We start from the raw sequence: 110,436 nt of genomic DNA on the forward strand, positions 1-110,436 counted from the left end.
ACGTCAGAGCAGCGCTTACAATCTGATTACTGCCCCAGATCCCTCCTTTGATGATAAGGAGGAGGCTGCTTCCTGAAATGGAGGCCTTGGGCCTGGAAATGTGCTCCGCTTACAGGGAGGAAGAAGCCACAAAGTCTGTTTTGCAGCCTAATGTTCTTTCTCTTGTGAGGTTGTAGGTGTATGTGAGAGTTTTAAAAAAAGGTGTCAGCATTTATTTCACCTTCTTTCCGCTGCAGGGCATGTTGGTGTAAGCGCTGCCTCCCAGGTACAATGACTGGGCTCTCGATCAATGTGACTGCGGGGCCACGTGAGCCCTTATCTGCCTTCCAAGTGGGCCCAGGTTAAAAATAGTGCACTATATAGGGAACAGGGTGTCATTTGGTACATACACACTGCCACCCGCCTACCTCCTGGTGAAAAGATTGAGTGTGAAACAGGAAAGAGAGACTGTGTCCGAAATGGTACATTATTCTCTATAAAGTGCTCTACTTTTGACCAGAGCCCATGCCAGGCCTGGTCAAAAGTAGTGCACTATAAAGTGAATAGGGTGTCGTTTGGGGCGTAGACAGAATCAGGTGTCATGGGAGGAAATCAGGATGAGGTTCTGTGGGTGAGAGAGAACATTTATCAGGCAGTAAGAAGCTCTGGGACATTCATTTTGAAACCAGGGTCTCATGGCCAGGTAAACAAGTTCATTTGTTGGGTTGTCTGGAGTTCTCTCTGGATTTATTGCAGCAGTTGAGTTAGATGAGTGCTGTATACCAGGGTTTCCTAAACTCGATCCTGGGGCCCACCGTGTGCACTACACAGCTGATTCAAATAACCAACTCATCATCAAGCTTCAGTTATTTGAATACGCTGTGTAGTGCTGGGGGGGTGAAATGTGCCCCAGGGGAGGCCCCAGGACCAAGTTTGGGAAACCCTGCGGTATACAACGGCTGGATGTTATTTGGAATAAAAACTCATCAGTAAGTTTAGTTGTTCAAATTACAACAAAAGCTGTTGACGACGAGCTGTTGCTCGTCTTGGGGGAGTGTAAAACCAAGCAGGCTGGGCTCAGCTACAGTGTAAAACCAAAAAGGCTGGGCTCAGCTACAGTGTAAAACCAAGCAGGCTGGGCTCAGCTACAGTGTAAAACCAAGCAGGCTGGGCTCAGCTACAGTGTAAAACTAAAAAGGCTGGGCTCAGCTACAGTGTAAAACCAAGCAGGTTGGGCCCAGCTACAGTGTAAAACTAAAAAGGCTGGGCTCAGCTACAGTGTAAAACCAAGCAGGCTGGGCTCAGCTACAGTGTAAAACCAAGCAGGCTGGGCCCAGCTACAGTGTAAAACCAAGCAGGCTGGGCTCAGCTACAGTGTAAAACCAAGCAGGCTGGGCCCAGCTACAGTGTAAAACCAAGCAGGCTGGGCCCAGCTACAGTGTAAAACCAAGCAGGCTGGACTCAGCTACAGTGTAAAACCAAGCAGGCTGGGCTCAGCTACAGTGTAAAACCAAGCTGGCTGGGCTCAGCTACAGTGTAAAACCAAGCAGGCTGGGCTCAGCTACAGTGTAAAACCAAGCAGGCTGGGCTCAGCTACAGTGTAAAACCAAGCAGGCTGGGCTCAGCTACAGTGTAAAACCAAGCAGGCTGGGCTCAGCTACAGTGTAAAACCAAGCAGGCTGGGCTCAGCTACAGTGTAAAACTAAAAAGGCTGGGCTCAGCTACAGTGTAAAACCAAGCAGGCTGGGCCCAGCTACAGTGTAAAACCAAGCAGGCTGGGCTCAGCTACAGTGTAAAACCAAGCAGGTTGGGCCCAGCTACAGTGTAAAACTAAAAGGCTGGGCTCAGCTACAGTGTAAAACCAAGCAGGCTGGGCTCAGCTACAGTGTAAAACCAAGCAGGCTGGGCCCAGCTACAGTGTAAAACCAAGCAGGCTGGGCCCAGCTACAGTGTAAAACCAAGCAGGCTGGACTCAGCTACAGTGTAAAACCAAGCAGGCTGGGCTCAGCTACAGTGTAAAACCAAGCTGGCTGGGCTCAGCTACAGTGTAAAACCAAGCAGGCTGGGCTCAGCTACAGTGTAAAACCAAGCAGGCTGGGCTCAGCTACAGTGTAAAACCAAGCAGGCTGGGCTCAGCTACAGTGTAAAACCAAGCAGGCTGGGCTCAGCTACAGTGTAAAACCAAGCAGGCTGGGCTCAGCTACAGTGTAAAACTAAAAGGCTGGGCTCAGCTACAGTGTAAAACCAAGCAGGCTGGGCTCAGCTACAGTGTAAAACCAAGCAGGCTGGGCTCAGCTACAGTGTAAAACTAAAAAGGCTGGGCTCAGCTACAGTGTAAAACCAAGCAGGTTGGGCCCAGCTATAGTGTAAAACTAAAAAGGCTGGGCTCAGCTACAGTGTAAAACCAAGGAGGCTGGGCTCAGCTACAGTGTAAAACCAAGCAGGCTGGGCCCAGCTACAGTGTAAAACCAAGCAGGCTGGGCTCAGCTACAGTGTAAAACCAAGCAGGCTGGGCCCAGCTACAGTGTAAAACCAAGCAGGCTGGGCCCAGCTACAGTTAAAACCAAGCAGGCTGGACTCAGCTACAGTGTAAAACCAAGCAGGCTGGGCTCAGCTACAGTGTAAAACCAAGCTGGCTGGGCTCAGCTACAGTGTAAAACCAAGCAGGCTGGGCTCAGCTACAGTGTAAAACCAAGCAGGCTGGGCTCAGCTACAGTGTAAAACCAAGCAGGCTGGGCTCAGCTACAGTGTAAAACCAAGCAGGCTGGGCTCAGCTACAGTGTAAAACCAAGCAGGCTGGGCTCAGCTACAGTGTAAAACCAAGCAGGCTGGGCTCAGCTACAGTGTGAAACTAAAAAGACTGGGCTCAGCTACAGTGTAAAACTAAAAGGCTGGGCTCAGCTACAGTGTAAAACTAAAAAGGCTGGGCTCAGCTACAGTGTAAAACTAAAAGGCTGGGCTCAGCTACAGTGTAAAACTAAAAGGGCTGGGCTCAGCTACAGTATAAAACTAAAAAGGCTGGGCTCAGCTACAGTGTAAAACTAAAAGGGCTGGGCTCAGCTACAGTGTAAAACTAAAAGGGCTGGGCTCAGCTACAGTGTAAAACTAAAAAGGCTGGGCTCAGCTACAGTGTAAAACTAAAAAGGCTGGGCTCAGCTACAGTGTAAAAAGCTGGCTGGGTTTAGCGACAGTGTAAAACCAAGCTGGCTGGGTTTAGCTACAGTGTAAAACCAAGCTGGCTGGGTTTAGCTACAGTGTAAAACCAAGCTGGCTGGGTTTAGCTACAGTGTAAAACCAAGCTGGCTGGGTTTAGCTACAGTGTAAAACCAAGCTGGCTGGGTTTATCTACAGTATAAAACCAAGCTGGCAGGGGCAGCAGGCAGATGGAGCAGATGTTAGTGTCAGTGCTCTGTGTGTGGAGATCTGCCATTTCTCTCTTCACCCACACACTGTCTGTTCATATGCACTCACCATCCCTCCCTCCCCCCGTCCATCCCTTCATCCCTCCCTATAAAGGTGAAGTGGTACTGACTTTCTTTTTGGGAAACTCTACTCTGTACATCCATTGAAGCTAAAGTGCATGTGATAGCTCCACTTTCTGCATTTTGCATTAAGCACAGAATGCAAGTGGAACCTGTTTTCCCCAGCACACAGTACTGTTGTTTTTCATTTTTGCATCTGTTAATATACACTATATATACAAAAGTATGTGGTCACCCCTCGAATTAGTGGATTTGGCTATTTCAACCACACCTGTTGCTGACAGGTGTATAAAATCAAGCACACAGCCATGCAATCTCCATAGACAAACATTAGCTGTAGAATGGCCTTACTGAAGAGCTCAGTGATTTTCAACGTGGCACCGTCATAGGATTCCATCTCTCCAACAAGTCAGTTCGTCAAATTTCGGCCCAGCTGAAGCTGCCCGGTCAACTGTGAGTGCTGTTATTGTGAAGTGGATACGTATAGGAGGAACAACGGCTCAGCTGCGAAGTGGTAGACCACACAATCTCACAGAACAGTACCATTGAGTACTGAAGCACGTAAGAATTGTCTGACCTCGGTTGCAGCACTTACTATCGGGTTCCAAACTGCCTCTGGAAGCAACGTCAGCACAAGAACTGTTCATCAGGAGTTTCATGAAATGGATTTCCATGGCCGAGCAGCTGCACACAAGCCTAAGATCACCATGAACAACTTTGTGGCAACAGTTTGGGGAAGGCCCTTTCCTCTTTCAGCATGACAATGCCCCTGTGCACAAAGCGAGGTCCATACATGATTTGTCAAGATCGGTGTGGAAGAACTTCACTGGCCTGCACAGAGCCCTGACTTCAACCCCATTGAACACCTTTGGGATGAATTGGAACACCAACTGCGAGCCAGGCCTAATCGCCAAACATCCCAAGCTCAATAATGCTCCTGTAGCTGAATGGAAGCAAGTCCCGGTAGCAATGTTTCAACATCTAGTGGAAAGCCTTCCCAGAAGTGTGGAGGCTGTTATAGCAGCAAAGGGTGGACCAACTCCATATTAATGCCCATTGCTTTGGAATGAGATGTTCGACAATCAGGTGTCCACATACGTTTGGTCATGTAGTGTATGAGATGGATTGGATTGGATGGCATCAGTGCCCTTGTTCTAGTAGTCTCTACTAGATTAATCAGTTAAATTCTGTCTGCCTATGTTCAGTCATCAAGGAAATATGATCAATCAATAGCTTGCAATACATCTGACAAACATATATTTGGATGAATAGCACTCACAGCTCTGTTGTGTACGCATACACAGTAAGCACAAGACACTAAGGTAAGATAAATTGACTCTTCAGGATCATGCACAGGAAGTAATGTTTATTTGCTGATATTTTGCAGAGTCATCATTCAGTGCCTGTCAGGTCTCACCTCACATGTTCTCGTTCTGTGCAGTTCTCAGTGTTGAAGTGAAGAAGCATTTTACAAAGCCCTAAGTATTGTGTAAACTCTGAAGAGACATTGGATAAAAACACAGCTCTCCTAAAGAAATGGGCATCTTGGTTTTAAAGCATCCCTCGTCTTCCTCAGTATCGATTTTCAACTTTGCTTTGAACTGCAGTGTTATTCGGTGAAAAGGGAAGAGAGATATTTCCTTCCAGTTGGTTGAATAAACAAGCACTCTTGGCTTTTTTTCTGGTCAGTGGAGTCCTTGGCTCTGTGAGAAATGACACACTATTCCATATATAGTATACTACTTTTAACCAGGACCACTAAATCCTAAATCCTATATAGTATCCCACTATTTAGGGAACAGAGTGCCATTTGGGACATACAGTGCATTTGGGAAGTATTCAGACACCTTCCCTTTTTCAAAAATTCTCATCAATCTATACACTATAATGACGAAGTGAAAACAGCTTTTTAGAATTTTTGAAAATGCATTAAAAATAAAAAACAGAAATACCTTATTTACTTAGCAATGAGACTCGAAATTGAGCTCAGGTGCATCCTGTTTCCAATGATCATCCTTGAGATGTTTCTACAACATGACTAGAGTCCACCTGTGGTAAATTCTGTTGATTTGACATGATTTGGAAAGGCACACACCTGTCTATATAAGGTCCCACAGTTGACAGTGTATGTCAGAGCAAAAACCAAGCCATGAGGTCGAAGGAATTGTCCTTAGAGCTACAAGACAGGATTGTGTCGAGGCACAGACCTGGGGAAGGGTACCAAAAAATGTCTGCAGCAATGAAGATCCCCAAGAACACAGTGGCCTCCATCATTCTTAAATGGAAGATGTTTGGAACCACCAAGATTCTTCCTAGAGCTGGTTGCCCGCTTGGGGTTTGCCAAAAGGCACCTAAAGGACTCTCAGACCATGAGAAACAACGTTCTCTGGTCTGATGAAAACAAGATTGAACTCTTTGGTATGAATGCTAAGTGTCACATCTGGAGGAAACCTGGCACCATCCCTACGATGAAGCATGGTGGTGGCAGCCAAGAATTGAACCTGATCAAACATCTCTGGAGAGATCTGAAAATAGATATGCAGGACACTTCCCATCCAACCTGATATAGTTTGAGAGGATCTGCAGAGAATAATGGGAGAAACCCCCCAAATACAGGTGTGCCAAGCTTGTAGCATCATACACAAGAAGACTCAAGGCTGTAATCGCTGCGAAAGGTGCTTCAACAAAGTACTAAGTAAAGGGTCTGTATACTTATGTAAATGTGATATTTTCGTTTTTGCTTTGTCATTATGGGGTATTGTGTGTAGATTGATGAGGGAAAAATACATTTTAGAATAAGGCTGTAACATAATAAAATGTGTAAAAAGTCAAGGGGTCTGAATACTTTCTGAATGCACTGTAACCCTGCTTCTGTTCCTGCTGAAAGGAAAACCACCCTGCTCCCTTCTGCCTGGACCCTTTCAACCATTATTACTAGGCAGTGATTAACACAGAGGTGAACATGTCTGCCATTGTCAACACGCTGGGTTCCCTTGGCAACCAGGTCTCAGGCAATCTAGTTGAAGTCTAAAAAGAGGATTGGCTTGGGGAAGGAGAAGCAATGAGGGGAGCTGTGTTGATAGCCACATACTCGTATATGCACAGACACACACACACACACACATACACACACACACTCTCTCTCTCTCTCTTGCCCTGTTGCTCATGCTCATCTGCTGGGCAAAAGAGTCGTGACTAACCAAAGCAGAATTGGAGTCTGCTGTAGCACTGACCCCTCCCCACTTCCACCCCCCCTCCCCACATCCCTGTCCGTGTTTCTCCTCACTAACTGAGTCTGTAACCAAAGCCGAAGAGCAAGCAGCTGCATTCCATTAAACACATAACACAGTGTTTTTACACTCAATGTGGCACGCTTATTGAAGACATTTACTCTCAAGCATATTAATTATCAATCAGTCAAATCGTTATCCTATTAGGACAAAGAGCAACAACAAAGCTTGCATCCTCCCTCCTTTAGAGCTCTTTGATGCTCTGGCATCACAGGTTCTGCATGGTTTTCTTTGCAGTAGCTAGCAGCAGGTAAATGTGTTGTTTGAGGTGGGAGTAGTCCTGGTCACAGTGACAGGGAGACACCATGCTGAGCCCAGACTCTCCTGCTCTGTTGCCAATGCAAACACTTACAATCCCAGGTCTATTTACTGCGGTTACAGCTGGAGCAATGCAGGGAGGGAGGCGCCTGCGGGATCAATGGCAGCAGCCAGGGCTTAATTTAGACCGCCAGCCAAGTCCAGCACATCTACTCTCCATCGCTGACCACAAAACACTTTCCACACGCCTCGTCTTACCACCTCCCTGCCAAGGAGGATAATGCGTCAATGGCAGTCCCAAAATAAATGACAGAACAATCCGCAAGTGGCTCTTCCCTTTTGGTTGAGATAGTGTTGCAGCAAGGCTATGTGACAGAGCAGAGGATCAGGGTGGATCAGACTGTATTTTCTCAGATATCATAGTATTATCAGTATCAGGTGCTGTCTGAACTTTGTCCTACTAAATCGTCTTTACACAGGCCTTTAATTTCACTATAGAGACTGTACTGTACCGACGTAAAACTCTGTGGAAAGATGCCATGCTGTCTAGAGACATGCCCACCTAAATCATTGAAGCTCCCTGGCAGACCCCCATACCCAAAGCCAGTCTCCTCTCACTCTAGCCCATCTGGAAGTCTCTCTTTGTGGGAAAGCCACTCAGCTGAAGGGGCCTCCTGGCATGGAGGGTTCTGGGAGAGAGCAGTACACTCTTAGAAAAGAAAGGTGCTATGTAGAACCTAAAAGGGTTCCTTGGCTGTCCCCATAGGAGAATCCCTTGAAGAACCCTTTTTGGTTCTAGGTAGAACCTTTTTGGGTTCCAAGTAGAACCATTTCAACAGATGTTTCTACATGGAACCCAAAAGGGTTCTTCCTGTAAACAAAACAGGTGCTCCTATGGAGACAGCCGAATAATGCTTTTTTCTAAGAGTGTACTAACGTCTCTTAAGGGGCAGATCTCTCTCAGCTCCTGCCAATGCTTCTGGAATAACACTTCTATTTCTTCTGTAGCGCTCTCTCTCACTGGGACACTAAAATGGGATAGCTATCACGTCCAACATTCTTCCTAAATTATTAAATTGAACCTGGCTATCATGCCATGTTTTAATGTTCTTCATTTATTAGTGGGATTCAAGGTTCTCTATATGAGCCATTGATAAGCCATAGAGAAACAAACTGCATTGTTATCTAGTAGTTATACCCCACCAGTCTTCATTATTTACGTGGTTACATACTACAATGTTATGTGAAAAGACGCCTGTGTGTGAAATGTTTGACACTCCAGCAGGTGTGACAGACATCACTGTGCATGCTTAACAGCTTTGCTTCCACAAGTCTGCTACAAACAAACTCTGTTATATACAGTAGGCAGCCGGATTTAAGTCATTGTGGCCCTAGTGCAACCTGAACCCTACGACTCATCTGAGCACCTCTCTGAGTAGCGGGCAGTGGTACCGCCCACCCTTTTGGACCAGACAGCTCCATTGAAATGAGGTTGCAGGTGCTTGTTGTTTTGGGGTGACAGTGAGTGTACATTCTTAGCCTCCATTGCAGAAGGCTCTGGAACCATATTAAACCACCTCACCATCTCACCGCAATGCTTGTGACACATCTGACATTTCTGTCTCAATCGAGTCCCTCTCTGCAGCCTCCAGCACTCATACATGCTTTCCTCTCTGTGACTCTCTGTCTCTGTCCCCAATGGCACCCTATTCCTGATATAGTGCACTAAATAAGGAATAGGGTTCCATTAGGGATGCATACCCTGTCACTCTTCCTCTATCTTTTTTCAGTGTTGTCCTCCCCCTCTGTCCAAACACTCCTTATTAAATCTTACTGCTGGCTTGTATCTCCTTCATTGTATTGGCAGACATTACTATTTGCTCTGCTATCACAATTAGCTCCTTTCCAATGCATTTCTCTTGTGATTCTTTGATTAGCACTGACATGTAGCATAAGTTAATACCTGTCTCCTGCACCTCGTCCTGCCCTGTTCAATGAAATATGACATGACAATATAGAAAGAGGAACAATGTATGACTAGCTTTCAGCACCCTGTGTGTGTCCCAAATTGCACCCTATTCCTTATATAGTGCAATACTTTTGACCAGGGCCCATAGGGAATAGGGCACCATATGGGCCGTACAAAGCTTTTCACTCCCCCCTCCTCCCTCCCCTTTGTTTCTTTGCCGTCCTGCCCATCCAATCTAGCCAGGCAGCCAGCTCTAAATCACCAGTGTTGTGTTGTGTTGTGGCTGCACAGTCAGGTAGACCACTGTTTGTTTCACAGTTGATTGACTTTGGTGATTATCAGCATTGAAGGTAATTAGGAGGGACTTGGAGCAGGGACCATGCTTGGGTTTATGGCTAGGATAAAACCCCCCTCAGGATCTCTTTAAATAACATTAACTTTGATTGCATCCCAAATGGCACCCTATTCCATACATAGTGCACTACTTCACCAATAAGGCTCTGGTCAAAAGTAGTACACTTTATAGGAATTACGGTCCCACATGGGACGCAGACTTTGGCATGCAGCAGCCCTGATATAGGCTGTGTATGGATGTAGTGAAGACAGTGTAAATCGCAATGGCTTTATGGAAAGCCCTACAGGGGCAGCTTTTCTGCCTGGTCCCTGAGCTGTGCCATGGGTCATGTACGGTCATCTCACCCAGCCAGCAGACTGCCTCAGCACAGCTCATAGCTTGGGCTGCCTCCGTCTGCTCCGCTCTACAAGGAAACCAAACAGATTACTCACAGGACAGGGCCTATAGTAACAGGCCTATGGAGACCAGTCTTTGTGAAATAAATGTACCTCATTGCTTGCAGTTATTGTGTGTTTGTTGTTACGTTTCCTGAATCACATAATTCAAATGTAATGTGAAGAATGAAAGGATACCCAAAGGCAGAATAAGGTCAAGCGGTACACTGTAGTACATGGAATTCTCCATCCTGTGTTCATTCTCTGAGCCTTTCGTTCAATCCCCTAATGAGACCAGCCAGACCTTCACAAGGGCTTGGTAACTGTCCAACAGCATTCATAGAACTGGCATGTCTATGGTTGTGTGCATTCCAAATGGCACCCGTTTCCTAACGTAGTGCACTACTTTTGACCAGGACCCACAGGACTCTGGTCAAAAGGAGTGCACTATGTAGGGAATAGGGTGCCATTTGGGATATAACATAGACATCACAGATCTGATTCCTGCTAAAGGTATCAGGTTTTCCTCTAATCTTTTCTCTCTTTGTTTTCTTTGACTCCTTCAAACTCCGGCCATGAGGGCCACTGGCTGTTCTGACAAACAACAAACACTGGCATTGTGTCTTGGTTTGGAAAGTTTCAAGTTCAAGTATGCTTCCTTGCAGTTATATTAGTAGACATCGGTCAACTATGGCAGCCACAGGCATGAAAGATTATGGCAGAACATTTTATTGCTTTCGGTTGCTCTTAACGCATGGCCCTACTTTGACCTGTGGCTGTGACATTTTTTAAAAGATGCAGTTGTTCCTGTCTATGTTTTCAAAGAGAACTTCCTTTTGGAGAGATGTCCCATGTGACCGGCTATGTGATGCAATGTAGGTGAAGTTCTGTAGACTACCTAGTAGCAAGTCAGATTTCACCACCATTTCATGAAAAATAATGTGTGGTACTCCCAACCTATTGTACCCTATCCATTGCAGGTTACACTGCACTAGATTATCTCTGCCTGTATCAAAGGCAATCATCTGGAACTAGCCAGCCATTTTGTTTTCCCCCCTAAAGTTGATCAGACTGAGTGAGGACATTTGCCCCATCTCAATGAAGACATTTCTGATGGACAAACTGATGTTTTTGCAACAGACAAGAATAACATTTCAGCATTATGCCCACAACCAAAGCATGTATTTCAGTGGTCCAAACTCTACGTTTCCTTACTGTAGCCTAATTCACAATCATGCCTCCGAGTCCGAGATCAGATGGTGAGTGTAAACATCTCTTTCTAGCTGTCTAGCTTCTTCGACTGCGTTGTTTAGAGGGGAGGCGCTTCATATCTACCACCTAGGTTTTTGCTTCAGTACCGAATGTTTTCCTGCGCGAACGAGAGCTGGCTGAAAACATTTCATTCGCATGGAGTTCTCTCTCTGCTCACTTTGACATTTTAGTGATATTGTTACATAATAATTCATTAATATTCTATTTATTTCCCACAAGGCTACGACTGTGTGAATTCTCTGCTTTGCCTAATGTTCAGAGTTTTAATCATCTGCAACCGCATGCCTGGAGTGGTGTGTTAGCAACGCGCTTGGAAAATCACCGCCTCAGGCAAAGTAAAGTGGTTTGGTAAGTTGGTTTTATACTCTATGCTAGCCTACAGATCAAATATCTAGATTTTGTTTTATTCTTGTGAAGATAATATTTTATGTAAAAGTCTCATATTATGCAAAGCATAGCCTATGCATGTCTTTCTGAATGATTTTCTACAATATCTTATAGGAAACAGAGAAGGTAGGATATACTGCTTATCAAAGCCTGACAGTAGCCTATTAGTCAAGAGACCAAAACATGTTATCAAGCCTATATCGCTCTATATATATTCGCAATTAATTTGCATAATTTGTAGTTATTTTATTATATCCTGCTCATTTGGTGTGTGACTAAAAGGGGAATAATGTGTTTGCCCTACAATCAAATAGACTACTGTGTGATTTACAGGACATTACAGAAATCACAAGTCCTTGTATTCTTGTTGTCTACTGGAATACTGTTCAACACATGGCATACACGCACACCTATTCACTTTGCGCACGTACACAAACACACTGTAACAGGTTGAGGTTTCCACTCTATGAAAGTAGAAGGGATGAAAAGGAGAAGACTACTCAATAAAACAACCTTCCATAAGAAATACAGTATCCTCTTTTCCATGTATCTCCAACCTCTTTTTTAATACTGTACAATTCCATAGTCTGATCATCACAGGTAATACTATACCTGTGACATAAAAATAGTAGGAGATTGTACAATACTCACTTACTCACTCACCCCCATCGTGCCTGCTGGCCATAGGGCAGCAACAAAGGCTCTCCATGTTAGCAAATGCATTATAAATAAAGTGATACCTATCATATCATTTATACTGTATATTTTGCCACAACAACCAACGGATGTGTTCATTCTTTGTGTCTGTATCGACTAGAGAGAGAGGGATCAAATGATATACATTGAACCAATCAAACAGCATAGGCAAAAAAACAACACCATTTAAACATAGCCTTATCTTATGGTCACTCCTCCATAATGTCCTGTCATTAAATGAGCTGGTGCTGCAGGTGGCTGGGGTCCACTTCTCTACCTGGGAGAGAGAGGGACTTTAAAACCCCAGGGCTGGACTCCCTGTGTAGCCAGTTACACGGCAGCTTCCACAGACAGGCGACAAATTGGTGGTGTGAATGAGCAGCACCCAGTCGATGGTGTCACAGGGAGGTGGTACTCTGCTCAGACAGGTGCCAAGATAGCCTAACCCTGACCTCAAGTGTGAGGTGTCATCTCTGATATACTGGAAAACATACATAACCAACCAGACCAGATTCTCATCTAGCACTTTAAGTTAGGCTGAAGAGGTTCACTAATCGATGGCTGACCCGGTGAAACAACACATTTCTATGCATCTATCTGGTGTAAGTAACAATATATCATATTTTAAAAAATATCAGAATCAGCTAAACATATAAGTGCAGAGCCCTTTATTGTACATAGAAGGCTCTGGGTAGGTGTACAGTTTCTCACAGCTCCCATTTAGCGATAGAATAAAGAGTAACTCTGTGGGAACACGGTCTATGAGGGTGAATTAATATGGATTGTGTTGTGGGAAAACAGCACACTGCTGCTTACATCCCTTTCTGTTCCATTCAGAGCCACTTGTTGATTCAGGAATGTTCAGAGTTTTCAAACACGTCTTGTCCGGCGGGTGTGATTGTCATTGAGCTGCTAAGCTAGCTGCACATGCCCAGTTCAGATCTGGTTTCGAATGTCCACATTTTGTGTGGGAGACGAGCCAATTTATGAGGCTCCATTTTCTCTGCAATGTCGCTCACATTCCCCATTCGTGCTGTCGGAGGTGGAACCAGACCTGTGCGAAATCTCCCCATGCAGAGAGAGAGAGTCGAGATGTGCATCAGAGAATCTGTGATGGGCCCTGTGTTGACAGGCCCTGAAACGCACACTGAGTGATGGGCTGTGTGTTTGCAATGCAGATGTAGGAGAGCCAAGTAAAGTCAAGCACCAGCCACATGGCAGGCCCGTGTGGTAAGAACGGGCCCTGATGTGCCTCGAAAGCGGATGGACAGATAGATATTAGTGTTAACACTGTGGAAGGTGCTAACCACTTGTATAAGCGTCCTGTAAATGTGTCTCAAGCTGCTCCCTCTCTCAGCTCTATTTTCCACTGACATATTTATTCTGGAGAATTAAACGACAGAGCAGATTCGATTGACAGAGAGACATCTCTTTGCCAACATATAGTAGGCTCATCTCTGTGATAGCCCCTGCATAGTCTCCTTCCCTCCTCTTCTCCAGTCCCTGCCTCCTCAGCCCCTCTGCCCAGGCCAAGCCAGATATAAATAGCCATGTGGATGGAGGGAGAGAATGTCAGCAAAGCCAGTGCCATGGCACATCAGCACTTTGGAAGAGCCAGTCAGGAGTTTTGTGCTTATTTCCTGTTTTTTCATTCCCTCCATTGCCCTGCTGTTTTTGGCCGGCAGGTACTGCCTCACGCTGGTCACATGAGCTCTGTTTTTACCTAGTTCTAACATGCAGCCTTTGTCCTGATCTTCAGGTGTTGATGATTAAAAGACGCATTTCGATCTGATTGTGATGAGATCTTATAAGTGTAAACAGACAAGATCAGGCCATGACAAAGGACGGATGTTAACCACAGGTATAAACAGGGCTTGGGTCACTGCAGCAAAACAGTTAGCCTTTATTCTGACTATGGACTAAATTTAGCCTTAAAAAAGACGCACAAAATTAATCTCAGGCCAGTCGGTGTATGTGGTATGTCCCAGGGGAGTCATGTACCCCAAAAATCTGAGGGCACAAAACGTACGTAAGCATGCCGAGGGGGTGGTTTGATCATTTTGCTTTTTCAAACACCTGAAACAGCTTTTTCCTGCAATCTAGAGACATAGTATGATATGAGTATGTCAAAAATGTATTTTTCTGCATATCTAAGCATACCTCATATCTAAGCATACCTCATACCTCAGCATACCTCCTGTTTGTATCCTCCTGACTGGTGCTTATTATGCTTCTCTCCATCTCTTCTAAAATCTGGTAAAAGATTGAAAGGAATGTGAGTCTTATTCAGTACATTCAGTAATTGCTTCAAAAGTCTACCAGCCTTGCCAGCAGGCATGCCAGATAAGATAGCTAGACAAGCTAGCTACTCTAACTTGATTGACAGCCTGAAAGGTTGGGAGATTGGGAACCTATCTGGGTTAGCTAAAGCCAACTTCATAAAATTGCTCGGTGGACAGAAGGATTACAGAGAAGCAAGATTTTTTCTGTTCATAAAGATAAAATAAATGAAAAGAAGAGGACAAATCTGAGGGGACACGTGCCTCTGTGCCCCCTATGGGCATGACGCCTCTGGCATATCCGGTCCACTTTCTCCCATTAAATGTAATTTTGAATCAGTCACTATCTGTCTATACACAGTCATAAACTGCTCCTAGTATTGCTGTCACTGCAGGTATTTTTGGTTTATCACCAGCGGCAACTGTGAGAAAGGTGTAGCTGACCACAATCTAAGTGTTCCATGGCAACCACTGCATGTGTGAGCAGTCAAGGTGCAGACCAGAGTGAATGGTAGCTCGGGAACCGGGCTGAGAAGATTTCTATGCAGTTAGCATTGGAGGGGAATAGGATAGCAGGATGTGTATTAGTCCTGGGGAGGGATAGAAGGCAGGGGGATAAGGGAGACAAACAACTTGCTCAAACTGGGCCATATAGGTTCATTGATGGGAATGCAGCCTCAGCCCCCAGGCAGAATGACATTCCTGTGCTGTGCACTAAAGCAGAAGGATATTCCTGTTACTACCATTAAAACTAAGCTCTCTGGTAGACAGCAGGCACTATCAGTCCTGGTTAGTGGCATTATGATATGTGTGTGTGTGTGTGTGTGTGTGTGTGTGTGTCATACAGAGAGAGCCTCAAAAAACAACCACATTGAGGTGGAGGGTGACATGGAGTATGCAGGTGCTTTCAGCACAGACGGCAGATTTAATTCCCATTTAATGTGTTTGATTTGATCCGTGTGGCTTGTTAACCAGACTGTGGCAGAGAGGGAGAGAGACAGCTCCCCCGGCTAGTGTGCAAGGTGTGGATGGGATTGCGCACGACGGTGCAACAGTGTGTGTAGTAGTGCCTTAAGCTCTGTGCTCCCCCAGATAACTAACTTCAATTTAAATGCAGATGGATGAAGGGTCCTACTCATCAGAGACTGGAGCGATGTGATCTGTATGTAGGAGATCTGGAGGAGCTGGTGTTGTGTATTTGCCTCCAGAGGACTAATGTCCATATAGTAGATGGAGGCAGGGGGAGAGAGACAGACAGAGGGAGATATAGAGGGTCAGAGAGAAACAGGGGGAGTCAGAGAAACACAGAGAGAGGTGAAGAGAAACAAAGGAAGGAAGAGGGAGGCTAACCGAGTCAGAGGGAGACAGGAAGACATATGGAGACAGGGAGAGACATAGGAAGACAGGGAGAGACATAGGAAGACATAGGAAGACAGGGGGAGACATAGAGAGAGACATAGGAAGACAGAGAGAGACATAGGAAGACAGGGAGAGACATAGGGAGACAGGGAGAGACATAGGGAGACAGGGAGAGACATAGGGAGACAGGGAGAGACATAGGAAGACAGGGAGAGACATAGGAAGACAGGGAGAGACATAGGAAGACAGGGAGAGACATAGGAAGACAGGGAGAGACATAGGAAGACAGGGAGAGACATAGGAAGACAGGGAGAGACATAGGAAGACAGGGAGAGACATAGGAAGACATAGGAAGACAGGGGGAGACATAGGGAGAGACATAGGAAGACAGAGAGAGACATAGGAAGACATAGGAAGACAGGGGGAGACATAGGGAGAGACATAGGAAGACAGGGAGAGACATAGGAAGACAGGGAGAGACATAGGAAGACAGGGAGAGACATAGGAAGACAGGGAGAGACATAGGAAGACAGGGAGAGACATAGGAAGACCGGGAGAGACATAGGAAGACAGGAAGACAGGGAGAGACAGGGAGAGACAGGGAGAGACATAGGAAGACAGGGAGAGACATAGGAAGACAGGGAGAGACATAGGAAGACAGGGAGAGACATAGGAAGAGACATAGGAAGACAGGGAGAGACATAGGAAGACAGAGAGAGACATAGGAAGACAGGGAGAGACATAGGAAGACAGGGAGAGACATAGGAAGACAGGGAGAGACAGGAAGACAGAGAGAGACATAGGAAGACAGAGAGACATAGGAAGAGACAGAGAGAGACATAGGAAGAGACAGAGGAAGACAGGGAGAGGCATAGGAAGACAGAGAGAGACATAGGAAGAGACATGGAGAGACATAGGAAGACAGGGAGAGACATAGGAAGACAGAGAGAGAGACATAGGAAGACAGAGAGAGAGACATAGGAAGACAGGGAGAGAGACATAGGAAGACAGGGAGAGAGACATAGGAAGACAGGGAGAGAGACATAGGAAGACAGAGAGAGAGACATAGGAAGACAGAGAGAGAGACATAGGAAGACAGAGAGAGAGACATAGGAAGACAGAGAGAGAGACATAGGAAGACAGAGAGAGAGACATAGGAAGACAGAGAGAGAGACATAGGAAGACAGAGAGAGAGACATAGGAAGACAGAGAGAGAGACATAGGAAGACAGAGAGAGAGACATAGGAAGACAGAGAGAGAGACATAGGAAGACAGAGAGAGAGACATAGGAAGACAGAGAGAGAGACATAGGAAGACAGGGAGAGACATAGGAAGACAGGGAGAGACATAGGAAGAGACATAGGAAGAGACATGGAGAGACATAGGAAGAGACATAGGAAGAGACAGGGAGAGACATAGGAAGAGACATAGGAAGACAGGGAGAGACATAGGAAGACAGGGAGAGACATAGGAAGACAGAGAGAGACATAGGAAGAGACATAGGAAGACAGGGAGAGACATAGGAGGACAGGGAGAGACATAGGAAGAGACATAGGAAGACAGAGAGAGACATAGGAAGAGACAGGAAGAGACATAGGAAGACAGAGAGAGACATAGGAAGACAGAGAGAGACATAGGAAGAGACATAGGAAGACAGGGAGAGACATAGGAAGACAGGGAGAGACATAGGAAGACAGGGAGAGACATAGGAAGACATAGGAAGACAGGGGGAGACATAGGGAGAGACATAGGAAGACAGGGAGAGACATAGGAAGACATAGGAAGACAGGGGGAGACATAGGGAGAGACATAGGAAGACATGGAGAGACATAGGAAGACAGGGAGAGACATAGGAAGACGGAGAGACATAGGAAGACAGAGAGAGACATAGGAAGACAGGGAGAGACATAGGGAGAGACATAGGAAGACAGGGAGAGACATAGGAAGACAGGGAGAGACATAGGAAGAGACATAGGAAGACAGGGAGAGACATAGGAAGACAGGGAGAGACATAGGAAGACAGGGACATAGGAAGACAGGGAGAGACATAGGAAGACAGGGAGAGACATAGGAAGACAGGGAGAGACATAGGAAGACAGGGAGAGACATAGGAAGACAGGGAGAGACATAGGAAGACATAGGAAGACAGGGAGAGACATAGGAAGACAGGGAGAGACATAGGAAGACAGGGAGAGACATAGGAAGACAGGGAGAGACATAGGAAGACAGGGAGAGACATAGGAAGACAGGGAGAGACATAGGAAGACAGGGAGAGACATAGGAAGACAGGGAGAGACATAGGAAGACAGGGAGAGACATAGGAAGACAGGGAGAGACAGGAAGACAGAGAGAGACATAGGAAGAGACAGAGAGAGACATAGGAAGAGACAGAGGAAGACAGGGAGAGGCATAGGAAGACAGAGAGAGACATAGGAAGAGACATGGAGAGACATAGGAAGACAGGGAGAGACATAGGAAGACAGAGAGAGAGACATAGGAAGACAGAGAGAGAGACATAGGAAGACAGGGAGAGAGACATAGGAAGACAGGGAGAGAGACATAGGAAGACAGGGAGAGAGACATAGGAAGACAGGGAGAGAGACATAGGAAGACAGAGAGAGAGACATAGGAAGACAGAGAGAGAGACATAGGAAGACAGAGAGAGAGACATAGGAAGACAGAGAGAGAGACATAGGAAGACAGAGAGAGAGACATAGGAAGACAGAGAGAGAGACATAGGAAGACAGAGAGAGAGACATAGGAAGACAGGGAGAGACATAGGAAGAGACATGGAGAGACATAGGAAGAGACATAGGAAGAGACAGGGAGAGACATAGGAAGAGACATAGGAAGACAGGGAGAGACATAGGAAGACAGAGAGAGACATAGGAAGACAGAGAGAGACATAGGAAGACAGAGAGAGACATAGGAAGACAGAGAGAGACATAGGAAGAGACATAGGAAGACAGGGAGAGACATAGGAGGACAGGGAGAGACATAGGAAGACAGAGAGAGACATAGGAAGAGACAGGAAGAGACATAGGAAGACAGAGAGAGACATAGGAAGACAGAGAGAGACATAGGAAGACAGGGAGAGACAAAGGAAGACAGGGAGAGACATAGGAAGACAGGGAGAGACATAGGAAGACAGGGAGAGACATAGGAAGAGACATAGGAAGAGACAGAGAGAGACATAGGAAGAGACAGAGAGAGACAGGGAGAGACATAGGAAGACAGGGAGAGACATAGGAAGACAGGGAGAGACAGGAAGAGACATAGGAATACAGGGAGAGACATAGGAAGACAGAGAGAGACATAGGAAGAGACATGGAGAGACAGGAAGACAGAGAGAGACATAGGAAGACAGGGAGAGACATAGGAAGACAGGGAGAGACAGGAAGACAGGGAGAGACAGGAAGACAGGGAGAGACATAGGAAGACAGGGAGAGACATAGGAAGACAGGGAGAGACATAGGAAGACAGGGAGAGACAGGAAGACAGGGAGAGACAGGAAGACAGGGAGAGACAGGAAGACAGGGAGAGACATAGAAAGACAGGGAGAGACATAGGAAGAGACATAGGAAGAGACATAGGAAGACAGAGAGAGACATAGGAAGAGACATGGAGAGACCATAGGAAGACAGGGAGAGACATAGGAAGACAGGAAGAGACAGGGAGAGACATAGGAAGACAGGGAGAGACATAGGAAGACAGGGAGAGACATAGGAAGAGACATAGGAAGACAGGGAGAGACATAGGAAGACAGGGAGAGACATAGGAAGACAGGGAGAGACATAGGAAGACAGAGAGAGACATAGGAAGACAGAGAGAGACATAGGAAGACAGAGAGAGACATAGGAAGACAGGGAGAGACATAGGAAGACAGGGAGAGACATAGGAAGACAGGGAGAGACGTAGGAAGACAGGGAGAGACATAGGAAGACAGGGAGAGACATAGGAAGAGACAGAGAGAGACATAGGAAGAGACAGAGAGAGACATAGGAAGAGACAGAGAGAGACATAGGAAGAGACGTAGGGAGACATAGGAAGAGACGTAGGAAGACAGGGAGAGACGTAGGAAGACAGGGAGAGACGTAGGAAGACAGGGAGAGACGTAGGAAGACAGAGGGAGACGTAGGAAGAGACATAGGAAGACAGGGAGAGACATAGGAAGAGACATAGGAAGACAGGGAGAGACATAGGAAGACAGAGGGAGACATAGGAAGACAGGGAGAGACATAGGAAGAGACATAGGAAGACAGGGAGAGACGTAGGAAGACAGGGAGAGACGTAGGAAGACAGGGAGAGACGTAGGAAGACAGGGAGAGACGTAGGAAGACAGGGAGAGACGTAGGAAGACAGGGAGAGACGTAGGAAGACAGGGAGAGGCATAGGGAGGCATAAGGAGACTTTATTTTCTATTTTTATTTGACCTTTATTTAACTAGGCAAGTCAGTTGAAAACAAATTCTTATTTACAATGACGGCCTACCAAAAGGCAAAAAGCATCCTGTGGGGACAGGGGCCTGGGATTTATTTTTTTAAATAAATACAATATAAATATAGGACAAAACACACATCACAAAAAGAGATACAACACAATTCTATATAAAGAGCGACCTTCGACAACAACATAGCAAGGCAGCAATACATGACAACACAGCATGTTAGCAACACAACATGACAACAACATGGTAGCAACACATGGTAGCAGCACAAAACATGGTACAAACATTATTGGGTACAGTCAACAGCACAAAGGATAAGAAGGTAGAGACAACAATACATCACACAAAGCAGCCACAACTGTCAGTAAGAGTGTCCATGATTGAGTCTTTGAATGAAGAGATTGAGATAAAACTGTCCAGTTTGAGTGTTTGTTGCAGCTCGTTCCAGTCGCTAGCTGCAGTGAACTGAAAAGAGGAGTGACCCAGGGATGTGTGTGCTTTGGGGACCTTTAACAGAATGTGACTGGCAGAATGGGTGTTGTATGTGGAGGATGAGCGCAGCAGTAGATATCTCAGATAGGGGGGAGTGAGGCCTAACAGGGTTTTATAAATAATCATCAACCAGTTGGTATATACAGAGATGACCAGTTAACAGAGGAGTATAGAGGGCAGTGATGTGTCCTACAAGGAGCATTGGTGGCAAATCTGATGCCGAATGGTAAAGAACATCTAGCCGCTCGAGAGCACCCTTACCTGACGATCTATAAATTATGTCTCCGTAATTTAGCATGGGTAGGATGGCCATCTGAATCAGGGTTAGTTTGGCAGCTGGGGTGAAAGAGGAGCGATTACGATAGAGGAAACCAAGTCTAGATTTAACTTTAGCCTGCAGCTTTGATATGTGCTGAGAGAAGGACAGTGCACCGTCTAGCCATACTCCCAAGTACTTGTGTGAGGTGACTACCTCAAGCTCTAAACCCTCAGAGGTAGTAATAACACATGTGTACACCATAGGGAGACAGGGAGGGACAGGGAGACAGAAAGGCCGAAGGAGACAGGAAGACAGAGGGAGACAGGGAGACAGAGGGAGACAGAAGGAGACAGAAGGAGATAAGGTGAGACAGAGGGAGACAGGAAGACATAGGGTGGGGGAGATATAGGGAGACAGGGAGAGAAAGGGGAAGACATGGGGAGAGACAGGGAGCGACGGGGAGAGACATAGGGAGACAGGGAGAGACATCGGGAGAGACATAGGGAGACACGGAGAGACATAGGGAGAGACATAGGGAGACAGGGAGAGAAAGGGGAAGACCGGGAGAGACATAGACATAGGGAGAGACAGGGAGATAGGGAGACACACAGGGAGAGACAGAGGAAGACAGGGAGAGACAGGGAGAGAAAGGGGAAGACCGGGAGAGACAGAGGGAGACAGGGAGACATAGGGTGGGGGAGATATAGGGAGACAGGGAGAGAAAGGGGAAGACATGGGGAGAGACAGGGAGCGACGGGGAGAGACATAGGGAGACAGGGAGAGACATCGGGAGAGACATCGGGAGAGACATAGGGAGACAGGGAGAGACATAGGGTGACATAGGGAGAGACATAGGGAGAGACATAGGGAGACAGGGAGAGAAAGGGGAAGACCGGGAGAGACATAGGGAGAGACAGGGAGACACATAGGGAGAGACAGAGGAAGACAGGGAGAGACAGGGAGAGAAAGGGGAAGACGGGGAGAGACACAGGGAGACGGGGAGAGACAGGGAGAGAAAGGGGAAGACAGGGAGAAACAGAGGAAGACAGGGAGAGAAAGGAGAGACAGGGAGAGAAAGGGGAAGACAGGGAGAAACAGTGGGAGACATAGGGAGACAGGGAGAGAAAGGGGAAGACCGGAAGAAACATAGGGAGAAAGGGGAAGACAGGGAGAGAAAGGAGAGACAGGGAGAGAAAGGGGAAGACAGGGAGAAACAGGGAGACAGGGAGGGACAGGAAGACAGAAGGAGACAGGGAGAGAAAGGGGAAGACGGGGAGAGACACAGGGAGACGGGGAGAGACAGGGAGAGAAAGGGGAAGACAGGGAGAGAAAGGGGAAGACAGGGAGAAACAGAGGAAGACCGGGAGAGACAGGGAGAGAAAGGGGAAGACAGGGAGAAACAGAGGGAGACATAGGGAGACATAGGGAGACAGGGAGAGACAAGGAGAGACAGGGAGAAACATAGGGAGACAGGGAGAGAAAGGAGAGACAGGGAGACAGGGAGAGAAAGGAGAGACAGGGGAAGACAGGGAGAAATAGGGAGAGAAAGGGGAAGACATAGGGAGTCAGGGAGGGACAGGAAGACAGAGGGAGACAGGGAGAGACAAGAGAGAGAAAGGGGGAGACAGACTCAGCATGCTGTGGGTCCAAGGAGGGTGCTTAGGTGGGGTGGGGAGGGACAGCAGGAATGAGACATTAGATTGGCACCGTAAGACAGCAGCTTCAGTAACAGCTCTTACTGTACAGGGGAACAGTGTTGTCTCTCTCTGGAGCTCCAGTGCAGTGAAGGGAGGGAGTCATATTGAGCAGGTTGGCACATTTCAGACAACCATTCTGGTTCCACTTACTGGAAGCCACCGTGTGACCTGTTACAGGAATAAGTCCCCAGCCCAGTGTATTTTTTTAGTTTGCTGTGTTGTTCAGTTTGTTCTTGTTAGCCTCTCCTGTGCTGTGATGGGGCATCTGGCTCTCTGGCTCCCCTCCATATATGCCTTCGAGGCGTTTTACAGCCACTGACCCACCACCATACCTTCCCTGAGGGGGTAAAAAGACCCTGGCTGGTACTGGCACTGCAGGCCACACACCCATCTCTCTCTCCTGGAAAAGCGATGGATGACTTGGCGCAACATTTGCCATACACAGAACTGTTCTGTCACAGCACAAGTTCATCCAAAAAGATCAATATACCTAATTTGATGAGTCATTGCAAATAGCTTTAATGGCACCATCCGATGTAATTGTGTAGGTAACTTCCAAAATAATGGAAACATTTGAGTAAATGAGGGATACCAAGTATATTGAAAGCAGGTGCTTCCACACAGGTGTGATTCCCGAGTTAATTAAGAAATTAACATCCCATCATGCTTAGGGTCATTTATAAAACATGTTGGGCAGGCCATTATTTTGATTACTGTGGATATGCCCCCATAGGATGACAATGCCTCCATTCACAGGGCACAAATGGTCACTGAATGGTTTGAGGAGCATAAAAATGTCAACCATATGCCATGGCCGTGCCATGGCATCTCAATCCAATTGAACACTTATGAGAGATTCTGGAGTGGCGCCTGAGACAGCATTTTTCCATCATCAACAAAACACCAAGTGATGAATGGTGTCGCATCCCTCCAATAGAGTTCCAGACACTTGTAGAATCTATGTCAAGTTGCATTGAACCTGTTCTGGCTCGTGGTGGCACAACGCCCTATTAAGACACTTTATGTTGGTGTTTCCTTTATTTTGACAGTTACCTGTATGTTTGCCAGTTTAATATTTTATTTTATTTTTTATATTTAAATGGAAAAAACTGATGCCCAATTTGGTCTGAAATTGGGATGTGTGCCTTTGTTGTTCCAGGTAAATCTCCTGCTGTCTGGTTCTGCTGTTCCAACATGACCTCAGGCCTCTGAAGACCTTTCTGTTATTCATCCTCCTGCTCTCTCTGTACCAATCTCCTGTCACTCTTACTCTATTCTACAATGGGTTCCCGCAGTCAAGGCAGCTTTTTCCACCACCACCACCACCACAGCTCGGTGGTGCCTACGGCCGTGCCAAGGCTTCTCACAGAGAACAGCAGTCTGCTAGGGGGCATCGCCCAGATCACCCCCAACCTCTTCCTGAGCCGGGGAAACGTGGCGTCCAACCGCAGCCTGCTGCTGTCCAAGGGCATCACCTGCGTGGTTAACGCCACTATCGAGCTGCCCAACTTCAACTGGCCCCACGTGGAGTATGTAAAGGTACCCCTGGCGGACATGCCCCACTCCCCCCTCTCCCTGTACTTCGACAGCATAGCTGATAAGATCCACAGTGTGGGGAGAAAGCGGGGGGCCGTGTTGGTGCATTGTGCTGCAGGGGTGAGCCGCTCAGCCTCCCTGTGCCTGGCCTACCTGATGAAGTACCACCGTGTGTCTCTGGCCGAGGCCCACGCTTGGGTCAAGTCCCGCCGGCCAGTCATCCGGCCCAACGGGGGCTTCTGGCGTCAGCTCATCGACTACGAAAGGAAGCTGTTTGGCAGGAACTCTGTGAAAATGGTACAGACACCTTACGGGGTGATACCTGACGTCTACGAGCGGGAGCGCAGGAATCTGGCACCCTACTGGGGCCTGTAGAGGAGAGCTGGGGCCTCGCCAATGGGAGGGAAGGAGACGGAGATTAAAGTGAGCAGGGCGGATGACCAACTCTGTTGCATCCCAGTCCTTCTCCCCTCCAGTCCTCCAGGGGTGCCAGCTCATGCATGTTCCCCCAGCAAGAGATGCAGAGTGAGATGAAGCGTGTGACTGTCTGTCTTTGTGAAGCTTAATTAATGAATGCATTGGGATGTAGGGAGTCTTAGTAATCAGTCACTACACTGCAGACTGGTTACTGGTGGGTGATGCTACACTACACTGCATCAACCCCCGTCTGTCTGTCTCTGAGAGGGAGCAAGGCCTCCTCAAGTCTGGAATCCTCAGGACCAAAGGAGTAACAGAACCACGACCAAGCCAGACCCCAGATCAGCTGAAATGGCCAGACCCAGACTGTGACTTTGGAGTCTAGCTTGACTCCCCAGACTCCAAAGAACAAGAGCATTCTGGGAAGGTGTAGGTGGTGCTTTAGACTCAGCAATTCTGACAGGCAGCGGTGTGACTCACTGAAGTCCAGTCCCGATGTAAAGTCATGTGATAGTTTTGTGCCAGTTTTGCTGTTGTCTTTAATGTGTGAACCCGCAGCAGTCCTGTTCTCAGTTTAAAACTGTACAGAAATGTTTTGACATATTGAATTATGCTCCTGGGAGATATTTGAAATCAAGAAAAGAAAATATATGGTGCCCAATGAATATTTAAAGCTGTTAGTGTATACACATTTTTAATCAATACAGTGTGTACACTTAAAGGTCCCTATTTACTATGGGGATGATATTGCAGAATATACTGTACTGGTACTAATATTGTACAATATTATGCTGTTTTAGAATGTCACCACCCTCTGTTAAGAGGAAGACAGTACTGTGTTAGGGAGTGGGAGAAACAGTTTCTATTTCCCTCTTTTTGCCTCATATTGATGTTTAAGTGAAAAGAGGTCCTAGAAAGAATTACAACCAGACAGTCCTGGGCTTAACTGGTGTACTGTCATTGATAAACCTTCCTCTTTTTGGGGGTTTGGAAGAAGTCTATACTCTATACATGAAAAGATTTTAGATAAAATACTAATATTACTGTAGCAAGTGAACAATGCCCTTGTCACAGGCATAACCAGAAAGCCAAGTTTACATGAATTTAGTGCTCTATTCAATCTATCGCTGAAGCGTTACAGATTGTGCAATAGAAATGTAAAGGTAATTTCCGATTATGCAGCGTTTACCGTGAATGCAGTCTCTGCGGACATTGCCTTTACATTTGTATTACTCTGTAACTCTGGACTTACCCGATACGGATTGAATAGAGCCCTTAGTTTCATACCCTAAGGCATTGAATGATTAACAAGCTAATGTAACTGTTCGAAATTTATGACAAAATAAAATAAATGACTGATATGCATTATTGGGTACTCTTATTTTTTAAATTTGATTGATAATGGTCAATATTCATCCTTGGTGTTGGTAAAGTCATCAGTTTGAGAGCTAATCAGTTAATTGTAACTGACCATGTAGATACTCATTGTAATATTCATAGTGATACTCACATTCACTTGTAAGAAACATTGTTTGTCAGGTTTATTATTCAGACCAGTGGCGAATAAAGACGTAGTGAGGTTAACAGGACAATCAGTTTAGAATAATTGCAGCATTTTTCACTTTTGATAGATCCTGTTAAAGTCCTGCGATCCAGCTGTGCCAACGGTGAGGTTGGAATGATTATAACGTGGCTCTCTATAGCAACAAGAAGTTGCTGTAAAACATGATTGAATTTCATGGCTAATTTCAAAATATACATTCCTACAACTTAACCGTGTGCTCTCTGTGTTTCTGTGACTTTAAATGTCTTTAATAGAGAGGTTGATATAAAAGTACTCTGTACAGCGGCCCCTTCAACAGAAGACCATGGCTGCATCCCAAATGGCACCCTTATCCCTATATAGTGCACTTTGTTTGACCAGAGCCCGATGGTGTCTGTACGCAAGTAGTGCTCTAGAAGGGGAATAGGGTGTCATTTGATTTGGGATGCAAACTATTGATGTTACTCACAACCATTTCCCCCACAGAAGTCTTCAGATGTCACAGAAACGTTCTATTCATTTTCATTTGGCATGGCCACAGAGAACCAGACAGACAGTGATGGGGACTGTCTTGTGGCCCATTCTACTGAGGGATCTCCAGAATGGGCTACACAATAAACACCATTAACCACCCAGACACTGCCTCCATCAGATGACAGGCCAGGCATGATGAAGATGCAGGAGGGATGGGTCCAAGTGATACATTTCTGTACCAGCTTGCTTTCCCCAATGGATTGACGCTCTCTGTATGTGTGTGTGTGTGTGTCTCTGATTCTCAGGGAATAGTTAGCCATCCTAGAGTAAACACATCTTTCATTAGCAGAAGCAGAATATGACTATTAATCAGGAAACCAGTAAGCAGAGCGATCTACATCACCCTGAACATCAAAGGCAGTAGACTGGGCAACAGTGCCGTAGTGCGGGCCATGCGGAACAAACTGCTGTGATGAACTTGGATGAGATGTCATTAGGCTGTAGGAAGGAGATGTGACTGGCAAATGAGCTCACAACAACCTGCCTGCCTGCAGATTATTATGCTCTGCAGAGCTTGGAAGGTTGCACCCACACCGAATTTGTCTCTTAGAAGATCCTCCATTTTAAATTAGAATATGATTAAATGCAAACGATGTGAACAAGCAAATAATATTTCTCATGTCACTAACATAGCAGTAATAGTAGTTATGTTATGTTGCATCGCCTCTCTGTAAAAAAGGAAAGCGTTCCTATTCCATCAACCTTGAACTTGAATTGATGCCCTGAACACTACAGATGTAGAATCTTAATTTGAGCCAGTTTGTTACAGCAGGAAAATATTCATGCAGTAACAGGAAATGTGAATTAATTAATTATGTGCATTACAATTCATGGATATTTTTTGTAGAGGTTGATACATTTTACATTAGGGAACATCAAGTGTCAGTGTAAATTACAAACTCTAGAAGCCTTTTAAAACCTTGATTTCAGGACAAGTTTGCATTTCCTGCTGTGCAAGTAAATTCTCAAAATAGTGATCAAATTAAGATCCTACATCTGTATAACAGGTGAGGTTCGATTTAGTCTTTTAATTCATTTGAATTAAAGCAGCTTATACTGTTTTTTTCCTGGTACATATCATGCTTTTCTATTTAATAACCAGGTACAGACGAGAGCATAGCCACAATATTCAGACAAATAATAATTAGGCTTGTCACACCATTGATGGCATAAGAGAAGACTGCCTAAAAGGGACATGATCTTCTAAAGCAGCAATCGGACCTCACACGGGGGGGAATTAAAACTATGGTAACCTTGGTAACCATCACCACGGCAACGGTGCTGTTAGCGATGAATATTAACACTTAATCAATGTCTGGGCACAATAATCAATTGCTGTGGCAAGTGGGCATTGTGGAGGAAAAAATGGTGGAAGAGGAAGAGAGAGAGTGTATTGTATGAATGATAGACTGAGTTCATGTCCATTTGAAATTGAACGAGACAGAATGTGATGGGTGAGGAATAGCCCAAGCATCATCAAAGCACTGTGACAAATACAATTTGATTTGATATATTTGTCCATTACGAAACACTCTCTGTGTGTTCATTCCAAAACCATTTGGTACAACGACAATCATGGATGTTTCGGGAACCGATCACAGAATTCTTGCTCCTTCTCCATAGTCATATAGTTAAAGATTGAAGTTCAATCGAGAGAGAGACTAAGTAATTCAATTTAAGCAGGGTTGGATAAAGTCATTATCAGTCAGCGTTTGACTGTGATTCTAGCCTCTCTTCGAGACTGCCTTTCACTCATCTATCCATTCCCTTTTAGAATGACCTCACTGGGTTGTCTGGTTCAGATTATAGAAAGGACATAGATGCTGAATACTGCTATCTATTTGAAAGAAAACATTTATAATAAATGAATGATTAATACATAGTAAGGAATTCTAATAGTTCCATCTTGTCATAGTTAAACTGAACAATTGAAAGTGTCTATAGGAGATATGACAAATCTTGTCAGTGCTTTCTTCAAATACCCATATTTGACCAGACTTGGTCAACTGAACAGGGGTTTCAAATCATTCATTTCAAAGTATAAGATCTTGGACACTCAAGTGAAAATATTCACAGATCTCGAGCCCTTTAAGCCTCAAGCCTTTGAACATCTGCAAAACTACAGTTTAGTCTGAAATTTCACCCAGATTAGGCTGTGAACACTAGCTTTTATGAGCAATAGGATTACAAAGACAAAAAAATAATCTAGGGACATCAAAGTAATAAAAATACTCACTAGAGAATTAACGATAAAGGCAATTATTTATATCAGGTGACTGACAATGGGCAGAAAATATGAAAGAGCCTGCGGCTGAAGAATAGCAGTCAATACAGTAGGGTAGCACTCCCATTCTCCTGAGGTGATCCTCTGAGGCACAGCCCAGCAGACAATACTAGGCATGAAGACAGGACATGGGGAGAGACGGGTGGATATGCATTTCAAATTTACACAGCCTTATTATTCAATAATTGATTTGTAATTTTCTGTAATCCAACAGCTCACAGTGAGTAGAGGACACGACAGAGAGAGGAATTCATTTTCAGCAGGATGTTCAATTAGGGAATGGTGAGAGATAAAATGTATGTTGGAGAACACACACACCTGTCCTGGACACACGAGACAGAATGATTTTGAGATGAGACTGGTTCCATGTATGGTGCCACTTTAGGCATCTTTTTTCATTTGATTGTTTTAGCGCACTGTCCTCCAGCAATGGCCCAGCAGGCTTGTCTGATGATAATGTACACTGCTCAAAAAAATAAAGGGAACACTTAAACAACACAATGTAACTCCAAGTCAATCACACTTCTGTGAAATCAAACTGTCCACTTAGGAAGCAACACTGATTGACAATAAATTTCACATGCTGTTGTGCAAATGGAATAGACAACAGGTGGAAATTATAGGCAATTAGCAAGACACCCCCAATAAAGGAGTGGTTCTGTAGGTGGTGACCACAGACCACTTCTCAGTTCCTATGCTTCCTGGCTGATGTTTCGGTCACTTTTGAATGCTGGCGGTGCTTTCACTCTAGTGGTAGCATGAGATGGAGTCTACAACCCACACAAGTGGCTCAGGTAGTGCAGCTCATCCAGGATGGCACATCAATGCGAACTGTGGCAAGAAGGTTTGCTGTGTCTGTCAGCGTAGTCTCCAGAGCATGGAGGCGCTACCAGGAGACAGGCCAGTACATCAGGAGACGTGGAGGAGGCTGTAGGAGGGCAACAACCCAGCAGCAGGACCGCTACCTCCGCCTTTGTGCATGTGCACATGTGCATGTGTCTGCTCAAACGGTCAGAAACAGACTCCATGAGGGTGATATGAGGGCCCAACGTCCACAGGTGGGGGTTGTGCTTACAGCACAACACCGTGCAGGACGTTTGCCATTTGCCAGAGAACACCAAGATTGGCAAATTCGCCACTGGCGCCCTGTGCTCTTCACAGATGAAAGCAGGTTCACACTGAGCACGTGATAGACGTGACAGAGTCTGGAGACGCCGTGGAGAACGTTCTGCTGCCTGCAAATCCTCCAGCATGACCGGTTTGGCGGTGGGTCAGTCATGGTATGGGGTGGCATTTCTTTGGGGGGCCGCACAGCCCTCCATGTGCTCGCCAGAGGTAGCTTGACTGCCATTAGGTACCGAGATGAGATCCTCAGACCCCTTGTGAGACCATATGCTGGTGCGGTTGGCCCTGGGTTCCTCCTAATGCAAGACAATGATAGACCTCATGTGGCTGGAGTGTGTCAGCAGTTCCTGCAAGAGGAAGGCATTGATGCTATGGACTGGCCCGCCCGTTCCCCAGACCTGAATCCAACTGAGCACATCTGGGACATCATGTCTCGCTCCATCCACCAACGCCACGTTGCACCACAGACTGTCCAGGAGTTGGAGGATGCTTTAGTCCAGGTCTGGGAGGAGATCTCGTGTGTGCAGACCTCGGTGTGCAGACCTCATCAGGAGCATGGCCAGGCGTTGTAGGGAGGTCATACAGGCACGTGGAGGCCACACACACACTACTGAGCCTCATTTTGACTTGTTTTAAGGACATTACATCAAAGTTGGATCAGCCTGTAGTGTGGTTTTCCACTAATTTTGAGTGTGACTCCAAATCCAGACCTCCATGGGTTGACAAATTTGATTTCCATTGATAATTTGTGTGATTTTGTCAGCACATTCAACTATGTAAAGAAAAAAGTATTTAATAAGAATATTTCATTCATTCAGATCTAGGATGTGTTATTTTAGTGTTCCCTTTATTTTTTTGAGCAGTGTATTTCATTTGGTCACAGAGTGATAGAGATGAAGTCTCTCTGGTCTCAGAAAAAGCATGCTACTGAGTGAAATAGAAAAGGTGAGAATCTCAATCCATTTGGCATTTTAGGAGAAGTACTGCTTATATATTGCTGCAATAGACTCTGAACATAATTGGTCCAGATTAAACGACTGATGATATTGGGACAATAGAATGCCTTCAGGATTCATGTTGACATTCAAACCAACCTTCTCAATTATATCAGAAAAGATTAGAAACAAAAAACAATTTGGCCGAATTGTGTAATACTCTGTAAATGGATTAGTATGTAATAGGCTTCCAGGTAATACATTAATTGATCAATGACCATGAAAAGTATTGAATTTATGCATCAATGTATTATTTATGTAAATATCATCACATCCCCATCATCAGTGAGTAGATATACACTGGCACAGCAAGACAGAAAAACAAAACCTACAGCCAACAATCTTTAAGAGTTAAGACTCCCTTTTAAGTCCCAATGTCACAAAAATGTTCAAAACAGCACATGAACATTAATTTAGATAAAGCAGTCCCTATCCAACAATACAAAGACATTAAAAAGCAGTCAATGTCACACATACTTAAAATGGTAAATATAAATTAAAATGTTAACAGCCATGGACTATGCTTTTAGAGACCCGACCGTCAAAGTGATTCAGTACCAGCAGTGTAATAATACAAGTGACAAGGGAAACAACAGATAGCTTTTACATCTCAGTTTGTCTCCAAGTTCCTTCAGTCTTCAATGTTAGTATATTGCAGTTTTAATAGTTTGGTATGGACTTGTTGAGAACATAAAGAGTGCATTACAGAAAGTGTTAAGAGATCCACAACCATATTCATATAACTGTCCACATTTTCTCCTGCTGACATAGGGACTAGACCTCCATTGGGTTAACATAGCACAACATTGGTTAACTATCTGAATACTGTTTGCCGAAATAAATCAAGCCTGCCAGAGAAGTCAAACATCAATGCTAAAAGGCTTCCTGTAACTTATATTGCATTATACTGTATGAGACCAAACAAAGGAAAAAAGTAACAATGACACCATTAATAAAGTACAATTTTACAATACATTATGATACAGAATAGGCTTTACTGTGTCAAGCCTTGAATTTGTACAAACTAGCAGATTTGCACTTCTTCACCACTGCAAAGAGCATGGAGACTCCCTCAGAGAGAGAAGGAAAAGGAGAGAATAGAAGGCTAATAAATAAGAGAATTCCAGTGACTTGAGGTCTCTCTCACTCTGATCTCTGAGCTCGCAGCCCAAGGTGAGAGGCTGTTCGGTGTGCAGGGAGAACCCGGCTGCTGAACCTCGTCGGTGTTGATTACCCTGCGCCCGTTGCCATGGCAATGGTGTCCAGCGCTTAGAGCAGGTCGGGCAGAATGAGGCCCGGTGGTTTGGGCTCCACGCAGTTAATCCAAAAATTGGCACAGCTGGCGTGGTACTGGTGGCCCCCGTACAGCAGCTTGAAGTTGTCTGTCTCGGAGTTGAAAACCTGGCGGAAGGGTCAAATAAGGGCAAAATGGGGGTGATGGTTAGGACAACAAGGTTCAACTGAATAGTTAATAAACAGATGAACCTGGCAGGAGCTCTGGCTAACAGATAGAAAGCAGTGGTAGAGATAAATCAACAGGAACTAAATCATTCATCTATGAGAGTAACGCTAGAAGCAGGGATTTGTGGGCAGCTTAACCTGCATATCTCCACTGTGGCACACAAACAAGAGGTCAACAAAAACTGACCCTTTGAAAAAATATGACTCATGTTTGGCACAATGCTCGGTCTACTGATCAATAAGAGTGTTGCTCATTGCTCGATCTCCTGACAGTTGAATCTATCGAGATAGCTGAATGGCACTCCCACATAACATCTGAATATAGCCGTTGAGAAAATTGAGTGAACTGAGAGGGGCAGAGAGCTGTTATGTGAGCTTGCATTTAGTTAGCTGAGCCCAGCAGAAGCAGCAGGTTGGTGATAAGGAGGAGATGCTAATGTTGGTGTTGTGCAGTTTAAGAGTTTGCATCCCTGATGAAATATCCGAGCTAAAGCATGAAAGAGAATGTGGTGAATCATATCCTCCCACAGACAGACTGCATATACAACAACCTGGGAACACGCACACACACACAATATAGTATACTCATACCTGTCCATATGCTCACAAACCATTTACAGTACATTTACTATGCTGCGCACATCTGTTGTGTTTCTCACATACTCCGACACACACTCAGGTTTCACAATGTATTCTCGTTTCATCTGCCTCATCCAACTTCTTTCCTACAATCTTTATTTAGCCCGCCTACCAAAGCCTGGTCTGTTGGAGAGGGAGTGGGGAAAAACAGAGCACAAAGGCATAACCCCTTGTCTCCTTCTCCTCTCTTCTTCAATCCCATCCCCTCTCCCTCACCCTCCCCAGTCCTTGCCTGCATAACCGGGATTATGTGCAATTTACCCATCAAACATGATTGTGCCAACAGACATGTAATGTGGGAGAGACATAACAGAAGTAGAAAGTGCTGGAGAGAGGATATGCTTGGAAGAGTTAGACCATTGGATGGTAGAATAAAACCAAAATGAAAGGTCAGCATGATTAATCCTAGGTGTTAATTCTAACTGTAATCTAAAAGGTTAATGACCCTCCATTAGGAAACCAAGACGACAGTGCTGCTCATGGTGCTATAGGGCTACAGACTAGAAACACCACCTGTTAATGCGAGGGGCATCATGCATAAAAGGTGGAGGCTACAGTCTACTGCTGCTTAAGAGGCGAAAATAAGTGAAGCATACCCTTACCCTTAACCTCTTGTCATGGTCTTTAGCCAGTGCCTGTAAGTAGCACAAGATGTGTCAGCATTTTTCTAGTTTCATGCATTGTCCTGAGTAAGCAAAGTGAAACTGTACAGTAACTGAGGATCAGTCCATCAGTATGAACGTAACGTTGGTACACCAAAGGAACTGAAAGAGCAACCCGTCTCCAGAACATTCCAAGAGCCCCAAAGTGAAAGAATCTAAAGTACCACCCTACGATCATCCATCTCCTTTTCCAATAAACATCAAACAGGGATGGGCATCTTTGAAGCAGGATTCCAGACTCTGCAATAGATTTGAGAGAAATACTGTGCAGTCTGCAAACCCATTGAATTAGGCACCCACTGCCAAGTAAACTTCATTTAATGTTATTGGCCTTTTCCAGAGTAAGTCATAACCAAATTAAACTAAAAGATCACTTCAAATCCTCGAGATATTTCAGAATCTGACATTTATGAATAATAATGCAACATGCTGCATAAATTATTATTTGGAAAAAAACATCACTTCTACTTTTAGGAATAATTGCACTCATTAGCATTTATTATTGGGAGAAAATAGCAAAACTTCATGAAACTCAAAACGATCACAGAGTTTTATAGCTTGCTGCAGTCTCCAAGTTTATTTTTTATGTATTTATTTAACTCGGCAAGTCAGTTAAGAACAAATTCTTATTTACAATGACGGCCTATGGGACTCCCAATCGCGGCCGGATATGATAGAATCTGGATTCGAACCAGGGACTGTAGTGACGCCTCTTGCACTGAAATGCAGTGCCTTAGAGAGCTGTGCCACTCGGGAGCCCAAGTAACAAACTATGTTTAGATCCAGATGCTATCTGTTGCTTAGCCTGATAGCAGATACCTACTCGTCAAACATCTCATTCCAAAATCATGGGCATTAATATGAAGTTGGTCCTCCCTTTGCTGCTATAACAGTCTCTACTCTTCTGGGAAGGCTTTCCACTAGATGTTGGAACATTTCTGAGGGGACTTGCTTCCATCCAGCCACAAGAGTATTAGTGAGGTCGGGCACTGATGTTGGGCGATTAGGCCTAGCTCACAGTCATCCCAAAGGTGTTCGATGGGGTTGAGGTCAGGGCTCTGTGCAGGCCAGTCAAGTTCTTCCACATCGATCTCGACAAACCATTTCTGTATGGACTTCGCTTTGTGCTCGGAGGCATTGTCATGATGAAACAGAAAAAGGGCCTTCCCCAAACTGTTGCCACAAAGTTGGAAGCACAGAATTGTCTAGAATGTCATTGTATGCTGTAGCGTTAAGATTCCCTTCACTGGAACTAAGGGGCCTAGACCGAACCATGAAAAACAGCCCCAGACCATTATTCCTCACCCACCAAACTTTACAGTTGGCACTACGCATTGGGGCAGGTAGCATTTTCCTGGCATCCACCAAATCAAGATTAGTCCGTCGGACAGCCAAACGGTGAAGCATGATTCATCACTCCAGAGACCGCGTTTCCACTCCTCCAGAGTCCACTCCAGCCTACGCTTTGCATTGTGCATGGTGATCTTAGGCTTGTGTGCAGCTGCTTGGCCATGGAAACCTATTTCATGAAGGTCCTGACGAACAGTTCTTGTGTTGACGTTGCTTCCAGAGGCAGTTTGGAACTCAGTAGTGAGTGTTGCAACCGAGGAGACAATGTTTTACACGCTACGAGCTTCAGCACTCGGCGCTCCCATTCTATGAGCTTGTGTGGCCTACCACTTCACGGCCTAGCCGCTGTTACTCCTAGATGTTTCTACCTCACAATAACGGCACTTACAGTTGACCAGGGCAGCTCTAGCAGCGCAGAAATTTGATGAACTGACTAGTTGGATAGGTGACATCCTATGACGGTGCCATATTGAAAGTCTGAGTTCTTCAGTAATGTAATTCTACTGCCAATGTTTGTCTATGGAGATTGCATGGATGTGTGCTCGATTTTATACACCTGTCAGCAACGTGTGGCTGAAATAGCCAAATCCACTCATTTGAAGGGGTGTCCACATACTTTTGTATATATAGTATATGTATGTGCTTTAGCCAACCCCCTTGTCATGCCATACATGTTTGACATGACGTCAAACATGACTTAGCAGATCAGTTTGGGTTTTAGCTAACAGGCTACATGTGTTGCTGTTGCCCATCCCTGACTCAACATATGAGGATGATTGGACAAAGAACATGGAGACAGGCCTCCAATGCATAAGATAAAACCCAGACCCGAGTCAGCAGTATCAAAGACCAACAACCTAGCTCCAGTCTCTCAATGGTGCCCATCATAATATTATGCCAGTGATGCCATCACCACCACATGCCTATCTCTAGTTGGTAGACAGACAGAACCTACCTGTACTCTGAAGGACAATAGTATTATCGGATTCTGTATTAAAATGCTTTCTGTGATTTCATTATTCTCAGAGGGGATGCTATTCTGTGTTTGGCTTTTATGCTTTCTTACGAATGCTCCTCTAGACAAAAATGTAATTAAAAGGTGAGTTATTCATCTGATGTCAGGGGAATACAAAAAACCAACAACTATTATTTAACCTGACTCACTCCACACGAGAGAGCGAGAAAAGCACAGAGTGTGTGAGAGAGATAAGATAGAGAAACAGAATGATAGATAGAAATTGCATTACAGACAGACAGACAGAGACAGACAGACAGGCAGGCAGAGAGAGAGAAATACCCTAACCCTCAGCAGATTTCTTAGCACCTAAGCTCCCGGCTCCTGCCTGGTCTGATGCGTGAGGCTGTGAGCCACATCTGCTGTCTAAACTCAGTCCAGACTGCAGAGTCACATCCCTCTCAACCATCCTCCCTCTGCCTCGCCTCATCAATCTATCTGGCTAAATGATGCAGGGGAACAACGCAAGAAATAATCAAAGCAATCTTGCCCTGCAGACCGTACAGTCAAACTATATTATAAATGGTCCCCAATTTGACACCTAGTTACTGATGATCAGGTTTTGACAAGTGGAAAAGAAAGTGTCACAATAAACACATTTTAAGCCATAGTAGAACTCAAATGATGAGATGAGTAGTTAGAACACACAGATATTGATGCGTATGGCATAGACTTGCTGTTAGTATCTGGTAAGAGGTGAAGTGAAAGGTGGCCATCAGATGAAGGCATCAGCGCTACAAGCCTGATGAAGTTGAAAAGTTGAATGCTTCACTGACCCTCCAGAAACCTTCCCACAATTCCCTCAGCCCAACCAGAGGTGCCAAAAGTACAACTTTACTCTTATCACGTCCTGTCTGTCTCCAACTCTATTTTTACCTCCCTCTTTTTATCCTTCTCTCCCTTCCAGCAGAGTTATCTTAACAGTTATCATCATCTCGAATAGGACTCAGAAATGAAGATGACCTGAAATTATTGTGGAGGGGAATTTGGTGTAATAGGATAGCCTGGTCATTTCTAATGCGTCTGTGCATGAACACAGTGCTGCGTCTGTGCATGAACACAGTGCTGCGTCTGTGCATGAACACAGTGCTGCGTCTGTGCATGAACACAGTGCTGCGTCTGAACACAGTGCTGCGTCTGAACACAGTGCTGCGTCTGAACACAGTGCTGCGTCTGAACACAGTGCTGCGTCTGTGCATGAACACAGTGCTGCGTCTGTGCATGAACACAGTGCTGCGTCTGTGCATGAACACAGTGCTGCGTCTGTGCATGAACACAGTGCTGCGTCTGTGCATGAACACAGTGCTGCGTCTGTGCATGAACACAGTGCTGCGTCTGTGCATGAACACAGTGCTGCGTCTGTGCATGAACACAGTGCTGCGTCTGTGCATGAACACAGTGCTGCGTCTGTGCATGAACACAGTGCTGCGTCTGTGCATGAACACAGTGCTGCGTCTGTGCATGAACACAGTGCTGCGTCTGTGCATGAACACAGTGCTGCGTCTGTGCATGAACACAGTGCTGCGTCTGTGCATGAACACAGTGCTGCGTCTGTGCATGAACACAGTGCTGCGTCTGTGCATGAACACAGTGCTGCGTCTGTGCATGAACACAGTGCTGCGTCTGTGCATGAACACAGTGCTGCGTCTGTGCATGAACACAGTGCTGCGTCTGTGCATGAACACAGTGCTGCGTCTGTGCATGAACACAGTGCTGCGTCTGTGCATGAACACAGTGCTGCGTCTGTGCATGAACACAGTGCTGCAGCTGTCGGCACTGGTAACGTCTCAAATGGCACTATTCTCTAAACAGTGCACTACATTTGACCAGGGCCCATTGGGAATAGGGTGCCATTTGGGATGCAGGCAGTGTGAAGGGAGGGAGTTGTGAGAAGAAGAATGTGCTGTCATTTTGGCACCCCATCGCCTGTCTGTCAGTGGAGAATTTGGCCCCCAGGCCCCCAGTAGGAGAGACTGAAGTGAGATTCAGTTGACAGTTCACTGCATCATACTCTTTTAAACAGACGTCCAATAGTTGTCTCTTCTTTGCTCTGCAAAATGTTCAAAGTCAAAGAAATGATCATTTAGTTATTATGCGTCAACCACTAGTTTAAAAACAACTGGCAAAATAGCAAAATTATTCATGGTTTATTCAACTTGAGAAATGTGTTGGAACATATTTGTAATAATATATTTCAAAAGTTGTTGGGTCCATCTGTTGAGGGATTGAGGGTGTGTTGGTTGGCAAACGTGATTGTGTGTTGACTGAGAATTAGTGTATGTTTACAGTATATGTGTTGACTTGACACAAGTGGGTGTCTGCACATGAGTGTGTGCAGACCTTGCTGCGTGAGTCCACGTTGAGCAGGCACACCCCACAGGCCAGCTCCTTGGCGTTCTTGATGCCGTGTCTCAGGATACAGGAGGAGAAGTCCAGCGAGCTCTCATCAGGCTGTACAGAAAAACACACAGATGCACACACATTTTAAATACTTTATTTGAATCCACAAAACAAATTACATTCAAGAAGGATTCAAAACATTTCAAAGGTCTTTGTATGCATGGACACTTAAGGACAGCTGAATAACAGAGCCAATTTTTTTTGCTTTAGGCAGGCCTGCAATCTGGAGGCCACGTACGGTAGGCCTATGTTTGTGATTGAGACACACACACACACAGGTTGGTGTCAGATTGATCACAGGACTCCGCTGTGGGGCACACTATGTTGCTATGCCTCACATCAAGAACCATTTGTTACTTCACAAAACACTGCATGAAATGAGGGATCTAAGGTTGAAATTTGAGGAAATGTACCATATGTGCAAGAATTTTAGTCGGGTGCCAACCAATTTACATTTAAAAAACAAGTTATTTAAGCAATAAGGCCCGAGGGGGTGTGGTATATGGCCAATATGTCATAGCTAAGGGCTGTTCTTAGGCACGGCACAATGCATCAGGGTGCAACGTGTTCAGGGCGCGAATGACCCGGTTTATACCTGGATACAGACCTCAGCCACCAATTGTGCAAGTTTCCACCCCCATGCTTCACAGTAGGTATGGTGTTCTTTGGATGCAACTCAACATTCTTTGTCCTCCAAACACAACGAGTTGAGTTTTTACCAAAAAGTTGGTAAGTTGGTTTTGGTTTCATCTGACCATATGACATTCTCCCAATCTTCTTCTGGATCATCCAAATGCTCTCTATCAAACTTCAGATGGGCCTGGACATGTACTGGCTTAAGCAGGGGGACACGTCTGGCACTGCAGGATTTGAGTCCCTGGCGGCGTAGTGTGTTACTGATGGTAGGCTTTGTTACTTTGGTCCCAGCTCTCTGCAGGTCATTCACTAGGTCCCCCCGTGTGGTTCTGGTATTTTTGCTCACCATTCTTGTGATCATTTTAAACCCCACGGGGTGAGATCTTGCGTGGAGCCCCAGATCGAGGGAGATTATCAGTGGTCTTGTATGTCTTCCATTTCCTAATAATTGCTCCCACAGTTGATTTCTTCAAACCAAGCTGCTTACCTATTGCAGATTCAGTCTTCCCAGCCTGGTGCAGGTCTACAATTTTGTTTCTGGTGTCCTTTGACAGCTCTTTGGTCTTGGCCATAGTGGAGTTTGGAGTGTGACTGTTTGAGGTTGTGTCTTTTATACTGATAACAAGTTCAAACAGGTGCCATTAATACAGGTAACGAGTGGAGGACAGAGGAGCCTCTTAAAGAAGAAGTTACAGGTCTGTGAGAGCCAGAAGTCTTGCTTGTTTGTAGGTGACCAAATAGTTATTTTCCACCATAATTTGCAAATAAATTCATAAAAAATCCTACAATGTGATTCTCTGGATTTTTTCTCTCATTTTGTCTGTCATAGTTGAAGTGTACCTATGATGAAAATTACAGGCCTCTCATCTTTTTAAGTGGGAGAACTTGTACAATTGGTGGCTGACTAAATACTTTTTTGCCCCACTGTATGTGGTAGTAGAGTGGTGGCCTGAGTGCACACACTTCATGTGTTGTGAAATCTGTTGTGAATGTATTATGTTTTTAAAATTGCATAACTGCCTTCATTTTTCTGGACCCCAGGAAGAGGAACTGCTGCCTTGGCAGAACACTGCTCTAAGGAATACACATTTCTCTTTTCATTTATTCATTAACCAGCTTAATAAACTGAAGTAGAAATGTGTCTTTAATCTGGGAAATGAAATAAAATACAGTCCATTAGTCTGTTGGCAGCAAAGCTGTGTGAACAGGTGAGTGTGCCCAGACAGCTCCTCTCTCTCTGAGGGCAGAGCCTGCAGAATCAGAAAGCAGCTGTGGGTCTACGGTCTGAGATAACTCAGATTACTACTCACTCACTCCGTCTCCCTCTACCTCCCCCTGTCCCTCTCTGCTTCACTAATTCTCTCTTTCTGTACTGACATTATCTCGAGTAAGGAGATGGCCGGTCTGTTTTATCTGCTGGCATTTGAGAAGCAATGTTCTTTGTGAGGCTGACTGAGGCAGTGAACTGTCAACAGAATCTCACTGCCTCTGTTCTCCACACATCACTACAGCCTACAACAGACTGCTCTACACTCCCCATCCACACAGCTACACACACTAACAGGTACCACCATAGGGCTTGGTTTAGTACACTGTCACACAATCAAGGTTTCATTGACAATCCTACTTTGCATGAGTCAATGATAATCCACTCAACATTTCATCAGGAACATTTTCTAGACAAAGCAGTTAGTTACAATTACTCAGGTCTATGTGTAGCCTAACCCACTGCATTGGAGGAAGGGAGGTCTGTGTGTGTGTGTGTGTGTGGACTGTGTTTCTTACCGCCAGGTTGGCCAGGGACATGAAGCCCATGAGGTTGTTCCAGACGCGGCTGATGTCCTTCAGCAGCTGCTGCAGCTTCTCAGAACACACGGCTGTGGCCTTGATACCCAGCTCCACACGCTTGGTCACGCGGTACACCTCCACCACACCTGCCACATAAACACACTTCGACGTTAACACACAACCTTAACACACCTGCTCCCTGTTCTTTCCCACAGCCAGCTCCAACATCAGCCAAGGTTAGACAGTGAGAAATACAACAGGGACAATAAAAAAACATTTCCAGGAAAACAGCTAACAGGTCTACAGTCCCCTATGTTGAAACATGCTCTGAAGTTGAATCATTAGACGTTTGGCAGTGCCACGAGAAATACCTGGAGAATAACAGCAGCAAACATTAAAATAGCCCTCTGAAGCTGGATCAACCTGACATAATGCTGGCTGTAACACTATGCTCTCTCTAAGGGTTAACGTGGAACGGTGATTGACAGAGTTGTTGTTCTCCGTTGAAAGGGGGACAGCTCAGAGTTTTATAATGGTGTGTTTTTGGAAGAAGACTCACAGCAGTGGTGGTACACTGTGTTCTGTTCTCAGCCCCTCACAATGGTATGTGTGCCTGTACAAATCTCACAGCTCATTAAAAAGAGACACCGCTGTCTGTCTGTGCGTACCAAATGACACCCTATTCCCTACAAAGTGCACTACCTTTGACCAGAGCCCTATGGGGCCCAGTCTAAATGAATAAGGTGCCATTTGGGACGCAGCCACAGTTAGGCCGAGCACAGATAAGCCATCACTAGTATCCAGTGTGTCAGGCCAGCGAAGATAAGCTATCCCTAGTACCCACAGTGTGTCAGGCCAGTGAAGATAAGCCATCCCTAGTATCCACAGTGTGTCAGGCCAGCGAAGATAAGCCATCCCTAGTACCCACAGTGTGTCAGGCCAGTGAAGATAAGCCATCCCTAGTACCCACAGTGTGTCAGGCCAGTGAAGATAAGCCATCCCTAGTACCCACAGTGTGTCAGGCCAGTGAAGATAAGCCATCACTAGTATCCACAGTGTGTCAGGCCAGCGAAGATAAGCCATCACTAGTATCCACAGTGTGTCAGGCCAGTGAAGATAAGCCATCACTAGTATCCACAGTGTGTCAGGCCAGTGAAGATAAGCCATCACTAGTATCCACAGTGTGTCAGGCCAGCGAAGATAAGCCATCACTAGTATCCACAGTGTGTCAGGCCAGTGAAGATAAGCCATCACTAGTATCCACAGTGTGTCAGGCCAGTGAAGATAAGCCATCACTAGTATCCACAGTGTGTCAGGCCAGTGAAGATAAGCCATCACTAGTATCCAGTCTGTCAGGCCAGCGAAGATAAGCCCCCACTAGTATCCACATTCTTTCAGGCCAGCGAAGATAAGCCATCACTAGTATCCAGTCTGTCAGGCCAGCGAAGATAAGCCCCCACAAGGATCCACTGTCTGTCAGGCCAGCGAAGATAAGCCCCCACAAGGATCCACAGTCAACTCTGTAGTGCTGGACAAATCTGTCAGAGGGGATCAGGCAGAGTTTGGGGTTCTAGCTGAAGACTGTTGGGCCTTTTTAAAGCTCAGGACCTCCCTGTCGGCGGGTGTCGGTGTGTGTGTCAGTGATGTATGTGTATCAGTGTTGTGAGTTTGTCAGTGTGGTGTGTGTGTGTGTTAGTGTGGTGTGTGTCAGTGTGGTGTGTGTGTGTGTCTCACCCAGCAGGTACTCCATGCCCTGAGCAGACTGGATGACCTCAGTGCAAACAGTAGAGCTGCTGATGCTGTTCAGGGTGTTGTTGGCTTTAGTGATGACCTGGGGACAGAGACAGACAGCAGAATGGGTTAGGGTTACACACACAAACACATGTGCGGATATAGCAAAAAAGGAGAGGGGGAACAGTCCTGTACAATATCTTACCTGTAGAGCACTCACCAGACACCTCTGCCACTCATATGCATAGCGCTCACTCTCCTGAAACATGCAATAGTTGTTAGAATAAGTTCAGATATGAGAAGACATTTATACATTTCTATAAAAAAATACAAAAAAACAAACTTAAGGCCAAAGCCTCTGTGGTTTGCTACTGAAATCAATGTCTACTGAATATGTAAACCCTCCACAGAGCATCTGGATAATTGGCAAATGTAGTTAACATGTCTGGGATGGTGTGACTGTGTGTGGGTCTCACCTCCACCTCCCCAGTCAGGTCCTTGTACTTGTCTCTGATGACGGGCAGGGCAGGCTTCTTCTCACTCAGGGTGCTGGAGCGGTCTCTGAAGGGCTGCTCCGGGGCTGGGGAGGGGGGTGAGCGCCCAATCTCCTTCTCCCCCAAACTGTGGCTACGCTTGTGGGAGCCTGAGGCAAGGACAAGAGTAACGAGTGTCTTGATACGTACATATATAGTATATACAGGCAATGTCTGGCATACATACAGTACATACAAATGTCCTTTTAAAATGGTCACTTATACCAACCCAGAGATGTTGGCTAATTCCAGATATGCACCTGTTTGTTTACTATGGCATAATTGGGACTTTTTACCCGAGCTCATATTCTGTTGTGGCTAATTACTTCCAGACAAGGACACAGACGACAAACACTTCATTTACAACAAATGATAATTATGTACAAAACAGCGCCATGGCACCCAACGCAAGTATGAATAATTAATGAGGGCTCACACACACACACAGAAAAAATGGACAGATACATACACACAAACACAAAAATAGACAGGCACACGAAAAAAGACAAACACACAGTCACATGCTGAGCCCAAACTATTCAACACGGGCTGTCTGTCTGTCTGAGTCTGTGTGTGTGTGTGTGTGTGTGAGAACCAGGTAATCATCTTCCCCACAATATGACAGCACTAATACATTCCCCCACTACCACACACACCGATCAGATAACCATTCAATGAGGACAGGGGAATAACTGAAAATTAATTACATTTAACACTGGGAGAGAAATCAATGAGGCAAATTAGCTTTTATCACTTTGGAGGTAGAAAAAGCTAATGAACTATGCATGAAACATAACACTGGAAAACGACAGTAAAAAATGAACACCCAAGGAGTGAATACAGTTAATTTCGTATAGGCACGGATTTCTGGGCTTTGTTGTTAATTCATCTCATCTGCCTGTGTACCAAGGATGTGCACAACACTGCCATCTATTGTCTGACAGTGGAACTGCACTGAGCTGCAGGAGGGGCCACAGATGCTCCAATAAGAGATGATGAAAGTCCTGACATCAGGGCCAGCTGATCTGATTCACACCACTACATCAGAACTAGAAGGCATGTTGTAACTGGATGTGATTTACATTTTGAAACCAGCATTTACTGACTGAGGATCAGAAAATTAATGTACATCTACTTATCAGTTGACTTCCAAAAATAAATCATTGAGAGAGAGAGTACAGGTCAGATGACTCACCTTGTACAGAGAGGTCAAAGGTGGCGAGTTCGCTCTTGATCATCTCTTCACTGGACTTGACCTTGGTCTGAGAGCTGGCCTTCAGAAAGTCTGACTTCCCAAACTTGGCCTTGTCCCCATGAAAGGCCCCGAACTCATCTAAGGCCTCGTTCAGGTTCACCTCAGAGCCCGGCTCGGCCGCGGGGGAGTCTGACTTCTCCGACACAGTGCTGGCAAAGTCCCCAAAGTCATCATCTTCATCCCCACCCAAACATACCGGCTCACAAGATCCAAAGTCAGCAAAGGCCTCAAACTTGCTGTCGGTCGACACACTATCGTCTGTTGAGAAGGTGGTGATCTTCGTCTGGCAGGTGTGTGTGATGGGGATGTTTTCTGTGCTGCCGAACGGCGTCTCCTTCCTGTGGACTACGTCTGAGGAAGGGAAAGAGGAGGAAACACCAACACCGTCCAGGACCAGATGCTTCTTGGCCTGACCCTGAGCAGACAGGCATTCCTCTCTTTCTGACCAATCATAGCTGGCCAGCCTGCTGACTGCTGACGTTCCGAAGGGGTCAAACTTCATGTCGTCTCCTTCTGTAATTACAACACAAAATACACACTGGTGGCTCTAAGTGGGAAAAGCATAGAGTGCTGAAATGATAGCAACTAGTCAGCCATGATAGAGTGACAAGGCATCTGGCGAAGCTTTGACATGTTATACGAAACATACTTACTGTGGAAGCCATATTCTGTTTCTGATGCGGAATTTGTGTTGACTTACAACAAGCAGCTTTACTTTGGTCAGAGTAACACCCCATCTCCCCTACATTGTGACAGTGAGATCATATGCACTGCATTTAATCTAGTGCTGCACTATAGTGTGTGTAAGGGTTCACTTATTAGGATGTGATCACCAGCTTAAAGGAGGGATAAAAAGCTGTAATTGATTGTGTTCTAAAAATGTCTATTTCCAATTGGTGACATAGATGACAGAAAATAGGGGTACAACATACGTCGCTCACATACAGATACAGACTCACTTGATCTGTACAGTCGTAGGCAAAAGTTGAGAATGGCACAAATATTAATTTTCAAAGTTTGCTGCTTCAGTGTCTTTAGATATTTTTTGTCAGATGTTACTATGGAATACTGAAGTATAATTACAAGCATTTCATAAGTGTCAAAGGCTTTTATTGACAATTACATTAAGTTGATGCAAAGAGTCAATATTTGCAGTGTTGACCCTTTTTCAAGACCTCTGCAATCCGCCCTGGCATGCTGTCAATTAACTTCTGGGCCACATCCTGACTGATGGCAGCCCATTCTTGCATAATCAATGCTTGGAGTTTGTCAGAATTTGTGGGGTTTTGTTTGACCACCCGCCTCTTGAGGATTGACCACAAATTCTCAATGGGATTAAGGTCTGGGGAGTATCCTGGCCATGGACCCAAAATATCGATGTTTTGTTCCCCGAGCCACTTAGTTATTACTTTTGCCTTATGGCAAGGTGCTCCATCATGCTGGAAAAGGCATTGTTCGTCACCAAACTGTTCCTGGATGGTTGGGAGAAGTTGCTCTCTGAGGATGTGCTGGTACCATTCTTTATTCATGGCTGTGTTCTTAGGCAAAATTGTGAGTGAGCCCACTCCCTCGGCTGAGAAGCAACCCCACACATGAATGGTCTCAGGATGCTTTATTGTTGGCATAACACAGGACTGATGGTAGCGCTCACCTTGTCTTCTCCGGACAAGCTTTTTTCCAGATGCCCCAAACAATTGGAAGGGGGATTCATCAGAGAAAATGACTTTACCCCAGTCCTCAGCAGTCCAATCCCTGTACCTTTTACAGAATATCAGTCTGTCCCTGATGTTTTTCCTGGAGAGAAGTGGCTTCTTTGCTGCCCTTCTTGACACCAGGCCATCCTCCAAAAGTCTTTGCCTCACTGTGCCTGCAGATGCACTCACACCTGCCTGCTGCCATTCCTGAGCAAGCTCTGTACTGGTGGTGCCCCGATCCTGCAGCTGAATCAACTTTAGGAGACGGTCCTGGCGCGTTTTTCCTTCCAGGTAACCATGGTTGACAGAGGAAAAACAATGATTCCAAGCACCGCCCTCCTTTTGAAGCTTCCAGTCTGTTATTCGAACTCAATCAGCATGACAGAATGATCTCCAGCCTTGTCCTCGTCAACACTCACACCTGTGTTAACAAGAGAATCACTGACATGATGTCAGCTGGTCCTTTTGTGGCAGGGCTGAAATACAGTGGAAATGTTTTTTGGGGATTCAGTTCATTTGCATGGCAAAGAGGGACTTTGCAAATAATTGCAATTCACCTGATCACTCTTCAAAACATTCTGGAGTATATGCAAATTGCCATCATACAAACTGAGGCAGCAGACTGAAAATTAATATTTGTGTCATTCTTAAAACTTTTGGCCACGACTGTAATTGTGACAGTGGAATATTTGTTTTGATAATACCAATAGGTTTAGGCTAAAGTGATACTTCGGTATTTTGGCAACGAGGCCCTTTATCTACTTCCCCAGAATCAGATGAACTTGTGGATACCATTTTTATGTTTCTGTGTCCAGTATGAAGGATGTTAGAGGTAGTATGGTGAGCCAATGCTAACTAGCGTTAGCACAATGACTGGAAGTCCATGGGTATCTGCTAGCATGCAGATAGACCTCCAGTCATTGCGCTATGGGTAACGCTAGTTAGCAATTGCACTAGCTAACAACTTCCTTCAAACCGTATGCCGAGACATAAAAATGGTATCCACAAGTTCATCTGACTCTGGGGAAGTAGATAAAGGGCATCATTGCCAAACTCCCAAAGTATCCCTTTAATTGCTACTGAAAAGGAGAACATAGCATTGACCTCTATTCATTTGATGTGTCACATGTAAATTAACCAAGGGTTGAGTTAGCTGTCCTCTGATACAAATGAACTAGATGTCCTGAGAGGGTTGGCTGCTGGGGCTGAGGTAGATTGGAGATCAGACAGTTCTGAGGCAGGTAAGACAGGACATGAGGCCCTGCTGTAGAAAACCTCTCCGTGGTTTTCTCTAGGTGTGTGACAATACTGTAGCACAAACTATTAGGAGCAGACAGTTCTGCTAACATGACGATACAAAATGACATCCATTTCATGAGATTGCCATGGCAACGTCAGTCGTGGAGTGGAGCAGTTCTGTCTGTATTGATTATCTACCCCACAAACTGTGTTGTACAAGTAGAACACCGTTCAATTCGGAACATATCAGGCAGGAATCATATAATTACCGGCAACACAAACAAGCACACATTCTTACAAGTGCCCACAGTCACACACTCAGAGATACACACTCCTAAGATACAGTATAACCTGCAGGCACGTGTGGACCCCCGTCAGCGTAGCCTAATGCGTGACACAACCCTTGCACACAAAAAAAGCAATTTGTGAAATTGACAAGGAACTAGTGTAGTAGTAAGCCGAATGTAGCTAGATCATAATCTGCCCTCAGGATAGGGAAGGGAGAAAATAAGACGGTACGCAGTTCAGCAATACCAATAGTAATATTTATTACGACAACATGGGTAAAGAGAGAAAGATCAAAATACTCTGAGGTCTATTGTTACAAGAGGTTGTAAAAGGATATTTGAATCATTTAGAATACTACGGCATGCAGTCAGAAAAGAAACAAACGGTAAAAGAAAGAAAAGCCCAAGAAGAATATAGATGCAGAATGAGAAGGCACAGTCACAGACTAAAATGAGTAAATCTCGGTAGAAGACGACACATAGTAGTTGTACTAATAGGGTGGAAAGCAACAGGTTGATTGACAGAAAGATAATTGAATACAGAACACTTGAAAAGCCAAGGTGATTTAAAGGACAGGTTCAAGGCAGGAGAGTGATTAACCCTTTGAGGACCTGAATGCTTCTCTACTGTTCTCGCCATGATAGTAACTCAAATGTCAACAGCAGACTTTTGAGATAAAATAAATAAGGGTTGTGTCATTTTTAAATCACAACTATGTGTGTCTTACTACAATTACATAACGTCAACATCATATACATAGGATATATTTCAATGGTCTAATACATTCCATTGCTGAGAATTTGGAGGAAAGGTACGGACCTCCAAATCCATTATTTAGCACATGTAAACTTGTCAAATGATCCAGCTACATTTCTCTCCATGTGTTTTTTGCATGATTCTTTATAAAAACCATTCTGCTCAAGCTCTCAAAGGGTTAAATAAAACAAGTGGACTATCCTACCACAAGACCTTAGAGAGGGTATTCATCTTGTCCAATCACATGTAACAAAATAGATTTAAAGAGACAGTATCATTTTTCTCTCGCTACCTGTTAGTTCTAGGCTCCTGTGTACAAGCTCTTAATAGTAGCCATTCAATAACTAACAAGATGGGGTTTCTCAAGACAACAATCTGAACCAACCTAAAATATTTTCCATAACTTGCCTATCCTCATATATACATTTCATCTTCAAATAGTTTACACAACACATTGTTTAAAATAATATCAGGAAGTCTATCTAGTTTGAAAATAAATACGAATTTTCCTGTAATAAAAATACACTATTAAATCTGTATACGTTGTCTTTTTTTCTTTCCTTAATAAAAACAACTAGTAATACTGTTATGCATAAAAATGTCATCCTATAATATGTTCTTGTCAATTTCACAAATTGAACAGGCAGGCAAAAAAAGCAAGGCAGGGAGGGTATCACAAACTTCAGTGTGTTCTCAGAGAGCCTGTTCATGGACCCACACATAACAAAACATACCTGAATATCAAAGACAAATGAAGAGGCTTCCTTTTGAGCTGCTCTGACCCAAAGGAGCACCGGTTGGGAAAAATAGATACTGTCTCTTTAAGATTGGTTACATTTTCTCCAGGATAGAACACAGTGCAAGCATGGTGAGGCTTTCACACTCCAAGGCCTGCTACTGTACGCTTTCTCAGCGATGAGATTTGATTGGTGCTGTCCAAGAACAACAATACTGATTGGATGAACATGGATCAGAATAAAAGGAAAAGCAATTAACAGGTTCTGGGGAATGTTTTCAATGCTCCACTACACTATCTTCGTCATATTAATGGCAACCATTTTGCTGCAGCTCTGGGATCAGTTGCTATTGCTTGTCTTACTCTCTCCTTCGAGAGTAGCCTAACCATTTCAGTTAAACTGAAAGTTGATTTATTCTGATGTGCAATAAAACTGAAACAAATAAATTGGCATCATTACATCGATCAATTCCGATTTAGAATAACTCAAATGGTCAATTCCTAGATGGAATTTGATTGAGATGCCCCTTGCCCAAACTGCTAAAACAAATTAACTGATATGTTGGCTAGTGTTGAAATATTATAGTTTATATAATAAGGACATCTCACTGCAAACTGGGTGCTAAAAGGAGTGTGCTGCTCAAACACAGAGGCTGTAAGGAGAGACCTTGTACTTGAAGGAATATATGAGACATGACATGGAAGATGAGATGCTTGGTAAATTATTTATGATCATGGGAAGGGAGAGGAGAGGGTGCTGATATGGACAATGCCTGGACATTAAGGCTAATTAGATTCCATGAGAGTGTTTCCATTTAGAGGTTCAGGGCAGGGCAGACCCTGAGAGCAGTGCCTTTGTGCCTCTGTCTGCTATGCCGACCTTTGACCTCTTTGTAGTGATGTGGGTTGTGTGAGACCACTTAGGTTAAGGGACTTGGAACAAAAGCACTATGGGAGATTGATACCCAACACTGGGAGTGCCAAGGAATACTATATGGGTACTCACACACTGTAGAGAATTTTTTTTTTTTTTAAATAAATAATCACTCGTACACATACAAAACACAATCAACCAATCACACTCACATACCAACACACAATGAGCAATCAAAACAATTTACTCAATGCAATATTAAACTGTAGAGGTTGAGGTGATTTCTGCCATTCATAAATACGTTCTGCCTTTTCCTAAATACTTTCTTTTCACATAATAAGTATGTCCACTATCAGGGAACATCTTTAAACATTTTTCTTGTACGCCTCTTATTATCATCATGCTTGATTTGATAACTGAGCATTAAGCGTCAACATAATATAATCAATCTGAGGAAGAATTTGGCTTGCTGTGATTAAAATGAAAGCCTATTGCAGCACACAGGAACTGGCCATTCTGAAAGTGATGAGAATAAATAACATCCCCTGGTACCATTACATGGCCCTGTGTTCATCTGCATTCAGCTATTTTAGTCTCATCCCTCAACACGTCAACACACACACAATCACGACTGGGGAGACAACAGGTGCATTGAGGTGATGAGCAATGTGGGCTATGACAGCACAGACAGGGAATGAAGGGCAGTGGTAGCATAGAGCAGACTGACTACATCACATCAACCTGACTGTCTCTCATCAACTCTATATGAATGGAGCTAAGAGGAGGCAGAGAGGCCTGTGCTTTGTGTCTATGCTACAAACGCTAAACAAATTAACAAGAAATAAATTCATCTAAAGTACCTTCATATGTTTAATAAATAATAAATAAATATTAAGTGAATAAATACGCTGAAATGAATACCAGGTAATGATGGGTTTGGGAATGAATGACTGGTGGATGTGATGAGATGATATGATAATAGTGTGTGGCGTTTGACTGTCTCATCATGATTCAGCAGTGATGTGGATGAGCTAGCTCACTGCTTTGCCCTCTAGTCTAACTCCTGGTTTAGTGCGAGCTAAGGGGCACTGAAGGGGGTGGAGACAGAGGGGCCACCGCCAGGCCTACGATTGGTTCTTTATGTATGACTGGGCGGAGTCTCACCAGAGGAGGCGCACTAGTTCCTCACCTGTGGCGGGGGGTTGGTGGGACGAGAGGCCCGGCAGATCCAGAGAGCTGTCTGACATCACGTGCTTCAGGTCTCCACCCATGTCTGACAGCTTCATGTCCAGCTGCACTGACAGAGCATCCTCAGAGTCCTCCTTGCCCACGCTGCTGCCCCCGATGGATGGGAGGTCTAGAGACTTGACTGAAGCAGAGTCCTCCTTGCCTCCTTGTTTGAAGGCTGCCACCTTATCCACCAGGCTCTTCTCCGAGGCCCCCAGCGCTGTGCAGAACTTGGACGACTGGAAGTCGGTGAAGTCATCTGCTTCGCTCCTGAGGGAAGAGAACGAGCCGCCGGCGCTGTGCTTGTTGTCGTCATATGCCAGGCCTCCTTCATGAGACAGCTGCTTGAACACGTCATACTTGTCAGAGCCCTGCTGGGGGTGCTGTGGAGCGGTGGTGGTCTCTCCTCTCCCCCGTGCCCTCCCCTCTCCAGACCTCAACCCCTCACCCTTGGCCTCTCCCCCAGAGCTGCCGAAAGCCATGAAGTCTGCAAAGTCATCATGACACGCTGCCACACCCCCTCCCACATCAGGGCCAATAGGAGCAGCCTCCGAAGAGGAGGTGGGGCCAAAAAGGGAAAAGTCACCAAAGTCCTCGGCCCCACCCCCGGGGGGCTTGGCCCTGCCTGGTGGGAGCACTAGGGAGGGGGGCACAGAGGGGAAGGGGCTGGGCTTGATCTCAGCAGGGGTGGGGGCCATAGAGGAGAAGAGATCCAGGTCAGCCATATTGAGAGGGTTTTTAGGCTGAGAGAGAGAGACTGCTGGTTGTTGTTGTTGATGTAGCTGGTGTTGTAGTTGCGGTAGAGACTGAGAGTTCGGGAAAGCAGGAGGGAATGCTGGCTGAAACATTTTGGCCTGGTCTGAAGGTTCTAGTGGAGAGATGCTGTCGGCGGTTTTAAAGTCTGTGAAGCCATCATCCACACTGACAGACTTGAAATCGGCAAATCCTTCCCCTGCGAAACAAACAGAACAATTGAAAGGCATTGCAAAAGCATTTAACACAGCAGCCAGACAGGGAGGACATTGGCATAACACAAAGTAACATCAGTCGCCTCACTTCCAGTTTTTTTCTAATTTCACAATCCTACAAGAAAGAGAGGGGATTAGTTACGCGTCTGTCACATAGCGGAGGCTCGTGGTGAATTTCAAGCTGTGGAGAGACCTGCGCTGGGCTGTAGTCCGAGACACTGCTATGAGAGAACAGCAGCAGCAGACAGCAGTGCACAAACCAGGCTGGGCTGTCTACAGAGACAACACCACCACATGCACTTGCCATCTGTCAGTCCCTAACTGGGACAACACATGATTAAGCTGCGACTTCAGAGGAAAGAAGTCCCTTCCTACAATCTACAAAGACTTCCTCAGTATGTTTTTAGATTTTTAGAACCACACAATCATGACAGGAGGGCTATAAGAAAACCCACAAAGGAAAAGTGGGTAGAGAGAGTTGTGGTTGTAGGGGCTGTTCACACCACTGCTGTTTTGTGGGAAAGATTGAACTAATGGGCTCACTATGGAGAGTGAGCCTGGCAGGCAACACACAGGAAAGGTCACTGCAATCAGACTCAGGCAGGACTTACTGGAGTCGTGGGAGCTGCTGTCCCCATCGGAAACTGTTCTAGTGAAACAGGGAACAGCAGGAAACAGACCAACATCAGGGATACTGCTGAATGTACTGAGTACTCTGGAAATGTGTGCAACAAAAAAGCACACAGACCACTCAGATATTATACAAACAGCATTCTTCTTGGTACACAGTCTACCTCCAACCTATTTCTGTCTACCTACAAAAACGTCATCCAAATCATTTTTTCCTCCAAGGCTGCTGTGACTTTGTGTTTGAAGGTCTGTCAGTTTCTTCCTCTAGCCATCTGTTGAGTACAGGGACCATCTCAGAGCCCAGTCCCACGACACAGTCTCTGTCAAAAGGCTTTTGGAAGCTGTGGGGTTTGGCTTGGGAACTGCATGTGTGTGACCCAGCCCGGAGCCAAGGAGAAGGGAGAGCTCTACTTACCTACTGGTTTCCTGTCACCTGGTGGCTCTAGCTGTCGGAACACACTGTATTTGTCTCCGTCAAAATCTGGGTCAAACGAGATATACAAAACAGGTACGCTTTCAACTGAATGATAAATGACAGCATATTTGGCAGGCAGGCAAATGTACTGTACTACAATACCACTCAAATACTATTAGGCAAGTATTCTACGACAAACATCAGAAATGTCTTCTATTTTCTACACATCTGTTAGTTGTGGTGGAGGATGTGTATCAGTAGTGATTAGTTGTTGAGGTGTGTGTGTGTGTGGTAGGGCCAGGTGAGTGTGTACCTGATGCAGGCTGAGTGGGCTCTGGAGACTCCTCCACAGAGAGCTGCTTGAAGACAGCATACTTATCAGAGGATGACGAGGAGGAGCCAGAGACCGGAGTCAGAATGGCAGGAGCACTGCAGACAGACAACACACCATGCTCAGTCCACAGGGGAGTCTGGGGCTGTGTCCCAAATGGCACCCCATTCCCTACATAGTGCACTACTTTTGACCAGGGCCCTGGTCAAAAGTACTGCACTATGTATGTAGGGAATAGGGTGCCATTGGGGACACACCCTGGGGTCAATGCTGCGCCCATCTCCTCTACCTTAATCCCCTTAAGCTGCCTGAGCTGATTGGACACAAACAATGGTGAAATTCCACTGCAGTTGTACACCATACTGGACCGCAGATAAGACCCAGGAATCAAAAGCCTGGAGGGAATGAGGGATCTCTCCTGAAGCCTTCCACTGAACATCATCTCGTTAAGAGCCATTGTACTGCTGCTGTCAGAGTACACCTTTCTATCCTGACTGGCTGAAGATTCAGCATGGGGCTTCCTTTAAATTAGAAAGGGATCTGAAACCGGGGGGATTGGAGATACGCAGGAGGAAACAATTAAGCTTTTGTTTTTGAGGAAGTGGAAGGGGATTGTAAGTGACTATGCCACTCAGACGTTAGATCCTTTATTTCCACATTCTCTTTGTCTTATAAGATAACGGGCTTTGGGCTGCCTCTCCCTGAGAGACAGACTCCCCACGCAGGGATTGAAAAGTAATATAAAGCAACTCTACTGTCCATTGAAATGGATTCATTAAGAGATGGCGAGGTGCAATTGTTATGCTGGAGAAACTACGACAAGCAACTAAGTGACCATGTACTTGTTACCCACAATACCTGTATAAGATGTAGAATTCAGCTTTACTTCCATACAGAATGTGTAATCTCATTTAAAGTAATACCAAACACTGATCCAGCCACTGAAGTCAGTCACTCCAGTCAGTCAGTCACTCCAGTCAGTCAGTCAGTCACTCCAGTCACTCCAGTCAGTCAGTCACTCCAGTCAGTCAGTCACTCCAGTCAGTCAGTCACTCCAGTCACGTCACTCCAGTCAGTCTCCAGTCAGTCAGTCCGTCACTCCAGTCAGTCAGTCCGTCACTCCAGTCAGTCAGTCCGTCACTCCAGTCAGTCAGTCAGTCAGTCACTCCAGTCAGACAGTCAGTCCGTCACTCCAGTCACATCAGTCAGTCACTCCAGTCACGTCACTCAGTCACTCCAGTCAGTCACTCCAGTCAGTCAGTCACTCCAGTCAGTCAGTCACTCCAGTCAGTCAGTCACTCCAGTCAGTCAGTCACTCCAGTCAGTCAGTCACTCCAGTCAGTCAGCCACTCCAGTCAGTCAGTCACTCCAGTCAGTCAGTCACTCCAGTCAGTCAGTCAGTCAGTCCGTCAGTCAGTCCAGTCAGTCAGTCAGTCCCTCCCTCCAGTCACTCCCTCCCTCCAGTCAGTCAGGTCAGTCAGTCACCCCAGTCACGTCCGTCAGTCACTCCAGTCAGTCACTACAGTCAGTCCCTCCCTCCCGCCCTCCAGTCACTCCCTCCCTCCCTCCAGTCAGTCAGTCACTTCCTCCCTCCCTCCAGTCACTCCCTCCCTCCAGTCAGTCAGTCACTCCCTCCCTCCAGTCAGTCAGTCACTCCCTCCCTCCAGTCAGTCAGTCACTCCCTCCCTCCAGTCACTCCCTCCCTCCAGTCACTCCCTCCCTCCAGTCACTCCCTCCCTCCAGTCACTCCTCCCTCCCTCCCTCAGTCAGTCAGTCCCTCCCTCCCTCCAGTCAGTCAGTCAGTCAGTCAGTCACTCCCTCCCTCCCTCCCTCCAGTCAGTCACTCCCTCCCTCCAGTCAGTCAGTCAGTCACTCCCTCCCTCCGTCCCTCCCTCCAGTCAGTCAGTCAGTCAGTCAGTCACTCCCTCCCTCCCTCCAGTCAGTCAGTCAGTCACTCCCTCCCTCCCTCCAGTCAGTCAGTCAGTCAGTCACTCCCTCCCTCCAGTCAGTCAGTCAGTCAGTCACTCCCTCCCTCCAGTCAGTCAGTCAGTCAGTCACTCCCTCCAGTCAGTCAGTCAGTCACTCCCTCCCTCCAGTCAGTCAGTCAGTCAGTCACTCCCTCCCTCCAGTCAGTCAGTCAGTCAGTCACTCCCTCCCTCCAGTCAGTCAGTCAGTCAGTCACCCCCTAGCTCCCTCCAGTCAGTCAGTCACTCCCTCCCTCCCTCCAGTCAGTCAGTCAGTCACTCCCTCCCTCCAGTCAGTCAGTCAGTCCCTCCCTCCAGTCAGTCAGTCAGTCCCTCCCTCCCTCCAGTCAGTCAGTCACTCCCTCCCTCCCTCCCTCCCTCCAGTCAGTCAGTCAGTCAGTCACTCCCTCCCTCCAGTCAGTCACTCCCTCCCTCCAGTCAGTCAGTCAGTCACTCCCTCCAGTCAGTCAGTCAGTCAGTCCCTCAGTCAGTCAGTCAGTCACTCCCTCCCTCCAGTCAGTCACTCCCTCCCTCCAGTCAGTCACTCCCTCCCTCCAGTCAGTCACTCCCTCCCTCCAGTCAGTCACTCCCTCCCTCCAGTCAGTCAGTCACTCCCTCCCTCCAGTCAGTCAGTCAGTCACTCCCTCCAGTCAGTCAGTCACTCCCTCCAGTCAGTCAGTCAGTCACTCCCTCCAGTCAGTCACTCCCTCCCTCCAGTCAGTCAGTCAGTCACTCCCTCCCTCCAGTCAGTCACTCCCTCCCTCCAGTCAGTCAGTCAGTCACTCCCTCCCCTCCAGTCAGTCAGTCACTCCCTCCCTCCCTCCAGTCAGTCACTCTCCTCTCCCTCCCTCCAGTCAGTCACTCCCTCCCTCCCTCCAGTCAGTCACTCCCTCCCTCCCTCCAGTCAGTCAGTCACTCCCTCCCTCCAGTCAGTCAGTCACTCCCTCCCTCCAGTCAGTCAGTCACTCCCTCCCTCCAGTCAGTCAGTCACTCCCTCCCTCCCGTCAGTCAGTCACTCCCTCCCTCCAGTCAGTCAGTCACTCCCTCCCTCCCTCCCTCCAGTCACTCCCTCCCTCCAGTCAGTCACTCCCTCCCTCCAGTCAGTCAGTCCCTCCCTCCCTCCAGTCAGTCAGTCACTCCCTCCCTCCAGTCAGTCAGTCAGTCCCTCCCTCCAGTCAGTCAGTCAGTCCCTCCCTCCAGTCAGTCAGTCAGTCCCTCCCTCCAGTCAGTCAGTCAGTCAGTCACTCCCTCCCTCCAGTCAGTCACTCCCTCCCTCCAGTCAGTCACTCCCTCCCTCCAGTCAGCCAGTCAGTCAGTCCCTCCCTCCAGTCAGCCAGTCAGTCAGTCCCTACCTCCAGTCAGCCAGTCAGTCAGTCAGTCCCTCCCTCCAGTCAGTCAGTCACTCACTCCCTCCCTCCAGTCAGTCAGTCACTCCCTCCCTCCAGTCCCTCCCTCCAGTCAGTCCCTCCCTCCAGTCAGTCAGTCAGTCAGTCAGTCCCTCCCTCCAGTCAGTCAGTCAGTCACTCCCTCCCTCCAGTCAGTCAGTCCGTCACTCCCTCCCTCCCTCCAGTCAGTCAGTCAGTCACTCCCTCCCTCCAGTCAGTCAGTCAGTCACTCCCTCCCTCCCTCCAGTCAGCCAGTCCCTCCCTCCAGTCAGCCAGTCAGTCAGTCCCTCCCTCCAGTCAGTCAGTCCCTCCCTCCAGTCAGCCAGTCCCTCCCCCTCCAGTCAGCCAGTCAGTCCCTCCCTCCCTCCCTCCAGTCAGTCAGTCAGTCCCTCCCTCCAGTCAGTCAGCCAGTCACTCCCTCCCTCCCTCCAGTCAGCCAGTCAGTCAGTCAGTCCCTCCCTCCAGTCAGTCAGTCCCTCCCTCCCTCCAGTCAGTCAGTCCCTCCAGTCAGCCAGTCCCTCCCTCCAGTCAGCCAGTCAGTCAGTCCCTCCCTCCAGTCAACCAGCCAGTCCGTCCCTCCCTCTAGTCAGCCAGCCAGTCCGTCCCTCCAGTCAGCCAGTCAGCCAGTCCCTCCCTCCAGTCAGCCAGTCAGCCAGTCCCTCCCTCCAGTCAGCCAGTCAGCCAGTCCAGTCCCTCCCTCCAGTCAGCCAGTCCCTCCCTCCAGTCAGTCAGCCAGTCCCTCCCTCCAGTCAGCCAGTCAGTCCCGCCAGTCAGTCAGTCAGTCCCGCCAGTCAGTCACTCCGTCCTCCAGTCAGTCACTCTGTCACGTCAGTCACTCCAGTCAGTCAGTTCCTCCCTCCAGTCAGTCAGTTCCTCCCTCCAGTCAGTCAGTCAGTCCCTCCCTCCCTCCTGTCAGTCAGTCAATCAAGTCACTCCCTCCAGTCAGTCAGTCAGTCACTCCCTCCCTCCAGTCAGTCAGTCACTCCCTCCCTCCAGTCAGTCAGTCACTCCCTCCCTCCAGTCAGTCAGTCACTCCCTCCCTCCAGTCAGTCAGTCAGTCACTCCCTCCCTCCAGTCAGTCAGTCACTCCCTCCCTCCAGTCAGTCAGTCAGTCCCTCCCTCCAGTCAGTCAGTCAGTCACTCCCTCCAGTCACTCCCTCCCTCCCTCCAGTCAGTCACTCCCTCCCTCCAGTCACTCCCTCCCTCCCTCCAGTCAGTCACTCCCTCCCTCCCTCCAGTCAGTCACTCCCTCCCTCCAGTCAGTCACTCCAGTCAGTCAGTCAGTCACTCCCTCCCTCCAGTCAGTCAGTCACTCCCTCCCTCCAGTCAGTCAGTCAGTCAGTCCCTCCCTCCCTCCTGTCAGTCAGTCAATCAAGTCACTCCCTCCAGTCAGTCAGTCAGTCACTCCCTCCCTCCAGTCAGTCAGTCACTCCCTCCCTCCAGTCAGTCAGTCACTCCCTCCCTCCAGTCAGTCAGTCACTCCCTCCCTCCAGTCAGTCAGTCAGTCACTCCCTCCCTCCAGTCAGTCAGTCACTCCCTCCCTCCAGTCAGTCAGTCCCTCCCTCCCTCCAGTCAGTCAGTCAGTCCTCCCTCCAGTCAGTCAGTCACTCCCTCCAGTCAGTCACTCCCTCCCTCCCTCCAGTCAGTCACTCCCTCCCTCCCTCCAGTCAGTCCCGCCCTCCCTCCAGTCAGTCAGTCAGTCAGTCCTCCCTCCCTCCAGTCAGTCAGTCACTCCCTCCCTCCAGTCAGTCAGTCAGTCAGTCCCTCCCTCCAGTCAGTCAGTCAGTCAGTCCCTCCCTCCCTCCAGTCAGTCAGTCCCTCCAGTCAGTCAGTCAGTCCCTCCCTCCAGTCAGTCAGTCCCTCCCTCCCTCCATCCCTCCAGTCAGTCAGTCAGTCCTCCCTCCAGTCAGTCAGTCAGTCAGTCAGTCAGTCCCTCCCTCCAGTCAGTCAGTCAGTCAGTCCCTCCCTCCCTCCAGTCAGTCAGTCCCTCCATCCCTCCAGTCAGTCAGTCAGTCCTCCAGTCAGTCAGTCCCTCCCTCCCTCCAGTCAGTCAGTCACTCCCTCCCTCCAGTCAGTCAGTCACTCCCTCCCTCCCTCCCTCCCTCCAGTCAGTCACTCCCTCCCTCCCTCCAGTCAGTCACTCCCTCCCTCCCTCCCTCCAGTCAGTCACTCCCTCCCTCCCTCCAGTCAGTCACTCCCTCCCTCCAGTCAGTCACTCCCTCCAGTCAGTCCTCCCTCCCTCCCTCCCTCAGTCAGTCACTCCCTCCCTCCCTCCCTCCAGTCAGTCAGTCACTCCCTCCCTCCAGTCCCTCCCTCCAGTCACTCCCTCCCTCCAGTCAGTCAGTCAGTCCTCCCTCCCTCCCTCCAGTCAGTCAGTCAGTCACTCCCTCCCTCCCTCCAGTCAGTCAGTCAGTCACTCCCTCCCTCCCTCCAGTCAGTCAGTCAGTCCCTCCCTCCCTCCCTCCAGTCAGTCAGTCAGTCACTCCCTCCCTCCCTCCCTCCAGTCAGTCAGTCACTCCCTCCCTCCCTCCCTCCAGTCAGTCAGTCACTCCCTCCCTCCCTCCAGTCAGTCAGTCACTCCCTCCAGTCAGTCAGTCACTCCCTCCCTCCAGTCAGTCAGTCACTCCCTCCCTCCAGTCAGTCAGTCACTCCCTCCCTCCAGTCAGTCAGTCACTCCCTCCCTCCAGTCAGTCAGTCAGTCAGTCACTCCCTCCCAGTCAGTCAGTCAGTCACTCCCTCCAGTCAGTCAGTCAGTCCCTCCCTCCAGTCAGTCAGTCACTCCCTCCCTCCAGTCAGTCAGTCACTCCCTCCCTCCCAGTCAGTCAGTCAGTCAGTCACTCCCTCCCTCCAGTCAGTCAGTCCCTCCATCCCTCCAGTCAGTCAGTCAGTCAGTCAGTCAGTCAGTCAGTCACTCCAGTCAGTCAGTCCCTCCCTCCCTCCAGTCAGTCAGTCACTCCTCCCTCCAGTCAGTCAGTCACTCCCTCCCTCCCTCCCTCCAGTCAGTCACTCCCTCCCTCCCTCCCTCCAGTCAGTCACTCCCTCCCTCCCTCCCTCCCTCCAGTCAGTCACTCCCTCCCTCCCTCCCTCCCTCCAGTCAGTCAGTCACTCCCTCCCTCCAGTCAGTCCCTCCCTCCCTCCCTCCAGTCAGTCAGTCAGTCAGTCAGTCAGTCAGTCAGTCAGTCACTCCCTCCCTCCCTCAGTCAGTCACTCCCTCCCTCCAGTCAGTCAGTCAGTCACTCCCTCCCTCCAGTCAGTCAGTCAGTCCCTCCCTCCCTCCAGTCAGTCAGTCACTCCCTCCCTCCCTCCAGTCAGTCACTCCCTCCCTCCCTCCAGTCAGTCAGTCACTCCCTCCCTCCCTCCAGTCAGTCAGTCACTCCCTCCCTCCCTCCAGTCAGTCAGTCACTCCCTCCCTCCCTCCAGTCAGTCAGTCACTCCCTCCCTCCCTCCAGTCAGTCAGTCACTCCCTCCCTCCCTCCAGTCAGTCAGTCACTCCCTCCAGTCAGTCAGTCACTCCCTCCCTCCCTCCAGTCAGTCAGTCACTCCCTCCCTCCCTCCAGTCAGTCAGTCACTCCCTCCCTCCAGTCAGTCAGTCACTCCCTCCCTCCCTCCAGTCAGTCACTCACTCACTCCCTCCCTCCCTCCAGTCAGTCACTCCCTCCCTCCCTCCCTCCAGTCAGTCAGTCACTCCCTCCCTCCAGTCAGTCAGTCACTCCCTCCCTCCAGTCAGTCAGTCAGTCACTCCCTCCCTCCAGTCAGTCAGTCAGTCACTCCCTCCCTCCAGTCAGTCAGTCAGTCGCTCCCTCCCTCCAGTCAGTCAGTCAGTCCTCCCTCCCTCCAGTCAGTCAGTCCTCCCTCCCTCCAGTCAGTCAGTCACTCCCTCCCTCCAGTCAGTCAGTCAGTCCTCCCTCCCTCCAGTCAGTCAGTCAGTCTCTCCCTCCCTCCAGTCAGTCAGTCAGTCACTCCCTCCCTCCAGTCAGTCACTCCCTCCCTCCAGTCAGTCAGTCAGTCACTCCCTCCCTCCAGTCAGTCAGTCAGTCACTCCCTCCCTCCAGTCAGTCAGTCAGTCACTCCCTCCCTCCAGTCAGTCAGTCAGTCACTCCCTCCCTCCAGTCAGTCAGTCAGTCACTCCCTCCCTCCAGTCAGTCAGTCAGTCACTCCCTCCCTCCAGTCAGTCAGTCAGTCACTCCCTCCAGTCAGTCAGTCAGTCACTCCCTCCAGTCAGTCAGTCAGTCACTCCCTCCAGTCAGTCAGTCACTCCCTCCAGTCAGTCAGTCAGTCAGTCAGTCACTCCCTCCAGTCAGTCAGTCACTCCCTCCAGTCAGTCAGTCACTCCCTCCAGTCAGTCAGTCACTCCCTCCAGTCAGTCAGTCACTCCCTCCAGTCAGTCAGTCACTCCCTCCAGTCAGTCAGTCACTCCCTCCAGTCAGTCAGTCACTCCCCAGTCAGTCAGTCAGTCACTCCCTCCAGTCAGTCAGTCACTCCCTCCAGTCAGTCAGTCACTCCCTCCAGTCAGTCAGTCACTCCCTCCAGTCAGTCAGTCACTCCCTCCAGTCAGTCAGTCACTCCCTCCAGTCAGTCAGTCACTCCCTCCAGTCAGTCAGTCACTCCCTCCAGTCAGTCAGTCACTCCCTCCAGTCAGTCAGTCAGTCACTCCAGTCAGTCAGTCAGTCACTCCAGTCAGTCAGTCACTCCCTCCCTCCCTCCAGTCAGTCAGTCAGTCACTCCCTCCCTCCCTCCAGTCAGTCACTCCAGTCAGTCAGTCACTCCCTCCCTCCAGTCAGTCAGTCACTCCAGTCAGTCAGTCACTCTCTCCCTCCCTCCAGTCAGTCAGTCACTCCAGTCAGTCAGTCAGTCAGCACTGTACCTGTTCTGGTGCAGAGAGCATGTGGTGGTGGGGAAGGTTTCCCCTGACTCCCCCTGGAACTCAGTGAAGGGCTGATCCCCTCCTCCTGCCCTGGGGGCCTCCTGGAAGTCCTGGAAGTCATCATCGTCTGCTTTCCCCTAAACACACCACCAAGACGATGGACACATGAGTGTCTACTAAAAGTGTCTACTAGATGGCATAAATTAAACATACTATTATAAATAATGTGAAATGAAACCACATGTATCTGTATATACTATGGAGAGGCGTGGTTGGCCCATTGGCTGGATGTGTTACCTGTACATGTGGGAAGTTGGTGATGAAGTTGGTGGGTGGTTGGGCAGAGGGTAAAGGAGCAGCAGGAGGAGCCCTGCCCATGACTGTTGGTGCAGGCATGGCCATGGACACAGGGACAGGGGGCTGAGTCATCATGGGCTGCTGGTGTTGGTGCTGGATGACAGGGCCCATAGCCATGGCCAGGGCAGGCAGGTTGGGCACCGGGGGAGAGGGGAACTGGCTCAGGATCTCCACATTCATGGCTGGAAGACCACTCTGCAGGGGAGGGATGAACGAACAGGGATCAGTGGTCAGGTTCAGATGAGGCTGCGTCTCCAGAATGATGGACTGTTAGTGTGACGTCACTGAAAGTCCAACTTAATGTGCTTAATGCGTTACTGTGGATTTTCATATGTTAGTCATTTACAAAGTTACTTAAACGGGGGCATTAAACATCGCAAAGTCACCGTGATCATATATTATACAGACAATACTGTCAGTATGAGTGCATCGTTATTATAAAGCAGTGATGCTGGAAAATTGTGATTTTTCTTTCATCCAACTCAATCATCTATTAACATTCTACTCCATCCAGCAGGAGCCAGACAGATGTTTTGCTGAAATAAATAATTCATTAAAGTCAAGTTCCATTTTAACAGCCTCCACTGGCGCGGCTTCCCAAACCTTTTCATCACTCTACAAAGGATGCAGCTCATGGCGGCACTCCCTCAAGGCTCTTACATTTACATAACTAAATAAGTGTTATTATTCTCGCTGTGGCAGGTGGCGGTGGAGTGCAGATTGAGTTGTGAGGTGCCTGGGATTGTCAGTCTCCCAGGGGTGCTGGTGAGCGGCAGGGCAGATAAGAGGTCTGCTGTCACACTAGGCTGAGAGGAGATCCAATCACCTTCACCTGGCTGCCTGAGCTCAGTCACACCACCACCACCACCACCCTCCCAGAGCAGAGATTCAGCACAGTCACTCACTATCAGTCTCAACTGCACACGTCATAGCATGTCTCTTCAACGGCACACGTCATAGCATGTCTCTTCAACGGCACACGTCATAGCATGTCTCTTCAACGGCACACGTCATAGCATGTCTCTTCAACGGCACACGTCATAGCATGTCTCTTCAACGGCACACGTCATAGCATGTCTCTTCAACGGCACACGTCATAGCATGTCTCTTCAACGGCACACGTCATAGCATGTCTCTTCAACGGCACACGTCATAGCATGTCTCTTCAACGGCACACGTCATAGCATGTCTCAACGGCACACGTCATAGCATGTCTCAACGGCACACGTCATAGCATGTCTCAACGGCACACGTCATAGCATGTCTCAACGGCACACGTCATAGCATGTCTCAACGGCACACGTCATAGCATGTCTCAACGGCACACGTCATAGCATGTCTCAACGGCACACGTCATAGCATGTCTCAACGGCACACGTCATAGCATGTCTCAACGGCACACGTCATAGCATGTCTCAACGGCACACGTCATAGCATGTCTCAACGGCACACGTCATAGCATGTCTCAACGGCACACGTCATAGCATGTCTCAACGGCACACGTCATAGCATGTCTCAACGGCACACGTCATAGCATGTCTCAACGGCACACGTCATAGCATGTCTCAACTGCACACGTCATAGCATGTCTCTTCAACGGCACACGTCATAGCATGTCTCTTCAACGGCACACGTCATAGCATGTCTCTTCAACGGCACACGTCATAGCATGTCTCTTCAACGGCACACGTCATAGCATGTCTCTTCAACGGCACACGTCATAGCATGTCTCTTCAACGGCACACGTCATAGCATGTCTTCAACGGCACACGTCATAGCATGTCTCTTCAACGGCACACGTCATAGCATGTCTCAACGGCACACGTCATAGCATGTCTCAACGGCACACGTCATAGCATGTCTCAACGGCACACGTCATAGCATGTCTCAACGGCACACGTCATAGCATGTCTCAACGGCACACGTCATAGCATGTCTCAACGGCACACGTCATAGCATGTCTCAACGGCACACGTCATAGCATGTCTCAACGGCACACGTCATAGCATGTCTCAACGGCACACGTCATAGCATGTCTCTTCAACGGCACACGTCATAGCATGTCTCTTCAACGGCACACGTCATAGCATGTCTCTTCAACGGCACACGTCATAGCATGTCTCTTCAACGGCACACGTCATAGCATGTCTCTTCAACGGCACACGTCATAGCATGTCTCAACGGCACACGTCATAGCATGTCTCAACGGCACACGTCATAGCATGTCTCAACGGCACACGTCATAGCATGTCTCAACGGCACACGTCATAGCATGTCTCAACGGCACACGTCATAGCATGTCTCAACTGCATACGTCATAGCATGCAGTAGGCCTAACTACTGAAGTGAAGTAAGGTGCAATGAAACATAATATTAGAGACTGTCCTTTACATCACATGAAGAAAAGATCACAGTGAAGGATGGTCTTATGTCCCCACTGACAGAAAAACCCCTCAAATCTTTGTTGTTAATAACTCCGACCCTTTAAAAAACACAAGGTGATGCAAATGCCTACCTGTGCCACACCAATCAGAGCAAGGACTGTGTAGAGCTCCTCCTTGGTCAGCATGCCAGGCGTGGTGCGATTGGCTGAGGCCCAGATCTGGCCCAGTGCTTCCCTGGGCAGGCCTGAGGACATCAGGATGGGGTAGAGCTTGGCTGTGTCGATGCCCCCCGGAGTCATGGTGAACTGCAGGACCTTTTTGAACATCTCTGGAAAGGAGAAAGAGAAGGCATAGCAATAGATCAAACATATTACAAAAAGACTGGGTAGAACTAGGAAGTTCTCTGATTGACTTGTTGGAAAGGATCCGAGTAGACACGATAGACGAATAATACATAATTGGTAGAAATCTGTTCAAAAACATAGGCGTTTACCTGGGATGAGGCTGTCGTTGTAGAGCCAGCCTGGTACCATGGGCTGGATGTGCTCTTGTTGAGGGTAACCACCAACACCTGCTGTCAGCAACACAGGGACAGTTAGGTTAGGAGCTGAAGCAGAGACTTAGGGCTGGGTGTACTACCTGCTCTGCATCTCACCAGACCAGACCAGAGCCTGCCTGTATAGTATTCTCCACCTGTCTGGAGATCTAAGTAGAAGTGTAATGCTGCTCTGCACTGATTCACTAAGGATGCATCCCAAATGGCACCCTAGTGCATTACCTTTGACCAGGGCCCATATGGATCTGGTCAAAAGTAGTGCACTATAATGGGAATCAGGTGCCATTTGGGATGCCACATCCTAAGCTTCCTGGTGCTTCATACAACTATTCATCTGTCCTTGGACCAGAACCAACTACTCCAACAGCTCCTGAGAGGGAAGAGAGGGTTGGATTTGGGTTGTCAAACAAAATAAATGAGCCTGTCTCTTCAATTCATACTAACATTGATCTAAATCTTCTGTGCAACCATTAAGTCATTTTTTCCATTAGTGTACTAGGGTGGAGTTAGTGTAAAAGCAGGTGTAAAAGCAGCTCCTAAAATACACTTAACAAGGTGCATTTGGAGAGGAAGATGCCTCAATGGAAGCCTCAGTCTAGTACGTCGAAATGACAAATGTTGACTCAAGCAGCAAATCCTCATCAGACCTCTATGATGAGGAACCTCCACATTTCCCTGGGACAGACAGCGAGCGACTGAGGAGAAAGACAAACGAGAGAAAATAGATAGTAGCAGAGTGTCAGAGCGGCTGAGCGGCAGGGCGGCAGAGGGGCAGGGCGGCAGAGGGGCAGGGCGGCAGAGGGGCAGGGCGGCAGAGGGGCAGAGGGACAGGGCGGCAGAGGGACAGGGCGGCAGAGGGACAGGGCGCCAGAGGGGCAGAGGGGCAGGGCGGCAGAGCGGCAGAAAGGCAGAGCGGCGGCAGAAAGGCAGAGCGGCAGAAAGGCAGAGCGGCAGAAAGGCAGAAAGGCAGAGCAGCAGAAAGGCAGAGCGGCAGGGCAGCAGAAAGGGCAGAGCAGAAAGGCAGAGCGGCAGAAAGGCAGAAAGGCAGAGCAGCAGAAAGGCAGAGCGGCAGGGCAGCAGAAAGGCAGAGCGGCAGGGCAGCAGAAAGGCAGAGCGGCTGAGTGGCAGAGCAGCAGAAACGCAGAGCGGCTGAGTGGCAGAGCAGCAGAAAGGCAGAGCGGCAGAGCAGCAGAAAAGCATGACACCGATTCCCTACAGAGCTCTATTTAGGGAATAGGGGCCAAGCAGAAAGATTCCTCAGCTATATAGGAGTCCCGAAGCACTTAACCAACAAAACAGGATGAATGACATCAAGAGCTTTTAGGGTTGGTTAGTATGATTTCCATTACAGATAGGACAATCAAGAGAAGCATCAGGGGTAGAGACAGTAAAATCACATTGTCTCAAGTCTAATTAGTCAACGTTGAAGTGTTTGCTGCAAAATAAGAGAGAGGAATCAGGGGCATTCAACCATTCGCTTGAAAAAACAGGCCCCATGCTCCGCGCTGATTGTGCGTTAATTCTGCAGTGATCGAAGGCAGAGAAAGAGACTGTTAATAAATGGTTTCTTTTCTCACCACCATCACTACTGGTTTGGGGAGGAGGGGGGTCGGCTGCTGGTGAGGGGGCTGTGGGCCCCAGTGCTGGTGCCTCTGGTTGTGGTGTTTCTATAGTGAAAGCAGAACTCAGGTCCCCAGGAGCCTCAGCCCAGTTCCGGGCCTTGGTGCTGGAATGAAACTGGGCCGAGACTGTTGCTCGGTTAGGGGCCAGGGTCCTCTGGGACTTAAAGCTAACCTGGGCCTTCTTTTCAGCCGTTAAATCACACGAGGAGAACAGTTTCTCTTCCAGGGACGGGCCTAGAGAGGTGGGTGAGGAGGAACACAGCTGATTGGTATCACAACCATTCATAATGCCTGTTTCTTAGTTCTATTGGCCCCTCAGTAATGAGGGTAGAGCGAATTTGGATTCAACAGAAACTGACCATTACTTTACAGCTGTCAGTCAGTGTGCAAATCTCAACTCAGGGACACTTTAAGAGTGTAGAAATGTAGTGCTTCAGCAGCTTCACACATTACATGACAAATATGTTCAACTTCTGCACCTAGGTGGAGCCACTGGCTACTTATTGAATGCTACTGATAGGCTAGGCTATCCCTTTCCAAATCGGTGGCACTGGCAGCATATCAAAGAGCTAGAGCAGTGGTGTCAAACTCATTTTGCCCCAGAGGCCGCATTAGGCCTTCAGCGAGGTCCGGAGGGCCGCACTAAAAATTGGTTGGAATTTGATGGTCCATGTCTGTTTAGCATTCATTTCGGTGATTATAAGCGAGCTGGAAACAGTCAAGAAACTGTAGGAATATAGGTCCATTATAATTTCTACAGTTTCTACCTGGTTTTAGTCATTTAAAAATGACCACCCGCGGACATGATTGGACACCCTCGCAGGCCGGATCCGGCCGTATGTTTGACACCCCTGTGCTAGAGCAGGTTTGCGCCATCTAATTGGCTCATGACAGATGGGAGACAAGTACCAGCTCTGTCTCCTGTCCTCCTGATGTGTTTACTGTCTGTCAGAGTCTTCCATCTCTTCCTCACTAGAACTGGCTTATCAGGGCCTCTGCCAGCCAAAGTGAGCAGTGACAGTCACGTGTTACTGGGAGTATTCTACTAAATGTCAGTACTGATTTTAATGGAGGCAGAACTGGTTGTTGGGTACAGCACTTACACGGTTTACTTTGTAGTGTGCGTTAACTTAAAGGCTGAAGCGATCTGACCATCTGTCGTACCGTCTGTATGCTTACACACAGTAAACTGACTACAAACCGAGTCTGACGCTAGAGAGCCTTCAACACCACGATGCGGTACGGCTTATTGTCGCATCAGCAGCAGTCACTATTTCCACACTGTGTTATTGGTTGATTATGAACACTAAACACTGACTTAAGAGGTTGATGTGAACAAAAAACAGTTACCTTGAAATGCAGATGGGGAGCTGGAGTTGACAGTAGAGTGTTGGGTGGCAGTAAGAATGGACATAGAGGCAGGGAGGGACTGGGGGAAGGGGGCAGAGGAGGGTCTCTGACCAGGACCTGGGTCTAAAGAATGGGGATGGGCCTGGGAGGAGGGGGGGAAGGAGGAAGTAGCATCTAAGGGACCCTGCATAAAGTCACTAAACTCGTCATCGGGGAAAGCAGGGGGGAGGGAGTGAGAGGTGACAGAAGATTGGGATGGCGATGAGTCTGTAAAAATTGAGAAATAATGATAATGGCAGAACAAGACAACACAGGCTACGATGATGGGAGGTGGACACGGTGCACAGTGCTATAGTAGTGAAACAAAGGCTAGTTTGTGCAGGATCAGAAAATGTATCACACATTTTAAAGATTTTTTTATTTTTAATATGTTTATCATATGAAATAATATGATAATGTCCATAGTTAGTATGAACTAAGGATGTCAGATCAGTTAATACTAAATGAATACGGTGGTTAGTTTGATGTTTGCTAATAGACAACATTCTGTAACGCACAAGGTAATGACAGTGAGAGACACAGTAGGTCAAGTTTAAGATTTTTTTTAAAGTGAAACGTGACAGAAAAACAGAAGATTATGTCAGTCTCCTACAAAGTATGATATCATCTTTGTGAGAGACAGAGGCAGATACATAGGCTGGCAGTCACCAGCCTGTCTGTCTCGTCTGTCTGTGTGCCTACACCCCAGAGGCAGCCTTATCATTCTCAGGGGAGGCTGTTCAGTCAGGCAGCAGAGGAGAGTGGAGCTGTGTCCTGACTTCTGGAAGACAGATAAGGAGGAAACACAGAGTGAAGGACAATGACTGTACTGATGAGTGTACCTGGCTTCTTGGGGTGTGAGGATGGCGTGGGGTGCATCTTGGCGTCTCTGCTGAACCCGTCCAGGTTGCCTTTGATGGCCTCCAGCGCGTCGTCTCGGCTCGCCCCCATCTGTCCCTGTGGATGGGACAAAGCAGGGCTCAGGAGGGGAATGTGTCTAAACTGACAGCATGGATACATTCTACATTGCACCCCATGTGTCTATCGCACTGTGGGAACTGGGACAGAACGAGGGCAGTACTGAGGCAGTAGCCAGGCATGATGATGATGTGGCTCACCTTGGGTTTGATGCTGCTCAACAGCCTCAGCTTCTGTTTCTGCTCCTCAAACTGCCTCCTCTTCCTGTCCTCCTCCAGCATCCGCTGCTGCTGCTCTAGACGCTTCCTACACAACATAACACAGAGAGCATACAACTAACACACACCGACCACATAGACAGACAGAACAACACGTAGAGAGAGAAAAACAGAGGGGAAAGAGAGAGAGAGGGAGGGAGGGAGAGTAAGGGAGTAAGGGAGAGCAAGACAGACAGAGAAAGGCCCTTACTGGTGTTCCTCTGCCATCTGTTTCTGCATGTCGGCAGTGTACTGGGGCCCGGGGCCCCTCATGCTCATGAACTGTGGCTGGCCCATGAACTGCATCCCAGGGGCCTGCATTCCCATGGCCATCCCACCCTGCACAGAATGAACGCACACACACAAAGCGGAGGTCTCGTTAGCAATCATAGCATTCAATATTATCACAGCAGTAGCAGGAAACCAAAGCATTTCTAAAGTGGTTGTCATACAGCAGTCACTGCATAACTACAACCACTTAGACTGGGAAAAATGTGTGCTATTAACACTATGCAATGCAGAGATGTCCTAACATGACAGCAGTGAATGGAGGAAAAGTTGTCATTTGATAAAAGAAAGAGCAAAGAGACCTAGATAAAGGCAGAGGATTTGGTAAGCATGAGGCAATACCCTGCAAAGGGCTCCTTCTTCTAAATGTCTAGCCTGAATGAGAGAGGTAGCTTGAGGCAGTCTGCTCTCTTATAAAGAGCAGCATTACAGGAGAGATGGTCTTGCCCTTCTTCTTTTGGCTTATTTAAAACCTCAGAGGACCACATTGCCAGTAATGTAAAACAGAGTACCTTCACTCTAGAGTAGGGGTGTCAAACTCATTCCATGGAGGGCCGAGTGTCTGCAGGTTTTTGGTTTTTCCTTTCAATTAAGACCTAGACAACCAGGTGAGGGGAGTTCTTTACTAATTAGTTAAATTAATTGATCAATCAAGTACAAGGGAGGAGTGAAAACCCGCAGACACTCGGCCCTCAGTTGAATGAGTTTGACACGTGCCCTAGAGTAATGATAGGAATATGTTGTGGCCATTGCCTTCAAATACACACACTCGTACACGCACACACAACCCACCTGCATAGGCATGGCACCAGGAGGCATCTGGCCTCCGAAGTTCATTCCCATCATTCCTTGCATGTTGGGCTGCATTTGTACTTGAACCATACCAGGGAATCCCTGTTGTTGCTGCTGCTGCTGCATGGGCATCATACCTGGACGAAAACACACAACAAATGTCCAGTCAATCATAAGCTCTGCAAATGGCTATACTGACAAAGGGTTGTTGCAAACCGTAAAGATAACATGTAGTCATTAAAGCGTGAACATGTACTATATAAGTAGAGTTGGCCCAACTGGACTGGAGTGTGCTATTGGAACTCCCCCAGACATAGGCTAGATGAGCATTGTGCCAGTGAATTATTATTGCTAACACATTTCCTGGACAGCGAAGAGTAAACAGAGGCTTGGAAACAACCCAATCTGTTTTGCCTGTGTGAGTGGAGTGCTGTGACAGCTCAGAGTAAAACAGAGGAGTACTAGGGAATAGAACTAGAGAGTGCGTTTGTTTGCACAGATGCTCTGGCTGACAGTCCTCCTGGAGCCTCCACATGATTTACTATATAACGCCCCAACCGGGCTGAATAATGGGTTATGGCTCATCCAAACAAAGTGCTGCATGCATTCTGATGCGTATTGAAACATCTAATGACCCCCAACACAGCCACAAGGGTGTGTGTGTGTTTGTTTACCTAATAAACTATCAGGGACAGATAGGACATAAGCCTACGCCCCATGTATTGTATTTGACTGATGGTGTTGTTGATAGTGCACAATGCACATCTGAACTGACTTCACTCTGATAGATAAACATCCTTATGAGTTATTGGTTAGGTCTATTTACTGAATTCAAAAATGTCTCAAGAAACCAGGGCACATAGGAGAGTGAAGTGGCTGGGGAGATTTGGAAAAGTAGTGCTGACTGACAGGACACGTCACAAATGGCACACTATTCCCTATATAGTGCACAACTGGTCAAAAGTACTGCACTAAATAGGGAGCCATTTGGGTTGTAGAGTGTAGGATGACTCACCTTGTGGCGGTCCCAGGCCCCCTCCAACAGGATAAATAAAACTGCAGGAGAGAAGGAAAAACACAGGTCAATAAAACAGCTAGAGACAAGCCTAAAGGGAAGACTAATGGAGAACATCTAGGCTGAAATCATTCAACTGTCACTCATATAGGTTCAGAGATGTTAGAAATCAAACTGGATGGACAACAGAAATAGAGGAAGGACTGAAAACAAACTAAATATAACTATTGTAAAAATGGATTGTCTATAAAAATGTGTATAATATGTATAAACTGAAGGTAGTGTTATTGTTTATTCGTTTACTCCAATTGGGGGAGGGGTGGTAAGGTTTGGGGAATAATAAAGGAATATTTTTTTTTAATGTGTGTGTATATATATTATATATATATATACATACATACAGTTGGAAGTCGGAAGTTCACATACAGGTTGGAGTCATTAAAACTTGTTTTTCAACCACTTTACAAATTTCTAGCTAACAAACTATAGTTTTGGCAAGTCGGTTAGGACATCTACTTTGTGCATGACACAAGTCATTTTTCCAACAATTGTTTACAGACAGATGATTTCATTTATAATTCACTGTATCACAATTCCAGGGGGTCAGAAGTTTACATAAACCAAGTTGACTGTGCCTTTAAACAGTTTGGAAAATTCCAGAAAATTATGTCATGGCTTTAGAAGCTTCTGATAGGCTAATTGACATCCTTTGAGTCAATTGGAGGTGTACCTGTGGATGTATTTCAAGGCCTACCTTCAAACTCAGTGCCTCTTTGCTTGACATTATGGGAAAATCAAAAGAAATCAGCCAAGACCTCAGAAACAAAATGGTAGACCTCCACAAGTCTGGTTCATCCTTGGGAGACATTTCCAAACACCTGAAGGTACCACGTTCATCTGTACAAACACTGACTCAGTTACACCAGCTCTGTCAGGAGGAATGAGACAAAATTCACCCAACTTATTGTGGGAAACTTGAGGAAGGCTACCCGAAACGTTTGACCAAAGTTAAACAATTTATAAGGCAATGCTACCAATACTAATTGAGTGTATGTAAACTTCTGACCCACTGGGAATGTGATGAAAGAAATAAAAGCTGAAATAAATCATTCCCTCTACTATTATTCTGACATTTCACATTCTTAAAATAAAGTGGTGATTCTAACTGACCTAAGATAGGGAATTTTTACTAGGATTAAATGTCAGGAATTGTGAAACTGAGTTTAAATGTATTTGGCTACGATGTATGCAAACGCACGACTTCAACTGTATATATATATATATATGCACGACTTCAACTGTATATATATATATATATATATGGGTATGTATGTATATGGATATATATATATTTAACCCCAAAATATATGGGGGAATGGAAATTACATTGATGGAAGCAACAATCTATCCTCAATGTTAAAGCTGATCCACCCCCTAAAAAACTATAAATAAACAAAAACTGTCTATCATAATAGGCTATGGCATAAAGCTAGGAAAGATTGAGCTATTCATCAAATATCATTCAGCAAATGGATCATTATCAGTTCATACACCAATCATTTCTCAGACTTTAGGCAATGTGACACAATAGCTATCATTTTAATCATTCACGTTACAAAGCATTACCAAAACTGGAGATTTGATATTTCCTTACAATGGCACGGAGACCATTGTAAGGAAGTAAAATAATAAACATACAACTGTATGGTGATGTGGCAGCACCTAGCCTCCCTTTCTCGGTTCCGTCTTTTTATTTCGGGCACTTTTCTGTTCGGCTAGGCAGCCTGGACTTCAGTGTGGCCCTTACTGTTCTAGCTCACCGCTTTCCAGGGAATGCATGAATGAATATTGCATTGATCGCGAGGACTAAACTTGACAGGCAGGAAGAAAAATTTATCAAATAACACTTGGCTGTTGCTCAGAACATTTATCGATCAGGGAATGAGCTCCTCTGACAACAGCCATTACGGAATACTTCTCCTAGTGTATCCGTGCTCTAATTTGCCATAATGGTTAAGTAATAACAGCCAGACATATGGTTTTAATGGGGATGCACATCAGTGGTTGTTTCATGTGCTGTAATTGATGGAGACTATGTCTAGATCATGATGCGGCAGGGAAATTCAGACAGACAGGAATCTATAGAAACTTTTTTACCTATAGAAACACAAAATGTAGGCTAGATTCTAAGAGTAGACAGTCAGAGAATGAGGTAAGAGACAGAGGGATAAAGAGTGAACAAGGCCAGCTTGGCACTATGACGCAGTCTGCTTCTTCTCTGACGCCTCCTCTCATTGGTTCTGTGGTCACACTGATGCTGGAGGAGAAAAGAGATGAATGAGGATACAAGAAGACAGCACTAGCCTACCTGCGCCCATCATAACACCTGAGACTACCAATACCCAGCTAAGCCCACTAGCCCAGTCCATTCTACAGAGCAGTACACTGGACAATGAGGCTTCACTTCACAACTGCCATTTCAGGCAAATCTGAGTTCGCGCCCAGGCTCTGTCGCAGCCGGCCACGACCGGGAGGTCCGTGGGGCGACCCACAATTGGCCTAGCGTCGTCCGGGTTTGGGAGGCCGGTAGGGATATCCTTGTCTCATCGCGCACCAGCGACTCCTGTGGCGGGCCGGGCGCAGTGCGCGCTAACCAAGGTCGCCAGGTGCACAGTGTTTCCTCCGACACATTGGTGCGGCTGGCTTCCGGGTTGGATAAGCGCTGTGTTAAGAAGCAGTGCGGCTTGGTTGGGTTGTGTTTCGGAGGACGCATGGCTTTCGACCTTCGTCTCTCCCGAGCCCGTACGGGAGTTGTAGCGATGAGACAAGATAGTAATAACTAACAATTGGATACCATGAAATGGGGGTAAAATTTAAAATAAATAAATAATAATCCTTTCCCAATGGTACCAAAGTGTCATGCGACAGAAAACTTCTGTTTTTCTATTTTAGAATCCCAGAATCATAAAATTATCATTTGAAAAAACGTAATATTCCTTTGTTTACAAATGCAATAACAATACCAGGATGCTTTCCCTTGACCTGGGCTTGATGTGGAGTGAGAGATTCTGGCTCACATCTGTTCTCCCTCAGATTTAGCCTGTAGCTTTACAGAGCTTTAATAGCAGCGCTATGCTACGCAACCACAGCAAATAAAAACCCCTGGAATAGCCATGCAGATTAACCCAGAGTGAGATCAGCAGTGCCAGTGATGTGAGCTGTGGGCTCTGTATAGGCCATCGTAGGACTAATTTAAGGCTTGAGCCATGCCACCAGGTGCTTCTACCACAGTAACTAGCGTACCAGATCCTTGTCTATCATTAGGCCTAATGTGCTTACTCCTTTTCACTCTGGTAACAAATTTCAACAAAAGCACTGATCATTCAACATTAATGAACACCTCATATGAGCCTTAAAGTATGTAGTGCATCTATCTATTGCAATGTGCACTCACTGCACTGTAACCTAATGTAAACCATACTTTTGAAGCCTTTCATACTTTAAATTCTCTTGGCATTTGGAACACAATTAATGAATAATGTGCACACTGAAAGTTCTGGAAGCACCAGTTGTCCTATTAGCTAGGTTGTTGTCCTACATCTTAGTCATGTACCCTCCCAAAATCAAACAGCTCGGCTTTTAAACATTAATATGATACTTAACTATGAACCTATTATACAGTATAACCATTTAACCTGTCTTGAGCAATTCATCCAAGTACAATTTCTCAGTCTCACTCATCCAACCACTTTGAATGAAGATTAATGCTTCATATAGCTGAGGTTTTCCCACAAGCTCAACAGAACTCCAAAAGTGATCTAGTACCTGTTGCTATAGTACAGCTCTCCTATCGCAACTCCCTATAGGCCTAGTGGTGTGCTAGTCAAATCATACTTTATTTGCCACATGCGCCGAATACAACAAGTGTCAATGGGTCAATGTAGGGTCAATGTAAATTGTCCGGTGGCGATTTTTAAGAGTTGTTCAGCAGTCTAATGGCTTGGGGGTAGAAGCTGTTGAGGAACCTTTTGGTCCTAGACTTGGCTGACAATTTTATGGGCTTTCCTCTGACACTGCCTATTATATAGGTTCTGGATGGCATGAAGCTTGTCCCCAGTGATGTACTGGGTTGTTCGCACTACCCTCTAGTGCCTTACAGTCAGATGCCGAGCAGTTTCCATACCAGGCGGTGATGCAACCGGTCCAGATGTTCTCGATGGTGCAGCTGTAGTACCTTTTGAGGATCTGGGGGCCGATGACAAATCTTTTCAGTCTCCTGAGGGGGAAATGGTTTTGTTGTGCCCTCTTCACGATTGTCTTGACTATGTTTGGACCATAATGATGTGCACACCAAGGAACTTGAAACTCTCGACCCGCTCCACTACAGCGCCTTCGATGTTAATGGGGGCCTGTTCAGCCCGCCTTTTCCTGTAGTCCACGATCAGCTCCGTTGTCTTGCTCACATTGAGGGAGAGGTTGTTGTCCTGGCACCATACTGCCAGTTCTCTGACCTCCTCCCTATCGGCCGTATCATCGTTGTCGGTGATCAGGCCTACCACTGTTGTGTCGCCACAAACCTTATGATAGTGTTGGAGTCGTGTTTGGCCACGCAGTCGTGGGTGAACAGGGAATACAGGAGCGGACTAAGTACACACCCTTGAGGGGCCCCAGTGTTAAGGATCAGCGTGGCAGAGTCTTGTTGCCTACTCTTACCACCTGGGGGCAGCCCCTCAGGAAGTCCAGGATCCAGATGCAGAGGGAGGTATTCAGTTCCAGTGTCCTTAGCTTAGTGATGAGCTTCGTGGGCACTATGGTGTTGAACGCTGATCGATGACCAGCATTCTCACATAGCTGTTCCTTTTGTCCAGGTGAGAAAAGGCAGTGTTAAATGCCATTGAGATTGCGTCATCTGTGGATCTGTTGGGGCGGTATGCGAATTGGAGTGGGTCTAGGGTGTCCGGGAGGATGCTGTTGATGTGAGCCATGACCAGCCTTTCAAAGTACTTCATGGCTACCGACGTGAGTGCCACAGGGCGGTAATCATTTAGGCAGGTTACCTTCGCTTCCTTGGGCACAGGGACTATGGTGGTCTGTTTGAACCATGTAAGTATTACAGACTCAGTCAGGGAGAGGTTGTGAATGTCCGTGAAGACACTTGACAGTTGGTCCACGCATGCTTTGAGTATACGTCCTGGTAATCCATCTGGCCCAGTGGCTTTGTGAATGTTGACCTGTTTAAAGGTTTTGTTCACATCGGCTACCGAGAGCATTATCACACAGTCATCCAGAACAGATGGTGCTTTCGTGTATGCTTCAGTGTTGCTTGCCTCGAAGTGAGCATAAAAGGCATCTAGCCTGTCTGGTAGGCTCGCATCACTGGGCAGCTCGCATCTGGGTTTCCCTTTGTAGTCTAATAGTTTTCAAGCCCTGTCACATCCAACGAGCGTCAGAGCTGGTGTAGTGGGATTCAATCTTAATCCTGTATTGACACTTTGCTTGTTTGATGGTTCGTCTGAGGGCATAGCGGGATTCCTTATAAGCGTCCGGATTAGTCCCCCGCTCCTTGAAAGGGGCAGCTCTAGACTTTAGCTTGATGCGGATGTTGCCTGTAATCCATGGCTTCTGGTTGGGATATGTTTTGACGTCATTGATGCACTTATTGATGAAGCCGATGACTGAGGTGGTGTATTCTTCAATGCCATTGGATGAATCCCGGAACATATTCCAGTCTGTTTTCTAACAATTGCTAGTAAAACAGTCCTGTAGCTACGAATAATACAGATGAGAACTCTCTTGGTAGATAGTGTGGTCAACAACTTAACATAAGGTACTCTACCTCAGGTGAGCAATACCTCGAGACTTCCTTAATATTAGACATCACGCACCAGCTGTTATTGACAAAAAGACACACCTTCCTACCCCTCGTCTTACCAGAGGTAGCGTCTCTGTTCTGCCGGAGCATGGAAAATCGCGCCAGTTCTATATTGTCTGCTTCTTCGTCCAGCCACGTCTCCACGAAACATAAGATGTTACAGTTTTAATGTCCCGTTGGTAGGATAATCTTAATAGTAGGTCATCAATTTATTTTATAACGATTGTACGTTAGCAAGGAGAATGGAAGGCATTGGGAGCATATTCGCTTGCCTCCGGCTTCTCAGAAGGATCCCCTATCTGTGTGTCCTTTCCCGGCGTATTTTCTTCACGCAAAAGGCGTGGATCTGGGCCCGTTCCAGTGAAAGCATGATATCCTCCTCGCCGGACTCGTTAAAGGAAAATGTTCTTCCAGTCCGCGGTGAGAAATCGCTTGTCTGATGTCCAGAAGCTATTTTCGGTCATTATTAGAGATGGTAGCAGCAACATTATGTACACAATACGTTAAAAAATAAGTTACACAAAATGCAAAAAAATTTGCAAAATTGCGCAATTGGTAGGGAGAATGTAAAACGTCAGCCATGTTCTTCGGGCGCCATCTTTTCTTTTCTTAGACCCATGATATGTCAGACTTTCTGGTCAAAAGTAGTGCACTGCATAGATGATAGGGTGCCATTTGGGACATAACATCAGTGCTATGCCAGGCAGCAGGGCCAATGAAGAGTAGATTCATGCCTCTGGCTCCTGTTGACAGCCTGGTATCAGGATGGGTTTCATTATTTCCAGGCTTGCTGCCAGCACATCGCCTGCCTGCTCCTCTTCCCTGGCTCAGTGTGCCACATTCTGTCATCAAGTAGCATGCCTACACCACACACTATCAGTCATACACAACACAGCAGAGCTATACACAGCTAGCCCCGGTCACATTCGCTGATCTGAGACCACTCTTCTTGAACTGCACTGTTGATTTTTTTTCTTTCTTTTTTTCACCTTTATTTAACCAAATAGGTTAGTTGAGAACAAGTTCTCATTTGCAACTGCGACCTGGCCAAGATAAAGCATAGCAGTGTGAACAGACAACACAGAGTTACACATGGAGTAAATAATTAACAAGTCAATAACACAGTAGAAAAAAAAGAGAGTCTATATACATTGTGTGCAAAAGGCATGAGGAGGTAGGCGAATAATTACAATTTTGCAGATTAACACTGGAGTGATAAATTATCAGATGGTCATGTGCAGGTAGAGATATTGGTGTGCAAAAGAGCAGAAAAATAAATAAATATAAACAGTATGGGGATGAGGTAGGTCAAATTGGGTGGGCTATTTACCGATAGACTATGTACAGCTGCAGCGATCGGTTAGCTGCTCAGATAGCAGATGTTTGAAGTTGGTGAGGGAGATAAAAGTCTCCAACTTCAGCGATTTTTGCAATTCGTTCCAGTCACAGGCAGCAGAGAACTGGAACGAAAGGCGGCCAAATGAGGTGTTGGCTTTAGGGATGATCAGTGAGATACACCTGCTGGAGCACGTGCTACGGGAGGGTGTTGCCATCGTGACCAGTGAACTGAGATAAGGCAGAGCTTTACCTAGCATGGACTTGTAGATGACCTGGAGCCAGTGGGTCTGGCGACGAATATGTAGCGAGGGCCAGCCGACTAGAGCATACAGGTCGCAGTGGTGGGTGGTATAAGGTGCTTTAGTAACAAAACGGATGGCACTGTGATAAACTGCATCCAGTTTGCTGAGTAGAGTGTTGGAAGCTATTTTGTAGATGACATCGCCGAAGTCGAGGATCGGTAGGATACTCAGTTTTACTAGGGTAAGTTTGGCGGCGTGAGTGAAGGAGGCTTTGTTGCGGAATAGAAAGCCTGTAAGTAAGAATTTCATGGTAAAGTCAACAAATAAAGTTTGATTTGATTCTATAGACTCCTCACTAATAGGGAAGGGGGAGAGGCCTGAGAAAGTCTTCTCTACAGATCTTAGGTTTCAATATGGATGAGTTCAGCTGCTCAGCACTCTAAATCAGCACTTCACCTATATCTGACCCCCACCAATGGTCTTAAAGTACACCAATGCCAGGACAAGAAATGTCTCCAGAACATTTGTTAGCCAGAGACAAACATCATCTGTTATTTTCTATGAGACCATATGTGAGATAGGCTACTCTGGCCAGCCTAATCTGTAAACCTAATCTTAAACTATTTGGTTTCCTCAGCTGCAGTATCTGTATCAACTGGCTGGTCGGGTTCAGAGGCATGTATAGCAGGCAGACATTCATTATTCACACTGCTCAGCTCAGGCCCAAGCCGGTGATGAAAAAGTCATGAGGCTAGCCTTTTCATCTCCACTGTAGGATGAGCTGCTGCTTCACCAATATCAACAGGCTCATGCAGGAGTCAGCAGGACTCAAGATTTAACTAAATATTTACCATTTATCATAGACCTCTACACCAATCACTAATAACTGAGAGGAGATTTAAAACCATGGCCTTATTTCACTACAACAGCTCAGATTTAACACTTGAACTGCCTAGCCTTTCAGCCTAGAAGTACGCTGGTGATTCGCTGATCCACCTCTACGCAGAAAACACCATTCTGTATACATCTGGCCCTTCTTTGGACACTCTGTTAACAAACCTCCAAATGAGCTTCAATGCCATGCAACACTCCTTCCGTGGCCTCCAACTGCTCTTAAATGCTAGTAAAACTAAGGGCATGCTCTTCAACCAATTGCTGCCCACACCTGCCCGCCCGACTAGCATCACTACTCTGGACGGTTCTGACTTAAAATGTGGACAACTACAAATACCTAGGTTAGACTGTAAACTCTCCTTCCAGACTCACATTAAGCATCTCCAATCCAAAATTAAATCTAGAATCGGCTTCCTATTTCGCAACAAAGCCTCCTTCACTCATGCTGCCAAACATACCCTCATAAAACTGGCTATCCTACCGATTCTTGACTTTGCGATGTTATTTACAAAATAGCCCACCACACTCTACTCAGGAAACTGGATGTAGTCTATCACAGTGCCATCCGTTTTGTCACCAAAGCGCCATATACGACCCACCACTGCGACCTGTATGCTCTCGTTGGCTGGTCCTCACTACATATTTGTCTATAAGTCTTTGCTAGGTAAAGCCACACCTTATCTCAGCTCACTGGTCACCATAGCAACACCCACCCGTAGCACACGCAGGTATATTTCACTGGTCATCCCCAAAGCCAACACTCCCTTTGGCCGCCTTTCCTTCCAGTTCTCTGCTGCCAATGACTGAAACAAATTGCAAAAATCACTGAAGCTGGAGTCTTATATCTCCCTCTCTAACTTTAAGAATCAGCTGTCAGAGCAGCTAACCGACCACTGTACTTGTACACAGCCAATCTGTAAATAGCACACCCAACTACCTCATCCCCATATTGTTATTTATCCTCTTGCTCTTTTGCACCCCAGAATCTCTACTTGCACATCGTCATCTGCACATCTATCACTCCAGTGTTAACGCTAAATTGTCATTATTTCACCTCTATGTCTTATTTATTGCCTTACCTCCCTACTCTTCTATATTTGCACACACCGTACATAGATTTTTCTATTGTGTTATTGACTGTACGTTTGTTTATGTGTAACTCTGTGTTGTTGTCTTTGTCGCACTGCTTTGCTTTATCTTGGCCAGGTCGCAGTTGTAAATGAGTTTTTAAACACACTAGAGAACGTTGAGAACTTAACTGGGCATCCCTTTTAGGATATTCATCAGATTCATATCAAGCACCTAGACTTGAATAATAGCGCATAAACAATTGTAAAGCATGAATTGCATGAAGAAATATTGGTGAAAATATATGACTAAATATAACAATAAAAAAAACGTAGGCCTAAAGTAAATTCGACACTTCCAGCCAATGCCACATTAACATTTTAAAAGTCTAATAAATACATTTCATATATGCTTTCAGAAGAATAATCATTTGATTGTGCTTTTAAAGGTCTTAGGTAACATTAGAAAACTAAAAAACTATTATTTCAAAGAACATAATAGCATTTTCATTAGTTTGTTATTTTAGGCTATAAGTAAGTCCATCACAAAGAAGTCTATTATAATTTTGTTTCGGTAGGTCTATAGAAACATTGCAGAAATAAGAAGATGATTTATTAAATTGTGAAGTAATGTGCACAATTATCACCCATTCATCCAGTAAGGAGAGATACGCATTAGCGCCTGGGTGGGTATCAACATTCTACAGTGCATTGTCTCAGCGTGTAAAGTTAAAAAACCAAATACAAAATCAAACATCAGTGTTTGTTGGCCTATGGAGGTTCTAGTGTTAAGACATGAATGATAGAGCTGAATGACTGAAGTACAATAGATGTATTATAATATCAGACCAGAAGCAAAGATCAGAAAAGCAACGTTTTTAGTCTGAGCATGGATTTATCTTTCATGGGGGAGATCTAGGCTATAAACAGGTGAGAGGAGATCATGATCAAGCCTAGATTTGGCCACTGAAAGTACAAGGCCATGGCAGCTTGCACATCATGTCATCCCACATCTGATCAAACATCAACTTTGTCCAGGAAGATTCACCATGGCCGCACAGGTTAGCTGCTTTAGTGCTTGAACATTTAGGGATAACATCTCATGGGATTTGACCTCGGTTTTTTACGAGTTCCCAGTTGTCTTGAAAGCACCATCACCATTGAAGGAGGTTGGAGAGAATGTGTGGATGCTCTGATGTAACGTTAGTTGCTACCTTATTAACTCGGGCTATATGTTATCTCACCACCTTGTCAACTCAATCCAACAATCTGAAAATCACAGTGTGTTTAGGTATCGAATCATCTTAGCACAGTTATGGACTGGCAGGCTGTTTGCACAAGCTAGTTAGCGTTACAGTAACGTTAGCTAGCAAACAACATCTGACAACTCAGCTGACCTGGCTACTAGCTAACGTTAGCTGGATGGCTAGTTAGAAAACTACATGACCGTGCTGCAAATACGCCTTATATCAGCTATAACACATTGTTCATGTTATTATTGGCTATTATTATTCGACAGCCAGCAAAGATGTGACACAGTACAGCTACCGTTAGCACTTCACCAAAGCTACATTCCTATGATAGTTAGCAAATTTAGGTAAGGTAACATTATTAGCTGTCTGGCTAGCCTGTCTCGCCTACCAGAAACGCTCATTCTTCACTCGCTATTCCGTGTGTAAATAGAATTTTCGAACAATTTAAACCACTGCGGTCAAGTGCAGAATACCGTCAGACAAATAATTGACTCGTTTCTTTTTTCTTTTTTTTTACACACATAAAATAAGTACCTGCCACCTCCCCCAGATCCTGGCCGTAACGCCATCTTGATAACAGTGGTCTGTGACAAAAAATAGTCGGCAGTGACGGATCTTCCGGGTCATAGTTTTTTCTTCTCCACAAGATGTCGCTGTTGTGCTTCTGTCAAACTTAAAATGTTTAGCCTTGCATCCATGGAACATGATGCCAAGGCTCTTGGCAGGTTTACCGTAAGTGTCAATTGTGTACCTGTCTTCATTATATGGAGAAGATGCTTCTCATATCATGAAGGGTCTAGTAGAAATAATTAAAATCACAAGACTAACCTTATCAAATAGTCCCACATTTCTCAGTTATTTTAGATTTGAGATAAATTAATTTCACTAAGTCACTGTTGATGATTAATTGTCCTAGGTCTGTTCCGTATCACTGACATTATAACCCTCTCCTGGGCTGGATTGGATTAAACCTGCCTATGCAAGGTTTGCAATATGTGTGTTTTACATAAATACTGTCAGTTCAACACATGCATCAATCATGGTGTTTTTTTCAGTCGCTCAAACACTGATTTTATTTGATTACATGGGAAAAGTTCTCTTCATGGGTATGCCTACTGCACATGAGTTCAATTGACTTGACCCCTCAGTCTTACTAATTGATAAGATTAAATTTCCCTAATACAGATGTAGGATCTTAATTTGATCAACCTGTTGCAGGAGAACTTTCCTGCCATGGAGGACATTTTTAAACATTTTGTTTATTTGAGGTTTAAAAAGGTTTCTGAAGTTTGTAATTTCCACTTTGACATTTCATACTTTATTTTCCCTTTAGAAATGTTTTATCAACCCCTACAAAAAATGTTCATTAAATATAATCCACATAATAATGAACATTTCCTGTTGCTGCATTATTTATTTTTTTGATGTAGCAAACTGGCTCAAATTAATGTCCTACATCTGTATAACTGTTATCAGCATGTCAAATAAACAGATATTCTTTACAGATTGTTGTATTTCATGGCACCTGCATTTGTCCCATGAAGGATTTGTCTAACATTTATACAGGATGAATGAGGTATTGAGGCTATTTTGTGGCCCCTCACATAAATGTTTTCAGCAAGCATCTTCATTGTTGCACCAGGTAGAGTTACAAGGAAGAGCCCTTCTCCCATTGTTCTGTGGGTGTTGTTGTGAAAGATTTACAGTTTAATGAGGGTAGGGTGAGGCATAAGATGACAGGCTCCTCTGCTATCCATCACCTGGTCTGCCTCACACCCAGCCTCTGCCCCGGATCTATTCAATAGATACGTTCACAGTCATATCCACAACAGAAAGAGCAAAGCCACCAGCTAGAATTGACTGCATTTATATCATTTTTACTCTAAATGCATCTGATGCTTTCAGTAGTTCACAGTTCAGGGTAGATCCTGATTGTGTAGAATAATACCCAGATATGCAAAGAAGGATATTGCATATTTATACCTTTGTGTATACCAGTGTGCATCCACATTGGTATACTGTACTTTCTGACAGAAACTACCATTGCTAGGATACAAATTGCTACAGGTAAATGACTGCACTACAAATATAAACAAATGACTTAACCCCTCAGTCCACATTGAATCCATATTAGTACACTGACACATGGTTAATGACACAAATTTAACTGATACTTGGTGCAATACATTCTTTGAAATAAAATACTAACTACTCTTTACTAAACTCTTATTACAGATACACTTATTAGCAGTTGTCCTATCCTGTGATTTGTTTTATTGTGAAGTGCTGATTTATATAATATATTTTGAAGTAATTTAACTTTGTTTGCTACTTTTTGCTCCTTGTGAATCTCCTCAGCAGCTCCTCATCAGTCTCCTCAGTCCCTCCTACACAGCTCTTTGAATCCATTCACAGGCCTTGAAGAGAGCATGGGTCTCCTACCCTGCTGGGAACCAAGAGTTTAGCTGGAGGCCAGCAGAGTCAGGCAGGTCCCCCTACGGTGGAGCTGCTTGGGCAGGCTGTGGGCAGGCAGACCCCAGAAGTAGCCCTGTGAGAGAGGTGGACATTAACCAAGGCCCACTTTGGGCATCCCACCATTCTCCATAAATCATTAACCTCTTCAGCACCAGGCCAGTGAGAGCATCAGCATGACAACTGCAATCTGTCAGGATCCTTCTGTACTGTATATGATCTGTCTCTGACAGGAGAAGACGAGATGAGACACATCTCATTTACTATCCATTTAGGAACAATGGGCCAAAAACAGCCCTCATTCTTATTCTGCCTCATTCCTCTGATGGCCTGCTAGTAAGATTGATTCCCTCAGGCTGTGAAAGGACTCCCTATTGGACTCATGTATCCTTTAACAATGTAATGTATCACATCTGATGGTTTGTGGCCTACTGGATAAGATAATTTGTTGATATTTGTAGGGCAGTAATTTACTTGGAGCAATTTGTATCCTGGGAATGGTTATTTCTGTCAGAAAGTTTAGTATAAGCTACTCTGACAATAACTCTCAGAAGTATAGCACTTACGTAGCTCTATTGACTGTTTGTTTCTCCACTTCAGTTGTGTTGTCTCCTGTGTTTATGATACACAATTGTCAGGCTCTCAACTAAATTATGGCTTATAATAGATAGACCATCTTCCAGGAGGATTTGTCCCACTTTTTCCATGTTAATTGATCCCTTTGTGTTGACCTGGACAACTACTTTTTCATTCAGTATGGCATAAGGGGTTATACTTGCACGCTGAAGGCAATAAAGTAATTCCACAACAATGACTGAGCAGGTTACATCCACTTACAGTACTAGACATGTTTACTTGAAGTATGAATTTCTGTCAGTTTAATTGCTAAGACAAATTACTGCATATTAATTATATGCAGAGGAAAAAAGGAGATAAAATGGTTTAAAAATATCACAAAAGCAAAAGAGTTTTCAAATGCAATCTGAACCTACAACAACAAGGAATTGCATTGAAATGCGTATGTAAGAAAGAACCAAAGGCCTCCTATACTGTCTATACTTGTCAAACTACATCTCTGTAGGTGGTAGTGAGGGAGATGTACGGTGAAGGGCTATGATTGTTCTAATTCAGGCCTGTTTGAGAACAGAAGCACAACAGAGGAGCTCTCTCTCAGTCAGATCAAGGGCTTTGATGGAAGACGCCTCTATCAAAGCTGCTGTATACATGTGTATGTACTTCTCCATGGAGGGCCGGCCGGTGGGCCTGAACTCTGTTCGCTGTGGCCAATTAGCCCTGGTGGAGAGTGGCCTCCTGACCCATAACCCCTGCTGGGCAGTCTTATCCATTAACCTCTTGGGCCTCAGCTGGAGTTGATGTAGTACCCATTCTTTTGGGACTGCTAAACACACGGCCACATTCACCCTGCCGCTTCCACTTTCCGTCCCTTTGTCCAATCCCTCTGTTCCCCACGTGTCCATCTCGCTCCTTGCGTTGACCTCTGGGTCCCCACTGGAAATTAAGATTCACTCCTCTCTCTTGGCAATACACCGGTGAACAAGTGTAAACTCTCCGGGTGGTGAAACCTATCCTTACATGTTCTACTCTCTTATTACAATTTAGACATGTTGTAATTGGTATCTGCATGGCTTTTCTCTTTCCGGCTTAACTTTCTCCTCTACCTCCCTTTATCACCAACTCCACATCTTCCTTTTTCTCTTCTTTCTTTTTCACATTGTGGTCAATGACATGAATGATGACAACACCATGTCGGTGATTAACTTGAGCTCTCTCGCTAGAGATTCCATAACAGAGACAGACTGGATGACAAATGGGGACAGAAGTCAGGGAAGAGACTGTAGGTTCATTTGTTTAACAATGGTTGATGGATCAACATCACACCAAATACTATTGAAACAAAAACAATGATGTAAGACTAAAATAAATGCACAAGTAGAATCACTAGATTCTATGTTCAGATATTACAAGCTGCCTAGCATTTAGATTGCCCACCAATTTTAGTTAGGATATAATATTTAAAGATAGACAGTCAAATATTTCCTCTCACAGAGCCAAAATGCAAACGTTGCCAAAATAGATGCAATAAAACACACAATGACAATGTACAATATTACATATTCAGTCCAATGCTATTGTCAATATCTGCTCACATGCGCAAACATAATCTGTGATTTCAATTGTAAATCAGATGAGCCCCAGAAAAATTTAACTATTTATTGAATTATAATTTGATTGAAATAGTTGTGTTAGCCAATAGGCTATTGGGTGACTTTAGTGCTGTATAGTATAGCATTGTAAACTGCCTATTCCAAAAGGATGCAAATGAGTATAGTTCTCTTTCTTCAATAACCTGTGTTTCTTTCAGTGAAAAGTAGTTAAAGAGCAGAAGTCAGATCTTTAGTGGCTCCCTGGGTCTAAAATCAAAGGGCTCATTGATAACCAAACAAAGCAACATCATTGGATTACAAGGGTTTCCCCAGCATGACTCCTCCTCTTAGAACTATGGAGGACAGTCTCTTTCAGGGTCTTTCAGTTCTCTTTAAACTCGGGATAGAATAGCTCAGACAGAGTATTACTAGAGTCATTTTTCATCACATTACATGAACTCTCACAAGAAATATCCAATCACCCTCCTGTATATTGCTGTCCCTCATTGTGTATTCAGGTTTTCTTGGACAGCACAAAATAAATTGCATTGTAACACTTCGTAAAATAACATGCTCCCTGACTCACAGATTAATTTATCAAAGTTGTCCCCTTCCAGAGAACAAAAAAACATGGGGGCTAATCTTGAACGTTGCTTTTTGTATGGCTGAGATGAGATCCTGTCATAAACAAATAATATGCAAAGCACTCACTGGTGTCAGTGGGGGTGAGACGACCTTGAGAGTTGGACACTATAAACTGGATGAATGCTATACTTAAATCATATCATATTACTCCACAGAGGATGCGGTTTAAGTTCAAACTTGAGACACTATATGTTTGTTTTAGTTTTGAGAGAATGTACTGTATTGTACAGGTGAATTAGTTTTGTCTAACTCTTACTCCCACTATAACTGTGTTTTAAAAACAGTTTCTACATATGAATATTTCCATCCTCCCCATTTTCAACGTTTGTAATAAAGTTTGCATGAAGGAAAGACCCTTGGGTATTCAAGCAAAGAAATTATAAACTAACCTGTTAATGATTCACTCATTTCAAGTGCAATATATTTCCAAATAATTTCTTTCTCAACCATAACTGTCACGCCCTGGTCTTAGTATTTTGTGTTTTTATATTTATTTGGTCAGGCCAGGGTGTGACATGGGTTTATTTTGTGTTGTGTTTTTGTATTGGGGTTTTAGTAGGTATTGGGATTGTGGCTGAGTAGGGTTGTCTAGTAAAGTCTATGGCTGCCTGAGGCGGTTCTCAATCAGAGTCAGGTGATTATCGTTGTCTCTGATTGGGAACCATATTTAGGTAGCTCGGGTTTCACTGTGTGTTTGTGGGTGATTGTTCCTGTCTCTGTGTTAGTTTTCACCAGATAGGCTCAGTCACTTTGGTTTTTCTTTTTTCATTGTTTTGTAAGAGAAGAGAACGAGCGCCATTCTCCTTGCGGAGATGGTGCTAAATCCATCAACACGGTCGGTCCCTGGGATTGGGCTGGCCAACACGATTCGGTTTGCTTGGAAGGAAAAGGAGTTGGAGCCTTTAGGACGGGAAACTTTTGGAAGGATAATATTGATGGGGATTCTAAAGCTGACGGTGAAGGACGTGTTTTGTTTCCAAGGCAACTCGTTGGAGGGAGCATACGACGTGGCACTATATACAGAGGAGAAACACGATGATATCCTGAGAAGGGCAAGAGCAGTGGGAGGTGAGAGGCCGATGAGCCACTATGAAATAACAAGCCTGGCGAAGAACAACTTTAGGGTTGTAACTGTCAACATTTACAACCCATACGTTAAGGACGAAGAGGTGAGGGCCTTTCTGGGGAGATACATGGATAACGTCTCCTCAGCAAGGCACCTCAAAGACTCCCTTGGGTTTTGGAATGGGAGGAGAGGCTTCCAGGCCCTCCTCAGGGAGGACCCAAAGGGACATGGTGGCTACCTCCATCCTCCTGCTATGTTCTCCCTAGGGGCTGACAGGGGACGTTGTTTTATGCACGTCAGCCCCCATTTTGCAGGCGCTGTATGGCCTACGGCCACATATTCGCCTCGTGCAGCACATGAAAATGCAGATTTTGTGGATCTGAGGAACACGAGGCGAGGGATTGTGACAAGCCTAAGGCGTGCCACGGGTGTGGCTCGTCAGCACACCTGTGGCGGGGGTGCCCGGCTCGTCAGAGGTCATATGCGTCTGCGGCTGGGGGGGAGCAGGAGCGGGGGATGGGGGAAGAAGAGGAGGGGAAGGAAGCACGCCTCATGACCAGAGTACAGGTCCAGAGGGGAAGGCCGCAAGGAAGGAGGAGGAGCAAGAAGCGGCGGATGGAAGAGAGAAGGAAACAGAAGGCACGGGAGTAGGAGAACCAGGAAAAGCGGCGGAAGAAGGCAACCGAGTGGAGGAGCATGAGAGAGAAGAAAGCGAGGGAGGAGTGGTGGAGAAGGAGACGGTGGAAGAGCAAGTGGACTGGGGGGAAAGTGCCCTGGTGGAAGAGGAGGGGTATGGTGGAGGAGCTGGCGGGGGGGGAGGGTGGTATCTCTCCACTGCCGCCATCACCAAAGAAGAGAATGAAGAGGAGGGTGCGATTGGCCGACAGTGAGAGGGAGGGGATGGCCAAGAGAGTGATGGGGGTGGGAGAAACCTCTGGGTTGCTGCTGGTTTCCCCAGGCCCTCAACTTCTGTTGGGTGGGGACACACCTAACAAGACTCAGGACTGGGTACAGGAGGAGGTGGGGAGTTTTTGTTTGGGGACTCAGCCTCCCGATTTTTTTTTTCCAAACCAGCTGCAGCACTGGGGAGGGGGAGAAGTGTGGGGGTAGACCCAGGGTGCAGGGCACCCCGGAGCCAAACACTATTCCTGCATCCTGGGTTGGTGAGATGGAGGAAGAGGGGGGGATGGCGGGAGTACGGATGGTGTTCTCACCGGTAGATATGGAGCAGGGGAGCATCGGGTGAGTCTCCTGTTTTTGTTTTTTTTCTGTCTGTGTTTAGAATTTGAGTGTATTACATGTTTTAATGTTATTTTTTCATGGGGTCTAATTTTACTTTTGTTAGTTTAAATGTAAGGGGTTTAAGGGATTTTGTTAAGAGCAGGGCGGTTTTTAGTTATTTGGAGGGTGTGGGGTTTGATTTTTGTTTTTTACAGGAGGTTCACCTGAGGGATGGAGGGGATGTTAGTAGGTTTAAGAGGGAGTGGGACAAGGGGGAGACGGTTTGGGGTATTGGGGGTGCACTCATCGGGGTAGGGATTTTGTGTGGGCACAGGGAGGTAAAAGTGGAGGATTCTTTTGTGGTAATGCAGGGGAGGGTTATAGGGGTGGATGTCACGATAAGGGATTGTAAATTTAGATTAGTGGTGGTGTATGGGCCACAGGTGGTGGCAGACAGGAGGGAGATGGTGGACTGTCTGACGCCCCTGTGTGTCACAAATAGGAAATTAGTGATAGGGGGGGATTTTAATACAGATTTAGGAATAGGGGGGGATAGCAGTGCAGGCGCCATTACCGGGCTAATGGCTTGCCATGGTCTGGTTGATGGTGGTCTGCACACTACTCCGAAAATGTCCGGTCCTACATGGCGCAACTCCAGGGGGGTTGAGCGGAGGCTCGACTATATTTTTTTATATCTTTGGGTAAGTTGTCTGGGCGGCTGTTGCCTGTTTTTTTCGGATCACGACGGGGTGCTCCTGCAGGTGGGGTCACCAGTCTGCCTCTTTGGTAGGGGGTACTGGAAGTTAGATCGGGATGTGCTGGAGGAGCAGGCTTTTGTTGACGGGTTTTATGGTTTCTTTTGGAGGCTTGAAGGCCTCCGGTCCATGTGCGAGGGGGTGTTAGAGTGGTGGGAATTAGTTAAGGTGAGGATTAGGGCTTTTATAATAGGGTATTGCAAGAGGAAAAAAAGGGAGGAGAGGAGGGAGGTGGATCGTATCCAAAGGTTAATTGAACTCGAGTACGAGGCAGGCAACCTCGGCGGGTCGTTTGACTGGGAGAGATCCGCTACCCTAAAGGCGCAGCTCAGGGAGTTGCAGGAGCGGAAGGCTCGAACACAATGAGACTTGTTCCGCTATGTTCTTTAAGTCGGTTAGGGCCAGACAGAGTAGGAAGGTAATGCATGGCGTTAGGGAAGAAAATGGTAGTATAGTTAGAGAACCAGAGGATATGGTCAGGGTGACAACTGATCATTTCCAAGGTTTATTTAAGGAAAGGGAAATAGATGTAGAGCAGGGAAATGTGTTTTTAGAACACTTGTCCAGGCGGTTGCCGGAGGACATTAGAGAAGTGATGGAGGCCCAGATTTCACTAGAAGAGGTTGAGAGCGCTCTTAGGAGGATGGGAAAAGGGAAGGTGCCTGGGATGGATGGGCTGCCGGCTGAGTTTTATCTCAAGTTTTGGGGTATACTTGGACCAGTGGTCCTCAAAGTCTTGAAGGCCATCCTTGAGACGGGGGTCCCGGGGGGGATCAATGGCTGTTGGTGTGCTGTCACTTTTATATAAGAAGGGGGAAATAACAGACCTTGGCAACTGGCGGACGTTGACCATGCTGTGTGTAGATTACAAGCTACTTGCAAAGGTTTTAGCAGACCGGTTGCGCACAGCCCTTCCCTACGTCGTCCATGAGGATCAGACGTGCGGGGTAGAGGGCCGCTCTATTAGATGGAACCTACAGTTAATCAGGGACTCCATCGCTTGGGTTGAAGATAGAGGACTGCCTTTAATGGTAGCAGCGCTAGATCAGGTGAAAGCCTTTGATCGCGTGAATAGATCCTTTTTATTCAGAGTGTTAGGTCGATTAGGATTTGGGGAGAAATCATAGGATGGATTCGTACATTATATGTCGGAGCGGGGTGCCGAGTTAGTGTAAATAGTCACTTGGGTGACGTTTTTGACCTCTCGTCTGGGGTCAGGCAGGGGTTCCCACTCTCGGCTCTCCTCTTCGTTCTGTACATGGAGCCTCTGGGGGCTGCCATTAGGGCAGACACAGGGGTGGAAGGCTTGTTGATCCCTGGAAGTGGTGGGCTGCGTGTTAAGATGAAGCAGTACGCCGACAACACTTCCTTGCTGCTGTGCAAGGACTCGTGCCTGACAAGGTCCCTTGCCATCTTTGGGGATTTCACCCGAGCGTCGGGAGCAGTTCTGAACCATGCAAAGTCTTCCGTCAAGTTTTTCGGAAGATGGCGCGGTAGAACGGATGTGCCCGGGGGGTTATCTCTCTGTGAGGGGGCCCTCAGGATTCTCGGGGTCCATTTTGAGACCTCCGGCTCAGCGACGCTAAACTGGAACATGCGTATCGCAGTGGTAAAGAGGAAGCTAGCAATGTGGAAGGCTAGGTATTTGTCTTTTATGGGCAAAATCCTGGTCCTAAAGGTGGATGTGTTGCCGTCTCTTTTGTATTTGGCGTACATCTACCCATTGTCGGCTTGTCTGAGGAGGCCTCTAGTGAGGCTTGTGTTTCAGTTCATGTGGAGTGGCAGGTGCGAGTGGGTCGCCAGGGCACGCATGCTCTGTCCCATCGGCGAGGGAGGTAGGGGGGTACCACATTTCCCCCTCAAGCTGGACGCCATTTTTGTTTCTTTCTTGTTAACGGAGCTTGCTCATCCAGTGATACACCCGTCCGGTTACCTCCTGCGGGTGTTCTTCTCGTATCAGGCGAGAAGCGTAATGGTGTGGTCTAACACGGGTCCTCGGGCGGAACAGCTGCCGTGGCACTTTGGTCATGCGGCCAAGTGGCTGCGTGCGCACCCTGAGGTTGAAGTTGCCCGAGTAGGTTTAGATCACAGGCACCTGTACGAGGAGGTCAGAAAGGCAGGGAGTCCGGCGCCTGTAGTGGGCATCTCGGAAGTGGTCTGGGAGGGAGTGCAGGCGCGGGGTCTGGACAACAGGCTCAAGGACCTGAATTGGTTGAGCCTCCATAAGTGCTTGCCGGTACGTTTGTTTTGTTTAGTTAAATTAAAATACCATTGTTGGAGTATGTATGAAAATTATGAGTTGTAAAGAATGAATGGTATTGAAGGTAATAAATTATTTTTTATTTAAAAAAAATTAAATGAAAAGATAGACTGTTTAGGTTTTCACGTTTGTTGTTTTGTTTTGTTCGTTTTTTCTTCATCATTAAATATGTATCTAACTTACCACGCTGCATTTTGGTCCGACTCTCTTTCAACGGAAGAAAGCCATAACAAGTAAAATGTAGTATTACTTTGATAAGGAAATGGTGTATACCAATTGGTTTTATATTTGTAAGTATAATCAAGTAATGATCAAGTTATCAGGGGCCACATTTTTTAAAAATTGTTTAATTACAAGCAAATCTGCACCTATGAAAGTTTTTGGAATGAGGCCCCCTGGAATGTCAGGATATTACAGTATATGCAAGTCAAACATTTGCACATTCAAATACACACACACACACATTTCTCAACAGCAGTCAGGTCCTCATTAATTAGCCCATCTTAAAACAGCTGAACTCTCACCTGGAGACCTAAAAGCCTGAAGGCAATAAAGGATCTATAAATAATCATACATTTTCTTCAAAATATCCACATACAGTTGAAGTCCCACATTAGCGACATTAGAACGTGCGTTGAAGATGTCGTTCCCATAGCAACGATTAAAACATTCCCTAACCAGAAACCGTGGATTGATGGCAGCATTCGTGTGAAACTGAAGGCACGAACCACTGCTTTTAATCAGGGCAAGGTGTCTGGTAACATGACTGAATACAAACAGTGCAGCTATTCCCTCCGCAAGGCTATCAAACAAGCTAAGCGCCAGTACAGAGACAAAGTAGAATCTCAATTCAACGGCTCAGACACAAGAGGCATGTGGCAGGGTCTACAGTCAATCACGGACTACAGGAAGAAACCCAGCCCAGTCACGGACCAGGATGTCTTGCTCCCAGGCAGACTAAATAACTTTTTGCCCGCTTTGAGGACAATACAGTGCCACTGACACGGCCTGCAACGGAAACATGCGGTCTCTCCTTCACTGCAGCCGAAGTGAGTAAGACATTTAAACGTGTTAACCCTCGCAAGGCTGCAGGCCCAGACGGCATCCCCAGCCGCGCCCTCAGAGCATGCGCAGACCAGCTGGCCGGTGTGTTTACGGACATATTCAATCAATCCCTATACCAGTCTGCTGTTCCCACATGCTTCAAGAGGGCCACCATTGTTCCTGTTCCCAAGAAAGCTAAGGTAACTGAGCTAAACGACTACCGCCCGTAGCACTCACATCCGTCATCATGAAGTGCTTTGAGAGACTAGTCAAGGACCATATCACCTCCACCCTACCTGACACCCTTGACCCACTCCAATTTGCTTACCGCCCAAATAGGTCCACAGACGATGCAATCTCAACCACACTGCACACTGCCCTAACCCATCTGGACAAGAGGAATACCTATGTGAGAATGCTGTTCATCGACTACAGCTCGGCATTCAACACCATAGTACCCTCCAAGCTCGTCATCAAGCTCGAGACCCTGGGTCTCGACCCCGCCCTGTGCAACTGGGTACTGGACTTCCTGACGGGCCGCCCCCAGGTGGTGAGGGTAGGCAACAACATCTCCTCCCCGCTGATCCTCAACACTGGGGCCCCACAAGGGTGCGTTCTGAGCCCTCTCCTGTACTCCCTGTTCACCCACGACTGCGTGGCCATGCACGCCTCCAACTCAATCATCAAGTTTGCGGACGACACAACAGTGGTAGGCTTGATTACCAACAACGACGAGACGGCCTACAGGGAGGAGGTGAGGGCCCTCGGAGTGTGGTGTCAGGAAAATAACCTCACACTCAACGTCAACAAAACTAAGGAGATGATTGTGGACTTCAGGAAACAGCAGAGGGAACACCCCCATCCACATCGATGGAACAGTAGTGGAGAGGGTAGCAAGTTTTAAGTTCCTCGGCATACACATCACAGACAAACTGAATTGGTCCACTCACACAGACAGCATCGTGAGGAAGGCGCAGCAGCGCCTCTTCATCCTCAGGAGGCTGAAGAAATTCAGCTTGTCACCAAAAGCACTCACAAACTTCTACAGATGCACAATCGAGAGCATCCTGGCGGGCTGTATCACCGCCTGGTATGGCAACTGCACCGCCCTCAACCGTAAGGCTCTCCAGAGGGTAGTGAGGTCTGCACAACGCATCACCGGGGGCAAACTACCTGCCCTCCAGGACACCTACACCACCCGATGCTACAGGAAGGCCATAAAGATCATCAAGGACATCAACCACCCGAGCCACTGCCTGTTCACCCCGCTGCCATCCAGAAGGCGAGGTCAGTACAGGTGCATCAAAGCTAGGACCGAGAGACTGAAAAACAGCTTCTATCTCAAGGCCATCAGACTGTTAAACAGCCACCACTAACATTGAGTGGCTACTGCCAACACACTGTCAATGACACTGACTCTACTCCAGCCACTTTAATCATGGGAATTGATGGGAAATGATGTAAATATATCACTAGCCACTTTAAACAATGCTACCTTATATAATGTTACTTACCCTACATTGTTCATCTCATATGCATACGTAGATACTGTACTCTATATCATCGACTGCATCCTTATGTAATACATGTATCACTAGCCACTTTAACTATGCCACTTGGTTTACATACTTATCTCATATGTATATACTGTACTCGATATCATCTACTGTATCTTGCCTATGCTGCTCTGTACCATCACTCATTCATATATCCTTATGTACATATTCTTTATCCCCTTACACTGTGTATGACAGTAGTTTTTTTTTGGAATTGTTAGTTAGATTACTTGCTCGTTATTACTGCATTGTCGGAACTAGAAGCACAAGCATTTCGCTACACTCGCATTAACATCTGCTAACCATGTGTATGTGACAAATAAAATTAGATTTTTGATTTGAAGTCGGAAGTTTACATACACTTAAGTTGGAATCATTAAAACTTGTTTTTCACTCCACAATTTCTTGTTAACAGACTATAGTTTTGGCAGGTAGGTTAGGACATCACTTTGTGCATGACACAAGTAATTTTTCCAACAATTGTTTGGCCAGGGTGTGACTAGGGTGGGCATTCTAGTTTCTTTATTTCTATGTTTTCTGTTTCTATGTTTTGGCCTGGTATGGTTCTCAATCAGGGACAGCTGTCTATCGTTGTCTCTGATTGGGAATCATACTTAGGCAGACTTTTTTCCTTTGTATTTTGTGAGTAGTTATCTTTGTTAGTGGCACTATAGCCCTAGTAAGCTTCACGGTCGTTTCTTTGTTTCTTGTTTTGTTGGCGACATTTACATAAATAAAGGAAAATGTACGCTCACAACGCTGCACCTTGGTCCGGTCATTTCCACCACGACGACCGTGACAGAACTGAAAGTGTGTGTGAGCAAGGTGACCTACAAACCTGACTCAGTTACACCAGCTCTGTCAGGAGGAATGGGCCAAAATTCACCCAACTTATTGTGGGAAGCTTGTGGAAGGCTACCCAAAACATTTGACCCAAGTTAAACAATTTAAAGGCAATGTTACCAAATACTAATTGATTGTATGTAAACATCTGACCCACTGTGAATGTGATGAAAGAAATAAAAGCTGAAATAAATCATTCTCTCTACTGTTATTCTGACATTTCACATTCTTAAAATAAAGCGGTGATCCTAACTGACCTAAGACAGGAATTTTTACTCGGATTAAATGTCAGGAATTGTGAAAAAACTGAGTTTAAATGTATTTGGCTAAGGTGTATGTAAACTTCCGACTTCAACTGTACATACCCACCACCCCTCCACTGTCCTCTTCTGTAGGCAGCATAGGTTATCGACTGATATGGGACTAAATGTCTACTTATGACTTAGCAGCAGAGGAAGGTCAGAGGCAGAGCTATAGAGATATACTGTATAGTTCTGGACAGAGACACCCAAGAGGGCCCTGTGCAGCCTCTCACATGGCCTCTCACATGGCCTCTCACATAGCAACACAATCATGCTTAACCTCAGCTGAGCAATGTGAGAGACGGAGTACAGGGTGTATGAATTACACGTCATACATGTTGTTAGCGGTGGCGTGCCCGCTAAAGACCTAGCCCACCCATAATAACAATGTGAGACTCCCAATATGGTGCTTACCAGACTTCAAGGCCTTTCAAGTTGTTCTTTCTGAGGGATATTTCAGTTGTTATTCCAGACAAGTGGGAGAGGTCTTCCACTGACTCCCTGTACTGTTGGTCTGTCTGTCACACAGGGAAGGAATGAAAATAATTCTCTGCAGTGACAATATTATGGTTTAATATGTGGACGTTTTCATGTCTTTGTTCAGATCATAAGAAATGTACTGATAATGCTTAGAGCACACCATGGTAGGTGCACTTTAGGCTCTGTCGTCTTATCACATAGCAATACAACAGATCTTTGTAGAGGGCGCTGTCTTCTTATCACATCGAAATACTACAGATCTTTGTAGAGGGAGCTGTCGTCTTATCACATCGAAATACTACAGATCTTTGTAGAGGGCGCTGTCGTCTTATCACATTGAATACTACAGATCTTTGTAGAGGGCGCTGTCTTCTTATCACATTGAATACTACAGATCTTTGTAGACGGCGCTGTCGTCTTATCACACAGAAATACAACAGATCTTTGTAGAGGGCGCTGTCGTCTTATCACACAGAAATACTACAGATCTTTGTCGAGGGCGCTGTCGTCTTATCACATTGAATACTACAGATCTTTGTAGATAGCGCTGTCGTCTTATCACATCGAAATACTACAGATCTTTGTAGAGGTAGCTGTCGTCTTATCACATCGAAATACTACAGATCTTTGTTGGCCATAAACACAGAAATTGACCAACAGGGCTCACTGCGTCAATGGTTATGTGCATTGTGTTACACATTGCTCCAACTGGCAAGGGGCACGCACGCACGCCGCACACACACACACACACACACACACACACACACACACACACACACACACACACACACACACACACACACACAGGGACAATGTGACAATGTGTACTCCTGGGAATTCAGTGTGTCAATCAGATAGCTTGAATAAACATGATTTGCAAAGGCATGAGGTGTGTGGGGTCATCTGGTCGATAGGAATACATTCCTTTCACACTTCTCATAAGGAAACGGTCAGGTGAAAAGGTAACACTAGGGAAGGCTAATGTTGTCAAATGCCATGAAAGTTTTGGCTATGGTTAGGGTGATAACCATTTCCCTCAAGGTCCCTCATGAGTCATGACTAAGTATACATTTAACAGGGGAGGAAGAATCAATGTATTGCAAAATCTGTTTACCACTCTTCCCACTGGGCAAAATCTGGTTGAATCAATGTTGTCTCCACATAATTTTAACAAGAAAATGAAATGTTATGACATTGAATCATTGTGGAAAACTGATTGGATTAGAAAAAAGTAATCCATTTAAGGGAATTTAGTCTTTTTTTCACACAACTTTGAACATAAATCCAATGACATTGGTGAAATTGTTTGTTGATTTCACGCTGAATTCAGGTTAGTTGACAACTCAACCAAAAGCAAATCAAAACTAGATGTTGAACTGATGTCTGTGCCCAGTGGGTTATTATGTCATCAAAAAATAGAACCTTTCTGTAAATACACACGAAAACAGAAAACACTGACCAACACTGATTCATTCATTTTGAAAAAAAGCTTTACTTGAATATCGACATTTTCTCAGAAAGTATAAATAATGATTTTAAAAGATTGATTTCCATTTAATACAAAAATAATACATCAAAGATAAAATCACTTTGTCTGTCATCTACAGTTGAAGGTGGCCGTGCATGTCCTCTGGTTAGATGGCATGCCCTCTGGTTAGTATGTTTAGAACAAATTGAAACAAGGTAGTACACAATAATAACAAGGTAGTGACCTATTGAAAGGGAGTCTGTATATCGTTGTAGAGGGCGCTGTCTTCTTATCACACAGAAATACTACAGATCTTTGTAGAGGGCACTGTCTTCTTATCACACAGAAATACTACAGATCTTTGTAGAGGGCGCTGTCATCTTATCACACAGAAATACTACAGATCTTTGTAGAGGGCGCTGTCTTCTTATCACACAGAAATACTACAGATCTTTGTAGAGGGCACTGTCTTCTTATCACACAGAAATACTACAGATCTTTGTAGAGGGCGCTGTCTTCTTATCACACAGAAATACTACAGATCTTTGTAGAGGGCGCTGTCATCTTATCACATCGAAATACTACAGATCTTTGTAAAGGGCGCTGTCCTCTTATCACATCGAAATACTACAGATCTTTGTAGAGGGCGCTGTCATCTTATCACATCGAAATACTACAGATCTTTGCAGAGGGTGCTGTCGTCTTATCACATCAAAATACTACAGATCTTTGTAAAGGGCGCTGTCCTCTTATCACATCGAAATACTACAGATCTTTGTAGAGGGCGCTGTCGTCTTATCACATCGAAATACTACAGATCTTTGCAGAGGGTGCTGTCGTCTTATCACATCGAAATACTACAGATCTTTGTAGAGGGTGCTGTCGTCTTATCACACAGGAATACTACAGATCTTTGTAGAGGTCGCTGTCATCTTATCACATCGAAATACTACAGATCTTTGTAGAGGGCGCTGTTGTCTTATCACATCGAAATACTACAGATCTTTGTAGAGGGCGCTGTCGTCTAATCACATCGAAATACTACAGATCTTTGTAGAGGGCGCTGTTGTCTTATCACATCGAAATACTACAGATCTTTGTAGAGGGCGCTGTCGTCTTATCACATCGAAATACTACAGATCTTTGTAGAGGGCGCTGTCGTCTTATCACATCGAAATACTACAGATCTTTGTAGAGGGTGCTGTCGTCTTATCACATCGAAATACTACAGATCTTTGTAGAGGGTGCTGTCGTCTTATCACATCGAAATACTACAGATCTTTGTAGAGGGCGCTGTCGTCTAATCACATCGAAATATTACAGATCTTTGTAGAGGGTGCTGTCGTCTTATCACACAGGAATACTACAGATCTTTGTAGAGGGCGCTGTCGTCTTATCACATCGAAATACTACAGATCTTTGTAGAGGGTGCTGTCGTCTTATCACATCGAAATACTACAGATCTTTGTAGAGGGTGCTGTCGTCTTATCACATCGAAATACTACAGATCTTTGTAGAGGGCGCTGTCGTCTAATCACATTGAAATATTACAGATCTTTGTAGAGGGTGCTGTCGTCTTATCACACAGGAATACTACAGATCTTTGTGGAGGGCGCTGTCGTCTTATCACACAGGAATACTACAGATCTTTGTAGAGGGCACTGTCTTCTTATCACACAGGAATACTACAGATCTTTGTAGAGGGCGCTGTCTTCTTATCACACAGGAATACTACAGATCTTTGTAGAGGGCGCTGTTGTCTTAACACACAGAAATACTACAGATCTTTATAGAGGGCGCTGTCGTCTTATCACACAGGAATACTACAGATCTTTGTAGAGGTCGCTGTCATCTTATCACATCGAAATACAACAGATCTTTGTAGAGGGCGCTGTCTTCTTATCACACAGGAATACTACAGATCTTTGTAGAGGGCGTTGTCTTCTTATCACACAGGAATACTACAGATCTTTGTAGAGGGTGCTGTCTTCTTATCACACAGGAATACTACAGATCTTTGTAGAGGGTGCTGTCTTCTTATCACACAGAAATACTACAGATATTTGTAGAGGGCGCTGTCGTCTTATCACATTGAATACTACCGATCTTTGTAGAGGGTGCTGTCTTCTTATCACACAGAAATACTACAGATATTTGTAGAGGGCGCTGTCGTCTTATCACATTGAATACTACCGATCTTTGTAGAGGGCGCTGTCATCTTATCACACAGAAATACTACAGATCTTTGTTGACAACTCAACCAAAAGCAAATCAAAACTAGATGTTGAACTGATGTCTGTGCCCAGTGGGTTATTATGTCATCAAAAAATAGAACCTTTCTGTAAATACACACGAAAACAGAAAACACTGACCAACACTGATTCATTCATTTTGAAAAAAAGCTTTACTTGAATATCGACATTTTCTCAGAAAGTATAAATAATGATTTTAAAAGATTGATTTCCATTTAATACAAAAATAATACATCAAAGAGAAAATCACTTTGTCTGTCATCTACAGTTGAAGGTGGCCGTGCATGTCCTCTGGTTAGATGGCATGCCCTCTGGTTAGTATGTTTAGAACAAATTGAAACAAGGTAGTACACAATAATAACAAGGTAGTGACCTATTGAAAGGGAGTCTGTATGTGCCTACACCAGAATATGGAGGTGGAGAGGGTATGACTTCCATTTAGAAAATATAATATAAAAATAATTATTCAGAAAACAAACAGACAGTCAAATGCAGGCTACACAAATACTCATGATAAAAACCTGATTGTTTGTAACCTGTGGTTGTTTTTCTGGACCCCCCTGGTGGATTGGGATTGCAAAAGTAACTAATATTGTTTGTGTGGCTGGCTGTCCAACTCTCCATAACATTCCTTAACCTCTGTGGAATCCAGCCTGATTACAAAGGTTCCTGTCACAACAAGAGGCGCTTTCATCTTCCACCCCTTCACAAATTGCAAGACCCATATCACTGTTTTGCTTGCAAATACTTGTAAATACTGTCATTATCACAGGGGGGAGTCCCTGTTATGATTTATGACGGAGAATATATGTTTTTAAAACGCTCCAATTCCATATGTGTCTTTAAATGAGGAAACGTTGGGAATGAGGAAGTGGAAGGAGAGGGGATGGAGCCTGGGAAGGCTAAAGTCCCATTCCTGAAGTTCACCTGGACCCTATGAGCAAACATCAGTCAGAGAGAGGTCTCCCAGGAAGGCAGGCAGGCAGGCATGTGATTGGGACTATGTGTGTATCCTAAATGGCACCCTACTCCTATTTTGTGCAAAACCTTTTTACCGAAAATAGTGGATTATATAGGGAATAGGGTTTGGGACAAAGCTATAACTAGGTTTGAAGGCATACAGTGAATATTTGAGTCAACCCTCCCACAAGGCAGACTTTGTTTATGATGTCATGGCCCGCTGACTCTCTCTTCAGAACGAAACATGGGAAATGGGTGAAAGAAAAACACACAAAGTTTCCAACTGAATTTCTGGCTACTGTATATACAGGATGTACTGTACATGTATATAAAAACAAAATAAAACTTTGGTGTAATGTTTTGTCTCGTGTTGTGGGCAGCTCTGACAACAGAAACAACATGGGGGTCATTAAGTTCATAGAGTAATGGTGCGTCTCATAAATTCCTCTGTCTAAGTGTGGATTACTGTACACGTTTCAGTCTTCTGGGGCTTCATATGCACTTCATATGCACATTGCATAGTCCTTAAAAATTCTGAAGATTGTCATATCTTTCAATCACAGTTTAAAAATGGAACCAAATAAAAAATACAAATATATTGTCTATTATATTTCCCCCGTGTTGGGAAATAACAAATGTTGAAATCCTTTAGAGACATAAACAAAGTTCTAATTATTGGCACTATTGACTGTTCAGTACAGAAAATGACATTATGAAAAACCAACATGGAAGACTCCTTCAAACAGAACAGGTATGTATGTATATGAAATATCTACAAAAAACTATACAGGTGCTCAGGACAAGGTTAATATGATTGTCATCCAGTAGTTCTGATAGTTGTGCATGGATGTTGATAATATACAGTATAGTGGGGAACAGATCATTCAGATCTGCCATTATGAGTGGGCACTTGGCTAGATGGAATCACTCAGTCCCCCATACACTCCTTCCCCACCACAGCCCAACATAGCTGTGCCGACTGAGGCTGATTGTGTCCTCTCAACTCAGCATCCATATGTCTTCATCTTTCCACATCAGATCACAGTATCATGTTAGTTCTTCATGGACATCCACTCCACCAGTCTTATTCTTACATACCACAGTGTGTCAGGCATAATGTGAAGATCCTTTTGTTTTGTTAGAGAAATGAATACTGTTTTCACAAAATCGGTTGTAGTGAAAAATCATACATCCTTGTTGATCCTCTGTATGTCAGAGGAAATTCAGTTCCTCCTCCCTTCATTTAGGTGTCTATTAATGCAAACCTGCAGTGTTTGTTTCTCTCCCCATCTCTCACTCCTCCCGCCCTCCACCTCCACCACTCTGGATTTGTTGACTGACTCATTGTCCAGTGCACTGTTGACAGTTATTAGGAGTTGTCACAGTTACCGCAGTGAGAGGGTGGAAAAATGTGCTCCTGTTGCTAGGCACCAAGGAAGTCAGATGCGTACTCTCACCAGGCTTGAAGAGGACACTGCAAAAAGAGAGAGCGAGAGAAAGGGGAAACAAACGTCAGAGTGAGTACATCACACAAATCAATTAAGAAAATCTATTCACAAACACAAGAACCTTTTTCTGGTGAGGATGTTTATAATATGTGGTGTCATGATAATTAGGTCCCATTTCTAAAGTCCCCTGGGTATCAGATTCAGATAGGATGTAAACGGCCTACCTACGCCACACCTGACCAAATACATTCCACATTCTTCTTCCGCTTCACTCTGAAAAGCCTTGTTTACATTCAAATGGCCTTTTGGAGATTGTTTGTGGAATTTATTTTTTCCCTTCTCTCAAGGGGTGCAGGCAGTTGACCAGCAAACAGCCCTACCTGATAAAGGTGGACAGCTGCTCAGACCACAGTCTTTAGACACTGTGCTCTAAGTGGAGGTAAGTTTAACATGGGGTGAGAGGAGAGGGGGGTCCTCAGCAAATACGAGAGTTATAAAGCCTCAGCATGTTGGTCATGTCATAAGAAGAGCCTACTGGTCTCTCTGCACCACCAAGTCCAAATAAAGGCCTGATAAGACGAGAGGCAGCCTGGGAGAGCCTGCTAGCTAATAGCTGTCTAAACGCTGTCTGGTTTAAATGCGGGTCCACCTATAAAGCTACAAGTATACCATGATACCATCAAAGCATAGCTCAAAACTAGAAACCAATATGTTGAGGTTTATTTGCATTGCTCTGAAAAAACATTACTGATGGCCGTCTTAGGTCTCGTTACTCAACACATTAGACAGGGTCAATGTAGAACAATGGGTCCTACATATATCAAACCAAAGGCAGCCAGTCAGTATCTAGTTAAAGCACTCTATCAAAGGAACAGGTAGGTTTCAAGCCAATCGGAGCATCTGCCACATCTCAGCCCATCAACCCAATGAGCAGTGACAGTGCTGCGGCCCGGTCGACGTAGAGTGCTCTGTCTCAGGCAGCGTGGGAAAGCAAAACACAGAGGAAGGCATTTCAGGCTACAGCGATCACTGAGACCAGGGAGAAGTAGGAAAGAGGAAGAGCTGTAATTACAAAAAAAGACCCCCGCATAATAGACCACCCCCCACAATAGCAGGGAAGTAAGTAGCAGGACACAAGCCTCCTGAACTTTGATTACCAGTGGGGTTCATTTCCTGATCAGGGGACTAGGTCTGGCCAGGGATCGGCCAGCCTTCTCTCTCCCCAATGGAGAGGAAAGCGAAAGGAGGCATCGTTAATCAATTTAAGTTCAGGATGAGGGCACAGGTGATTGATTGGTCCGGCCTTTCAAAGGAAATAGGAATTCTGAGGAGTGTCCATACACCCGACTCCTTGGTCCAATGATTGAGATTTGTGGTCCACATGCTCTGACAAAATCAGAGTGAACTGAGTACTAGCGTCAAACCCAGCATCAAAGGCAGAGCCAGGCAAAAACATTAGCTGTGAAACCGTTAAGTAAATAAATAAAAGTTGCATTAATCCAAATCTCATTGGTCTGATCTCATATTGCCATTCATTGACTTTACATGCATAAGAAGGGTAGTGTGTCTTGATTATGTGAGTTAAGGTTCCTGTATCAGTCTGTATAAACATTAATTTATGCCTATAAAGTCATGGAAAGCACACACATTTACTACGCAAAATATGGTATATTGCACACAAATATTCAGTAGAATGGTCTTGGCTTTGGGACAACAACACATCCCATTTGGATGAATTCACTGAGCCAGTCCAGTTAAACTAAGTTAGCTTGGTCCCAGATCAGTTTGTGCTCTTGCCAACTCAATTGCTGTCATTTTCAAGACAAACATAGTTGGCATGATGGCACAAACAGACTGGCACTCAGGCTAAAACTAAGTGATTTTATTAAGTGACCGTACTAAGAAAATAGTATTTACCCAGGAGAGACCCCCCAGTTGCACCATCTTGTTTACGGTAGAATCCTAATGTAACAGGGATTAAACAAGTCAACACACAATCACAACTCACACACCTAGTGTGCGTTCCAAAAGGAACCCTATTCCCTTTTGCCACTGGTCAAAAGTAGTGCACTAAGTAGGGAATAAGGTGAAATTTCAGACAGCCCTACTGTATCAGCCTACTGTATCTATCCTAGTCTATCAGCCTACTGTATCTATCCTAGTCTATCAGCCTGCTGTATTTTTCCTTTATTTAACTAGGCAAGTCAGTTAAGAACAAATTCTTATTCTCAATGACGGCCTAGGAACAGTGGGTTAACTGCCTTGTTCAGGGGCAGAATGACAGATTGTCAGCTCAGGGATTCAATCTTGCAACCTTTCGGTTACTAGTCCAACGCTCTAACCACTAGGCTACGCTGCCGCCCGGGTCCTAGTCTATCAGCCTACTGTATCTATCCTAGTCTATCAGCCTACTGTATCTATCCTTGTCTATCAGCCTACTGTATCTATCCTAGTCTATCAACTTACTGTATCTATCCTAGTCTATCAGCATACTGTATCTATCCTAGTCTATCAACCTACTGTATCTATCCTAGTCTATCAGCCTACTGTATCTATCCTAGTTTATCGACCTACTCTATCTATCCTAGTCTATCAGCCTACTGTATCTATCCTAGTCTATCAGCCTACTGTATCTATCCTAGTTTATCAACCTACTGTATCTATCCTAGTTTATCAGCCTACTGTATCTATCCTAGTCCATCAGCCTACCGTATCTATCCTAATCTATCAGCCTACTGTATCTATCCTAGTCTATCAGCCTACTGTATCTATCCTAGTTTATCAACCTACTGTATCTATCCTAGTCTATCAGCCTACCGTATCTATCCTAGTATATCAGCCTACTGTATCTATCCTAGTCTATCAGCCTACTGTATCTATCCTAGTCTATCAGCCTACCATATCTATCCTAGTCTATCAGCCTACTGTTAGTGAGTGCTCAGTTTGGGGAGGGGGTTGTGTGTCGGTTGTGAGGAAGATGTGGTGTGTTAGTAGATAAAGAAATTTATCAATCAAATCTCTAATGGGAGGCTTGCACAAGATACAGTACAAAGCCTCAGCAAGCTGGGAATTCATTTTCAAGCTTTCCAACTTACATTTACAACCAACTATCTTAGTTTAAATGTAGCTTATGACCGAAATGTATGCAAACATCTCCCAGAGAGCAGGAAAAGGGATTATTACTAACATTATACATGCACATGCTCTAATACACTGAGGACAGACACTGAGGACAGACAGAGAGGACAGACACTGAGGACAGACACTGAGGACAGACAGAGAGGGGAGACTGTATTGACTGAGTCAGGGCCAGGGTAGAGGGGGGCCTGATTGTGGCCTGTGTTAGGTGAGACTGAGTCATGTTATTGACTGACCTGTTTGCTGGATGACATGGAGCTGAGAGTACTGAGGCTGTTGGCGTCTGTCACCACCATGGTTGAGGGAAACCGTGACTGGTGAGAATACTGCGGTGGCTCCTGCTTATGAGGGTACACTGCCAAAGACAAAGACATAGAGAGAACGTCTCATTGTTAATTTTACCCCAATAGATTCACCTTTATTAATGGGTTAGCAATAGGTTTATGATTAGGGTTAGGATTAGGCTACATCTGTACATGCTGAAATGTCGTTTTAAGATATCTTGTCAACTCCTTATGGAATTGTCACGCGAAACATGACGTGTCAATGAGTGAAAAGGTGTTGGCAAGACAGCCGACAAATGTCTGGGACAAGACTATATTGGCATTATATCCCATCTATGACATGGCATTAGCAACCGTTTAGTGCTTACTAAGAGGCAGGTACTGACTGTGTGAATGAGTCACAGTGGCCATGAAGGGCTGCTGGTTCATGTGGCTGGGGGACTGCTGCATCAGGCCATGCTGGTGGGGACTGTGGAGCTGCTGGGAGAACTGCACCGGCTGCAGCGCTGCAAGGCTCCCCGCCACGCTGTTGATCACAGGCACTGACTGCGACGTGTTCAGACCTACAACCACATAGAACTTAAGTTATTTGGCTCATCGGACAATTTATTTATTTTTATTATTATTATGTTTTCTTCTTGGGCCTCTATAACTATATCTATTGTTTTTATTTTTGTTGTTGTTGTGTGATTTGGATTAATCCCCTCTACCACACGGAACCCCACTAATCTACTGACGGAACGCAAGAGGTGGCTAACAACAGACCTCCATCCTATGCTAGCTTGCTACCGATGGCCTGGCTAGCTGTCTAAATCGCCGTGACCCCCAACCAACCTCTCCACTCACTGGACCCTTTTGATCACTCGACTAAGCATGCCTCTCCTTAATGTCAATATGTCTTGTCCATTGCTGTTCTGGTTAGTGTTTATTGGCTTATTTCACTGTAGAGCCTCTAGTCCTGCTCACTATACCTTATCCAACCTATTAGTTCCACCACCCACACATGCAATGACATCTCCTGGTTTCAATGATGTTTCTAGAGACAATATCTCTCTCTTCATCACTCAATACCTAGGTTTACCTCCACTGTATTCACATACTACCATACCTTTGTCTGTACATTATACCTTGATGCTATTTTACCGCCCCCAGAAACCTCCTTTTACTCTATGTTCCAGACGTTCTAGACGACCAATTCTCATAGCTTTTAGCCGTACCCTTATTCTACTCCTCCTATGTTCCTCTGGCGATGTAGAGGTGAATCCAGGCCCTGCAGTGCCTAGCTCCACTCCTATTCCCCAGGCGCTCTCTTTTGACGACTTCTGTAACCGTAATAGCCTTGGTTTCATGCATGTTAACATTAGAAGCCTCCTCCCTAAGTTTGTTCTATTCACTGCTTTAGCACACTCTGCCAACCCGGATGTTCTAGCTGTGTCTGAATCCTGGCTTAGGAAGACCACCAAAAATTCAGAAATTTTAATTCCAAACTACAACATTTTCAGACAAGATAGAACTGCCAAAGGGGGCAGTGTTGCAATCTACTGCAAAGATAGCCTGCAGAGTTCTGTCCTACTATCCAGGTCTGTACCCAAACAATTTGAACTTCTACTTTTAAAAATCCACCTCTCTAAAAACAAGTCTCTCACCGTTGCCGCCTGCTATAGACCACCCTCTGCCCCCAGCTGTGCTCTGGACACCATATGTGAACTGATTGCCCCCCATCTATCTTCAGAGTTCGTGCTGCTAGGCGACCTAAACTGGAACATGCTTAACACCCCAGCCATCCTACAGTCTAAACTTGATGCCCTCAATCTCACACAAATTATCAATGAACCTACCAGGTACCTCCCCAAAGCCTTAAACACGGGCACCCTCATAGATATCATCCTAACCAACTTCCCCTCTAAATACACCTCTGCTGTCTTCAACCAAGATCTCAGCGATCACTGCCTCATTGCCTGCATCTGTAATGGGTCAGCGGTCAAACGACCTCCACTCATCACTGTAAAACGCTCCCTGAAACACTTCTGCGAGCAGGCCTTTCTAATCGACCTGGCCGGGGTATCCTGGAAGGATATTGATCTCATCCCGTCAGTAGAGGATGCCTGGATATTTAAAAAAAATGCCTTCCTAACCATCTTAAATAAACATGCCCCATTCAAGAAATTTAGAACCAGGAACAGATATAGCCCTTGGTTCTCCCCAGACCTGACTGCCCTTAACCAACACAAAAACATCCTATGGCGTTCTGCATTAGCATCGAACAGCCCCCGTGATATGCAGCTGTTCAGGGAAGCTAGAAACCATTATACACAGGCAGTTAGAAAAGCCAAGGCTAGCTTTTTCAAGCAGAAATTTGCTTCCTGCAACACTAACTCAAAAAAGTTCTGGGACACTGTAAAGTCCATGGAGAATAAGAACACCTCCTCCCAGCTGCCCACTGCACTGAAGATAGGAAACACTGTCACCACTGATAAATCCACCATAATTGAGAATTTCAATAAGCATTTTTCTACGGCTGGCCATGCTTTCCACCTGGCTACTCCTACCCCGGTCAACAGCACTGCACCCCCAACAGCAACTCGCCCAAGCCTTCCCCATTTCTCCTTCTCCCAAATCCATTCAGCTGATGTTCTGAAAGAGCTGCAAAATCTGGACCCCTACAAATCAGCCGGGCTAGACAATCTGGACCCTTTCTTTCTAAAATTATCTGCCGAAATTGTTGCCACCCCTATTACTAGCCTGTTCAACCTCTCTTTCGTGTCGTCTGAGATTCCCAAAGATTGAAAGCAGCTGCGGTCATCCCCCTCTTCAAAGGGGGACACTCTTGACCCAAACTGCTACAGACCTATATCTATCCTACCGTGCCTTTCTAAGGTCTTCGAAAGCCAAGTCAACAAACAGATTACCGACCATTTCGAATCTCACCATACCTTCTCTGCTATGCAATCTGGTTTCAGAGCTGGTCATGGGTGCACCTCAGCCACGCTCAAGGTCCTAAACGATATCTTAACCGCCATCGATAAGAAACATTACTGTGCAGCCATATTCATTGATCTGGCCAAGGCTTTCGACTCTGTCAATCACCACATCCTCATCGGCAGACTCGACAGCCTTGGTTTCTCAAATGATTGCCTCGCCTGGTTCACCAACTACTTCTCTGATAGAGTTCAGTGTGTCAAATCGGAGGGTCTGCTGTCTGGACCTCTGGCAGTCTCTATGGGGGTGCCACAGGGTTCAATTCTTGGACCGACTCTCTTCTCTGTATACATCAATGAGGTTGCTCTTGCTGCTGGTGAGTCTCTGATCCACCTCTACGCAGACGACACCATTCTGTATACTTCCGGCCCTTCTTTGGACACTGTGTTAACAACCCTCCAGGCAAGCTTCAATGCCATACAACTCTCCTTCCGTGGCCTCCAATTGCTCTTAAATACAAGTAAAACTAAATGCATGCTCTTCAACCGATCGCTACCTGCACCTAACCGCCTGTCCAACATCACTACTCTGGACGGCTCTGACTTAGAATACGTGGACAACTACAAATACTTAGGTGTCTGGTTAGACTGTAAACTCTCCTTCCAGACCCATATCAAACATCTCCAATCCAAAGTTAAATCTAGAATTGGCTTCCTATTTCGCAACAAAGCATCCTTCACTCATGCTGCCAAACATACCCTTGTAAAACTGACCATCCTACCAATCCTCGACTTTGGCGATGTCATTTACAAAATAGCCTCCAATACCCTACTCAACAAATTGGATGCAGTCTATCACAGTGCAATCCGTTTTGTCACCAAAGCCCCATATACTACCCACCATTGCGACCTGTACGCTCTCGTTGGCTGGCCCTCGCTTCATACTCGTCGCCAAACCCACTGGCTCCATGTCATCTACAAGACCCTGCTAGGTAAAGTCCCCCCTTATCTCAGCTCGCTGGTCACCATTGCATCTCCCACCTGT

General features: G+C 45.9%; 3 protein-coding genes across 18 annotated transcripts in view; 1 reads left to right on the top strand and 2 right to left on the bottom strand.

Annotated features, from left to right (window-relative positions):
- Positions 1-10,558: 10,558 nt before the first annotated feature.
- dusp14 (dual specificity phosphatase 14) lies at positions 10,559-25,916 on the top strand. Of its 2 annotated transcripts, XM_024442878.2 has the most exons (3): positions 10,559-10,966; positions 11,199-11,327; positions 23,755-25,916. In XM_024442878.2, the coding sequence occupies exon 3, from the start codon at positions 23,877-23,879 to the stop codon at positions 24,504-24,506; it is 630 nt and encodes a 209-aa protein (XP_024298646.1). In that variant the 5' UTR covers positions 10,559-10,966; positions 11,199-11,327; positions 23,755-23,876; the 3' UTR covers positions 24,507-25,916. The 2 variants fall into 2 exon arrangements, with proteins under 2 accessions (XP_024298646.1, XP_024298645.1); XM_024442877.2 differs by lacking the exon at positions 10,559-10,966 and having other exon boundaries at positions 11,035-11,327.
- Positions 25,917-31,258: 5,342 nt separating this feature from the next.
- LOC112265518 (synergin gamma) lies at positions 31,259-82,715 on the bottom strand. Of its 11 annotated transcripts, XM_024442879.2 has the most exons (25): positions 82,649-82,711; positions 73,606-73,765; positions 71,449-71,489; positions 70,434-70,570; positions 69,565-69,692; positions 69,297-69,402; positions 69,021-69,135; positions 68,140-68,406; positions 66,745-67,023; positions 65,105-65,185; positions 64,743-64,939; positions 62,168-62,422; positions 61,871-62,007; positions 53,640-53,755; positions 53,327-53,392; positions 51,276-52,265; positions 44,440-45,012; positions 43,188-43,354; positions 42,917-42,970; positions 42,715-42,811; positions 40,978-41,126; positions 38,497-38,607; positions 38,168-38,206; positions 33,732-33,764; positions 31,259-32,430 (listed from the first exon to the last, which is right to left on the bottom strand). In XM_024442879.2, the coding sequence occupies exons 4-25, from the start codon at positions 70,566-70,568 to the stop codon at positions 32,299-32,301; spliced, it is 4,227 nt and encodes a 1,408-aa protein (XP_024298647.1). In that variant the 5' UTR covers positions 70,569-70,570; positions 71,449-71,489; positions 73,606-73,765; positions 82,649-82,711; the 3' UTR covers positions 31,259-32,298. The 11 variants fall into 11 exon arrangements, with proteins under 11 accessions (XP_024298647.1, XP_042152124.1, XP_042152125.1 ...); XM_042296190.1 differs by lacking the exon at positions 73,606-73,765 and having other exon boundaries at positions 82,649-82,715; XM_042296191.1 differs by lacking the exon at positions 73,606-73,765 and having other exon boundaries at positions 65,105-65,182; positions 82,649-82,712.
- An 18,061-nt stretch (positions 82,716-100,776) lies between these two features.
- Positions 100,777-110,436, bottom strand: part of LOC112266132 (hepatocyte nuclear factor 1-beta-A) — a 29,402-nt gene continuing 19,742 nt past the window's right edge. For 2 of the 5 annotated variants that reach the window (XM_042296201.1, XM_042296200.1), the window contains exons 7-10: positions 106,842-107,036; positions 106,426-106,544; positions 104,969-105,013; positions 100,777-103,077 (exon numbers count right to left, since the gene is read on the bottom strand). In XM_042296201.1, coding sequence (XP_042152135.1) covers positions 103,057-103,077; positions 104,969-105,013; positions 106,426-106,544; positions 106,842-107,036 — 380 coding nt within the window. In that variant the 3' untranslated portion in view covers positions 100,777-103,056. The remainder of the gene's footprint in view (positions 103,078-104,968; positions 105,014-106,425; positions 106,545-106,841; positions 107,037-110,436) is intronic. The other 3 variants (XM_042296202.1, XM_042296204.1, XM_042296203.1) reach the window with 3 other exon arrangements.

The sequence above is a fragment of the Oncorhynchus tshawytscha genome, linkage group LG13, assembly GCF_018296145.1.
Source record: "Oncorhynchus tshawytscha isolate Ot180627B linkage group LG13, Otsh_v2.0, whole genome shotgun sequence".
Taxonomy (NCBI): domain Eukaryota; kingdom Metazoa; phylum Chordata; class Actinopteri; order Salmoniformes; family Salmonidae; genus Oncorhynchus; species Oncorhynchus tshawytscha.

What these genes read in the sequence shown, in the direction of transcription:
- dusp14 (XM_024442878.2), top strand. Translation starts at nt 23,877, where the DNA reads ATGGGTTCCCGCAGTCAAGGCAGCTTTTTCCACCACCACCACCACCAC.
- LOC112265518 (XM_042296190.1), bottom strand. Translation starts at nt 82,683, where the DNA reads ATGGCGTTACGGCCAGGATCTGGGGGAGGTGGCAG. An exon ending in CAACGACAGCCTCATCCCAG is followed by an intron (nt 64,940 to 65,104) that starts GTAAACGCCTAT and finishes TCTCCTTTCCAG; the next exon opens with AGATGTTCAAAAAGGTCCTG. An exon ending in CTTTGACCTCTCTGTACAAG is followed by an intron (nt 43,355 to 44,439) that starts GTGAGTCATCTG and finishes TCCTTGCCTCAG; the next exon opens with GCTCCCACAAGCGTAGCCAC.